This window comes from Bubalus kerabau, chromosome 14 (genome assembly GCF_029407905.1).
Source record: "Bubalus kerabau isolate K-KA32 ecotype Philippines breed swamp buffalo chromosome 14, PCC_UOA_SB_1v2, whole genome shotgun sequence".
In the NCBI taxonomy this organism is placed as follows: Eukaryota; Metazoa; Chordata; class Mammalia; order Artiodactyla; family Bovidae; genus Bubalus; species Bubalus kerabau.
In genome coordinates, this window is record NC_073637.1 from 18,206,904 (window position 1) to 18,317,916 (window position 111,013).

Here is a 111,013-nt window from a genome sequence, read left to right on the forward strand (position 1 = left end):
GGACTCAGGATCATCAAAGGCAAGGGGCTGGAGGACAACTGACTCATTCCTATTCTAATCATGTAACACGAGCAGGAACAGAGAACCTCCCGCCAGCTGGGTGCAGTGTTGGGCCATGAGGATGCAAAGGTGAGTCAGTCACACCTGGTTCTGCCCTCAGAGAGCTTCCTGTCCAGGGGGAGACACATATTTACCAAGTAAACAAAGTGAAAGTGTTAGTCGATCAGTTGACCGACTCTTTGTGACCCCATGGATGGTAACCCAGTAGGCTTCTCTGCCCATGGAATTCTCCAAGCAAGAATACTGGAGTGGGTTGCCATTCCCTTCTCCAGGGGATCTTCCTGACCCAGGGATCAAACCCAGGTCTCCCACATTGCAGACATTGAGCCACCAGAGAGCCCAAGTAAACAAACCAAGAAAGAAAATAATCACAGATTATGATACCAACAATTAAAGGAATGAAGTGATGGTTGGGTTTGAGGGACAGAGAAAGGAACCACTTTAAATGCAGCAGCTGGGACCTACTTCTCAGAGAGAAAACATTGAACATTAAGAGATAAATAACAACAGAGAAGGCAATGGCATCCCACTCCAGTACTCTTGCCTGGAAAATCCCATGGGCGGAGGAGCCTGGTAGGCTGCAGTCCATGGGGTCGCGAAGAGTTGGACACGACTGAGCGACTTCAGTTTCACTTTTCACTTTCATGCATTGGAGAAGGAAATGGCAACCCACTCCAGTGTTCTTGCCTGGAGAATCCCAGGGACAGGGGAGCCTGGTGGGCTGCTGTCCATGGGGTTGCACAGAGTCAGACACGACCGAAGTGACTTAGCAGCAATAACAGAGAATCACCTATATTGATGTTTTCGATATCATGTGGTGTTGGAGAAGACTCTTGAGAGTCCCTTGGACTGCAAGGAGATCAAACCAGTCAATCCTAAAGTAAATCAACCTTGAATATTCATTGGAAGGACTGATGCTGAAGCTGAAACTCCAATACTTTGGCCACCTGATGCGAAGAGCCGACTCATTGGAAAAGACCCTGATGCTGGGAAAGATTGAGGGCAGGAGGAGAAAGGGGTGACAGAGGATGAGATGGTTGGATGGCATCAGTGACTCAACAGACATGAGTTTGAGCAAATTCCTGGAGATAGTGAAGGACAGGGAAGCCTGGGGTGCTGCAGTTCATGGGGTTGTAAAGAGTTGGACATGACTGAGCAATTGAACAACAACAACCCACATCTCAGGTGGAGGAGATTCAGCATCCAGGACAGATGAGTGAAACTTGGGACAAGATGGGAAAGAGCAGGGGTGATCTGGAAAGCCTTGGCTGGCCAGTGTGGTTGATGCTCTGTGAGTGAGGGCAGAGTGAGGGGTGGTCAGCAAGGCAGGAACAGGAACCCACAGGCCATGTAATGTGTCTGGGTGTGATTCCAAGTGTCTTTCCTGTGGGAGAGCCCCATGTTCAAACTCTGAGGTTCCACCTCTTATCCATACTGGTTAAGAGGTTCCCAATCTGACCAGAGGTTCCCATCTGGGTTCCCAATATGACTGGGACCAGGTCAGGGTGGGGGGTGATAGCATCCAAGCACAGTCCCGGAACAGCCCGCCCTCCCTCTTCTCAGTGTTGAGTTTCTCTTAGAGGATTTGGTGTCCCTTCCCACAAAGTGACTTAGAACCGTGTGACAAGTGTATCTATTACACTTGTTATCAACATAATTTTTGTTGTTGCTCAGCCACTAAGTGGTGTCTGACTCTTTGCAAGTTTATAGACTGTAGCCCTGTCAGGCTCCTCTGTCCATGGGATTTCCCAGGCAAGAATACTGGAGTAGGTTGCCATTTCCTTCTCCAGGAGATCTTCCTGGATCAGGGATTGGACCCATGTCTCCTGCATTGGCAGGTGAATTCTTTACCACTGAGCCACCAGGGAAGCCCCAATTTAATTGTAGATTTACATGATATAATTTTTAACAGTGACTGTGATTAACAACCAGCTCATCAAATTTGTGAAAAATTAACAATTGGCTCCCGTGAACCAATAGGAGCCAACACTAGCGCTCCATTTGTTGTGAGTTTCCATCCCATTTCTTCCAGAAGACTCCCGAGACAATTCATACCCTGTACCCAGGTACCTGCATAAGAAGGGATTATCCTGAACAGTGATCATCCTCTTCCCTCATGGCAAGGGGTTGCTGCCTACCATACATTTTAGGGACACAGTGAATGGTTGTGTATGTTGTCTACTGCACCAGGCTGCCTGACAGAGCGAATGTTTGTGACCTGAAATCCAGCCCTAGGACTGCAGCTGCCTAGAGAGGGCACCTTCCACTAATATTCACCGAGGTACCATATGGACCAGTCCTGGAACTGTAAGTAATCTATTTTACCTATGAAAGGCCATTTGTTGAGAGGCCTTGATGAGAGGCCATCAAGAGACTCCTCCCTGGACAAAATGCTTCTACCAGCTTCTTTTTCTTAAAAAAAAAAAAAAAATTATGCTCTGCCCCTCTTGGCACCCCCACATAGTCATATAATCAATTCCTGTAAATCTAAGGAGGGTGTTTAAAAGTAAAGATTAAGAAGAAAATGATGAGAATAATGATCCAGAAGATGAGACAGAGCTTTTATCACATACACGGAGATAGATGCCAAAGCAGAAAGGGATACCCAGGCTGCCCTCAGGAGGGCATCAGCCCAATCAGGACACTGTGTTCCTGTCAGTGGTGCAGAGTCTGGCTCCTTCAGCAGCAAAAGAGCGATGCCCAGGACTCCTCCAGGCAGCAAACTATTTCTCAGATCACACTACAGCCAATAAAAATGCCTCAGATAAGCCCCCAGAAGCTAGATAAGCCAAGAAACAACAGTGCTGGGAAATGGTATTCGCCTCTCCATACCAATGGCAAGAACTGCCACACTGAGCTCAGACAGAGTCAAGGCTGCCTGTCTGTGTCACTACAATTTCTTACGTGACCAGGACTCACAGTGACGACCGGGATGTTTAAAGACATCCGGTCAAGAGAAAGGAAAGTGGCTGGGGGATAGGAGGGTTTCAGAGCAAACTTTTTATTTTATAAGTTTTAGGTTTACAGAAACGTAAAATTATATTAGTTCCCGTATATCATTCTCCCAGTTTTCAAAATATATCATTTATATGGTACATTTGTCACAACTTGTGAACTAAGATGGGCTTCCCTGGTGGCTTGGATGGTAAAGAATCTGCCTGCAGTGTGGGAGACCAGGGTTTGATCCCTGGGTCAGGAAGATGCCCTGGAGAAGGGAATGACAACCCACTCCAGTATTCTTGCCTGGAGAATTCCATGGACAAAGGAGACTGGTGGGATACAGTCCATGGGGTGGCAGAGTCGGACACAGTGTAGTGACTGAACAACAACAACTTTGGGTTCTAATGCAAGACTACACTATTCATTGTGTTGCTCAAATTGTCCCAGCTTTGTCTATTGGGAGCTCTTGCCGTTTGCTCCTATGTCCCTTGAACATACCCTCTTGCTTTGCCTCTTGAATATTTCTTTTATCTCTGGCACTATATGATGCTCCATATTCATTTTGAATATTCCCTTCCCAGCCCTACAACCTGCCATTTCTCCAAGAAATCCTGTTCCTTTTACAGGAGAATGATATTAGAAACCAAAGTCTGGGCACAGGATGTGCTCATTGCTTCCAGGCCCACTCAGTAGACAGAGTTTGGAAATATAAGTGCATATACTAACCCAGGTATGCACCCATATCTCTGTATATACATACATGTAGATAGATAATATAGCTGCATAGGTATAGATGTAGATGTAGACATAGACGTAAATCCACCACATTAAGCTAAACATGAGTTCATACTATATCTTCAGCTTTCATTCAGTACCACATTGCTCATGCTAGGAGGACATTTGACATTTTTTAAAAATAATAAACAGTATTGTGTTTTTAACATTTTTGTTTTCCACAAGTATGTTGTTAACATACAGAAATGGCGTTGAGTTTTTTTCTTTTTTTGGCCATACCACGCTGCATGCAGAACTTGCCCACCAGGGGTCAAACCTGTTCCCCCCACAGTGGAACGGCAGAGTCTTAACCACTGGACCACCAGGGACGTCTGATTTTTGACATCTTGAGAACAGTGTGAGACAATGACACATAATTAGCATCTTTCAGAATCACTGGTTGCACACCCAGGAAGCCAGTGTTGGACTCACTCTTCTTTTATCAAACTTTCCTTTCTTTGGGAGGGAAGTTCCTAGAAAAAGAAGCCATGGGAAGAAGCAAAGAAAACCACACGGTGGCCTGCGTGTGCCACTGTTTGAGTGGATCTCCATTTTGAATGGCAGACTTTGTGCCCAGATCTCAGGAGAAAGGGTAGGCCATGGCAGAGTGGTCCTTGGACCTCCCCTACCAGGTGCCCAAGGAATTGTCCTTAGGTTCTGAAGACAATGCTCCAAGGCTCCTTTGTGACTAAACCAGAAACACTAAACCAGAAGTCTTCTGTTCCTAAGGTAACCAGCTTTCAATGAGTTCAAACTGTGTTCAGCTGGGACTTCCCCAATGGTCCAGTGGTTAAGACTCCGTGCTTCAAATGCAGGGGACCTGGATTCAATCCCTGGTTGAGGAACTAAGATCCCACATACCATGTAGTGTGGGGGGGGGAAAAAATGTGCTCAGCCAATGCTGATACAACTCAAAGGAAAGAGAAACAAAGACCAACTTTAGTGTTGGAATCATAAGACAGTGGGTTTTCATGCCAGTCTCTTCCTGTAAATGACTTTTGTTCCCTGATAAATGTAACTTCAGGATTCCTTAGAACAAGGATGTCTCAGGACAAAAGAGGCCTGAAGCATTTTTAGACTCTGGGCTAGAAGGAAAAAGGCACTGGTTTTGAATCATTCCTCACTGTGAGTAATGTGGACCAAGATAATCTGACTCACAAACCAAAATGGACACACTAATTGGCTGAACTCTGAGCCCAACCCACATATTAATTTTTTTTTAACTGCACTGAAAACAAAATCAAAGTTGTTGTTTTTAAAATCCTACTGAAGCAGTTCAAATTAGAACCAGTCTTTGGAAATGGTAGAGCCAGAAGAAACAGAAAGCAAAATCATTTCCATACAAGTATTTCATTCACTTCAAGTGTCTGGTGCATACAAATATGCACTGTATATGTATTTCTATCAGTAGGAGATCTTTTAATTGAATCTCACTTAACCAGTTTGCCACATTAAGTAACATGCCCCATCCTCTCTATAGAGCCTATTGGTGGAGGTCCTGGATGCTCTGAAGTCTGGTAGGGCACTGGGCAGGAAGCCCTCCTTTCTGGTGGATCATGCCTTTTGCAAGAGTGCTCTGTATTTGCTCCCTAACCTGTCTTTACCTATTGTACTCCCTGCTATAACTACATAATGTAATTCATTATCAAAGAAGTCAATTAACTGTAAGTTCAAAAAATTTTTTTCTTGTTTCTGTGAAAGTTAAATCAAATACTTTGGAAAGATCAAGGTGCATTGCATTTAAAATAAAAAGACTGAGCAGCACTGATGCCCATCAGTGGCTCATCTGTGAAGAAAAAGTTCTCAATAAATCAATGTATATTTGAATGCTTTTTATGAACAATAAAATTATGTATGTTTCATTGTAATGATTCTTTGCTTTCCGCTTAAATAAAATGGCCTATTCCCCTTATCCAGTGTGTCAGACGAGAGGGTTTCCACACAGTACGTACTTTTTCTTCCTTCTGAAGCACTGATCTGTCCATGATGATCACACAGGCTTTCCTTCTGGTCAGAGACTTCCAAGGCATCAACACTGCCTTCTCTTTCTCTGGATACCTAACCCCCTGTGCAGTAATTAAGAGCAAGGAGGGGCTGAGGAGAGAGAAAGACCATGGAGGCTCCATTCTCAGGCTGTGCTGCTTTGGGAAGCCGCTTGCCCTCCTGAGACTCAGTTTCCTCTTCTATGAAATGGGGGTGATAACAGTTCAGAAACTTCCCTATTTAAGGACCAGAGGTAGAAGAGCCTCCATAGGCGAGAACAATACACCTCCAGGACAAACAAGGACAAACAAGACATGTCTTCAGAGGTCACTGATTCAGTGTCATTTTGAGTCTACCAAAAACATGCAGCAACAACAACTTCATTCATGCATATGTGGAGGAGCTAAACCTACCCAGTAGGATCTCGGTGAGGGTTAAATGAGATAAAGTATCAGAAAGCCTTAGCAAAGAGATGGACCCATCACACGAGCTCCCTATATGCTTGCTGAATTTTTGTCTAGCCAAGTCACCCCATCCTCTGCACTAAATGGCCATGATTTCTGAAATGGAATCACAAAGGAGTCTATTGCGCGAGGAAGTGAATCTAGGTTACTAATACCAGATGGATTCAGGACTCCCACCTTTCCCCACCTGGACTAACAAGACAGACGGCGGTGGTCTCCCCGCCTCCAGTCACGTCCCTCTTCCAGGCTGTCTCCTCCCACAGCCAGCACTGCAGCGCTCCTAACCACAGCTCTCCCCACAATGAACCCAGGTTCCCAGAAGGGTCTGCTACTCTTATACCTCAAGCCTTTATGCTTCCTCTCCAGGGGTGGATGTCCAACTAACATCTCATACTAAAGGCATCCAAAGAAAAATCTTGATTTCGCCCACAAAACCAGTTCCCTTCCTGCTCTTTCCTATCTTGGTAACCACGCCCAACTACCCAGTTGTTCAAGCCAATGTCATCTTTGATTCATTCCGTCTCTCAGTCCTCAAGGGCCAGGAATCAGAAGTCCCATTGTGATAGTTCTATTACTCAAAATATCGTCGCTTTTCCATGTTTCCCCACCTCCAAAGCTCTCACTCCAGGTCAGGCCTCCACCCTCTCTAATCTGAATCACTACAATGGCTTCATATCTGTGTTTTCTGCTTCCCTGGTTAATTCATCTCTGACTACTTATAGAACTGACCCACTCTCCCCTTATTCACCAGGCACCAGTCACACTGGCCTTTTTTCTGTTCCTCAAACTTGCCAGGCTTCCTCCTGCCTCAAGACTTCTGTACTTGTAGTTGCCTCCACTTAGAACTCCCCTTCTCCCAGACCATCTGGTGATCCAATCTCAGCATACGTCTCCTCCTCCAGAGGCCTATACCAGCTACCCTATCAAGTCTCCTTCCCATCACTGCCCTCCAAACACCCCCAAATTCTTCCTTCAACCTGATCGCATTTTGTCTTCTCAGTTGCCACCATCCAAAGTTATCTTATTTGTTTATATATTCATGTCTACCCTCCCCCATTAGAATATAAGTTCCAGTGGAGGCTGGGACTTTTTCTCTGTTGTTCACCCCTGTGACCCCAGCACCTAGAACAACGCCTGGGACTTGGGTGTTGTTGCTCAGTTGCTAAGTCATGTCCAACTCAGCAGCCCCATGGACTGCAGCCCATCAGGCTTCTCTGTCCCTCACCATCTCCTGGAGTTTGCTCTAACTATGTCCACTGAGTCAGTAATGCCATCCAACCATCTCCTCCTCTGTTGACCCCTTCTCCTCCTGCCTTCAATCTTTTCCAGCATTAGGGTTTTTTCCAAGGAGTCAGTTCTTCACATCAGGTGGCCACAGTATTGGAGTTTCAGCTTTACCATCAGTCCTTCCAATGAATATTCAGGGTTGATTTCCTTTAGGATTGACTAGTTTGATCTCCTTGCTGTACAAGGGACTCTCAAGAGTCTTCTCCAGCACCACAGTTCAAAAGCATCAATTCTTCAGTGCTTAGCCTTCTTTATGGCCCAACTCTCATATCCGTACATGACTACCGGAAAGAAATGAGCACCTAGCACAATTTCCTTCTTCCCCTTTTCCAGCCAACTTTATCCTTTGTGTGTGTGTGTGTGTGTTAAGAATTTTTTTTATGTGGACCATTTTTTAAGTCTTTATTAAATCTGTTACAATGTTGTTTCTGTTGTGTTTTTTTATGTCCTGGTTTTTTGGCTGTGAGGCATATGGGATCTTCGCTCCCCAACCAGGTACTGAACTTGCATCCTCTGCCTTGGAAGGTTAAATCTTAACCATTGGATCACCAGGAAAAGCCCCCAACTTTATCCTTTGACTTCCACTTTTCCTTTCTGTTGTAGCATCACACTCTTGCCTTGCCTACCCCACCTTCATGTAGCCAGTCCCCCCTTCTAAGCTCTCCCTTTTACACAATTCCACCAGAGCCCTTAAAGTATTATTCTTCATCATTCTCTTTGTCCACACCCCCAACTAGACCAGGAGATCCATAAGATGAAGGACCACATCTTCCTCAGCCTTCCAGGCCCAACCCACACAGCAATTCTCTACATCTCTCACCGCCCTGCCAGCCCTAATGACACGGGCTTGCATGCTAAGCGGCTTCAGTCATGTCTGACTCTTTGGGACCCTGTAGTCTGTAGCCTACCAGGATCCTCTGTCCATGGGATTCTTTAGGCAAGAATACTGGAGTGGGTTGCCATGCCCTCCTCCAGGGGATCTTTACAACTCAGGGATCAAACCCATGTCTCCTGTGGCTCCTGCTCTGCAAGCAAATTCTTTACCACTGAGCCAATTCGGAAGCCCTGATCAGGAGATTATTTCATATCTAATCTTTTCCTCTACCCTCTTCTCTATGCAGTGCCACCTCTGTAGCACTTATCATCATCCCAAATCATCTCATCTCTAGTTACTCAGTTATTTGTTCTGCTTATCTATTAACATTACCTGCCTCCCACACTGTATCTCCGGTGACTAGAACAGTGGCTGACACATAGTCGGTGCTCAATAAAGATCTATTCACAATGGGCTTATTGGATACATTTGTTAAATGAAGGACTGCCCATCAATTAGCCACTGTGGCCACTAGATACCTCAGGATACCCAAAGAGCAGGGGTGTTTGATGCTATGTTTACAGCGGTCACTGGTGGTTTCCAAAACAAGATACAGGGACATGATTCATGAAAATCACATTCTGAAGCATATGTTGGTGCAGAGAGGAGGAAGGGGAGGGGAAAAGAGGCAAGCAGATAGTTGTCTATTGAACAAACTGGGTCTTCAACTGTTCCAGGGCATCCACAGCCTGAAGGACTGACCAGTTGCTTCTTTTGTTTGGTATTGAGAGCCCAGACAGGAGCAGCAGGTCTCTCTACAGCTCTACCAATTCCATGCCAATTAGTCCAATTAGAAGCAGGTCTGTAGATTAACTGCCCAGATGTTCGATTTCATCAGAGGTCACATGGCCTATGCGGCCCAGGAAGATTAACATAGATCTTGGCACCAGAGGATGGGGGAAGGGACAACACTCAGCCAAACAGGTCTCAAAGGCCAAGATGGTTTAAAGGCGTTTCAACAGTCCCTTTCCCAGAGGGAGACCTCAGGTCACCTGGCCTTCTCCAGGACCTTCAACCTGGGCCAGCTGGAGAGAGTAGGGACATGAGATTTTCTGTGATTTTGGCATCTTCCATGTGACATGAAATGAATATTAACCCTGTTAGGTCACCCCAGGCCCCAGCATTGCTGAAGATGTGACAAGGAGAAGTTGGACCATGTGGCCACCACAAGGGCAGAGAAAGTGGAGGCTGAAACTGAGCCAGCTAATGGGGCTAGCAGAACAGAAGCCAGGTCAGGGGTTGCCAGCCACCAGTCCCCAAAATAATGTTTCATCAGAGGACATATGAGTCCTGGCTAGGACTGGCCTGCCCCAGCAGACAGAAATGTATGGCTAATTCCAAACAGGTTATCAAATACACAAACGTACCCAAGAAGCTAGCTGGCCGCACTTCACTTTTGGGCAGGGTGTCTGTAAGGAAGATCAAAAGAAGAGTTATGGTTTCTACTTGACATCTTAATATGAGTAAGACAGGCTAGTCGATCCTGCCTGAGTTTGTAAGTGACGTGAGTGGGATCTAGCACAGTGTTTTCCACCTTTGGCTGCACAGTGCGATTGCCAGGGAAGCTTAGAGAATGCAGAGCCTGGGCTCCACTCCAAGAGATCTGGATTTTAGGGGTGCAGCCTGGGAACTGGGAATTTTTTAATTTCCCCAGGGCTTTAATGGGAAACTCGGGGGAGAACCACTGCCCTAACACAGCTGCAGATTGATGGCTCCACAACCCACCCTGTGTTCACCCATGAACACTCCCAGAGACGCACATCATTCTTCAGACTCATTTTAAGCAAAGAGGAAAGGGAAGGAACACTCACTGACTCCTGTTACAAAAGAGCCTTCTGGGGACATAGCTGCTACTGCTGCTAAGTCACTGCAGTCGTGTCCAACTCTGTGCGACCCCATAGACGGCAGCCCACCAGGCCGCCCCGTCCCCGGGATTCTCCAGGCAAGAACACTGGAGTGGGTTGCCATTTCCTTCTCCAGTGCGTGAAAGTGAAAAGTGGAAGTGAAGTCGCTCAGTCATGTCTGACTCTTAGCGACCCCATGGAACGCAGCCTACCAGGCTCCTCTGTCCTTGGGATTTTCCAGGCAAGAGTACTGGAGTGGGGTGCCATTGCCTTCTCCGTCTGGGGACATAGAACGTACCTCAATACAGGTTTTATTTGAAGTCCTCATAACTTCCTATAAAATCCCAATTCCTTAAGCTAGAATTCTGAGCCATCTTTCTACCTGCTTGTACATTCGTCCAACAAATATTCATTGAGCATCACTACAGGTTCTATGTTCTTGCTCTCATGAGGCTTTCATTGCTGCTAGGGGAGGCAGAATAAACAATCAAATGTAATAAATAGAATAATTCCATAAAACATAAAGTATGATAAAAAATGAAACAGGGTGATATGACATCAACAGGTGAAGGACTGCAAGCCAGGGAAGATACATGTGATGGGATAATATGAGCCAAGTCCTGAACACTGAGAAGCCAGCCGTGTGACTCCCTGAGGGTGACATACGTGCCAGGGCCCAGCCTCAGTCTCCTGTAGGCCCACTTGAATGCCTCTGCTGTCCACTGGGGGCCACCAGCTTCCCCACCTTCACATTTTGGATTCGTCCTATCAGAAATGCCATCTTCCAATCCAAATCTATGACTACTGAAAGAACTGCCTCCTCTAAGTAGCTTCCCAGGGCCAGACCCTCCCCATTCTGACCACCCGTTACTTCGCCTAATACGTCTATAAATGGCCTGGGTGAACTGCACCAAGGGTAGAAGCATAAGACGCGATTGACGCTACTCACACGTCCTGAGCCTTCTGCCTGAATTTGCATTGAATCATCACACCCTTGATTTTGTTGTCTTGTTTCACCTAGGTACAACTGGTCTCCTCCCATGGGATTGTTGGTCTCTCCGGGCATAAATCAGGTTTTCTGTTCCCCTGTATCCCTAGTCGTTCCTCGCACAGAGCTAAGCATTCATTCATACCCCATGACCAATGCTCTTAATGGAGGATTTGATTAGGTTGTTAGCAATTCAGTGCTTGTTCGAATGCAAGAATTCACTAGTAAACCTTGTCTCCAGACCTCACAGTCTTCAGTCTATTTTGCACTCCGTTATCTCCAGTTTACAGGTGAGAAAGCCAAGGCACAGAGAGATTTAGTAACTTGCCCCAGGTCACACAGCTGGTAAGTGGCAGGGCTGGGATTCGAACCCAGGTCCTTCCAGTACCAGCTGCTGAGTTGCACTGCATCACCTGGTCCTGCGAAGAATGCAAGTCAATAGTCCCATTCTCAACTTTTCAACAAAGAAAACAAAACTCATGAAAGAATTAACAGAAGTAGCCTGGTTCATAGATTCAGTGGGTGCCAAAGGGCAATTATTCATGGCTGTGGATGCCAAGGCCTCTGGGCTTCTGCTTTGCCACGTCTCTTTCAGAAAGGTCAAAACTCCGGTTCAGGATTCAGCCAAAGTATCAGATCATCACTGCCGCCCTCCAGTGAGTTTCCGTGCTGCTAGGTTGCTGCTGATAATAGATGAAAGTGTTTAATGAAATGGTCCGTGGGCAAAGGGCTGGAGAATATTCATTCATTTTGCATAACACTTCTTTTCTTTTTTTCTCTCTTTGGACTGCTCGAATAGTGGCGATGGGGAAGAACAGGAGTAAGAAGCGAACATGATTAAGCACCCGAGCAAGTCACATTACCTGCTCTGCAGTTTGGACTTAATGAACTGTTGCCAGAGTTAGCAAATGAAAAGACAGGACGCGCACTTAAATTTAAATGTCAAATCATGAGAAAGTATTTTAGCATAAGTATGTCTTGTGCAATATTTGGGACATACTTATGCTGAAAACCCTAGCTTAAGAAGACCTGCCTGCCAGGTTTATCACAAGAAGTAAAGAACACACAGGGTGTAAAGTGCTCAAAGATACCTGACTCTGTTCGAAGACTGCCTTTTGTCCTTTATATAACAGAGTTGGCAGACAAACTCTGCCCTGGACCCTCATGCAAAACAGAAAAATGGCCACCATGGATTACTGACTCACAGTTTAATAAGCAAATTCACCAGGAGAAAACACTGCTCCTTTCGGAAGGTGAGGTTTTCTTGTTCTCTCTTTGCCCCCAAGGAAAGCAGGGGCAAAGGGTAGAATCCAGTGGCCAAAACGGTCAACTCCAGAAAAGTGCCTCATGAGAAATGATAGTAGAAGAGATAACAGGAGAGAAGTCTTGCCGATAGAAATAACTTGGCTGAGCAAGAGGAGAAAATGAGATGGGGAGATAGTGGAGAGTAGGGGGAAAGGAGAGAAACAGGACCTGGGAAGACCCATGAAGAAAATGGATGGGAAAATGTCAATGGGGAAGGCCCATTGTGCCTAAATCAGAACATCTGGGCACCTTGCATGAAGCCCAGGGAATGATTCTCAAAGGTTCACAGACAACCTCAGGCACAGCTGGGAAGGCAACAAATCTGTCTTCACCACTCTTTCCTCTGCCTTTTCAGCAGTAATGCCAAGTCTGGCCACCCCCTCTACCCAGCAATCCCCTAGTAGTTCTAAGAAAAGCACCCCTTCACCCCCAACCCCTCCTCCCTGGTTTGGCACTGCTCTGTTTATTTGTCCAAAGGGCTCCTTCTCAGACCCTCAATCCTATGTGACAAACTAGCCATGGGGCTGGGACATTCTTTCTAGGGATCATTCACACAAACCAGCCAGTCCTAAAGGAAATCAACCCTGAAGATTCACTGAAAGGACTGATGCTGAAGCTGAAGCTCCAATACTTTGACCAACTTATGTGATGAGCCAGATCATTGGAAAAGATCCTGATGTTGGGAAAGATTGAGGGCAGGAGGAGAAGGAGGTGGCAGAGGATGAGATGGTTGGATGGCATCCCCAACTTAATGTAGACATGAGTTCGAGCAAACTTCAGGAGATAGCGAAGGACAAAGGAGCCTGGTGGGCTGCAGTCCATAGGGTCACAAAGAGTCAGAGGCAACTAAACAACAACAACAAACATCTTTTGGAACAATCTTTTCCCCTTCTCCCCTGAACTGTTCTCCCCATTGTTGTCTAATTCATGACCTGCTCTAACTGGGGTAAGTAATGCTTTTCAGGGAGAAGATTGGGTTACCGTGTGGCCTGGTGAAAATGAGATCTTCTCGTGTCTTCAGTGAAGACAGTAGCTGTGCAGTAGGTGTTCCATCATTTTGTGTTGGGACGATTTAATCAGCTAGCGTGCCCTGGTGTCTCTCCTAATTTCAGAAAAGATCCCCTCATTACTGTTCTTACACAATCTTTTCTGGAGGAACACCCACTAACAACTGGGAATCTCAGTCGTGTCATTGGTTGCCCACCTCCACTGTCTAATGTTCTTTTCCACGAGCCACTGAGAAAGTATTCTTTCGGGTACTTGTGCTGAAGAAAACTCTGGAGATGACAAGAGGAAAATGTACATGTCTCCCAGGCAGGATGGCAGGTTTCTGACTGCTATGATTACTACCAATATTGTGTAATGCCTTTGGGAAACCGACAACACACCAGATGTTATGAAAAGTTTAAATAGCAGACTCCCTGACCTCTAGCTCATGTCTGAGACTCTACAGCCTGTGCTGGCCTGCCCATGGGAATGGAAAACACAACAAGATACTTCCTTCTTCTTTACCCAAAGCCCTAGAAACTTGGACAAGCATTCCTAGCAGTCCTGTGTAACCCTGTGCTCAGTCGCTCAGTCGTGTCTGACACCGTGTGACCCTATGGACTGTAGCCCGCCAGGTTCCTCTGTCCATGGGACTCTCCAGGCAAGAATTCTGGAGCGTGTAGCCATTCCGTTCTCCAGGGGATCTTCCTGATCCAGGGGTCGAACCCGGGTCTCCTGTGCTGCAGGTGGATGCTTTACTGTATGAGCCACCAAATCAACTGCAGCTGTCTTTGCTCACTCTTTTTTTCCCCCCCTACCTTCTGATTATTCACGTGTAGGATAAAGTAAAGAGCTGACAAGGGAAGACTTTACCCAGAGGGCTCCTGAATGCCTCATAGGTTCTGAGAACTGAACCTCAAAAACATTGTGTAAAGCTATTATACAAGTGTCCCTCTGGTAGTATCTATTTCCCACCAAAAATTATTTACAAGGAATGGGGAACACCCACCACAACCTCAGAAAGGTGGGACTGATTACAACCCAATATCAGAATCAACTCAATATCAGAAGCAGATATGGTTGGCTTGTGAGAAAGAGTGAGTGACCTATTTATGCTTTACCTCATGAAAGAGAGGAGATTCAATTCTTTGAAAGTCAATAAAGAGAGAGTTCATTTCTTTGACACTCCTGCTCCTTGACTCAGAGACCCAGAGACTAGACTAATCTTAAAACTGACCAACTAGGGACTTCCCTAGTGGTCCAGTGGTGAAGAATCCACAGCCAGTGCAGGTGACACAGGTTCAAACCCTGGTCTGGGAGGATTCCACATGCAGTGGGGCCACTAAGCCGCAACTACTGAGTCCTAGCGCCCTAGAGCCCTTGCTCCTCAATAAGAGAAACCGCTGCAATGAGAAGCCCATGCACCGCAACTAGAGAAAGCCCACGTGCAGCAACAAAGACTCCATGTGGCCAAAAAGAAAATGAATAAATAAATAAATAAAACTGACCAGTTATCCACTATTACACAAGTGATATCTTTTGAGGCAACCAGACTTCAATTTTATTCACAACACACGCATCCCACAAAAGCTTTCCTTATCCTTTTACAGACTGCACTCTCGAGCAACCAATAGGACAGGATGTGGAAGGTGGTGGGGAAAGTCCCTGCCAGGGACCCTTTGTATCCCAAAAGTGGAGTGCGGTCGGCATAAAGTTTTGAAAGCCATGGAGGGAGACCAGAAATTCTGCTGGAGGCCTTTGTCAGAGAGTTGGGGTTATAGACTCACAAATACATTGCAGATAAAAGAAAATCACTCCTCAGTCCAACAGGGCCAAACTTCATGGATGTCACTAAACTCTGGGAATGGAGCTAGGAAGTGGGAAGAATAATCAGCCATCCTTCCAGCTGTAGAAGTAAGAAGGATATTCAAGTAGCACCCAAGGGGATAGTTAACAGTTCCAAAGGCAAGCTATGTAGTCTGTTAGTTGCCCCATCACTGGGTCTGGATAAATCTTCTCATTCAAAGATGAATACATAAAGAAAAGAGACAGACTGAAAATATACTGCAGGACAAGAAAAGAGAACACCACTCTGAAGACTCAAGAGTATGTCCAAAAGAAACCTTTTCAAAACCTTCAGCATCAATGGAAAGAAAAATGCCTTTCCTTCTGTAAAATAGGCAGAAGTCCACAATGATCAGACTGAGACAGAAGGAGAGCTAGAAGAGCTATGGGATTATTTTTGGAGGATAAAAATGCAGGAACATATTTCAGTTCTGCACGAGAAGCATCAAAGAGGAAAACTAATCATATGGAATAATACACCAGTGGTATAAAAGGTAAATTTGGGTTGGTATTCGAGAATGCAAGGACAAGCAAGTAAATATTTTACAAGACATAATAATTTAAATGAGGAGGCCAAGTTAAAAAAATATATCAGTGTTGTTCATGAAGAAACAAGACTTCAGTAGAAGCAGTAATCAAACATAGAATTAAAAGGAACTTCCCTGGTGGTCCAGGGATGAATGGAGGATGGATGAATGGATGGATGATAGGATAGACAGCTGGATGGACCCTTAGTTAATTAGACCCTTTGCTGTTGTTCAGTCGCTCAGTCTTGTCCGACTCTTTGCAACCCCATGGGCTGCAGCATGCCAGGCTTCCCTGTCCTTCACCATCTCCTGGAGCTTGCTCACACTCACGTCCATTGAGTCAGTGATGCCCTCCAAGCACCTTGTCCTCTGTTGTCGCCTTCTCCTAATTTGTTCAATTCACATTTCCCCTGGGGATTCTAATTACTCCTACTTTTAAAGGATTAAAATTTACCCTCCCAACAGACCTTCCTCTGTAGGTCATCCACCTTCTGTACCACTGCTGCAAATTGCCAAACTTTAGGAGTCTTGGATTCCAATCCAGCCTCTGTGTTTTAGAACAGTCACCTAACCTCTTTGTGCTTTGTCACTTGGCCAAGAAGGTTTGGGTGGGTAAACTAAGCCTCAGTGGCCTAGAGAGAGTGATGCTCCTGCCCAAATTCCTATTTCCCCATCAGGGAGCACCCGCCCTAGAAAACAGAAACACCAAGGCAGTGTATTATTTTTTGTGACTCACAGTGCTAAAATGGGAGAGTAAGAATGTATCCTTGATCATACTGTTTCTTTATTCCTGATTTGATTTAGAGCCCAGAAAGCTGACCCATGGCATAAATGATATATGAGGTCAGACTTGAGTTTGTGGGGAGAAGTGGGACCAGACAGCCGGGTTATATACCAACAATCCCCTAGCAGTCTTGACGTCATCTCTGTCGGCCCTTTCTCTCCCTTACCCAGGGGAAAGAAAGTATAAAATATTTCCTGGCAGTGGGACAGGATGGAGGAAGAGTTGGGAATGCAGTCATTTGCACTACTGGCCTAGTAAAAGTAGCCGGGCTTGTAGCTCTCAGAGGATGGTTGTCATGGCAACTGCAGAATCAAGAAGCAGGGTGCCTTTTGGCCACTGTCTGCAGCACAAAGTCCTTGTTCAGCTTTCCACAAGCTGGTCAAAAAAACATACCCAGTCAGATAGGTACAGAGGCTGATAGCCAGGCACTCACAGACACAGAAAAGTTTAAAAACCACATCGCAAGAGGCAAGTTCCTTCTTACAGTTTTGGATGATCCAGATCACTGAAACCTCATTTGTCTGCTCCTCATTTTCTCCAGCACCTGCAGAGTGAGGAAGCTGGAGATACTCTGATGTCAACAGGGAACAGTCTTCCAGGTATCAAAGAGCTGTCCCTAGGCCTTCAAGTGTACATATGTCCCTTCTTGAAACACAGGTCCTGGAAACTGCCCCAGCCACGGTTCCCTGGTTAATGTCAGGGTAACACCTTCCTTGTCTCGAAGGGTGTTCGGAGGACTGGCCACGTGTGGCAGAGCATATTTTGTGACTTCCTTGCCTGTAGTTGTCAGACCTGAGCCAGCAGCACTGCCCTTCCATGAGAATCCAGGCCCAGCTCTGGACAGGAAATAAACAGAGACCTCCTGAGTCCGAGTGATAGCGATGCAAAACTCCACGGGGAAGCTGAAAGCTTTCAGAGCTTACTTCAACGGGCAAAATAATAGAGAGTACCAGCTGGCAGCTTGACTAGTGTGGAGGCCAGAGCCTCGGCTTCAGGCCAGAGATGTGCAGAAGCTCTGACAAGCCCCCTTTGCTGAGGCTCAGGTCCTGGCAGTCCCTTCACTGGTCTTTTCAGGGCACAAACCACAGGGTGAGCTGAGAGAGGCAGGATTCCGAAGTTACCCACCCATACCTTCTCGGTCAAGAGACAAAGCCAACGAGGCTACGTGACTGGTCTAAAAACATACAGTCTGACCCTGGCAGAGCCTGGATCGGAATCCAGGACTCCTGAAAGCTGACTAGATAATAGGGAACGTGGCACTTGCTCAGGGCAAAGGAAAAAGCCACAGTGAGCAGGAGACTAAATTAGATGCTGAAAACTGAGTACAGGAAATATTGGGATCTCATGAGATTATTTTCAAAGAAATAGAATAATACTAACCACAACTTCCTGTGAACCCACACTGTGTCAGGCACTTTACTAGATGCTTCCCGTACATTATTTCTCTGTGATCAAGTTATCCCCATTTAATAGATGGAGAAACTGAGGCTGGAAGTGTAGTTACCAAAGAAGAAGGGGAGGGGCAAATTAGGAGTATGGGATAAAGAGACCCAAACTGCTCTGTATCAGATAGGTGAGCAACAAGGACATACTGTACCACACACAGAATTATAGCAATTATCTTATAGTAACTTTAAATGGAGCACAGTCTGTAAAAATACTGAACCACAATGCAGTAAATTAATATGATATCGTAAACTAATTATACTTCAGTTAAGAATAAGCTACCTGCCCAAGACCACATAGATGCCGAGAGGAGATGTGAAGATTCTCCTGAGTCTTCATGCCTTTGAAGCCTGACTCCTGACTCCTTATGACACCAATTTTAATCACAAGGAGAGGCAAGGAGCTGAATGTGCTCATTTATCTTAAGTTGCCATATGTTCAGACCCTAAACTAAGACATCTCCCAGAAAAGGTCAGGAAATAAAGTTAAGACAAAGAGCATAAGACTATTGGACACAAATAGATTCATGAATTGAAATTAGCCAATTGGGGTTACATGGGGGTGAGGGTAGTAGATACACATTTGGGGTTGGGTTTAGTGTTATACGTGTGTGCCTCTTAGGAGGTAAACACCAAGACTGTGTCTTTTCCGAATGTTTAATGTAGAATTCTCCTAGTAGGCTTCCCCAGTGGCTCAGCAGTAAAAGAATCCACCTCCAATGCAGGAAACGTGGGTTTGATACCTGGGTGGGGAAGGTCCCCTGGAGGAGGGCATGGCAACCTACTCCAGTATTCTTGCCTAGAGAATTCCATGGCCAGAGGAGCCTGGTGGGCTATACATTCCAATGGGTCCCAAAGAGTTGGACATAACTAAAGTGACTAAGCAAAAGCAATTTTCCTCATAGGCAGGCCAACAGAAGGGGGCTTGTTTTTTCTAAAACTTTAGAATCCAAAAGATTCATTAAAGTTGGTCAGACATTGGCGCTGCACACCAGGGCTTGTCTGAACGTGTGACAGGGCTGGATCCCAGAAGGTCTAATTAGTTAGAGAACGTAGGGGACACTCCAGGATTCCTACCAATGAGTGGCGCCATGTTAGTTCATGCCCAGAAACCCCTACCTATTGCCCTCACACCAAATCTTAGCTTGCCCACTGTCTGGAAGAGAAATAATACAGGAACCTCAGAGCAATAAGGAGATCATTGTTCTCCTTGTGCTGACTGCAAGGTCAAAGACAAAAGCACTAGGTTTGGAGTTGGGAAGACTTCACAGTTCAGGTCCCAAACTTGAACTGAACTCTTGCTCTGCAGTATAAAGCATTCATTTGCCTTTTCACTTCACCATGTTATTGGATTTGATTAAGACGAAGGACATCCAGGACTGCTCCAGAGCATTGTTTACATTGTGTTCTAATGGACATGTACCAAGCTGTGCATGCACGTGTTCAGCTGCTCAGTCGATTCTGAGACCCTTTGGACTGAAGTCCACCAGGGTCCTCAGTCCATGGGATTTTTCAGGCAAGAATACTGGAGTGAGTTGCCATTTCCTCTTCCAGGGGCTCTTCCCAACCCAGGGATTGAACTTGCATCTCCTGTGTCTCCTGCATTGCAGGCGGATTCTTTACTCATTGAGCCATCAGGGAAGCCTTAAACACGGCAGCCCGGCTAAACCTATATGGCAAACAGGGGGAATGAAGGGCACCCAGCAGAACTTGCTCTGTCTCCCCAGTCTCCCCTTTGTTATGCTCAATTCAGGAACTATATATAATTCAGCCACAGTGTACCAGGCACTGTGCTAGACACTGCAGATAGAGAGACAATTAAGATAAGGTTTTTGCTGTCCAGACACTTCCATTCTAACAAAAGGGACACAGACAGGCAAACATAATTGCAATGAGGGTGTGAGGCATGGTCTGTTGGAAGTGTGTGAAGGGCATGGAAACAGCACAGAGGAAGACTGAGTACTCAGAAGGTCAAGGAAGACTTTCAGAGATGCTGATGTACAAACAAGGTTTTGAAGGATGAATAGGAGTTCAGAAGTGAAAATGGAAAGGAGGGCAAAGGGAAGAGCATGTGCAAAGGCCCAGAAGCACAAATAGAAGGACCTCAGGCCCTTGAAGGAATTTGGTTACTCGTTCATATATCCCCAGCATAGCTCAGAAGTGCAAGTGTGCTCAGTCACTCAGTTGTGTTCGACTCTTTGCAACCCCATGGACTGTAGGCTCCTTTCAGGCAAAAGTACTAGAACTAGTTGCCATTTCCTCTTCCAGGGGATCTTACTGACCCAGGGATCGAACCCATGTCTCTTGCATCTCCTGCATTGGCAAGCAGTTTCTTCATTGGCAGAAGTGCAAAACAGCCACCAGCTCTGACAGCTGCTCTCTCCAGCCCTCTGCTTCTACCTTCCAGGGTCTCTGACCACCCTTGGCTCAGATCTTCTGCTCCTAATTCCGACCTCTAGGCACCTGGCCCCAGTGACCTGTGATGGATATGCTTTCCTGATCTTGATTTTCTAGACTCTTCTGGGCATTCTCTACTCTGTGATGTGCAGCTATGTGAGACAACCCCCTGCCACCATGCTCTGTGTTGCCCTTAAAGGCAGCCCAGCCCAGCTTCCCCAACAGGGACCAGACACCTACAAGGATCTGCAAGTTGTCTGAGGGAACCAGAGTGAAAAACTTAAGTGGAACAGGGAAGTGGCAGGAGATGGTCCTGGAGGATGGCAGGAGACCAATCTGATTCCTGCTAAAGAGTCTGGACTTCATCCTGCAGACGGGGCAGTGGGGGCCATTGAAGGGCATGATGCTGAGGGACGGGCAGATTCTGATTTGGCTTCTTGGGGGTGTCACCACCACTTCGTGGTGGTGACAGGGTGGATGCACTGGAGGGAGAGACAAGGAGCGAGGGTTGGGAGCGACTGTTGCAATAATCCCAGCAAGACTTGAGAAGGAGAGAAAGCCAGGCTTCCCTGCCATCATTCACTGCTGGTACCCTCAATCAGGACCTCCCTGGACGCAGAGACAAGATAGATTCAGGGTCCCTTTAACTCATCCTGGCAGCTCTACAGCCCTCCAGCATGGCTCTAAGTCTTATATTTGGAGATTGCATCCTACTCCATCACCATCAGCATTCTCCTTCTCTTCTTCCTCCCCCTCCTCTTTCTTCTCCTTCCTTTCGTCCTCTCTCTCTCTCTCTCCTGCCCACACTCTGCTCCTGGAGCAACACACTTTGCCTCCTTCCTCTAGCTCAAGCCTCTCTGATGGGAAAAATTGGAAAAATAAAACAGAAAAGCAAGGCTGAACTATTTTTTTAAAAATGAACTGAAGAACAGTCAGCAGGGCTCTGGTGAGAAGCAGGTGTGACCCACAAGAGGACTGCCCTGGCCACTTTAAAACAGAAGCCCCTGCGATAAGGAGGATCCATGATGCTTTGGTCTTCCCCAAGTCTGGAAACCCTGGGAGTGCTCCACAAATATCTAAAGCAATTTTCATCACAGAGACCATCACCTTGGAGCCTGGAGGAGGAACTCACAGCCCTCCTCCAGCAATCCTGCCTGCAGATGGTAGGAAAGAGAGACCAACTGAGCAATGCCCTTGGGCCCCCATGTTCTGGCTTCCCTGTGACCATCTGCCACCTTAAACTCACCCAGAACTATCTTCAGTGACTTTTCCCAGGTCACAGCAACCTGTTTACAGACATCTAGAATTCCCAGGCACTTTTAGGACAAGGGACTCGGGATGTGTCCAAGTGGGCAGCAAAGTCTTGTCTAAGAGAAGCTATTCCTCCAAATCTATTTCTGCCCATGTAAACATTTGCCAAGGAAACAAGGCATGTGGGCATGCGCCGGCCCCACAGGCCCTCGGGTTGCTGCAAAAGGCAAATGGAAAGTCACATGTCATAACAGTGGAAAGTACATACGCAACTATTCTTAGCCCTGGAATGTATACACGGTCTCTCTGCCCAGCAGTTCTTTCACAAAGCTCTAGAAAACTGTGAAAGTGCCTTCAGCATAAACAAATCCAGAATTCTCCCAGGACAAATTATTTGCCAGCTTAAGGAAAGGCCTGGGTTTATGGTTTCACTTGGAGCCAGAGGTGGAAAGTCTCCGGAGGGACCAGCTGCGGCAGGTATCGGTGGTTGTCACTGCAGGAAAACGAGGTAAATAGCTCTAATGTTTCATTCTTCTGCAGGTGGATGGGTGGCCAGATGTCATCCAATAAACCCTGCCCAGGGTATCGACTGGTCTCTGCTTTCTATTTATCTCATTTTAAAAACAAAACCCACAACGCTCTGTGAGGTCATGTTTAAAAATAAAAACAAAACATTGCAAAGATCCATTTCCATCCCTCATTTCTGTCTTGATACCAGAGGCCACGCCCCCAGCATGACATCCGTGGGGAATGACTAACACCCAGAAAGATGTTTGGATGAGTTTACTAAGTAAGAGATATGTTAAGAATCCGGAGAAAGGTCCACAAACTTCTGCTTCAAATGCACAGACTATCATCTTGCTTTAAGCTAACGTTTCAGCTCCTGTGACCACTTGCCACCTTCAACTCTCCCAACTTACCCAACCATCTTCTCTCTCTTTTTTAAATTGTTTTTCTTTTCTTTTCTTTTTTCAGATTGTCTGCAGATGCTATTTCTCTGTTACCTTTGAGAATAATCATAACCGAATAGAGAGATTTTCACTGTGAGGCCCATACATTAGGTGGTCCCATTTTCCAGTCTTCACTAAGCAGTATTCTTGGCGGTACCCACAAACAACTTAGTGAATGGACAAATAGATGTGCTCTAAGTCTCAGAGCTGCCACAGCGTAACCCTCCAGGACGACCTCCCTCTTGGGACTTCTCCCCGTCTTTGCAGGATGGACACGGAGTCATCAGATGAGCTCCTCTTCAAAGACCATGACTTTTCCTCTGACCTGCTGAGGCAGCTCAATGACTTGAGGCAAAATCGGATCCTGACCGACGTGAGCATCTGCGCCGGGTCCTGGGAGGTCCCCTGCCACCGCAACGTGCTGGCCTCCAGCAGTCCCTACTTCAGGGCCATGTTCTGCAGCAACTTCCGGGAGAGCCGAGAGGCCAAGGTCCAGCTGAAAGGCGTCGATGCCTCGACTCTGGAGCGAATCATCCTGTATGTGTACACGGGCGAGGCACACATCACTGTGGAGAGTGTCCTGCCCCTGATGGAGGCCGCGTCCATGCTGCAGTACCCCAAGCTGCTCGAGGCCTGCTCCTCCTTCCTCCAGAACCAGCTGACCCCCAGCAACTGCCTGGGCATGACCAGACTCTCCGATATCTTCAGCTGTGAGACCCTCCGGAAGAAAGCCAGGGAGGTGGCCCTGACATATTTCCCAGAGGTGGCCGTGTCGGCTGACCTGAAGGAGCTCTGTGCCCTGGAACTGAGAGACTACCTGGGGGACGATGGGCTGTGTGGGGAGGAAGAGAAGGTGTTCGAGGCCCTCATGGTTTGGATCAAGCATGACCTCCAGACCCGGAAGCGATATATGCAGGAACTGTTCAAGCAGGTCAGGCTGCAGTATGTCCACCCGGCCTTCTTCCACCACTTCATTGCCAATGATGCCCTCCTCCAGTCCTCACCCCCCTGCCAAACCATCCTGGAGACTGCCAAGAGGCAGGTGTTTTCTCTGTACAGCACCGTTAGTTCCACAGGCCTCCAACCTCTGTGGCATGTCCCACCAAGAAACTCTTACCAAGACTTCCTCATCCTCTTGGGTGGAAGGAAAGACAACCAGCAGACCACCAGGGACGTCCTGCTGTACGACAGACAGACCAGCCGGTGGCAGAGCCTTGCCAAACTCCCAGCCCGCCTGTACAAGGCCTCAGCCGTCTCCTTGCACCGCAGCATCTACCTGCTGGGGGGCATGGCTGTGGGGAAGAGCGTGCCCAGTGCCAAGGTCTACGTCTTCTCCCTGAAACTCAATCAGTGGAGGCCAGGGCAGCCCATGCTGGCGGCCCGCTACTCCCACAGAAGCGCTGCCCACAAGAACTTCATCTTCTCCATTGGGGGGATTGGTGAGGGGCATGAGGTCATGGGCTCCATGGAGAGATATGACAACGTCGGCAACGTCTGGGAGAGGATGGCCAGCATGCCAGTGGGGGTCCTCCACCCTGCAGTCGCTGTGAAAGACCAGAGACTCTACCTTTTCGGGGGAGAAGACATCATGCAGAACCCTGTGCGCCTTATCCAGGTAAACAGTACTTCCCACCATACATGTGCACACACACACACACGTATGCATACATGTATCCAGGTAAATGGTCCTTCTCACCATGTCTGCACACACCTACACGCACGCACACACGTATACATGTATGCATGTATGTATCCAGGTAAATGGTCCTTCCCACCATACCTGGACACGTGCACACGCACACACACACACGTATACATGTATGTATGCACGCATGTATCCAGGTAAATGGTTCTTCCCACTATGTCTACACACAAGCGCATGCACATGCACACACATATGTACAAATGCATACCTGACACATATACTCATACACGTGTGTGTGCACTGCATGCACACACATGTATACATATCAGATCAGATCAGATCGGATCGGTCGCTCAGTCATCTCCGACTCTTTGCCACCCCATGAATCGCAGCACGCCAGGCCTCCCTGTCCATCACCAACTCCCGGAGTTCACTCAGACTCACGTCCATCGAGTCAGTGATGCCATCCAGCCATCTCATCCTCTGTCATCCCCTTCTCCTCCTGCCCCCAATCCCTCCCAGCATATGGGTGTGCGCAAACACATGTATACATACACAAATACATGGATACACATATAAACACATACATATGCACATATATACATATAATACATGCTTGTTAGTTTCAGGGGAAGGAAAAAGGAGGAAGGGAGGGAGGAAGGAATGAAGAAAGTTTAATTTCAGCAAGATTTTATCCATTTATGAATTCTTTTGTGTAAGGTTAATACATACAAAGGTACATCAGATACATCTAAAGAATCTAGCTAGAATACATCAAATGTCAGATAGTGAAGTTCTACAGGTCTTCCCAGGTGGCTTAGTGATAAAGAATCTGCCTGCCAAGAAGGAGACATGAGTTCAATCCCTGGGTCAGAAAGATCCCCTGGAGTAGGAAATGGCAACCCACTCCAGTATTTTTGCCTGGAGAATTCCATGGACTGAGAAGCCTGGTGGGCTACAGTCCATGGGGTCAAACAGTTGAACACAACTGAGCAACTGAACAACAGAATAGAAATATTGCAGATGCTCCTAACCCAAATCAGTAAGGCCTTAAAAGAAGATTCCCAAGCCCTGGTCCATAGTCTGTTACCAAAAGCCCAGGAGCCAGACCTCAGATCTGCTGAATCAAAATCTGAATCTCCATGTGTGGGATCCTGACATTCACTGTTATTAAAGTTTACAGGAGATTCTAAGGCACAGCCAGGTTGTGGAACCCCTGCCTTAAACGATAGGCAGATGCCAATTTCACTTACAAGTTCCCTGAGAAGTGTGATTAATAAAGATCAAAATGTCAGAATATTGGGTGTTTTCCAACTTTATGCACATTCTAATCTCTGTAATTCACCTTTAATAAAAAGCCTCTCTTTATTTTATTTTTTTTTACTTTTTGGTCACGCATGTGGCATGTGGGATCTTAGTTCCCCAACTGGGAATCGAATCCAAGCCCCCTGCATTGGAAGCACAGAGTCCCAACCACTGGACCACCAGGGAAGTCCCTCTCCTAAAGATGATTGAGGAGGCCCCTGAGATCTGCTCTGTTCATTTAGAGGAGTTACATGGGTGCCCTGGGGACACAGACAGGAGCTGTAAATCCCACTTACTCTCCAGGAGCTTAGGAGAGAACTGAGATTCAGATGCTGAATAGAGGGGTGCTCTAAGATCAGATCAGATCAGATCAGTCGCTCAGTCATGTCCGACTCTTTGCCACCCCATGAATCACAGCACGCCAGGCCTCCCTGTCCATCACCAACTCCTGGAGTTCACTCAGACTCACGTCCATCGAGTCAGTGATGCCATCCAGCCATCTCATCCTCTGTCATCCCCTTTTCCTCCTGCCCCCAATCCCTCCCAGCATCAGAGTCTTTTCCAATGAGTCAACTCTTCACATGAGGTGGCCAAAGTACTGGAGTTTCAGCTTTAGCATCATTCCTTCCAAAGAAATCCCAGGGCTGATCTCCTTCAGAATGGACTGGTTGGATCTCCTTGCAGTCCAAGGGACTCTCAAGAGTCTTCTCCAACACCATAGTTCAAAAGCATCAATTCTTCGGCGCTCAGCCTTCTTCACAGTCCACCTCTCACATCCATACGTGACCACAGGAAAAACCATAGCCTTGACTAGATGAACCTTTGTTGGCAAAGTAATGTCTCTGCTTTTGAATATGCTATCTAGGTTGGTCATAACTTTCCTTCCAAGGAGTAAGCGTCTTTTAATTTCATGGCTGCAGTCACCATCTGCAGTGATTTTGGAGCCCAGAAAAATAAAGTCTGACACTGTTTCCACTGTTTCCCCATCTATTTCCCATGAAGTGGTGGGACCGGATGCCATGATCTTCATTTTCTGAATGTTGAGCTTTAAGCCAACTTTTTCACTCTCCACTTCACTTTCATCAAGAGGCTTTTGAGGGGTCCCCTAAACCAGTCTGGAGGGAATCTAGGAGGGTGTGAGGATGCAGAGTTCTTTGGCGAGAACTCTGTGAGATTGGTGTAAGTGGACTTTAGCAGAGATGCAAAAGAGAGAAGGAGGTGAGGATGGAAGATAAAAGAGGAAGAGGACACATGGTGGACACAGGACTCTGACGTGGACCAAGATGGGCAGGCAGCTTCTCTGAGCAGATGAGTGCCATCAGGAGGAGGAGTCAGACTCTTCTACTGAGGAGGGGTGGTGTTCCTGGGTAAGGGGATAGCTGGCAGAAGACCCTAAGCAGAAAGAGGGTGCAGCCCATCCCTAGAGGAACCAAAAGCTTGACAAGATGGTTGTAACACAGAGAAAGGGGCAGAAAGGTTGTGCACCAAGGCGGAGCTGGGGGTGGTCAGTCCCCCTGTAATCTCCATCAGCCCCCTTCCCAGGTCATACTGAGCAACTACCTCTACCCAGATTGCTGCCCCTGAGCCCTTCCTACAGAAATTCTAGAACATTCTTGGGGGATGAGTGTTTGTGTTGATGAGGCTGGTCTGGCTTTCCAGGCCTTGTCAAGGAATTGGGGTTCAATCCTGAGAGTAGCAGGGTAGGTGAAGTAGTCGAATTCACATTTTTAGAATTTCCTTTGGATGCTTCATGAGCTTCCCTGGTGCCTCACCTGGTAAAGAATCCGCCTGCAATGTGGGAGATCTGGGTTTGATCCCTGGGTTGGGAAGATCCCCTGGAGAAGGGAAAGGCTACCAACTCCAGTATTCTGGCCTGGAGAATTCCATGGACTGTATAGTACATGGGGTTGCAAAGAGTCGGGCATGACTGAGAGACTTTCACTTCACTTGGATGCTTCATGGAGAAGGAACTGAAGGAGGCCTGAGAAAACAAAGGAAGGAGAACTGGCAGATCTTTCTAGAGGTCCAGGCAAGGTCCAGGATGATGGCAGCTTGGACTAAGTTGGTGCCAGTGATGACACAGAAAAGTGATCATTTCTATTCAATCCTTTCCTTGTTTTTCTCTTCCCATCACTTCTCCAGCCCATATTTCCCACTCCTCCCTGCCCATCTAGGCAGACTCTAAGCCTGTTCCAGATTTCACTTGTGTACTTGAGCCAAGAGAGACACATTCTGTGCCCCTCCAAACTCTGGCCACACCACTCAGATTTATAATAAAGTGTTTCTATGAAAAGCTAGAGCCCCTCCTGTTTAAAAAAAAAACAAACTATTTTTCAAAATTAAGTCAACAAATACGTTGATGATGTTCACATTACAAAATTGTTATCAATTATTAAGAATAAATGCAAAGCTCAAAAGAGTTTATAAGCTACTTCATCCAGAAATGCACAAGACAATCAAACAAGAATCTTAAAAAACTGAAAACCAAAACCCAAAACACTAACATGTGAGTGATCCTTTCACCCTGCAGTCCGGAGAAGGGGAAAATGGGAAAAGTATCAGTTTGGAAGCTCTTCTTATCTACTTAGCATTTAGCTTTGTCATGGAAGTTGTACTCATTCAGATATATAGTTCGGGATGAATGCTTGGGTTACTTGAAGGGGAAGGTTGGGTTTTCAGATATAGGGACAAAGATTTCTTCATCAGATGGTTTACCTGCACGCAAGCATTCTTTTAAAGGACTAAACTGCCATGGAGGGGCCGGGGCAGGGGGTTGGGGGGGGGAGTGGGGGGGTTACTGTGCAAATTGTGTATGTAGATGTACCTTTCTACCTGGCCTTCTTTCTGCTTCAATGGCTGGAGGGCATTAGGCAAACCTTCTACCATAACAAAGTATCACTTCCTCCAGGGTGACAAACCATCCTTTGTTGTCCTTGCTTCAGCCTCTCTGAGGATATCATGAGAATTGTGAGCAAATGTTTAATCTATTTTTGAAACCATCCTCAAAACTGCTAAAGAAGAGCAAGCCAGGAGGCAATTACTCAAGTAAAATGCAATCAGTATTTGCTTTCCTTCAAGGATCTCATTTTTCAGAGTGTCACCTGCATATCTGCAGATGGTTTAAAACACAAGGCTTGCCAGCCATTGTGGTTGAACCTCTCTAGCTGTGGCCTCTTCTATGCTTCACCAACTTTGAGAACTGACAGAGACTTCAAGAGAGCTCCAGTCTCGAAAGCCTCCATCAAGAAGAGCCACACAGGAGAAAAAGGGACCCTCCTGCACTGTTCGTGCATTCACTACGGAGAACAGCATGGCGGTGGTGGTGGCGGGAGTTTCGTTGCCAAGTCAAGTCCGACTCTTGTGACCCCGTGGACTGTAGTCTGCCAGGCTTTTCTGTCCATCAGATTTCTTAGGCAAGAATGGGTTGCCATTTCCTTCTCCATGGGATCTTTCTGACCCAGAGATCAAACGCATATCTCCTGCACTGCAGGCAGATTCTTTACCGATGCGCCACCAAGGATTCCCATGGAGAACAGTATGGAAGTTCCTTAAAAAATGGAAATAGTGTTATTATATGATCCTGCAATCCCACTTGTGGACATATATCTGGAGAAAACCATAATTCAGAAAGATACATGACTCCAATATTCATTGAAGCAGTATTTGCAATAGTTAAGACATGGAAGCAACCTAAATGTTCATCAACAAATGAGTAAACATGTGGTACATATATACAATGGAATATTACTCAGCCATAAAAAAGAATGAAATAATGCCATTTGTGTAACATGGATGGACCTAGAGGTTATCATACTAAGTGAAGTAAGTCAGACAGAGAAAGACAATCATATAATATCACTTACATGGGGAATCTTAAAAAAAAAGAGAGAGAGATACAAATGAACATATTTACAATACAAAAACATAGAAAACAAACTTACGGTTACCAAAGGAGAAAGCTGGGGTGGCAGGCAAATAAATTAGGAAATTGGGATTAACATATATACACTACTATATATAAAATAGATAACCAACAATACCTGAAACTAACACAATATTGTAAATCAACTATACTTTGATTTTTAAAAACCTACAAAAAGGACTTCTCTGGTGGTCCAGTGACTCTGAGCTTCCATTGCAGGGGGCATGGGTTCAAGCCATGGTTGAGGAACTAAGATCCAGTATGCTTTGCATGGTGTGGCCAAAAATACAAACAGTTACCAAATACCTTTAAACACTATGGATTCTTTACCAGCTGAGCTACCAGGGAAGCTTGACTAAGCACCAGATATCTTTAAACACTACTAATACTGTAATAAATGCAAATTAGAGTAGTACACAATTTTTAAAAATCTTTTAAAAAGAAAAGAAAAGCCATACCTCCACGGCCCCAAGCAGAGCCATGAGTGTGGTGAACAAAAGCATGGACTCTGGGCTCTTCCACTCAGTCTAGCTGTGTGACCCTGGGCATGTTACTTAACCTCTCTCAGCCTCAATGGTCTAATCTGAAAAATGGAGGGAAGTAGTGGTATCCATGTCATAGGATGGTTGTGAAGATCAAATTTGATAAAATGATAAAATATAAGGCCTTTAATATTAAAAAGGCAGAGACATTACTTTGCCAACAAAGGTCTGTCTAGTCAAGGCTATGGTTTTTCCAGTAGTCATATGGATGTGAGAGTTGGACTATAAAGAAAGCTGAGCACTGAAGAATTGATGCTTTGAACTGTGGTGTTGGAGAAGACTCTTGAGAGTCCCTTGGACTGCAAGGAAATTAAACCAGTCCATCCTAAAGGAAATCAGTCATGAATATTCATTGGAAGGACTGATGTTGAAGCTGAAGCTCCAATATTTTGGCCACCTGATGCAAAGAACAGACTCATTTGAACAGACCCTGATGCTGGGAAACACTGAAGGTGGGAGGAGAAGGGAACGACAGAAGATGAGATGGTTGGATGGCATCACTGACTCGACGGATATGAGTTTGAGTAAACTCCAGGTGTAGGTGATGGACAGGGAGGCCTGGCATGCTGCAGTCCAGGGGATCGCAAAGAGTCGGATAAGACTGAGCAACTGAACTGAACTGAATTATAATTCAAACAGAAAGAATTTTCCATGAAGAATATTGGAAAGTTTTTGTTCCTGCTTTTCTTATGTGAAGTCCATCCCATATCTCCCATGAACTAACTTACATTTGATATTTAAACTTTAAACTGAGGGATTTAATAGGAGCACATGTCTGGGAAGGCTTCCCCAGTGGCTCAGCAGTAAAGAGTCCACCTGTGATGCAGAAGACCGAAGCAATGCGGGCTTGATCCCTGGGTCAGGAAGATCCCCTGGAGGAGGAAATGGCAACCCGTTCCAGTATTCTTGACTGGATAATCCCATGGACAGAGGAGCCTGGCGAGCTACAGTCCACGGGGTCGCAAAGAATCGGACACGACTGAAGTGACTGAGCACGCACACACACAGCTGAGAATCATGATTTGCTGCTCTATTTCAGACCAAGGCCAAGAAATCCTGCCCCCATCTCTTTACTCTTTCTTCCTTTTCTCATGCTTCCTTTTTTTTTTTTTTCTATAATTCTAATGACTTTCAGGCATGACCTGTTCAAAAGCCTTCCTCGTTTAGACCCAAATTTATTCTTGGCCCTAAGGCCCTCTCAGATAGACTGGAACATGTTGAAATCTAAACATGAGCCAGAAATAAAAATGATTCAAAGATCATTGGTTTTATGCAAGTCCAAGTTGCTCCATTTCTCACTGAAAAGAAAGAAATGTTCCAAGCAAGGTAAGCAAACACATACTATCAACTCAAATGCATAATTCTCAGTCCTTTCCACAGAAGCACAGCCACTGATCTCATGGGCCACATAAAGACCAATTTCTGATAACAGTTTCTTCATTCTGTTATATAATTATATTTTGTTTATTGATGGTAAGATACCTATATTTTCAGAACCAGAGAAAAAATGCAAAGAAAGAGAGATCACTGCTCTTCTACCCTCTTAACTACTTCTACTTCTTAAAAACATATATCACTTTAAAATGCAGTGCCGTGATTTTATTTCTCCCTCAGGTTTATCACATTTCCAGAAACACATGGTTCAAAATGGAGACGAGAATGATCAAGAATGTGTGCGCCCCTGCCGTGGTGCTTGGGGAGAGGATTGTCATCGTGGGAGGTAAGTTTGAACGGAGGATCACAAGGCCAGACATGAACCTGGCATCTTTCCTGGGTAAAAGGGTAACTGACAGACAGGTGTTGTCCTATAAGACAGCCTTTTTAAAAGCACATAACTGAACCACTTTGCTGTATACCTGGAAGTAACACAACATTGTAAGTCAACTCTACCCCGAATATAAAATAAAAATTAGATTAAAAAAATAAGGAAATAAAATAAAAGAACATCCATCCAGCTAGGGGAGTGTGGACGACTTGACAAAGCTATTTTCTCATCCAGAAGTCTCTCCCTGTCTTTATCTGTAAAAAAGGAATGAAATCATGTAATACCTATTTCACAGAGTTGTGATCATAAAATGTGCTCACCTATCTAAACCACTTAGCACTATCCCAGACCCAGGGCAAAAACTTAAAAAAAAAAAAAATTGCTATTGTAAATAAGACTAGCTGCTAAGGGATAATTTCTCTGCAATTCCAGGATGTTACAGTTAAGAGGGCTGGTTGGGGTGGGGGGGGGGGGCGGCAGATAGACCTGGGTTCAAACCCTGACTCTGCCTGTCACTAACTGTCTGTATGCTCTTAGACACGTTTTTAATCTCTTTGTGCTTGTGTTTGCTGATCTGTAAAATGGGGGTCCTAAAAGTACCCACTAGATAAGGCTGTTGTGGGGACCCATTTCTGAGTTCCCAAAGCTCCTTCTTGGAATTGTTAAGGCTCTTGAATGAGCATATGTGAAAGATGAAAAAGCTAATGAAGCTGAGAGGCCCCTGGAATCTCTGTTCTCAATTTAAGGATGACATGCGTGCTGCCTTCACTTTGAGTTAGGATGCAGAGACTTGGGACTTTCCTGGCATCCAGTGGTTAAGACCCCACACTTCCACTGCAGAGGGCACAAGCTCAATCCCTGGTTAGGGAACTAAGATCTCACATACCACGCAGCGTGACTAAAAAAAAAAAAGACGCAGAGACTCAAGTCAGATAGATCCAGGTCCAGACCCCAGCTTAATGAAACATCCCACGCTTTAGTTCAAAGTACAGCCTCAGGGTTAGGCGATGGCGGAGATCAGACAGGTCCCCGGAATGCCCACCTCCAGTCCCAACTAAGCATCACTGACCTTCTCAATATGCCATTTGGTTTTCAGGTTATACGAGGAGGATCCTTGCTTATGACCCTCAGTCCAACAAATTTGTCAAATGCGCGGACATGAAAGACCGGAGGATGCACCATGGGGCCACGGTGATGGGAAACAAGCTCTACGTGACGGGCGGGCGGCGGCTGACCACGGACTGTAGCATCGAGGACTCGGCCTCCTTCGACTGCTACGACCCCGAGACGGACACCTGGACGTCCCAGGGGCAGCTGCCTCACAAGCTCTTTGACCACGCCTGCCTCACCCTCCAGTGCATCCCCCACCACTCCACCGTCCCCTGGGTTCCATGAGAAACCGAGAAGTCATCTGTCCTAGTCAAGATGCTCTGGTTGCAAGAGACAGAGCCCAGCTCCAAAAAGCTTAACCCTAGAAGGGTGCAGGGGGAGCTAACAGGAGGGAAAGTTCCAGAGCCTGGAGGCCTGGGACCAAGCACATTGCTGACAGAACTCTGTCTCTTGCTCGATCTCTGTCTCTCTGTGTCTTTTCTCGCTCTCTCTCGCTCGCTCTCTCTCTGCCTCCCTCTTTTTCTACCTCATCTGTAGGCTTCTTTATCCACACAGTGTTGGAACAATGGCAACTGATAAATCCTGACCCACACTCTCGAGCTTCAGAAAGGAACTTTACCACTATCCATATAATAACTGCTCCCCCAGAATGATGGTGATTGGCCTTCTTTTAATTCCAAGCCTCCCTCTTGAGCCAATCACCATTTCCAGTGACTGTGTTACTATAGTTGGCTTGTCCTGGATTGTGTCTCTACAGGCCAAGGTAGGGTTAACAGTTGCTGCTGACAACCTATCTAACTGGACATAATGAATAGAAGTAGTTTCCCAGTGCAAGAAATAAAAGCTGAGCTCACAAAACCACATCTTTCCAGAACAACCTGGAAATTCAGAATGAGAGGGCAAAGACACCCAGCAGGGTCCCTGGAAGTCCTTCTTCCAGGGGGCATCAGGAAAAACAGGCCCTGACTGTTTCTCTGTGGGCTTCCCAGGTGGTTCAGAGGTAAAGCATCCACCTGCCAATGCAGGACACGTGGGTTCGATCCCTCGCTGGGGAAGATGCCCTGGAGGAGAAAATGGCAACCCACTCCAGTATTCTTGCCTGGAGAATCCCATGGACAGAGGAGCCTGGCGTGCTATAGTCCATGGGGTCACAAAGAGTCAGACACAACTAAAGTGACTAAGTACATCCACACACTATTTCTCTGCATTCTAGGATGTAGTGCATTGGTATGCCAGAAGAGTATATGAAACTTGGTATCTAGTATTTGCTAAGTTATCTGCACCACCACAAAAAATAAGTAAATAAAGTGTGTTTCTGCTGCCAAGTGATGTTTTTCTCCAGCCTCTGGGGAGCTATAAACCTGCAGAATTTATCAAGATTTTCATTTTGATAAATGTTATAAGAATTGCCGTCCTAAGGAAAGCCAACAAATTCCTTCAGAGTTTACCGCAATTGTGGCCCTTCCAATGCCAGGGCTGGCCATTTCTGTATGGCCCTCTTTATCTCAAAGTGTCTCCACGCTGGCTCAGTCCTACACATGGGAATTAGCTGAAGCTGCTGACACATTACAATCACCTGGGAAGAAGTCTGAAAATGGGGCTGAGCCTCACTAAGGATGCACAGATGGGGATTCTCAGAGGCAGGGTCAGAGCTCGGGCTTTTTTTTTTTTTTTTTTTTTTTTGGTTGTTGTTTTCTTCGGACACACTAGGTGGCTTGCAGGATCTTAGTTCCCCGACTAAGGGGAACTTGCTCACTTGGGGCAACTTGCTTCACTTGCCCACCTCGGCAGTGAAAGTGTGCAGTCCTAACCACTAGACCACCAGGGAAGTCCCCAGAACTCTGTACTTTTGAAAAGCGTCCCAGATGACGTAACGTACGTGCACTGAGGTCCAGAACCACCACCCTGCTCACTCGCGGGCACTGAAGACCTTCATGTGCTGGTCCCAGTCCCATCCTGTCCTGCCAGCCCCGCCCCAGCCCAGCGGCAGAGGCCAAGTCCTCTGTCTGCCAAGGGAAGTGTCCAGAATGGGTCTTGATGCCCTGAGCCTGCATCCCGGTGCCCCCCAGCTGAAGCCTTCCTCCCCACCCAGCTCTCCGGGTCCATGGTCCAGACTTTTCTTTTCCTCCCAGTTTGTAGTTTTTGCATTCCTTCTCCTGCTCTGCCCTGCTCCCCAGACCACTTTGCTGTTGTCCAGACACCCTCCCCAGATGGTCAGCACCTGAGCTGTTGGCTGGCCTTACTCCAGCTTTTTCTCTTTGACCCTCTCTGAGTAGGCTCTCAGTCTCACCTCTCCTCTGACCCTGTACTCATGAAAGTGACCAATGACTCTGTAAGCCCACACAGGGAGCCCACTGTCCCTTCACGTCTGACTTGACTGGTCAGCAGCATATGACACAGCGGACCCTCCCTCCATCTTGAAATACCTTCCTCTCTCAGCCTCTGGAACAACCATTCTCTTCCTTCTCTTCCTTCTCCCTGCAGTTCATCCTTGTCTCCTTGTTTTCCTGGAGACTATGTGGTGCTTTACTAACCTCAGTGCTTAGCCCTGAGAACTTTTTCTGATCTACTCTCACTCCCTGGATAAAGAGCCTACCTGCCAATGCAGGAGATATAAGAGATGTGGGCCTGATTCCTGGGTCGGGAAGATCCCCTGGAGGAGGAAATGGCAACTCACTCCAGTATTCTTGCCTGGAGAATCCCATGGACAGAGGAGCCTGGCAGGCTACAGTCCATGGAATTACAAAGAGTCAGACACGACTGAAGCAACTTAGCACATGACTCCCTGGGTGCACGAGCTCACCCAGGGCCTGGCCATCCACACTGCCCCACTACTGCTGACTGGCAGCTTTCTCTGTCTCTAGACAGAACGGAAAGTGGGTTCCACTGCCTACCCTGCATCTCCACACTGATGTTAAGGAGACACTTCAAACTAAACATGTTCAAGATCAATCTTTTCTCTCCAAGATGACCCCCTCCATGGGCTTCTCCATTCTGGGAGAGAACAATACCCTCTCCCAGTTTCTCGGGCCCAAAGCCTCAGACACTCCTCTTGGCTCTTTCTCTCACACCTCCTTCTGTTTGTTCCAAGACTATCCAGAGACAGATGGCACCTCACCACCCACAGCTCTGCCTCTGGTCCTGGCCGTCACCTTGATTCCAGCTAAACCATCACCATCATTTCCTCACCAGCCTCTCTGCTTCCACTTTGCCCCTGAACCTCTTCTCCACACAGCAGCCTGAGTGCCCTTCAGTTCAGTTCAGTTCAGTTCAGCTGCTCAGTTGTGTCCGACTCTTTGCAACCTCATGGACTGCAACACACCAGGCTTCCCTGTCCATCGCCAACTCCCAGAGTTTACTCAAACTCATGTCCATTGAGTCAGTGATGCCATCCACCCATCTCATTCTCTGTTGTCCCCTTCTCCTCCTGCCTGCCATGTACCTGGAGTGACCTTTGTTACACACAAAAGTGAGACAGAATTGATCATTCCCCTGTTCCCTCCAGAGCCTTCCCAGCTGTCTCAGGCCACCTGCAGGGATCCGCAAGCTTGCTTGTCCACCAGCCCCGGCCACCTCTCTGTTCTCATCTCCTGATCTCACCTCCCAATACGTCCCCCATTTCTTGTTCAGCCTCAGCCTCCAGCTCACACATTTCCAGCAATTTCCCACTTCTGTTTCCAAGCTTGCTGTGCCCTCCACCAGAAAATGCTTGCCCAGTTCATAACCATGTGGTTTGCTCCCTGGAGTCTCTGCTGATGCCTCCATCTGATCCATCCTCATCTGGTCCTGTCGCCAGATGACAACCCTGAAATAGACCCCCAATACCTCCGGCCCCTCTGTCTCCATCACTGCTTCTCTGAGTGCAGCCATCCCCCGCCTCCTACCAGTCTCCTAATAGACTCACTGCTTCCATTCCTGTCTCTCTGATTGTTCCTCAAATAACAGGCAGAGTATTCTTTTAAAAATTCAGTTCTGATTGTTAGGTAGGAGCCCAAAATGGCGGCAGCTAAAAGACAAGGAAGGGAAAAGCCCACGAAAATAGAATAAAAGAAGGTCCAAGGACCGGAGTGAGGACCTCAGGTAAAACAAACAACACTCCTGGCTGCCCCAGTTTACACAGGACAGGCCCAGGGAGAGATAAACATATAAATAGAGGAGCCAAAGCTAGCTCGCTCGCTCTCTCTCTCCTGCACGCTGGGGCAGACTTCTCCTCGTGTCTTTGGATCGATGTGCCCTCACGCCTCAAAGATGGATTTTCCTGCTATCTTCTAAATAAAATAGAGCTGTAACACTGATTTGTCTAAGAGCTATAACATGGTCCATTCAAGACCTGAGAGCTATAACATGGTCTATCCAAGACTTGAGAGCTGTGACACGCCAAGGGGGCTTTAATGTCCTTCACTCCAAATCTTTGTTGTGACGAGACAAAGAACCGAGGAACATACACTCGCGTGACATGATCATGTTACTTTCCTGTTCAAAATGATGTTAAGTCTTCCAGAGACCTTTGCAAGAATCTAGCCTTTATCTAGCCTCCGGGGGTTCTCTGACCCAGCCCCTGCCTTTCTCTCTGACTTCATCTTTTGCTTCCCCTGCTCCCTACAGTCATCCCTGCTTTAGCCATCCTTTCTTAGTCCCCCTCCTTTCTTAGTCCCCCTCCTCTCTCTTGCCACAGGGTCTTTACACTTGTTCTTGGCCCTGCTTAACAGACACCACCTTCCTCACCTCTTCACCTAATGTAATTTCAATTTATACTTGACACTCCAGATTTAAAAGTCATTCCATGGAGGAAGTCTTCAATGCCCCCCACCACCCCAGCCTGGGTCAACTCTCCTATTAAATGACCCCCTTGTCTCTGATATGACCCCTTTGAAGCCCTCACCCTATCTGTGATAATTTGGTCATCATCTTCCCCTCTATAGTCTTACACTTGTTCCATTTTCCTCTGCATTCCCAGAGCCAGGGCTGGCTGGGCTCAGTGTCAGCCACAGGGATTGCAGATCCTCGATAAACATGTGATGAGCGGATGAGAGAATTGGTAAGTGGACACAGAGGCTGAATCAACACCACCTCTGGGATCTCCATCTCAAACTCAGAGCTAGGTATGCATAGGCACTACTTTAAGCTCTCCCAGGCCCTCTGCTAAGGGAACACTCTGTCCTTCCCGCTTTCCCTCTCCTTTCTGCTCCTAAATCAAGTTTGGTGACTCTGGGTGGCACAGCCTACCTCAGTCAAGCCTGCAGGCTTTGTCCAGAGGGCCCTATTTCCCTGGAATTAGAAGGAGGCGTCTTGCCATCTATAAACTCCTTCTGCGGCCTCCAACAATCCTTCTGTCAGAGACTTGCTAATGCTTTGACTTTCTTTTCCCTTCGTCTCCATCCAATATTTAATAAGCTGCCAGAGTCTGTGGCTACTCAGAGCTCGTCTAAGTCTCCCTGGGGCACAAAACTATGTAAATTGCCTGCTGGGATTTATAAAGAAAGAAGTCCCAGAACCAAACTCATTAGGGCACACATCGCAGGCCAGCTCCGTGCGTCAGATTAGATGCCTCTGTGACAGGTGCATGCCACACACCTGGGCCTCCCGAGGTCAAGCCCCACATCTGAACTGGGCTGCAAAATGACCCTCCGCACCCGAGGAATCCTTTCCAATCTGCTGACGATAAACTCAGACCAACACGAAAGAGAGAGAAGGTTTTGGCACAAAGTGTCCTCAGTCTTGCTGCTTGAGGAGAGAGTCACGGTCCAGAGCTGAGGTCAAAATATATTTAGCCAGGAGCAGTGAAACATTTTAAGTGGAAAAATGTCAACTAGGCTGACTAATCATCTCAACAGGCAACAAGGGAAGAGGGGGAAATGAAGCAGAGTGAGGGCTAAGCAAGAAAACATCAACAGAAACATCAAACACCCTGTCCCAACACACCAGGGAGCAGGAGGGGGACTAGCAGAGAAAACGGCACGGGAGGAAAGAAACTGCAGTGGGGGAGCGGTAAGCAGGGCACAGGAGGGGCTGCCAGCTTCCGCACTGAGACACACCCCCCGCAGCCCTGACTCCCAGCAGGCATCTTGTAAGAAGGTCTGCTGTGCTGAGACCACCATCAGGCCCCACGCTGACCAGGAAATGACCAGCAGATACTAGAGCAGTGGTCCCCTGGCAGAGCTACATGGCCCCAGTGAGAGACAGTTGCTGGCATCCTGGCCCCACCCCATGCAGACCCTTCCTGACTCTTGTCCCCATGAGCAGTGGTGACTCAGAAGGTGAACCCCCTCCTGGAGGGTCCAGTCTCCCCTCGAGATGGTCTCCCCCTTATAATCCTGCTTCATCCTCTTTTATATCCTGTCTGATGAGGGTTTCCCAGATGGCTCAGTAGTAAAGAAACTGCTTGCCTGTGCAGGAGACGCAAGAGATGTGGGTTCGATCCCTGGGTGAGAGGGATCCTTAGAGGAGGAAATGGTAATCCACCCCAGTATTCTTGTCTGGAAAATTCCATGGACAGAGGAGGCTGGTGGGCTACAGTCCACGGGGTCACAAAGAGCCAGACACGACTGTGTGACTGAGCATGAGCACATGCTCTGTCTGATGAACAAGAGCAAGCCCCAGATATCCACGTTTTAAAAACCAAGTACCCCTGCCACCTATAATAAAACTCTGTAACACCCTGACAAGGACGATAACTGGCTTTACTCAAACGTGTTCTCGGTACGTCTGACACCACCCTCTCCACACAGCTCCAACACCCCCCTGTGCCTTTCCACAGGCTACTTCTGCTCCAGTGCCTCCCCCAGCCCTACCTACTGAACCCTTACTTGGCCTTCACCTCCTCCATGGAACTCTTTCCAACTTTTCTACCCACCTTCCCCTCTCCCTCCCTCCCTTTATTCCAGCTCTTTTCATATTATAGCACCATAGAGACCTGGAATGAAACCAGAAGGGGTGCTCTTCGTGGAGGCGAAGACAGAGTCTCAGTGCCCCATAAACCCCTGGGCCAAGTTCAATCACGGCTTGGCACTCAGACAACGCTGAGTGCTTGTGGAATGAACGAGTGCCTGCACAAACAAACAGGCCCTAAACACCACCAGGGTGTTCATGCTGCTGTGGGTGAGAACTTATGCACTGGTGCTTTTAAGTCAGGAGTGAACCCTGATGGTGCTTACGTTTTAAAAATTATTATTGCAGACCAACCTGAGAACAATGAAAAACACAGACTAGAGCAGTATGAAATATGATGGGGAAGAAAATGACATTGATTTTTAACCCTGGGAACACTATTCAAAATGGCACAGCTGATGGCCATCAGGCGATCCAGGTCCCCAGAACTCCACATGCCCACCTGGATCATTTTTCAGAGAATCTTCCCCTTCCCCTCACCCAATCCAGTCATCTGGACTTGGACAGCATTGAGTCCTTCCCCAGCCTCAGGGACCCCAGTGACCTTTCCTTGCCAACAATTGTTTATTTGTGGAAGCAGGCACAGAAATGTGGGAGCAGGAGAGACCTGGGCCGGGATTCAGGGTCTGTCACTCCCTGGCAGTGCAACGTCTAAAAAGTTACTTCACTTCTCTGAGCCTCAGTGTCCATATCTGGAAAATGGGTGGACTTTTACCTACCTGAGGGATTGTTTGGAGAACGACAAGACAGATGATGGCCATTAACAGACACAGCACAGTGTCTGATGTTGAGTGGACAATGGACACAGTCAAGCTCCCTTCTCTTCCTCTGTATTAGGTATTTCTCTCTGTCTTCTTCACTGGCCAGTCTGCACGTCCCCCATGAAAAACTTCACTCGGTACCCACTTGGACCAAGGAGAAGCAACTGACACAGATAACCCTTGGTAGCCCCTCCCTTCTGGCTGCCACAGTTTCTCACACCTGAGAACCCATTTCCTGCCTCTTGCTCACTGATTCTCCTTTGAGAGCACTGCTCTCTTCTTTATTCGTTCACTTATAAGCTGTTATGCATTCAACAAGCACTGAGCAGAAACCCCTACATGCAGGCACAGTGGTAAGGAGGTGAATGAGGCTCCTGCTGTCACTGACCAATGGAGTTTCCCCAACTGCATGTGCTCCAACCTGGGAAAAGAGTGTGGGAATGAGGGCAATGCTCTGATACCTCCTTTAGGACTCAGCTCAGACACTGTGTTGGCTCCCAGGGGTTCCCAAGGCTGCCATAACAAACTCTGCCAACTCAGCAGGTTCTAACAACAGAAATTTGTTCTCCCACGTTCTGGAGGCTGGAAATCCAAAATCAAAGTATTGGCAGGGCTGGGCTCCCTCTGAAGGCTCTAAGGAAGAATCTTGCCTCATCTCTTCCAGCTTCTAGGGGCTCCTGGAAAACACTGCCATTCCTTGGCCAGTAGCTGCATTGCTCCAATCTCTGTCTCCATCATCACACAACCTTCTCTGCATGTCCTCCTCTGTCTCTTATTGCACTTGGGGCTTACCCTAACTCGTATGATCGCATCTTGATCCTTACCTTATTATGTCTGCAAAGACCCTACTTCCAACCAAGGTCACGTTCTGAGGTTCTGAGTTGTCATGAATTTGGGGAGGAGGCATTATCTATCCCATGTAGACAACATCTCTCCTCAGAAGGCATCTTGATGACCTGCACCATCCTTGGTCCCAGGCTGGGCCACCACGACAGACAGCTCCTCATCTTCCCTTTTCATCAGGGGCATCTCATGGGTGGGGACCATGTCTGAGAAGGTACTCAGTAAATGTGTATTGAACTGAACTAAACCATTTCACTGGAGAAGGAAATGGCAACGCACTCCAGTATTCTTGCCTGGAGAATCCCATGGACAGAGGAGCCTGGTGGGCCACAGTCCATGGGGTCAAAGAGTTGGACACGACTGAGTGACTAAACCACCACCAAGCCACTTCATAGGGACTGCTGCTGCTAAGTCACTTCAGTCATGTCCAACTCTTTGCGACCCCAGAGACAGCAGCCCACCAGGCTCCCCTGTCCCTGGGATTCTCCAGGCAAGAACATTGGAGTGGGTTGCCATCATAGGGACTAGCAACTCTTTAATGAACTCCACGGTCAATGTATACAAGATATAGCTTTCGAGCAGCTTCCCAAAATCCCAAGGTGAGCAACGTTTGCCAAATGCCTATCAAGGAGGAGTTAGGGTCCGTGAAGAGAAGCCCAGGATCAGGCACGAGAAATGATCTAAGAGAACTCATCTGTTAGCACAATGTCACCACCATGTCCTAGTCTCGGTCTAGCCAACATAAGCCTTTGGGATGACGTCGCGAGAGGCTGCACGTTAACACAGAAGCCAATGCTGAGGGGGCTGGAGGGAGGGGTCTGGTTTCTGAAATGTCAGCTCTCATGCAGTCTTATAGGAATTCTAGTCTCCCGTTTAAACACCATATCATTCTCTTCTTGCAGGGAGTTTGGGTTTTGTTTTCCCTAAAGATATCCACGAGTCTCTTTTCTTCTTCATTTTAGTTATTTGATTTAATTAGGATTCCAGTTGGACACGACTGACTTAACTTATCTGCAGGGCAAAACTAAGAATGCTCGTGGTTTGAGAGGGCCCAGATAATTCTCCACTTGAGACTGAGACCACCAGGGTCTGTGCACACAGGTGTAACAATTGCTTTTTACTTGATAAGCTGTGTCCAACTCTTTTGAGATACCACGGACTGTAGCCTGCCAGGCTCCTCTGTCCATGGGATTATCCAGGGAAGAATACTGGAGTGGGTTACCATTTCCTTCTCCAGGGGATCTTCCCAGACCAGGGATTGAACCAACATCTCCTGCATTAGCAGGCAGATTCTTTACCTGTTGAGCCATCAGGGAAGCCAGTATAGCAATTAGCCTTCAGAAAATGTTTGCTGAGTGAAGTAATCCACGAATGACAATGACTAACATTTCCTGTCCCCTTACTAAGCACTGTACCCACATTACCTGGCTCAGGTATCACAAGACTCTTCCAGATTCTCCTCAGCACCTTCCTGAAACCCTATATCAAATACCTTCTGGAATTTCCCTGGCAGTCCAGTGGTTAAGACTCTGTACTTCCAATGCAGGGGATAAGGGTTCAATCCCTGGTCAGGGAACTAAGATTCTGCATGCTGCAAAGCCAAAAAAAGAAAAAAATCAACTGTCTAAAATAAAATACAGCCTCCACCCCACCCACTGCATTATTCTTTCTCACCCCTTTGTCTTTCTTTCATACCTTTACTCATAACTATTTATTATTTAATTTGCTTTCCTGACTTTATTTAGCTGATGCCCTCACCCAAATGGAAGTCCCATGAGGACGGAGAACAGGGTTGCCTTGGCCACATCTGTCTCCTTGGTTCCTGACACAGAGAAGGTAACCAACACAGGTTTGCTCAACAAATGAATACTCAACCCCTCCAGAGGAGGGCTGCAGGAAGACCACTCTGCGGGCAGCCAGGGGAAGGATGGAGGAATCCAGAGAGTTTAGATGCGCTGCTGTTCCCATCCCACGATGAGCTACAGCTGTTAGTAGAACAGCAAGGACCTAGGAAACAAGGAAACAGAATCCACAGGGAGCTGGACACTAACTGATGCACAAAGGGGAGGAGACGGGGAGCAAAGAAGAGAGAGAGCACGCAGTTGCTAGCTTGACTGACTCTCAGGATGACTGTGCCATCAGCAGAGAAGTGCAGGACAAAGGCAAAGGCAGGTTCGCCTTGGGGCTGCTAGCCAGTAGGTGAGAACCCAGAGACAGGAACTGAGGTCTCCCATGTACAGAGCGGTGTCCCCTGTACCCCAGGGTTGGCACAGCCCTATGGATCTGTAATCTTGCCTACAGTCTGTCTGTCTGGGGCTTCCCAGGTGGTGCAGTGGTAAAGAATCTGCCTGCCAATACAGGAGATGAAAGAGATGTGGGCTCGATCCCAGGTTGGGAAGATCCCCTGTAGAAGGAATTGGCAACCCACTCCAGTATTCTTGCCTGGAGAATCCCATGGACAGAGGAGCCTGGTGGGTTACTGTCCAAGGGGAATTACAAAAAGTTGGACACTACTGAAGTGACTGAGTACATAGTCTATCTCCCCCACCAGATCTTAGGGACCCATCTCAGAACCCCCTTTTGAGACTTTCCAGCCACCACTGAAAACACCTCTAACAGTGGTTTGCGTGGTGACCTTTCGCGTCTGCAGAGGAGGCTATATGGCAGTTTCTGAAAGGACGAGAGCACAGATGGAGCCAAAGTGCCTGGCTGTGTGACCCTGAGAAAATTAACCAACCTCTCTGTTTCTCAGTTTCCTCCTCTCTAAATTGGGGATTATGATAACACGTGCCTCCTCATAGAGTTTTTGCAAGGATTAACTGAATTAATATACATAAGTGCTATCTGTGGGTTGGCCGTTAATAGCATTTCTGCTATTAAACATAATGCATTACAAAGAGCCATCTGTAGCTATGCGGCCTTGGGCACATCTCTTAACCTCTCTGAGCATCAGGATCCCCTGTGGTAAAGTGGAGATGAGGATGCTATCTCACTGCAGTGGTTTGAATCATGGCCCCGAAACATAAAACCTTATTTGGAAAAAAAAGAGATCTTTGCAAATGCAGTTATATAAAGGATCTCAGGATGAGATAATCCCGGATTAACTAGGCAGATCATAAATCAAATGGCAAGTATCCTTTAAGAGAAAGGGTGAGGGAGATTTGAGGCACAGAGGCAAAGATGAAGGCAGAGACTGGAGTTACGCAGCCCACAAGCCATGAAACGCCTGAAGCCATCAGAAACCCGAAGAGGCAAGGAAGAGTCCTTCCTCATCTAAAGCCTCTAGGAGGGGAGCAACCCTGCCAATACCTTGATTTGGGGCTTCTGGACTCCAGAACTTGAGATAATGCTTTTCTATTGTTTCAGACCATGGGATTGTTATAGCACCCACAGAAAAGCAGTAACTCCTTCATAGGATTCCTGCAAGAATTAGAAGAGATAACATCCATAAGGGCTGTCCTGGTGGTGCTAGGGGTAAAGAATCTGCCTGCCAATGCAGGAAATGCAGGTTTGATCACTGGGTAGGGAAGATCCCCTGGAGAAGGAAATGGTAACCCACTGCAGTATTCTTACCTGGAGAATCAGACAGAGGAGCCTGGCGGGCTACAGTCCATGGGGTTGCAAAAGAGTCGAACAGGACTTAGCGACTAAACAGCAACAACATTGTTATAATTTACCTCCCTTCCCTGGACCTTTGTCTCCCCACCTGTAAAATCAGAATTTACATGCAATAAAGGTGTCCAAGTTTTTGCTACCTTCTGCCAGCTCCTTCACCCTTAAGCTCCCTCACATGGCAAGTTGGGACCATGTTATAATAATTCCTTTTCTCTCTCTTTCTACCTCTGTCCATCATCTCAAAGATCCATGATGGACAATGTCCCCAGTGAACAGTCTTCATATCTGTATATCCATCATGGAGGATGGTGAGCACTTGCCCTTATCCCCATCTTCAAACTGGAGGTGATGATGAGATCACAGAATCCTGAGCAGTCACCCTCCAGATCTTCCAGTCTGAAAGAAGACCCTGGGCAAGCTACTCAACCCCACTAGGACATGACTGCCCAAATTATATTTTTGGAATGATAATATCCTCCTACTTCTCAGGGCTTGATGAGGAGGAAGCACTTAAGGTGACCATATAAATGTCAAAGGCAAAAATAATATGGTGGAGGTAATAACACATAGAGAAGTAAAAATGTGCAGTGACATTAAGAATGTCAATGCCATTTGAAATATAAATATACAGTGACTCTGTAAATGACTATGATAGCAGAAAGGACGGGAAGAAGGAGATGGTGATGCTTCACGGGTGTACTGGATGGGAATCTGTCGCCAGACTATGCAAAGGGGCTCCCTAACGACTCTCTCTGGCTCCATTCTCTCCTCTCGTCACTCTTGCCCTGCCACCAGGAGTCAGGATTGGAGCGACACTCCTAGCAGAAGCGGGGGAACAATAGATCCATTTATCTTTCAAAAAAAATAAAGCTGGCCTGCGACCTACAGAGTCGCAATGGACCATGGAGAACAGCGACGAGGAAGGCATCGCCAAGTGCTGCGTCCACCTGCGCCTTGATGCCCTGGCAGACCCCGCCCTCGTCTCGCTGCACCTCTGCCTGCGGGGTCTGGGTTACCACCCCCCGCCCCTACCTCCGTGGGGCGCTTCTTCGGCCCAGCCATCCATCCACCAGGGTCTTGATGCACTGGAAGTGTCCTTTCGGGGCCGTAGTCTACGTGCCGAGGAGGTAGTGGTGCTGCCCGGCTTCGTGGGATACGCGATGACAGAAGAGAAGGCAGAGGTGTTGGGGAGGCAGGATGACCACAGCGAGAGGAGCAGGAACTGGTGGAAACTCAGGAGGCGCTGGAGCGGGACTTTGACGGCTTGATAGGGACTTCGACCGCTTGCTTGGAGCCACAGCCAGTTTCAGCAGCTTCACCCTGTGGGGCCTGGAATCTATCCCTGATCCGGAAGCCAAAGTGCATGGGCGCCTAACCTGGTGCACCCTCGCTGCAGTGATTCATGCACAGGTACCCGAAGACTGAGAACCAGAGCTTGAAATTGAAAGCCACCGATCCCTTCACCCCAATAAACCCCTTCTTCAGTGTGGAGCCAGACTCCCTCAGGCAATAAAGGAGCTCTTCACAGAAAAATCAATCAATCAATCTGACCTGATCACTCCCTTTCTTAAATCTCTTGCATGGTTAGGAAGAAAGTCAAACTCCTTTTCCATACCCAGACTCTGATGCTGGGAGGGATTGGGGGCAGGAGGAGAAGGGGACGACAGAGGATGAGATGGCTGGATGGTATCACTGACTCGATGGACGTGAGTTTGAGTGAACTCTGGGAGTTGGTGATGGACAGGGAGGCCTGGCATGCTGCAATTCATGGGGCCGCAAAGAGTCGGACACGACTGAGCGACTGAACTGAACTGAACTGAACTGAAAGGTCCTTTGTATGTGTAAGAATAAACAGCCTCTACTTGTTTAGGTAACAAATAACATGATAGCAGAGGGCCCACCCAAGAGGCACTCAGCCAATACTAATTTCTTGATGCCCCCACACTTCCTATTCTCTTCAACAGGGCAGAAGAGAACTCTCTTATTTGCCTATTAACAAACAGTGTTTAGCTATTAGCTGCAGTTGACTAAATCTCAGATTGTTGGACACTGGTTCCCCATCCTATGGCCTGTGGGGACACAGTGACCTGCTTTTTCACTCTAAGGCCTCAGTCCCAGCGAATGTGGTCAAAGTCTTAGATTCTCAAGAAATTTTCAAGGAAATATTTTTACCCTCAAAATTGCTTCCATATTTTCACCTAGAATGTTGATTTATTTTATTATTCACTGACTGAAAATTCATGAAATTTTGTGGTTAGAGTAAAAATGTCACACACAGTTCCATATGTCCATGCAGTGGGGCTGAGAAAATCTGACAATGAAAATAACCACCATTTCTTCCCCTAGAGTTTAAGGGCCTCCAGTCTCTCTCTCTTTTTTTTTGCTTATAATATTTATTGCCTTAATCAGCAACATTGCTTTAAAAAATTATAAATAGATACAAGACTCCATAAATAAGGATAATGGTCAAAGCACTGTATTTTCTTAAATTAGTTTCAAAATTCAAATTCTCAAATGCAAATGTAATATTTTGGAGTCATGGAGCTAAAAGGGGGCCTGAGAAACCAATTGTTCCAAATCAGACAGGCAACATGGAGAAATGGAAACAATGCTGGGTTCCATGAGGGCACAGGACTTTGGGCAGATCACTTAACAACAAAGTCCTGGCCTGTAAAATGGGTGAATCTCATCTGCTCAACACTCCTGAGAAAACTGTGATAGTAAGTAGAAAAGTTGACCATGCTCTAGTGGCCAGGGATAAATACTCTCCCACACTCTTCATCTCTCTGGGCTCAAGGCCCATTTGGCCTGGGGAAGCAAGAGTAAAGAGATAATTAGAGAAAGTCATTGAACACATGTATGTAAGCAGTATCCAGATCAAGAAACAGGATATGATAGTACCCCAGAAGGCCCCTACATACCTCCTTCCAGGCATTAGACTCTCTGGGGGCAACCACTATCTTCACTTCCAACATCTCATTTTAGTTGGACCTGTTTATGATGTTCGTGTACATGGAACTAGACAGTTGAACCTTTGGTATGGCTTCTGCTCAACACTAAGTTTGTGAAATTCATTCTCATTGTTATGTGTTGTTATAATTTGCTTACACTTGTTCCCTATAGTGTTCAATTCACATTCATGTATCTGTTTTACTCTTGATGAGCATTTGGGGCTATTATGGACATTCGTGTGTGTATCCTTTGGCAAATATATGTGTGCCTATCTATTGAATGTATATCTAGGAATGAAATCACTGGGTCATGGGGTATATATATAAGTTCAGCTTTAGAGATACAGCCAATTAGTTTCCCAATTATTGTATTCATACCAATCTCTGCCCCCATCACCAGTGTGTGAGAGTTCCAGTTGCTCCATATCTCAACAGTTGATATTGTCTGTCTTTTTAATTTTAGCCATTTTGGTGGGTTGGAAGTGGCATCATATTGCAGAATGATATTTTTAAGGTGTAAACTGGGTTATGTTACTCCACCAATAGTTTCGCTTTGCATGCAGAATAAAACCTAACTCTTCAACTTGACCTATAAGGCCTTGGTTACCTCTGATTTTCTCATTGACCTCTCCCTCTACTCACTATTCCTCCACTCCACCAGGTTCTTTCTAGTCTTCAGATATGCCATGGTCATTTACAGCTCAGGTCCTTCATATATTCTGTTTCTTCTGTCTAGAATGTTTTCTTTCAAATCAAACCATGAATGACTCTGCCTGGTTCATTCATACATTCAACAAATATTATGGAGTGATTATCAGATTTCGTATCAAATGTCACCTCCCTCCAAATATCCTCCCCTGATCACCATCAAGTGAGTCAAGATTACTCCACACCACAACCACCACCCCACGTTCACTCTCTAGACCCTTATAGCTAAGTCACTTCAGTCGTGTCTGACTCTTTGTGACCCTATAGACCGTAGCCTTCCAGGCTCCTCTGTCCATGCGATTTTCCAGGTGAGAATAATGGTATGGGTTGCCATGCCCTCCTCCAGGGTATCTTCCCTACCCAGGGATTGAACCTGTGATTCTTATGTCTCCTGCACTGGGAGGCAAGTTCTTTACTACTAGTGCCACCTGGACCTTATCTTGCTTCATTTTCCTCGCAGCACTTATCACTACCTCCCATGTCCTCTTTTAAGATTTTGGCCTTATCACACAAGAATATAAACTAAAGGCAGATACAGTCAGTGTATCGTCAACTAGAACAATGTACACAGTAGGTATACAATAAATAGTTATTGGATGAATAGAGAATAAAAGGGAAGGAATTCAGATAGCCTTCTCAAGGATAACAGAATACTAAAGCTAATGGAGTCTCTCCTATGTTTTTCTTTTTTTTTTTTCTCCTATGTTTTTCTGTCTTGCTTCACACCATCATCCCACTTGACTGACGAAAATGAAGCTCAGAAAGATAAAGTGAATTGGCCAAGTCAGCAGCAAAAATGGGTTTGAATCCAAACTCATGATTTCAAGTTCTAGTACACTATTCTGCCTATAAAAACAGGGGACAAAATCTGATCCCATTTGAATGAGTCTCTAATTATTGAATGCTGGACATTAGGAACTGATTCAACCTGGAGAAGTCCTCTCTCATACCATAAAGGTTGACAACACATCAAGAGAATATGACACAGGAATCACCTCTGGTTTTTCCCCAAATCATCTCTGTCCTTGGTTCAGAGGAAGAGGATAATATTGGGAGGATAAATGTAGATGAGGGTAGCTCTGAGTCTCCCATTCTCTCAAGAAAGGTACATAAACCATCTTGGCAGGAGCAATTTTACTGGGCTCCAAGGGCCTGAGATCTACCAGGAGATCATGCCCTACCGGGTGAGGGCCCTGTCTCACATGCTTAGTTTGGGTGAGAATCAGTGTGTACCACAATGTGATCCTCCGTGGCCAGTTGCATAATTGGATATGTAATCAGTACCTTCAAGAACTTAAGCCAAAAACACTCCTGACACCACTTCGATCTTGCTGAATCACCTCCAAACCCCATGACTGGATGATTCACTGGTCTCCTCTGGGATCATGACTATCAGGTGCTGACCCAGAAATGAGAACTAAAGTCATAAGGAGAAAGATCCACTAGCTGGAACTCTGGTTTTTCCAGTGCTTCAACCTACTACTCCCTGAATCTCCAAGCAGTGATGGAGACCATGTTGGTCCATCCTTATAATCTAAATAAATAGAAAAAGATAACCAGAGACCAAGTAGATAGGATAGGGAGCTAACAATTGGGGAAAAGTCAACTTGGGATGACAAAAAACATACAAATCAACAACCTTCTATCAGAATTCCAAAATCCAAAAATCTCTGAAAACCTAAAGTGTTTTGTTTTGTTGCTTATTTGTTTTGTACATTTGCAGCAAATTCATTTGGCAGCAAATCATGACAACAAAAACTGACATGAGACTATTTTTAGGGGCTGAATCTATACTGTGTTCCAATGCCTGTGTTCATGATTAATTGATCCAGGGGTTGACAACTGACCCAAGTGGAGTACAGCAGAAAGTCTTCAAAGATGGCCACCATCTATTCCTTTCCTCCTCCTGTGAATTTGCTACTCCTTACATCCAGATAAGTCTATTTTCACCTATGCTTGAATCTGGGTTAATCTTAGTGAATTTTTCAACCAAAGACTGGCAGAAGTGATGCTATCTGACATCAAAGTCTAGGTCAGAAGAAGCTTTGCAGCTTCGATCTTAGTCCTTTGGAACATTTGCTCTTGGAACTCCACTGCTACACTGTAGGGATATCAAGCAGCCCCCATAAAGAGGCTCACATGGGGAGAAAGTGAGGTCTCCCCATTGATGGGCTGACTGAGCTCCCAGCTGACAACCAGGAACCACCTGCCAGCCATGTGAATGCACCATCTTGGGAGTAGATCTTTCAGCAGCACCAGCTGTTGCTGCATGAGCTACACATCTGAGCCCTGCCCAAATTCCTGACCTGTAAATCATGAGATGAAACAAAAATATTGTCTGAAGTCACTACGTTTTGGGATAATTTGTTGTTCAGCAACAGATCACTCAAACGTGAAGCTAACCATAGTCTCTCTCTCTCTCTCTCCCAGGAATTTGAAATTTCAATTGGGGTTAAACAGATATTGGAAGTTTTAGGAGCTGAGTCTCATTAAAAGCAACCCTTGGTGTGCATTAGAATCACATGGAAAAGCTGCGTAAAATGTATAAAGTTCTAGGCTACCACCCTCCTCCCAAATTTCTAACCTAGTCAGATTGGGTAGAACTTAGGAATATTTTCAGCAAACATTTTAAGCAAGCATCCCAGCTGATTCTGATATCATGGACTAAGAGTATGATTTGGATAAACAACTTAGAGAACCAGCACACACACACACCCACTTAGACTTTCCCTCCCCCTGGGTCCCCAGATTAGCATTGACTCGAGCCCCTGACAATCAGTGCTAGTTACTTGTGGCCTAAAAACAGGTTGGATCTCAAGGTCATGGGTATTGACAAAAGCCTGTGTCAATTTAAAAAAAAAAAAAAAAAAAAAAACCTCAGTAGAGGAGATGGTGGTGCTTGAATGCTCATTAACCCACAGTTCCCTCTAAATTGAATTTGAAGACTTAATCATCTTCCTAATTTTAGAATCCTAAAATATCTAGGATTGTGAGATTAAAGGCCTCTTTAAACTGCAGTGTGAAATGTTATATATATTTTTTTTCTCCAAAAGGCAGAGCTCATCAGCCACCTTGGGGATTCTTCTGGATTATATCACAGACAACAGGATCCTCTCAGTAAGACAGGCCGGCTGTGACGGCCATTATCTGCAGACAGAATTTTCAAAGGGCTGGTCAGTGTGCGTGAACTCTGGCTGAGGCAATTGCTTTGGGGAAAGATTTTCTTTGAGGAGTTCAGATAGGAGAGATGATTTACAGGCACTGGACTCCCACAGCCCTGCTCTAGTCAGACATGAATCGGGTCAAGGTCTGTGCGTTCTTTCCTGTTTGAAGGTTTATTTGAGAACAAGAAAAAGAGAGAGAGAAAAAAATCTCTGTAAGTTAAATTCGTGGACTATTCTCCTTTTCCCACAGCCAGTCCAAAGAGGCAAATACTATGTAAATGGACATTTGATAAGTCTCAAAGTGACAAGCCTGGAGTTTTCAAATATGGGGTCAATGTTAGCAAACTTGGCAAGCAGGTGACATCTACTTCAGCAACCTTCTCCCAACTCTGTGTTTGGTATTACCTCTCCTTGCTTTATCCTCTGTCTTCAAATTGCCCTTCTGCTCCTCCACTGTTCCCCACACTTAGGTTCCCCACCTAGAAGTGACTTCTTTAGGAAATAACTGAAGCTCCAGCATGTCTTCCTCTCCGTTCTTCCATCAGCCCACCTCCTCCATCAAAACATAACTCTCTCATATCCATGCCCTCTGGACCCTCCCCATGCCTCACCAATCTGACGATTCATCCTTTTGGCAGCTCTAATAGAAGAGAATTTTTATTATTATCCTTCACATTTTGGTTTTGCAATTTATAGGGACCTCACAGAAGCAATCCCTTGGGAGTAAACTAGTAGTTAAAGCTTCGGGCTCACTGCAGTGAGGTGATAGAGTGACACTGTACACTGTTGATTCTATACATAAAACAGGTAACTAATGAGAACCTACTATAGCAGAGGGAACTCCACTCAATGCTCTGTGGTGACCTAAATGGGAAGTAAATCCAAAAAAAAGAGGGAATGTATGTAACCATATAGCTGATTCACTTTGCTGTCAGCAGAAACCAACACAACATTGTAAAGCAACCATACTCCAATAAAAACTAATCAAAAAGAAGATATGGTACAATATAGAAGATATAAAGAAAATATATACACACACACAGTGGAATACCACTCAGCAATTAAAAAGGATGGAATTTTGCCATGTGCAGCACCATGGATGGACTTGGAGGGTATTATGCTGAGTGAAATAAGTCAGACAGAGAAGGACAAATACTTCTCTTTGTATGACATCACTTATCTGTGAAATCTAAGAAATACAACAAACTAGTGAATCTAACAAAAAAGAAGCAGACTCACAGATACAGAGAACAAAGTAGTGGTTACCAGTAGGGAGAGGGAGAGAGAAGGGGAAAGATAGGAGTAGGGGAATAAGAGCTACAGATTATTAGGTATCAAATAAGCTACAAGGGTACATTGTATAACACAGGGACTATAGCCAGTATTTTATAATAACTATAAATGGAGTATAACCTTTAAATTTTTGAATTATATTATATGCCCATAACATGTAATATTTACAACTATATATGTGTCAATTTAAAAAAAAAAAAAGACTTTGAAGGGAAAAAAGGGCAATATATGATTCTTTCTCTGTACTAAGCCAGCTCAGAGGCTCACGGAGTTGCAGGGTCCTGGGTACTAAAGAAAGGAGAGTTCATTCTTAATGAGGGTGTAATTGAATATGTCCAGATTTTTGGAGTAAAAATGACCTTTCCTATAACTTAGAATCTATTTATTCTTCCCTATGCAAATTTACAAAACTTCTTTTTTAAATCTGGAAAATAAAACCCACTCAAAAAATTAAATTTCAAGAAATGGAAACCTGAGACTCACCCTCCCAAGGTTCTACTGGCTGATTCCATGGCATCTTTTTGTGGGTGGTTTACACTCAAGACACATCACCACCCTCAGCCCTGCATGGAAGAAAGGGGACACTGATCAGTTCCTCTGACCAAAGCTAATTTTCTAACTTGTCTACCTTAGACCCCAAGACTTCCTCCATGACTCTTTTTTCACATTAAAAAAAAAAAATCTGGACAAGAAATCAGAGCTGACTTCTAACCCAGGTTCTGCTGCTCACTATGGGGTTTTGAACTTAACAGAAAAATGAAGACTCCAAAACTTGGAAATTCTCTTCACCTTAAAATATCTAGGATTCCAAGATTGAAGGTCTCTGTTTAAAATACGAATTAATTCTCTGAAAAGACAGACACATTCATTGTCTATTACCTACTCCCCCTTACAGGTTTCCCTGGTGGCTCAGACGGTAAAGAATCCACCCACAGTGCAGGAGACCCAGTTCAATCCCTGGGTCAGGAAGATCCCCTGAAGAAGGGATTAGCTACCCACTCCAGTATTCTGGCTTGGAGAATTCCACAGGCAGAGGAGCCTACAGAACAGCTAATATTTGCCCATTTCACTGCTGTGGAACCCAAGGTTAAGTAATGTGCCCAAGGACATATGGTTAGATAGCAAAGATTGAAGCCAGACGATCGGACACCTAAGACCAAGATCTTAACCAGTGTATAAAGCAAACTTATCTTAGTCCAGTCTCCCATAAATAAAAGTGTGTTACTGCTCAGTGTATTAAGATGGATAAAGCTAAAGGGGATTTGAGCTATGATCCAGGCTGTTGACAGATCCCGAGATCATTCTGACAGCAGCTCGGAGTGACAGAGGGGTGAATGTTTTTGGAGTGACGGTCCTGTCCCCAGAGCTTTTCAGGCCCCCAAAGAAAACCTTCTCTGTGTCCCTGATGTTCTTAAAAAGCACAGCAGACCAATTTCAACCATCCTGGACAAATGGTGGCCACCATCCCCCAGCCTGTGGAACGGCACCCTGACCCTGCCCTGGAAAATGCTTCTGGCCCTTTTCTGAGATGGGAAACTGGAATGAAAAGGAGGCAGGGAGGAGAGGTGAGGAGTGGAAAAAACAAAAACAAAACAAAAACTAGTGTCCACGTCTGTAAAACGCAGAGAGAAGCTGGGCGAATGAGAGAACATATTTCCACAAATGGAACCAAAACACGTTTCACAAACTCTCTCGGCCTGACGAAGGATTAGCTGCTAAAGGCCACAACTGCGGGGACCACACTCTGTTTACAAAGCTCCTCCGCCCTGCATGGAGACGTGACTTTCTCTGTCCTCACTGAAGGGCTGGTTGTCTGGTTACCTGAGCTGCCTCAACCCAAACAATTCTCAGAGTCTCTAGGACAGGAGTCAAGGAACAAGGCCTGGAGCCAGGCTGTTGACACAGGTTCACTGTCAGCTGAGCTACGTGTATCTTCAAGAGTCTTCTGTATGCTTCAGAAAAGTCAGTGTCATGAAAGGTGAAACAAGGCTGAGGAACTGCTCTTGATTAGAGGAAATAAAAGAGGCATGATGACTATGATCCTCCAATGCATTTTGGACCAGAGCAGGGGGAGGGATGGATATTACCATAAAGGATATAATTGGGCCAACTGACAATATTTGAATATGGAGTGTGTTAGCTAACAGTGTTTTACCCTAAAGCATCAAGGCCAGATACTGTTAAAAAATATTTTTTTGACCCACAACTTGTAGCCACTTGCCCAGGAAACCAACCTTTTATCTACAATAAACAGCCCAGGTAGCAGCCTGTTATAAGTCAGACTTGTAGAAAGCCAGATTGCTCTCTCTAGTGACAATGCAGGAAGCCAAACAATAATTCAGTAACAATTGGTCCCAAATGGCCAGGACTTGATTAATAAGGGACACGTTCCTAATGCTTGTTCCTGCTCCCAACTTAGGATCAGCTAGAGATATTCAATCATGCACCCCTAACCAATCATGTGGATCCCCCACTTCTAGTTAGCCCACCTCCAGCATCCCCTTGCCAACAGCCTCCAATCAGGGTATACTTGAAGCCTTCCTTTTTCCCCACTATAAAGCTTTCCCACTCCTCTGCCTGCCTTTGCACCTCTGCCAAAATTCAAGTGATGTTAACCAACTCTCTTGCTATAGTAAGCTCAGCATAAATAGCCTTTGATATTCTTCATTTGGTGGGTCTTGGTTTATTTCCACAGTTCTTCAATTACATGTGGGAAATATCAATGAAGAGTTTAGGAGTAAAAGGTTTTCTGAATGATTCAGAAAAATTCATATACATATATATAGAGAGAGAGTGATAAAGCAAATGTGGTTGCAAATTAATGATTAGTAAATCTGGAAGAATGGTGAGAAACTTCTTTGTAATCTCCTTGCAACTCTTTTCTAAGTTTGTAATTATCTCCAAATAAAAGAATTTTTTTTGAAGTGTCCCCAGCTAATTGCTTATGCTGAGCAGACAGACCACACCTGTTCAATAGATGATGGACTTTATGTCTTGTCTGTGGTTCTCCCCTTGCACAGCCACAAAGGCAGAAGCCAGAGGCTCTCTCAACCCCACCCCTGAAGAGCAATCCCATTGTCCGCACACCCACACTTTCCTAACCCTCTCTGGCAATTATCTGTTTGGATCACTGGCTGCATGGAGAACCAGAGTGATCTTGGAGTCCCTTCTTCCCTGGGCCATGGGGCACAGAATCAGCAAGATACTCTTCTTATTGTCAGCCCTCACTGACCCTGGGGCTTGTGATGCAAATGGCTCGTGAACTAAGGATTGCAAGGATGTTTGGAGATTGGCCATCAGTTTCTTAAACTGAGTTCTTGGAACTGGCTGAACTTAACTATTACCTTCCAAAGCTACTGTAGGTGACTGTTTCCTCATCTTACCTTCTTCTTCTCTCATGCAACATATTGGGGCCCCCTCTTCTTTATTAGGGCTTCCCTGGTGGCTCAGATGGTAAAAAGGATCTGCCTGCAATGCAGGAGAACTGGGTTCCATCCCTGGATCTGGAAGATCCCCTGTAGGAGGGCATAGCAACCCACTCCAGTATTCTTGCTTAGAGAATCCCATGGACAGGGGAGCTTGGTGGGCTACAGTCCAGAGGGCCGCACTCTTATCCCTTCACCCACTGGTTCCTAAACTTGGCTACCAGTGGAATCATCTGAGGAGCTTTAAAACATACTGATGCTGGGTACTGTGTCCCAGAAATTCTTATTCAATTGTTCCAAGATGAGGTCTGAGGTTTGGGGCTTTTGTTGTGTTTCTTTTGATTTTTTAAGTTCCCTAGAAGATTCTAAGGTCTCAGCCAAGATTGAGAACCACTACCTTAATGCACTGTCAAAGCTCTCCTCTCCCAGACTTCCCACCCTTCTGATTACTCTGGGGTGATTTCTGATCATTTCCTCAGGCCTCCCACATAGGGGGAACTTCCCTGAAATGGTTAGAATTCACTTGGCCTTTCTTTGAAAATCTTTCCACAACAGTGAATTAAAGAAATATGAGACACATGAAAACCTGCTCTGGTCAATAACAATCAAAAGGAATCATCATCATTTCCTGTAAGTAAACTCACCCCAGCATATATTTACAGGACAAAAGCCCCAGCGGTGGACCAGCACACAGCACACGTCCCCTGTGACTGCACAAACTGCTACAAGGCAGAAACAACAGACGGTCCGTCCAGATGTAGATACAAGATACTGACGATACGTGGGGCAGAGCGATGATGCAAGTGCATCAGATTTACAGCAGCAGGTGGTGGCCCTGCCTAGCAGGCGTCTACATGGTCATCCGACCTCTCAGTCACAGGAAAGAGAGAACAAGAAGGTCCAGCACCAGGGAGTCTGTTGAAAGATCTGCAGTTTGGATTCAAAACAGAGAGGTCTGGAAGATGCTGGGAAAGTATGTACTTGTACAGTTTTCAGTCCAGATATTTGCAGAGGGCTTCTAAAAATGACTTGTCTCTCTCCTATCCCTGGCTTGGTCCAATTAAATGAGTCTCTGTAGGTAGGCTATCCCAGGTGGCGCTAGTGGTAAAGAATCTCCCTGCCAATGCAGGAGACACAAGAGACATGGGTTCGATCCCTGGGTTGGGAAGATTCCCTTGGAGAAGGAAATGGCAACCCACTCCAGTATTCTTGGCTGGACAATCCCATTGGCAGAGGAGCCTGGGAGGTTCATAGGGTTTGCAAAGAGTCGGACACGACTGAAGTGACTTAGCATGTGGGTAGGGCTCAGACACTGGTATTTTGGGAATTTCAGGGTGTTTTTTTTTTTTTTTTTTTTTTTTTGGTTGTACTATGCAACTTGCAGGCAGCTTGTGGGATTTTAGTTCCCCAATTAGGGATTGAACCCAAGCCCTCAGCAGTGAGAGCGAGGAGTCCCAACTGCTGGACCATTAGGGAATTCTCAGCACTGATATTTTTTCAAGCTCCCCAGATAGTCTAGGGTGCTGCCACTTGACTTCGAGTGTCACCTCCACAAGGAATCCTCTTGCCTCACCATCCAGGCAGGACCGTGGGCTCCCAGCCCCCTCAGTGGGCTCTGCAGTCTCATCACTTCTCCTACCGCCACCCCCTTAGCACTGCCGTCTCTTCTCACACCCCCGCTCCTGTTACACACATGTACACATACACGGACACTCATAAACACTCACACCAACACAGACTCTCACACACAGGGACCCACAGAACAAACCTCTCAGCAAGTCCATGTGAGTCATAAGAGGCTCTTGCATGTGAGTTGTTCTCTTAACTACACTGTGAGCTTCCGGAAGTAACTGTGTCTTCTCGCCCTGTGAGGGTCCCCACAGCATCTAGCAGAGTCCCAGGCGCCAGGAACTTTAAGTGCTAAATTTCCAAAGGGTCCACTGATCCCTTTAGCCAAAACTGTCAGTGGACAATTCACTTCCCTTGAGCCCAGGACTTGGTATCCTGAAATAGACTCACATGGCTACTGAATATTCCATACCCTAGCCTGGGTTTGTGTTTTGGCGCCAATGCTTATGAACTCCGTGGCCTTGAGCTCAACCTGTTCTCTAGGCCTCAGCTTCTGTAGCAGCCAAATGACAACAAGAATGGTAATCCACTCTTGGCTGGGAAATCCCATGGACAGAGGAGCCTGGTAGGCTACAGTCCATGGGGTCACAAAGAGTTGGACATGACTTAGCGACTAAATGACAATAATTTTTTAGAGTAGCTTTGGACTCACAGCAAAATTGATCAGAAAACATAGACAGTTCCCAAAAACATAGACAGTTCTTTCCTCCCCACAAACTCCCCCATTATGAATGTTTCCCAACAAAGTAGTACATTCATAATAATTAATTAATTTTTGACATATGATTATCACGCAAAGTTCATAAATTGTGTTACAGTCTGATTTTGCTGTTACATATTACTACCCACATCATAGCATTGTTAGATAATACTACAATCAAAGTACTTTGCAACTACATGCATGCTAAGTGGCTTCAGTCATGTCTGACTCTTTGCAACCCCATGGACCATAAACCACCAGGCTCCTCTGTCCATGGGATTCTCCAGGCAAGAATACTGGAGTGGGTTGCCGTTTCTTTCTCCAGGGGATCTTCCTGATCCAGGGATCAAACCCACATCTCTTGCATCAGCAGGCAGGTTCTTTACCACTAGCGCCACCAAAGTGTCTGGCAGATAGAAAACACTCAATGAATGTTTCGATGAATGATTTCAATAGTCACATCTACAGACCAAAGTTTGCTCCGAAATGATCCTTAAAGCCCAACTTGAGTGTGTGTAGCATCTTCTCTAAACAAGGACAACCACAAAAACGGTCTCCAGATGGTACGGTACCTAGCGCTGGTGTCCTGTCTGGGTGACTCTGCAGCTTGGGCTCTGACAATTTTCAGTTTAAAACAGCTACCCAGGAAGTGCCGATCCATGGCTCATCTCTTTAATTCTTCCCCTGTAAGGGAGTACAGAGCAAGTGGCAAAAATGTTTGAGATTAATCCTAGAAATTGGACCAGTCTCATAGATGCTGGGTTTCCCTGATGGCTCAGCAGGTGAAGAATCCTCCTGCAACTCAGGAGACACAAGAGATGCAGGTTCAATTCCTGGGTTGGGAAGATTCCCGGGAGAAGAAAATGGCAACCCACTCCAGTTTTCTTGCCTGGAAAATTCCATGGACAGAGGAGCCTGGTGGGCTACAGTCCATGGGGTTGCAAAGAGTCAGACTGAGCAATTAAGCACGCATGCATGCTTAATCAGCCACAAGTCATGGGGTGGGGCGGGGGGAAGTGAGGAGGTTAAGTGTGAATGACCTCAGAATCACTGGCAGAACTTGTTACATAGACAAGAGGTGGGTTCCACTGTCAGAGACTCTGATTCCAGAGGTCTGACTCAGTGGTTCTTCCAAACAACAGTCCAGGTGATTCTGGGGCAGGTAATTCGGATAATTGTTGAGACATTGATCTTGTAGACTAAACGAAGGGGGTTGTGAAGGAATGTGGTTCTGATGTCAGATACTTCAAGTTTGACTCAGTTACCTAATCTGTGAGTCTTAGTTTTGTCATTTGTAAGAGTAATAAAACCCATTTGCAGGATTATTATGAGTGTCAAATGCCTGGCATTCCCACATGGGAATCTATAAGATGGGAAGAGGAGGCCTGTTGGGCAAACACATAAAAGTATCAGGCTTCAGAATCCAGGTGCAGGATGTATCTTGAAGACATGTGGGCTCTTTCCAGGCTTCTCTCTAGTTGTGGCAAGGGTTTAGTTGTCCCACAGCATGTGAGATCTTAGTTCGCCCAAACAGCAATTGTACCTGTGCCCCCCTGCACTGGATTCTTAACCACTGGACCACCAAGTAAGTCCCTCCTCTTGTGTTTTTTTAAGATAGTACACGTAGGAAGGGGGCTTCCCAGGTGACTCAGTGGTAAAGAACCCGCCTGCCAATGCAGGAGACACAGGTTCGATCCCTGGGTCTGGAAGATCCCCTGGAGAAGGGTATGGCTACCCACTCCAGTATTCTTGCCTGGAGAATTCCATGGACAGAGTAGCCTGGTGGGCCACAGTCCATAGGGTCACAAAGAGTCTGACACAACTGAGCATGCACATAGATATATATGACTACGAATATGTGCTATGAAGGGAATCATCCAGAATGAAGAAGAAAACGTGACGGTGAAGAAGGAAGAGGAAATAATTAGGAAGGCTAAGTGCTAGAGATGGTGGTGGGAGCTGGACTCAGTGTGTGTGATGGCAAGGCTGGGTCTTGCCAGGGAGCAAGGACCACAGAGGGTTGGAGCAGAGGGGAACAACTGTTGGGAGCTTTGTAGACTTGGCAGTGAAAGAAAAGGAAGTTCTCCTCTAACTGTTTCTGTTTTCTCCGTGAAAGTGAGGATGAGGGAGGAGATGGGAGAGACTGGAGAAGACAGGTGGTGAAATCACCCTTTGGGAGAATGGGACAAAAATTGACCAGAGAAATAAAGTGGAAAGGCTGTGTGTGTCTGAGAGCCCTCTTAAAAATGATGGTCCCCAATTTGAAGTGAGGTTACTCAACATTACTGAGTACTCTTCTCCAGCCTTATTCAGCTCACTTGGTGTACAAGTCAAGAAGAGGAGGCAAGTTTTGCCATCTAACAGAGGGAGAGAGGGCAAGGGCTGATTGACACAGCGATCACGTATTCTAAGCTGAGCAAGAAAGTACGTGCAAATAAGCACACGTCACGTTCACCATCACCGCCGTCTTCAACTGCCAGAGCAGTTGTTACTTTCACTTGTGTTTTAAAGCTACGAAATAGAATTTACTACAAGACATAGCATTTTATTTGCTTTTAAAACTTATTTTTTTAATATCTATAAAGATATGAAAGACCTTGGGAAAATTGGATTTTTTTTAATTTGTCATGATAGGCTCCCGGTTTGGGGTTTTTTTTTTTTTTTTTTTTTGACAGAGTACAGATAAGACATAGGAAAGCCTGGGAATGACTTTCTCATGCAATCTTCACCCACATAAGGGTCCGTTTCCGAGAAACCATGTGCTCTGCTGACAAACAACTCAGGTAGCAGCTGGAGGCAGATCTGGCCTCCAAGCCACTTTCCATCACTGACTGACTCTAGCCAGGTTCCTTCACTTTTTCACCCCAGTCTTCTCAGTCATGTAATCAGGAAACAGTAGCATGTACCTCCTAGAACAGCAATAAGGATTAAGTAAGAAAATCCATGTAAAGTGCCTAGCAAAGTGCCTGGTATATACCAAACATTCAGTAAAAGATAATCCTATTCCTCTATTAGATACTGACTTTCCCAGTCTCCCTTGTGCCCAGGAATGTCTAATTGACCTTGTTATGGCTTATGAGAGATTAAGAGAAGTCATCTGAGAGGCTTCTGAATTTTTTTTTTTTTTGGTTTCCTATAAAGGAGTCAGGCATGATATAATGCACATAAGAGTCCCTAACCTGCATATGCACACACACACACACACACACACTTTCTTTCATCTTTCTTCCTTGAATTGAGATGAAATGCTTGGAGTTGTGGTAGCTATTTTGTGATAAACATGAAGGCAACAGTCAAAAGCTAAAGACAGAAAAGCTGAAATGAAGAATTGACCCTAGATCCTTGATAAGACCCAGAGCTGATGAACCAACCTCAGAATGCTCTCCAGAGTTTTTAAGTGAGATAATAAATGCTTGAGTATTTAAACCACTATTAATTAATTGCCACAGGACTTCCCTGATGGTCCATGGCTCAGACTCTGAACTCCCAATGCAGGGGGAAAGCTTCCATCCCTGGTCAGGGACCTAGATCCCACATGCTGTAACCAAGAGTTTGCATGCTGCAACTAGGAATCCGCATGCCACAACTACAGATACCAAATGCAGCAACAAAGATCAAAGATCTCGCGTGCTGCAACTAAGACTCAGCACAGCCAAATAAATAAATATTTTTAAAGAATTAAAAAATCACATGTACCCCCATGGTGGATTCATGTCAATGTATGGCAAAACCAATACAATATTGTAAAGTAAAAAAAAATAATAATACTAAATAAATTAATTAAATAAAATAAAAAATCAATCGTCACTCACAGCCTAAAGCATCCCTAATTGATTCAATAATATTGTCTATTAGGATTTATTCCAAGCTCCCATCATTGTTCCTTTTTTGATTTGGAGCAGGGAGTCACATCTCTGAGTACCAACTGGGCATTATGAGAGGCAGCACTTAAACCAGGTCATCCACAGTAATGTTGAGCTCCCCTATTATTTTCCATAAAGTCCTCCTCTACAAAGGCTCCAGTGATAGCTTACAGTGAATGATGTCAGATTCGTGATCTCCAAAGAAGATTTAGCTTCAGGACCAGGGACCATGCTTGATCACTCAAGAGCTTTTGTGTAGCAGAGTTTTATTAAAGTATAAAAGGGACAGAGAAAGCTTCTGACATAGACATCAGAAGGGGGACGAAGGGTGCCTCACTCGCTAGTCTTAGCAAGGCCTTATATACTTTTACCAGACCCACTCCCACAACATACATCTTAAGATAACATTAGTCAGAAGATTCTATTGTTATATTGACAAAGACAAAGCAATGTAGAAAAAACGTTTGTCCTTTTCTTCTGCTTGAGAGCCCCAGACCCCTGTCTCGTTCTCAAGGGCCCCGGACTCCTTATCAACCTACCTAAGGATGAACTCTCTCACCAACACAATCAGCAAATGAGGGGCTCTTAGCTCTGCATGACTCAAAAATGCTTCTCAGAGATTCCTCCTTATGATACCATATTTGCAGTCCCCCTGGACCAATCCCAAGTTTCATGTGTCTCATATCATATTAACACTATTCTCACTATTCTGGGTCATTTCCTGGGTATTCTATTCTGCTTCAAAAGGAAATAGAAAAATTTTCATAATATTCTCAAAATAGAAAGTTTTTCAATAGAAAAACTTCTAATTCTGAGAACCAGATTCCACAATTGCCCACAGGGCAGAGAGATGTGAACATGTGAGCAAACACACAGAAACTTAACACAGTGCTTACTTAGCACAAGGGCTGGTCATAGTGGTCTCTCAATGAAAGGCCACTGTTATTACCACGATCATGACCATTACCAGTTTATAACACAGTGGTTGTCACTTCTAAAGTCAGCTCCTCCACAAAGGAAGGACAAGCCCTGTCCTTCCAAGTCCACCCACCGTCTGTGACTTAGAGATCAGGACTTCTTCTGAGGTGGTGTGTTCCCAGGGCAGGAGGGGAATCCCAGGTGCTGGTAAGTGAGCAGGTACCTGATAGGTTACAGGAAGAAAGAGGTGGGACTTAGACCGACCATTCAGAAGATGAGTCAGAGCCACGGTGAAGAATCACACCCTATCTTCCCAACCTGGGCTGAAAGTCAAGATGAATTTTGCATTATTCATCACCCAACAAGTATTTATTGAGGTACATGGCAAGTGCTCAAAATTGTACTGTAAAATTCCCCTGGAAAACAAGGGAGACAGTGAGATATATCCTGCAGAGGGGATTTATGGCTTGATTAAAGGCATTCATTCCAGGAAAACATCCTCAGGTCTCAACCATTCACTTTCCTGGAATTCTAACTGAGGTACTAAGCTGGAAGATCCTCAAAGATACACACCAAGCTTCCAATGTGCTCTCCTCTAACACATACACTGCACCTCCATAAACAAGCCAGTCCAAGGCAACTAAATGATGTGGTGGGACTCCCCTTTATTTGGTGCCAAAGCAATAAGCAACCTCCTGGTGCTCTGGTCTCTGCTCTGCCCCGGTGAGGAAACACCACAGTGCCTGAAGTAGTGCTAGAGGGCACACGACCACAGCCAGGACTCCTGCATCTCCAGTGGCAAACCACCCCACCACCTCCACCACTGAGTTGCTGCACAACCACAGGTGGATCACAGAGCCTCCCTGGACCGCCATCTCCCATCTCCCTAAGTGCCAAGTGAAGGGGTTGAAATCAATGACTTCTGCGATGGTTATTTTCACATGTCAATGTGGCTAGGCCATGGTGCCCAGGTATGTGGTCAAACATTATTCTGGATGTTTATGTGAGGGTGTTTTGGGTGAGACTAAGCTTTAATCTGTGGACTTTGATAAAAAAAACAAACGTATGGATACCAAGATGGGAAGGGGAGTATGGAATGGATTGGGAAGAGATTGGGATTGACCTATATATACTGTTATGTATAAAATAGGGCTTCCCAGGTGGTACGATGGACTTCGAGTAAAGCAGATTCACTTCCCCAAGCAAGAGGGAATTCTGCCAGCAAGTGGCCTTTGGACTCAAACTCATCTCTTCCTGGGTCTCCAGCCTGCCAGCTTACCCTGTAGATTTATTTTATACTCTTTCTGAGCCCATAATTATAAGAGCCAATTCCTTTTTTTTTTAAGTATATATGTATATATGTGTGTGTCTATATTATATATAATACATGTATGTATGAATGTGTGGTTGTTTGTTGGTTGTTTCTCTAGAGAATCGTAACTAATACACTCCCCCAAACTCTTTTCTAGTTCTAAGATGCTGGAGTCTGACTGGTGGCAGAGGGGAAGGTGGGGGCCTATTTCTCAGGCTGTGGCTCCCCAGGGCAGGGATGTCAAAATGATCAGGACAATGTCCTCTTTCAGGAGGACTTATGCAATGGGCCTCCTCGGCACAGCAATAAATGCCAGCAGTTCCAGAACTGGGACACTATGTACTGTGAGGTACAGACAGAGATAAATTGATATGAATCCAGCCAAGAGGAATCCAAGTGGGATGTTAGGCAGCCCACCGGGTTTGCCATCCACTGTCAGGACCTCCCCAGATACTCACTACATTATGACACTGTTACCTCAGAGGCAGGAAGAAAGGTTTTTTGGTGGTTTTTTTGTGTGTGTGTGATGGATGAGGTGTTGCTGTACAGCAGAGTGTCTGCTGCAGAGTAGACAAAGAGCCTGCCTCTGCAAGACAGAACTGGGGGAAGGAAGAGGGAGGGAGAGCAGACTGATACTGAAACCCATCTGAAGACCACAGCATCAGAAGCACCTGCCCCACACCAGCTGTCATCTGGATGCTCTGGGACTGTTTCATGGCTCTTTAACAACTCCAGGCAGATCCCAGCCACGGCTTTCAGAACTGGAGAGGCCACAGGTGGGAGATGGCAGCTCACTCTCAAGCTCCACTGCAGTCTCTTCTTCCTCCTTAAGTCCTGTGTGTTCTGTGTGTCCTGTGTTCCATCCAAGGCCCTCTTCTCTTCCATTCTACACCCTTCTATGTTGTCCCAAAACTTCACCCCTCTTTGGGTGAACCCCAAGTCCAGACATCCAGCCCTCCTGTTCTGCTGTGCTCCTGAGCAGAGCTCCCAGAGAATGCAAGCATCATGAGAGCAAAGACGGTCACCTCCTGTTCTCTGCTATGCCCCCAGCACCTGGAACAGCTTCTGGACCATAATCAGTGATTAATAAATATCTGTTTATTAATCTATGAATTGATGAATGAACTGCACACAGCCACGTGTAGACATCTCCACTTGGGCTCTCCTGGACTGAGCGTGTATAAAACCAAACACTTGATTTTCCCTCAAAACCTGGGATCATCATTTTGGTGGCTCTCTCCACCACCCATTTTCTTGCTAAGACCTGACATCTGGGCATCACCCTAATCTCCTTTGCTCTCTTATCACCTCCCAATTTCAATGAGTCTCCAAGTTCTAATCTTCTTAATATTTCTTACGTGTTCAGTTTTCTCTTCCTTCACCTAGAATGAGGAAGGAGGCACCATCATTCCTTTTGTAGTATAGTCATCTGTTGACCTTTCTGCTTCAGCAATCAGCCATGTGACAGCAAAGCCCTAAAGTTCTGACATTTATCTGTATGCGCGATGGGGTGGTGGTAGAGGAGGTAGTTCCCAGAATCCGAATACTCCCTTCTTATTTGCAGAAAATCCTCCACTAAGTGAGAGACAGTGAAAAGCCAGGCCTCTGACTTCCCCAATAGAAGTCAAGGGAGCCATCATGCCCTCCCTGCAGTCATGATCACATGACTTGGCCCCAACCAATCAGAGGCCTCCTCCCCGGGAATAAAAATCTGGTGGGAGGAAAGCGAAGAGGGAGGTTCACTCAGAACTTTTCCGTGCTCCAGCCTTCGTGGGGGCTGTCCCAGCAGGGTGGCGCTGGCAGTGAGTCCTAACCAGCAGACTGCCCCTGGGGTAGACCCTGGGCTGTGTTCTCTGCAGCCTGGCTCCCTTGGCCCTGCCTGCTGCCCAATTCCTGCTCTCCATCACTCTGAGAAGTGAGCAGTAGCCTTCTGACACATCCCTCTTATTCATAAGTTTATTGGAATCAGTTTCTGGGCTATAGCTAAGAACTCTGACTGCCAAACCTCATGTTGCCTGTCCTAAACTCCAGCATCTAACAGAGTGCTTGGTTGTTGTTGCTGTTGTTTAGTGGCTCAGTCGTGACCAACTGTTTGTGACCGCATGGACTGTATCCCACCAGGCTCCTCTGTCCATGCTATTTCCCAAGCAAGAATACTGGAATGGGTTGCTATTTCCTTCTCCAGAGGATCTTCCCTACCCAGGGATGGGACCCATGTCTCCTTCACTGGAAGGTGGATTCTTTACCACCAAGCCACCAGGGAGGCCCAGAGTGCCTGGCAGCTAACAGGTAATGTGTTCAGTTCAGTTTAGTTCAGTCGCTCAGTCGTGTCCGACTCTTTGTGACCCCATGAATCACAGCACGCTAGGCCTCCCTGTCCATCACTAACTCCCGGAGTTTACCCAAACTCATATCCATCCAGTTGGTGATGCCATCCAGCTATCTCATCCTCTGTCATCCCCTTCTCTTCCTGCCCCCAATCCCTCCCAGCATCAGGGTCTTTTCCAATGAGTCAACTCTTCACATGAGGTGGCCAAAGTACTGGAGTCTCAGCTTCAGCATCATTCCTTCCAAAGAAATGCCAGGGCTGATCTCCTTCAGAATGGACTGGTTGGATCTCCTTGCAGTCCAAGGGACTCTCAAGAGTCTTCTCCAACACCACAGTTCAAAAGCATCAATTCTTCAGCGCTCAGCTTTCTTCACAGTCCAACTCTCACATCCATACATCACTACTGGAAAAACTATAGCCTTGACTAGACAGACCTTTGTTGGCAAAGTAACGTCTCTGCTTTTGAATATGCTATCTAGGCTGGTTATAACTTTCCTTCCAAGGAGTAAGCGTCTTTTAATTTCATGGCTGCAATCACCATCTGCAGTGATTTTGGAGCCCAGAAAAATAAAGTCTGACACTGTTTCCACTGTTTTCCCATCTATTTGCCATGAAGTGATGGGACCGGATGCCATGATCTTAGTTTTCTGAATGTTGAGCTTTAAGCCAACTTTTTCACTCTCCACTTTCACTTTCATCAAGAGGCTCTTTAGTTCTTCACTTTCTGCCATAAGGGTGGTGTCATCTGCATATCTGAAGTTATTGATATTTCTCCCGGCAATCTTGATTCCAGCTTGTGCTTTTTCCAGCCCAGCATTTCTCATGATGTACATGATGTACAATATGAAAAGATAATGGGTTAGGGATGAATTAAAGGAGGAAGAAAGGAAGCAAGGGAAGGAGGGGAGAGAGAGGAAGGAAAGACAACCATTCTTATTCATTTTTGACCTTTTGCAACTTCTCAGGTGAGCTTGGGAGTAGGGAGAGAAAGGCTGGGACACTATGGACCACTCTAAGTATATGAGCTTCAGTGGGATTTGTGCTGCTTGTTTGTTTTGTTGTATTTTGTTGGGTTATGTTTTGTTTTGTTTTTCAGCACTAGAATTCTCCTCCCTCTTCACTGGCTGCATCTGGAAGTCCTTAGGAAGTGTGAGAAAATGTACCATCCCAAATTCTGAGAAATCACTAGCAATCAGGCAATAAGCTGACAGCCAAGTGCAACAGTGACTCCAGCATGACTCCCTGAGCCGGGAAAGCAAGGCAAGGAAGGAGTAGAACCTGTGCGATTATGGAGAGAGAATAGGAAACTGAGATTCTGGGAAGGCACATAAATAGAGCTTGTAAAATGCCCATGCTTTATAAAAACCAGCTGAGAGTATAAATAACTTTTCCAAAAACCATTCTGCCATTCCCTTGGACATAGTAATTACACATCTAAGCACCTATCTTAATGAAGCAATCAGAGATATGGACACATGTATCACAACTACTCAAGCCCGAGCACCAGAAGTCTGTGCTCCGAAACAAGAGAAGCCACCGCAGTGAGAGCCCGTGCACCACAACTAGGGAGTAGCCCCCTCTTGCAGCAACTGGAGAAAGCCCAAGAGCAGCACCATGGCCCAGAGCATCCATAAATAAATAAAATAAAAACAAAATATGGACAACAGGGAATTCTCTGGTGGTCCAGTGGTTAAGACTCCATGCTTTCAATGCAGGGGGCATGGGTTCAATTCCTGTCTGGGAACTAAGAACCCACATGGCCAAAAAATAAAAAGAAATATGGGAAGATTTTATGTATAAGAATCATCACGTTAATATTATTTATAACTAGAAAAACAACATTAAGAAAATAGCTGAGTAATACATGTCTCTTTGATACAATGGAACATTAGGCAGGCATTAAAAATAATGTTCACAAAGGGGTCTTAAAAGTTACAAGAAAATGTGGTGACATAATGTTATATGGAAAAGACATGGGAAAGGAGCATCTCTTCAGTAAATGGTGTTAGGAAAACTAGACATCCATGTGCAAAAGAATAAAATTAGACCACCATCTCATACCATACACAAAAATTAAAATGGATTAAAGACTTGAATGTTATACCTGAAACCATAAAACTCAGAGAAGAAAACATAAATGACAATCTCCTTGATATCAATCTTGGTGATGATTTTTTGGATTTGATACTGAAAGCCCAGGCAACAAAAGCAAAAATAAACAAGTAGGACTGCCTTAAAGTACAAGCTTCTGCACAGCAAAGAAGCCATTAACAAAATGAAAAGGCAAGCTATCAAATGGGAGAAGATATTTGCAAGTCATATATCTGATAAGGGGTTAATAAAAGATGCCTACTTCTTGGCAGAGAAGTTATGACCAATCTAGACAGCATATTAAGAACCAGAGACATATCTTTGCTGACAAAGGTCCATCTGGTCAAAACTATGGTTTTTCTAGTAGTCATGTATAGATGTGAGAGTTGGACCATAAAGAAAGCTGAGCACCAAAGAATTGATACTTTTGAACTGTGGTGCTGTAGAAGACTCTCGAGAGTCCATTGGACTGCAAGGAGATCCAACCAGTCCATCCTAAAGGAAGTCCTGAATATTCATTGGAAGGACTGATGCTGAAGCTGAAGCTCCAATACTTAGGTCACCTGATGTGAAGAACTGACTCACTGGAAAAGTCCCTGATGCTGGGAAAGATTTTAGGCAGGAAAAGGGGATGACAGAAGATGAGATGGTTGGATGATGTCACTGACTCAATGGACATGAGTTTGAGCAAGCTCTGGGAGATGGTGATGGACAGGAAAGTCTGGCATGCTGCAGTCCATGTGGTCACAGAAAGTCAAACACAACTGAGTGACTGGACTGAACTGAACTGATTCAAAATATATAAAGAACTCATACAACTCAACAGCAAAAACAAACAATCCCATTTTAAAATGGGAAGAGAATAGACATTTTCCAAAGACATACAGATGGCCAATAGACACATGAAAAGGTGCTCAATGTCACTAATTAGTGGAGAAATGCAAGGCAAAACAACATTGAGATCACTTCACATCTACTGCAATGGCCATTATCAAAAAGACAAGAAATAACAAGCGTTGGCAAGGATTTGGAGTAAAGAAATCACTTGTTCACTGCTGGTGGGAATGTAAATTGGTGAAGCCACTGTGGAAAACACTATGGAGATTCCCCAAAAAAACTAAAAACAGAACTACTATATGTATATGATCCAGTAATTCCATTTCTGAGTGTTCATCCAAGGCAAACAAAAACAGTAACTCAAAAAGATACATGCACTCCCCTGTTCACTGCAGCATTATTTACAAAACCAAGACATGGAAGCCACCAAAGTGTTTATCACTGGATGAATAGATAAAGAAAATGTGCTATATGTTTATAATGGAATATTATTCAGACATAAAAAGAAGGAAATCTTGCCATTTGCAACAACATGGATGAAACTTGAGGACATTGTGCCAAGTGAAATAAGTGAGACAGAGACAGACTAATACCATATGGTCTTACTTATACGTGAAATTAGAAAAAAAAAAAAAACCTGAACTCATCAATAGGGAAGAGATTGGTAGTTACCAGAGATGAGGGTGGGGAGCAAAATGAATGAAGGCTGTCAAAAAGTACAAACTTTTAGTTATAAAATTAATGTGCAGCATGCTGACTATAGTAATATTGTGTTGCATATTTGAAAGCTGCTAAGAGTATAGATCTTAAAAGTTCTCATTGTATTAAAAAAAAATTGTAACCATGTATGGTGATGGATGTTAACTAGACTGATTGTGTTCATCATTTCACAATATATACAAATGTCTAATCATCATGTTGTACACCTGAAACTAATATAATGTTGTATGCCAATTATGTCTCAACTTTAAAAGTAATAAAATGCAATTTAATAAAGAAAAGATGCATGTAAAATAATGAATAGAGCATGGTCACAAACAAAGAAAAACACCTACATGAGAACAAAGACTGAGAAGAAATGATCAAAATGTTATCAGGGGTTGTCTCTACATAATGGAATTATGTAACTTTCTATAGTTCTCTACAATGGGTCAATAGTAATTTGTTGATCAATAAAAAGGAAATACAGTAAAATCCTGGAGTTAAAAATGAAAATTAGATCACCAATGCTATATTTTGGTTTTTGGTTTTTCATTATTTTATCTATTTATTTATTTTAATTTTATGTGTGGCTGCCCTGGGTCTCTGTTGCTGTGCACGGGCTTTCTCTGGTTGCAGCGAGCAGGAGCTCCTCTCTAGTTGTGGTGCGTGGGCTTCTCACTATGGCTTCTCTTGTTGCTGAGCACAAGCTCTGGAACACAGGCTCAGCAGTTGTGGTACATGGGCTCAGTTGCCCTGTGGCATGTGGGATCTTTCTGAACCAAGGATCAAACCCATGTCCCCTGAGTTGGCAGGTGTATTCCCAACCACTGGATCCCCCAGGGAAGTCCTCATATTTTGCATTTAATTCAGAGCTTTGGGGTTGATTCTGAGGCTAAAGAAGCCCTACCTTCTGCCCAATCACCTTACCTGCCACCTGCCACCTTCCTCTCAGGTGAAGTTTGAAAGGAAGTTTCTGCCATCTCCTGGCACATAGGCCCCTCCTTTCCCCTCATGATTCTAGCCTGTTTCTCTCACCGCAACTTCACCCCTACCTTCTCAGATCTTTAGTATGGATTCATTAACCTGGTCCACGGGTGACGCTTCTAAGGAGCTACTCCCTCAGGTAGGTGTGTCTCTAAAAGGATGCGACAAAATAACCCATTTTCAGTGACTAGGACGTGTGGCATGTGTCACAACCATCCACCACTTGAAAACTTTGGGATGACAACCCATAATTTAGCAAGACTCATCAGTTCTGCCTAGACCCTCTGTCTGAACTCGGAGGAGTTGCTACAGCTTTATTCACTCATAGGTCCAGCACCTTAGCACATCTAACGTGGAGAAACAGTTATGCACATCCTGTCACAGAATTAATATATTTCCTCATCAAATACACAGTTGCTCTTTACTCAGTATAATATCACAACCTTTGTATTAATCTCAGTTTCTCCTTGCAACAACATATTCTTCTTGCAATAAATGTTAGAACAAAGCTGTTATAATTAAATACCCTTGTCACTAAACTATTATACAGCCAAGTTCAACTACTCATCAGGTCCGCTCCCGCTTGTTCTGAAATTGTACATAAAATAGACTGTTAGTGTTAATCGCTTCAGTAAAAATAATATTTATAATATAATTGCAATGGCTCGTTATGTGCCAAGCACTGCACCAAACTCAATACCTTTTAATGTTCACAAGAACCCATACAGAAACTGAGGCACAGAGAGGCTGAATACCTTGCCCAAATCACACAACTAATAACAGTGGAGCTGGGCCGTCTTTCTCAGAGCACCCTATGCACCCCCTTCCCTTTTCACAGGTTCTATCCCATCATCCCAACTGTGTCTCCAAAAGAGAAATAGTTCTTAACATCCCCAACAAACAGCACTCTTGAACTTCTGCTTTTGGTATCCTAAGATTCTCTCTGTTTTGCAACTCAAAATTAACTGTTCTAAAACCTCACACCTTCATGTCTCCGGTGTTTTTATTTTTTCAACTTAAGTATCCATCTCATTTTCTAATGTTATTCTTATGCATTATTTTTAGCATTTTTAGAAAGCTTTCTAAGAGCTGAATCCCCTCTCATAACATATTTTTACATTTTAAAAAACCTACCTAGAGGAAGCAGACTAGAATCATTCTAGGAGCTGGGTACATGGTCAAGTAAATATTATTTTAATAAATGGGAAAAAAATTAATGAAGCCAAGAATATGCATGGTGGAATTTGGTTTTTTGGCAGCAGTCTACTAAAGAAGATATTTCTGAGTTATCTTCCAGGGAAAGCAAAACAAATCAAAACAGAAACTAGTGCTCTTGCCACTTTTTCAGGCTCGGGAAATGGGAACCCATGGAAATTTCTACCTAATGATTTGACCAGCCAGGAATTTGCCCTGTCTGCTTTCAAAGGGTTGTCCTCCGAGGTCTGGCTGTGATAAAAGTGGCAACCATCAAGAAGTGACTCTGAAAAGAGAAGAATGAGACAGGAAAAGAGAGGTAGTAGGTCATGTGACTGCTAAATGTCAACTACAATTGCAAGATGCCAAGAACTATTGTCCAATGATAAGGTATCATAAGTCAAAAAATAAACATGTGACAACATTTAGGTTTATGCTTGTAACCATAATGTTAATTTATAAAAATTAACATTTGAAGATGGGTGAATGTGCACCTCTAGGAAGTGGGGTGGTGAGGTCAGGAGAGAGCAAAAAGCTTTTTTGTCTCACATATACCTTCTATACTATCTGAAATCTTAAACAAGGAATAGGTATTGCTATTGTTCTTCAGTTGCTCAGTTGTGCCCGACTCTTTGCCACCCCATGGACTGCAGCACGCCAGTCTTCCCTGTCCTTCCCTATCTCCCAGAGTTTGCTCAGACTCATGTCTGTTGAGTTGATAATGCTATCCAACCATCTCATCCTCTGTTGCTCCCTTCTCCTGCCGTCAATTTTTCCCAGCATCAGGGTCTTTTATTGTTGCTATAATAGAAAAATAAAATGACCAAAAATTACAATAATGTATATATACATATAATATATATCTATCTATATATGTGTATACATGTGCATATATACATGGAAACATGCCTGCCATGAATATATGCACATGTATGTATATACATACATCTTCTCAAATATTCTTTTTTCCTTAGGGTGGTTTGTAAAGCTCATGTGGGTACCTATTTTCACCTCATCAACTTCTGTATGCTTTCCAAAAAAAATGAGTGAACCAAAACTTTTAGTCAAAGATCCTTCTATTTAGATAAAGAAATAAAAACACCCTTTCCGCTGACATTCACAGAGAAGCTACGATTACTAGAAGGCAAGGTGCTAGGCGTCGAGATGCAGGGATGAATAATTCCAAGGGTTTCTGATTAAGATGAAGGTAAAAAGTGCAAATGGCTAACCATGATGATGATACAAATACAGTAAGTGGTAAAACTGAAGAAAAGAGCTCAAGAACTCCAGATGATGGCAAAAAGAGCATCAATCACAGGTGTGAGCTCTTCCTTGGTGGAGAGGGGAAGTGTCTGGAAGGCAGAGAGTTTGAGTTACTTTCACTTGTCCAGAAGTTTAGGAGCTGAGAGACACCCACCTCAGTTCTCCCCATTTGTCATCCTGTTCCAGCCAACTCTAGGCCAAAGCAGAGGCCAGAATCCAGACACAAAGAAATCCTTTCCCTCCCTCTGCCTCTCTACAGCTGGTTTATCTTAGGAGACAGGAAACTAGAAGACTTTCCGAGTCTCCCTAGAGCCTAGATCCCCAGAACTCTGGGCTGACATGTGAATCTTATGCTTTTCCAGGAACTGAGGGCCTCTGAAAACAAGAGGCATACAGACCACCCCGTGCTTATGAGAAGTTGTGGAACCCTCCCTAGTAACCAGTGACACAGCAATCTGGTGCTTCCATTGTCTGCTCATCAGATTGGCAGAATTTTCAAAGACTGGGCAAATTTATGTTGTTGAGGGTGCAAGATAAAGGACATACCCACTCATTGCCGGTTAGGGTAGAAACTGGCTTAACCTCTTGGAAGGGCAGGTGGAAGCAACTCCATTAAGTTCACATGCAAACCCACAACTGACAACCCCACAAGGACATCTTTGCAGAAAGATATATGGACAAAATGCTAACGTGGATGCTTGTAATAGCAGAACATTGTAAACCACTGAAATGGCAATCAATGAAGATACAGTTCAATTGATGGCAACATATCTATCTTAGGGAATACCAAGTGCAACAATTAAAAACAATAAGGCAGATCTCTTTGTCTTGTCACAGGTAGGATGACAAGCAAAGAATGCAAGTATCATAGAGGTACAGGGTGTGATCTGACCTGTATTTTTAAAAATAGATGTGTTTGTGTGAATTCAAGTGTCAGAGAAAGTGCCCCTTTTTGTCTAAAATTTTATTACATGTGTTCATATTTCACTTACTGAATTTTTATAGTGAAAGAAAAATAAGAATATTTTAAAATTCCTATTTCACTTATTGAATTTTTTAAAGCAAAAGAAAGAGTATTTTAAAATATGACAAGAGAAAGAGGAAATAATTTTTTTCTCTCTTTTTTGCTGTGCCATGTGGCATATGGGATCTCCCCTGACCAGGGATTGTTCCCCCTGCATTGGAAGTATGGAGTCTTAACCACTGAACTGCTGGGGAAGTCCCAAGAATTTTTAAGTCAGGGGAGACCAGTGGGCTGCCCAGAACTCTAAGTGGTGAATTCAGCACAGTCCTGGTGTTTGTCTTCAGCCCAACAGGCTAAGTAGACTTTGCTATACCAGACCTGCGTGGTTTAACCTCCCAGCAGCAAATTCAAAGTAGCTAAGCTTAGTGGTGACTGATGGAGAAATATGGACTTGTCACCTACAGCGAGGTGTCTCAACCTCCGCACTGTTGACTTTGGGGGCTGGGTGACTGTTGTGTGTGGCGGTGACGTCATGACACGTGTATCAGCGTTCCTGGCCTCTATCCTCCAGATGCCAGTATCACATCTCTCCCCCAATTGTGACAACCAAAAATGTCTCTAGATGGTGCAAAATGTCCCCTGTGGGGGTGTTGCCAGAATCGTCCCCAGCTGAGAGCCACTGATTTACAGCGAGAAATGTAACTGCCAGGAAAGCCAGATGCTGCTCTGCAGGAAAATGACAAGAGCAACCAAACTACAACGGAAGGTTGCTAGGAGAGCAGGAAGTCAGGACAAAGGCAGTTTAAAAAAAAAATAAGAAAATACGATTTAAATATCTGATGACTTTGACCTGGGACAGCCTCACACTCTCCAGAGGAATCTCTGTCTCTGGACAGTTACCTTGGTTGGGCACTGCGAGCTCTTTCCCCTCTGACCCACACTAACTAATGGTTCCCCTTTGATCAGCACTTTTTTCCCCTCAGAGAACCAATGTGGTCCATTGTGTGAACTCTCCTTAAACAGACCCATGACCTTGAATGACACAGGCGTGTAAACCCATAGAAGCAGGTGACCTCTGAGGGCAACAGAGCTCCAAATGCCCCACCACAATCGCATCCTTGCTTTGAAACTGTTTCATCTTAAAACTCTATGTGAGTTTGCAACTATACTTCAATTAAAAACATAAATCTAGGTAAGAATCTGAGGAAAAAAAAAAAACTCTATGTGACTTTGCCTTCTGCTCTGCCTTATATGCATGTTTTTATTTTAACAAAAAGCAAATACATTTCCCAAATCCTAAATAGTAAACTTCGGGACATCATGTTGCCGACGAAGGTCAATATAGTCAAAACTACAGTTTTTCCAGTAGTCGTGTACAGATGTGAGAGTTGAACCATAAAAAAGCCTGAACACCAAAGAATTGATGCTTTCAAACTGTGGTGGTGGAGAAGACTCTTGAGAGTCCCTTGGACTGCAAGGAGATCAAACCACTCAATCCTAAAGGAAATCAACCCTGAATATTTACTGGAAGGACTGATGCTGAAGCTCCAATACTTTGGCTACTTGATGCAAAGAGCTGACATTGGGAAAGACCCTGAAGCTGGGAAAGATTGAGAGCAGGAGGAGAAGGGAGCATCAGAGGATGAGACGGTTGGATGGCATCACTGATGCAATGGACATGAGCTTCAGCAAACTCTGGGAAATAGTGAAAGACAGAGAAGCCTAGCACGCTGCAGTTCATGGGTTGCAGAATCAGGCTCAACGTAGCGACCGAACAACTTTGGGAAGCTACACAAGTTTCTCCTGTGGCTTCATGCTTTCCCAGGCACCTGCCAAGGAATAAAGTATAGACAACTTCCTGCTCTTTCCTCATCTCATCCAAGGAGAATATTTCCATGGGCTTGAAAAAGGTTCAAAGTTGCTTGGGGAATCTTCTTTCTTGAGGGCACCTTGTGCATCTATCTGACCTCCACAAGTATACTGTTTACACTCCCGGGTCCAAGGAAAGCCCTTTCATGGTCACCTGTACTGAGTAGCTCACAGCCTCTGCAGCAGCTGAGCTCCAACAGCAACACAGACAAGAAAATGACGTGCTAAGCTTTCTCTGTCTCCAGTAGAATTCTAGTTAAGACAAATGCTGAATGATTTCATTCACTCATTTAAAATTTTTTAAATAAAACATTTAAAAGCTAAATGAACAAACCAAACTGTACAAAAATGAACACATAGATATGAAGAACAGAGCAGTGGTTATCAGAGGGGAACAGGGATGGGGGAAGAGAAAAATGGTTAAAGAGGGTCAATTGTATGGTGACAGAAACTAAACCTTTGATGAGCATGCTATAGTCTATATAGAAGTTAAAATATAATATTGTACACATCAAACATATAAAATGTTATAAACCAATTAAAAAAAAAAGACAACCAAGTAACTCGTTTTAAGCAATACTGCTTCTTGATTTTTTTTTTTTTTTTGGTAGAAATTTCTCTTAGCAAGAAAGAAATTGGGGTGGGGAGGTTGGTACATGGGAGACTCTATTTCTAAATCAGACTTCCTTGGAATTTTATTTTCTCTTATCTGAGGGATTTTGTGTTTTAATGTAGGGTCAGAGGGCAGATTAAATATAGTATATTTCAATCATAGCTCATTTAAAGCATGTGTCAAGACTGACTTTTGCAGGGGATAGAGCACTCATGGTTGAAGAAAAACCACAGCAGGGGAGCTGCTCAGAAAATGCTGAGCTCCTTCCATCTGTTCTCAGGTCACAGAGTTGGACCCTGCAGTCTGGGACAGGTCTAAGATGTTCTGAGACAAACACTTTGGAGGTTTCAGTCATGACTTCATCAACCTCACTTTAGTATCATTTGGAAGCCTACATTTTTTTGTGTGTTCCCATCTCTCCTCATCCAATCCCTTCTTTATTTATATGCCATAAATACAGAATCTGAGAAAGGACAGAACTAGTCACATCCGTTTTCTTCTGATTCTTCCCAGAACTGGGATGGAGTTTCATGTCTTGCTGTTGCCTCCCTTGCCAATTCTATATGTGATTTTGATGTACTTTCATCATTAATTGTTTCTTGGTAGAACAAGATTTTCTGTTTTTACAATTTCCTTGAAAAATGACTAAGAGAAATGGGCTATGGATCTTCACCTTTTCTTCCCTTCAGAATATTTTTCAAAGACTCAAATATCCATCCTCGTATTCTCGTCAGTAATTGGAAACCCTCTTGAAAGTTAGCTTGGTGGAGAGATAAGCAAGGCATTGGTTCCTGCAATTTCTAGGCCCATGGAAAAAAAAACTCAGCCACACCAGGGACTATTTACACAGGCTGGAGGCAGAGAGAGATGAGAAGCATAGTTCTGCAAAAAGGGGTTTCATGTTAGGAAAAGTAAAGACCAGCATGAATTAGGCTGTAAGTCAGAGCAGAAAAGCAACCCAGTCCACTTCAGCCTCGAAGGAGAAATCAGACCAAAAGAAGGCCACACTGAGATTTCCCAGGGGTGCAGGTTTGATCCTTGGCTGGAGAGCTAAGATCTCACATGCCTCCTGGCCAAAAAGCCAAAACATAAAACAGAAGCAATATTGTAATAAATTCAACAAAGACTTTTTAAAAAAAATGGTCCACATCAAAAACAAGTCTTAAAAAAAAGGTCATACCAGGATGGAGCCAGAAACACATGAGGATTAAGGATGTCTGTTTTGGACAGGGGCAACTTGGGTTTGAACCAGCTGTGACACTGTATTAACCACAAGTGACTTAGGCTCTCTCTGCTTTAATTCCTTACATGTGAAATGGTGGAAAAAGCACTGCTTCATTCAACAAGTGTTAATGAATACCTAGTATACATCAGGCACCCTTCTCAATGCTGGAAGGTGGGGAGGGGACAATGGAGGGCAAAACGTTTGTGATCACTGCTCTTGGGGAGTTTACATCCCAGGGAGGAGTGATGAGAACACAGAACAACAGAGGATGATTTCTGTAACAAATGCTATAAAGAAAACCAAACAGGATGATGCGACAGAAATCGGTGGGAGAAAGAGGGCAGTGAAACATTAGAACAAACAGGTGGCTGATGGATGAAGGATGAAAACAAACCAGCCACGTGAAGATGAGGAGAAGCACATTCAGGCAGAACTTGCTTTCAGAGGGCATTCCATAAGGACTCAATGAGATAAAGTGTGGAAAATCTTAGTGCAGCACCAGACACAACAAATGGAAGTTACTCAACAAACGGAGGCAACCATTATGATTCAGAGGCCTTGGGGAAATTCCCCAAGTCGGGGCATGAGGAAGCTGGGTGAGGGAATGACAAGGGCATCAGGGAGGAAACTGAAGCCAAAGGGTTGACAGTGTATCCTCAGCCATGCAGGCCAGATGGAACAAAGGAGTCAGGGGAGGCCCGTGAAGGGCACCAGGACTAACTGCAGAGCTCAGCCCCATCCAGAAGGGGCAGCTGGGCACACTCCACTTCCCTCAGTTGCCCTCATCCCTGTGACTCATCCTTCTGGTCTGCACACAGCAGGACTCTCAGCTCACCCTACCCATGCAGCTCCCGTCCTATACCTGGGAGGCCTCTGTCCCATCTGGTCTGGACGCTTGGACAGGAGGTGGGCAAACAAGTCAGACAGCATCTGCCTAATCTCCTATTTTATAGATAAGGAAGCTGGGGCCCAGGGAGGTGATAAGATACTAATGGGAATCACAGCTCCTCTCTCAAACTTGACTACAGCTTGTGCCTCCCTCAGTCAAGGAGGTTGTCTTTTTCCACCTTGGCTCTCCCTGTGTCTGTCCTATAGCTCAAGGGATGGCATGAACAGAGCAGCAGGGATGGGGGGTCACCTGCCCAGCCAACCAACCCTGGTTATCCATGAGGTCACTGGTGCCACAGTGAACTATCCCCCACACCCAGAGATTGAAGCTCCAGGGCACCTAGTTTTCAGATCTGTGAGAAGAATCTTCTGGCAGGTCATGGGGATGGTGAGGAGACCATGATACCATTATCAACCATTATCATAATGGTTGATAATACCATTATGGTATTATCAACATCGAGGGTACTCATTGAGCAGGCCATGTACATAGCAGGGCAGGATGGTGGGGACCAGCAGTAGAAAACAGATCTGGTCAAAGGAACAATTCAATCATCCAAAGAGTATTAATGGTACCACCTCAAACACAGAGCTGCAGGGACTTCCATGGTGGTCCAGTGGTTAAGCATCCACCTCCCAATACAGAGAAGGCAGGTTTGAACCCTGGTTGGGGAGCTAAGATCCCACATGCAGCAGGGCAGCTAAGCCCAGGCATCAAAACTAGAGAAGCCCATGCGCTGCAACGATGAGCCGGCACCACAATGAAGACCCGGTGCAACCAAAATTTAAAAATTAAAAAACAAAAACACGGAACTACAGAAGGCAAGAGAAATAGTGACATTCCCTTCCATTTGAAAACCGCTTTCTTGTCCCATCCAGATGGCTTACAGAGGAGACAACCACAGACCAAGGAGGTTAACTCAGATGTTGTGATCCCCCATGCCCTGCTCTCATGAAGTCAAAGCCCATGATACTGGAGTAGGCCTTCCATGGATGAGGAACACAAGGTTCCCATCCATGAGACCATGAGGCAACAGCACCACACACACAGGCCCACTCCAAGACGACCTGCTGGTCAGGGCTCCAGACTTCTGAACCACTTATACTTCCTGGATGACACCACGCACTTTTCATCTGCAGACTTTGTAAATACTCTTTCCTTTGCCTGAAATCCTATTCCTCGTGTCTCTCCCCAACATGAACCTCATTTGCCTGGCTAAATCTTATTTATTTTGTCACAACGTAAATATCACTTCCTCCAGGAAGTCTTCAGGCTTCCCTGATAGCTCAGACCGTAAAGAATCCATCTACAATGCAGGAGACCTGGGTTCAATTCCCAGGTTGGGAAGACCCCCTGGAGAAAGGAATGGCAACCCACTCCAGTATTCTTGCCTGGAGAATCCCCATGGACAGAGGAGCCTGGCAGGCTACAGTTCATGGGGTCGCAAAGAGTCGGACATGACTGAGCAATTAACACAACCACAAGCAACCAGGAGGTCTTCTCTGACACTCATGGTTGGTCCCCCATCCATGTGCCTCCCTGGTACCAGATGCCTCTGAGAGCACTCACCAACCACACTGTCGTGCAATGGCTTGATTGTGTTTCTGTTGCATTATGGTACACTACATTCCATGATGGCACAGGCTATGTCGTATTTGCTGGTATATCCGTTGGCCTCGACAACCACTTGACCAGTGGTCATCTACAGAATCATGAACAAGAGCAGAGCCCTGCCCTCTCAGGGCTCACAGTGTGGACGCTCACAGCCCAGGATGTCTATTCCACAGCACACTCACCCTGAGAGCCCCAGGCCTCTTATGGCTGTCTCGCTCCCTCTTTTAGGAATTTCTACCCTCCCTCATCGTCAACAACTCCATGTTAGTCAGATGGGATCTGGACAATGCCAACCCGCTCCAGAGCCAGCCAGCTCCTCGCTGCAGACTGGGCACCAGTCCATCAGATTTTCTCCCCTCCACTGGCATGAGAGGCCCAAAAGCAGCCAGAAAATCAGCCTTGGGAATATTTGGCCTTTCCAGGCCCTTGGGATTAGAGTATAAAACTCTGGTCCAAGGAGACAAGCTAACCACCATTTCCCCTATTGATTGGTGGGAACTCCTTGCATTCATTTAGCTACCTGGACCCACTAGTTTCTCTCTCTCTCATTCTCCCAGTCTTATCACCATTTGTAGATTAACTTCTATTTTTGGTGGCAAGTCTATGTATAGGCTATATATGTATATATATGTATATATAGGCTATGGTGCACCTTTTGGGGTGTCTGCTGGGTCAGGAAGATCCCCTAGAGAAGGAATAGCAACCCACTCCAGTATTCTTGCCTGGAGAATCCCCTGGACAGAGGACCCTGGCAGGCTATAATCCACAGGGTCTCAAAGAGTTGGAAATGACTGAAGTGACTTAGCATGCACACACGCTTAGTTTATATGACTCCTTAAGCTCAGAAGGTAAAGAATCTGCCTCCAATGCAGGAGAACCAGATTCAATCCCTGGGTCAGAAAGATCCCCTGGAGTAGGAAATGGCAACCTACTCCAGTATGCTTGCCTGGGAAATCCCGTGGACAGAGGAGTCTGGTGGGCTACAGTCCATGAGGTTGCAAAGAGTCGGACACAACTGAGCAACTGAGCACACACACACTGTTACGGGGCATGCTGAAAACTCACACCTCTCCCACCCCAAAAAATGGAGAGTGACCTGAACAGTCTGAAGCATGACCTAGGTTCATTAGCACAGAGAGAAGAGTTCAAATATCAGGGAAAATGAACAGAGGTAAGCCTGAAAGAGGAGTGAAGATGGCTGGACAGGGGTAGAACTAAGAACAATTCTCTTTGGCCACCTGACATAGAATACCAGGAACATAGGAGGCAGAAAGCCAAACAAGGGTACCCCCAAAGTCTTGCATGAAAGCCAGAGAAAGATGTGCACCAGTGGATCCAGCAGCGGTGTGCTGGCCAATGCTTAACAACCACTCTCAGGGGAAAGCCCTGGTCGCTAGCGCGTGCCCATTTCTGGAGTGTAAATACTCCCACCATGGCTAGTTTCAAGTTACCAGTAGCAGAGCTGGGAAGAAATGCTCACAACTTGCACTCTTGAACCAGCCCTAACATTCTCCTGGCCAACCAGGTAACCTGAGTGGGTTTTACAGTCTGGGCATCCAGGAACCCTACATGCTTAACATTCACACTTAATCTTTGCCATATATATTAATAATAATTAATAGCACTACCTGTGAATTAACATTCTACATGTGGGGGGTGGAGGGAAGGTCATTTGTACTCTACCCTCCCTGCCTCCCCAGGAACGTGAATCCCAAAGAGGATGTGTCTGGACGGCTGGAGAAGCTACCAAAAGTCATGGAGAATATTTGGGCAGGGAGGAGAGATGAGGTTGCTCGTGTTGACAGTGGAACTTTGGAAAAAGAACAAAGATGCTTAAAAGGGGAATTCTTTTTAAGTTTTGCTTTGTAGTATGCATTATCATCCTCCAGATTTCCCCCAAGTAATCTTGAGTAAAGTCGGCATTTTTTTTTTTTTTTCACTAAAACTTTTGGAATTCAATTTGATCTGAGGAGGGATCCAGTAAGGTGCTGAGTTTGGTCTCAAAGTGGGTACAGGGTGAGAAGGGGCTGCGCAAAGGGGCCCAGTCACATTAAGAGCAGATGGAAAATAACAGTAGTAGCACATAACAATAACATAATAATACCAACACTGCTTGCTGAGCACCAACCACATGTCTGGCTCTGCTCCACTCGCTTTATGAATATTAACATATTTCATCTCACAACATCCCTGTGTGGTAGGAACTCTACAGATCAGCAACTGGTTTGAGCCCAAACAGGCTGGTAGCAAAGCCCAAGCTCAACTGATTATTATACTACCTCTCTGGGTAGTATATGGAACACAGTGTATATTTTAATTTTTTTGTTCATTCTATTCTTTTTTAGAACAGGAGAAATATTAATAACCTCAGATATGCAGATGACACCACCCTTAATGCAGAAAGAGAAGAAGAACTAAAGAGCCTCCTGATGAAAGGGAAAGAGGAGAGTGAAAAAGTTGGCTTAAAACTCATCATTCAAAAACCTAAGATTAGGGCATCTGGTCCCATCACTTCATGGCAAATAGATGGGGAAACAATGGAAACAGGGACAGACTTCATTTTCTTGAGCTCCAAGATCACTGCAGATGGTGACTGCAGTCATGAAATTAAAAGATACTTGCTGCTTGGAAGAAAAGCTATGACAAAACTAGTCAGCATATTAAAAAGCAGAGACGTTACTTTGCTGACAAAGGTCCGTCTAGTCAAAGCTATGGTTTTTCCAGTAGTCATGTATGGATGTGAGAGTTGGACCACAAAGAAAGCTGAGCACCAAAGAATTGATGCTTTTGAACTGTGGTGTTAGTGAAGATTCTTGAGAGTCCCTTGGACTGCAAGGAGATCAAACCAGTCAATCCTAAAAAAAATCTACCTTGAATATTTGTTGGAAGGACTGATACTGAAACTGAAGCTCCTATACTTTGGCCACCTGATACGAAGAACTGACTCATTGGAAAAGACCCTGATGCTGGGAAAGATTGGGGGCCAGAGGAGAAGGGGACAACAGAGGATGAGATGGCTGGATGGCATCATAAACTTGATGGGCAAGAGTTTGAGCAAACTCTGGGAGTTGGTGATGGTCAGGGAAGCCTGGCGTGCTGTAGTCCATGGGATCGCAAAGAGCTGGATACAACTGAGTGACTGAACCGAACTCTTTTTTACTGAAGACTAGTTTATTTACAATATTATATTAGTTTCAGGTGTATAACATAGCTGTTCAATACTTTTGTAGATTATTCTCCATTTAAAGTTATTATAAAATATTGACTATATGCCGTACAGTGTATATTTTTAGAGAAATTGTCTATATTTCAATACAGAACCCCTTAGAGCTCTGTGGTTAGGATGTCTGATCAGATATTCCCAGGAGAGGGACTTCTCTGGTGGTCCAGTGGCTGAGACTCTGTGCTCCTAATGCTGGGGGTCCAGGTTCAATCCCTGGTCAGGGACCTGGATCCCACATGCCACAACCAAGAGTTCACATGCTGCTACTAAATACCCCACGTGCTGCGGTGAAGATCGAGGGTCCAATGTGCCACAACTAACAGCCGGCACAGCCAAATTAAAAGAAAAAAAAATATATATATATATATATATATTCCCAGGAAAGCTAGAAACCTAATGTACCCTTTGGTAAGCATTCCTTTGAAGAGAAAATGAGACCTTTATATGGACTGTAAGGGAGAGAGGGGGTTTCAGTTATCAATCACAGCGCTGGATACCATCTCTCTGAGGCTCCTGAAATCACTGCAGAAATGCATTGTGCACCAGCTGCATACAATTCAGTTCAACAGACATTATTAAGCACCCTTTGAGGGCTACTCTGTGCACCGCACCCAGCCAGAGGGGCAGGGCCAGGAGCGGCGTGGAGAAGCAGGTACACCCTCACCTCTGTGACGGGAGAGGGACGTGCCTGCGTGCGAGGCAACTAAGTGAGTGAGGCTCATTACGTGACATTGGCATCATGCGAAACTTCATGGGATGATAAAGTCGGGGCTCGTCTTCGAGGGATTCCAGTAGGGTACAGGTGAAGGGAGAGTGAGGGAGTTCCAGGGAAGGTGGTGGGGGGAGCCCGAAAAGTGCAGGGGTGGCACAGACAAGGGAAAGAGTGGGACCATGAGCCTGAGGAGGAAGCTTCAGGCACGGAAATCAGATGCTGTTCTCCGGAGTTCACAGTCTTCTCCACGTTATTATTATCTTTTAATTGAAATGTTCTTAATTGTTTTTGTTGTTGTTTGGCTGTGCCATTCAGCATGTGGTATCTTAGCTCCCCAAGGATCGAACCAGGGATCGAACTCTCACCCCCTGCCTTGGAAACTCAAGAGTCCTAACCACTAGACCACCAAGGAAGTCCCTCTCCACATGATTTTATAATTTAAATATGAGATGAAGAGGTTAAAGTTATCATGAAAGCATAAAAGATCAACAGGACTATGTTCATCCTGACCAAATAAAGAGCACCTTAAAACAGAATGAAACATAATAATACTTCACTAACCTTAACTCATGATGATGAATAATGAACCAGCTGGTCAGGCTTAAAATTTCCAAGGCAGAGCAGAGTTACTGTGTGCAGGTCAGTATCTAAGTACCTCCAGCCCTTTCCCCTGCTCCTCCCTCTCAATTTTTCCATCCTTCCCCCAGTTCAGATCTTAAAGCCCCACAACTCTGAATTCCTTCCCTTTGGTCCTCTCCAGGTTGCACTTTCCTGATCGTATCTTTTCTATCAAAAAATCATGTCTTTTCTATCAAAAAATCATGTCTTTCCTATTTTCTGTGTTCCAGGCCCTTGCAGTCTGAGATAGCCCTAACTGGAGCCCAGGTGATAATAAGAGATCATAAAAATTATGATCTTCAACTGGGAAAATATTAGCTTCAGAATCAAAAGTGCAGGAAATGGGAGAATGTCAGACCACTAAGAGAGAGCAGGGCAGGGTCTTCTAATTCCTTTCAAATCATACCCAATAGGAGACTCTCTCTTCTACCTACAGGGCTGGCACTGTTTGGGGAAATTGCTTTAGGAAACCAACAGCCAGATTTCATAGAAGAAAAGGCAGACCATGGCTACAGAGTGTCCTCTCTACCCTCTTGTGCCCTGGTCCCTGTTTTCCTTCCACCCCCTCCCCCTGCCGAGGAAACACAGAGATGTTTTTGGAATGTAATTCTAGATAACTCAGGCTATCTATCAAGTTACATTTCATCTGGCAGTCCAGACCGGCTGGATGAGCCAGCATAAAAAGAGACCAGAGGTGGAGGAGGGAGGAAAAAGCCATGGGGGAGAGCAGGGTAAAAAAGAAGGTGATGACAAGAGGAGCTTATAGAAGCAAAGACCTGGAAATCTGGACCCAGCAAGTTCAGCTTCTGAGCCCAGTGTCCATCTGAAGGCCAAGGGCACTGCCAACAGTCCTATGGGCATCTCCAGCATTTCCTAATTGCCTTGGCCAGAGTCCACTGCAACTTATATCTCTGGACATTTCAGTGTTTACAGAGCCCTTCCCAGAAAGACAGCCTCCCCATGGCCCTGTGACAAAGACTACTGCTATTAATATACCCATTGCACAGATGAATAAATTGAGGCTGAGCAATCCAGTGATTCACCCAAGTTTGCTCAGTGAGTGAGAAAGGAAATTGGGGCTTCACTCCAGCTCTTCTCATTCACGAGCTCCCACCTTCTCCTTCTTCTCCATTACTATAACGACTACTTAGAATTTCTATAGATTCTATTTAGCTGATGTCCTCATATCTACTATGAACCAGTACCTGGTAGTAGCCAGTGTCATAGGAAATATAGAAATGAGGGGATAGAGAATTCTCTTCTTCCCTCAAGTTACAAGGCTGAGAGATTTTGAAATAATGGTAAAGAGCCTTCTGGCCAATGTGCTTTCAAACACGACCTCTCCTTCAGAACTTCACCCTACAACCACTCATTCAATAAATGTTTATTGGGTACTTGATCTGTGCCAGGCCCTTCCTAGATGCTGAGGTTACAATGGGGACTGTTAAGGCCATTGCTCTGTATGGATGTGAGAGGTGGACCATAAAGAAGGCCAAAGAATTGATGCTTTCAAACTGTGGTGCTTCAGAAGACTCTTGAGAGTCACTTGGAGAGCAAAGAAATCAAGTCAATCAATCATAAAAGAAACCAACCCTGAATATTCATTGAAAGGACTGATGCTGAAGCTGTAGCTCCAATACTTTGGCCACCGGATGTGAAGACCCGACTTGTCAGAAAAGACCCTGATACTGGGAAAGATTGAAGTGGGGAGGAGGCAACAGACAATGAGGTAGTTGAATGGCATCACTGACTCAGTGGACATGAGTTTTAGCAAACTCCGGGAGGTAGTGAAGAACAGGGAAGCCTGGCATGCTGCAACCATGGGGTTGCAAAGAGTCTGACACGACTTACTGACTGAACAACAACTCATGAAGATTAGATTCTAATGGCAAGGGACAAGTAAGAAACCAAGAAAATAAACAAGTGTGTGCCAAAAGAAAAACAGATGCAAATAGAGCTTCTCTTGGACAAAAACAAGCTCAGATCATATGAATGTCAGGCTGAGTTTCACAAATCAGCCTCCAATCTTCTAAATTAATACCAAGTTGGTTCTCTATTTACCAGATCCTATAAAAATAAGTCCCCTTATTACAAAACCACAGAAAACACCATATGAGAGCCCTGGTCAAAAGTCAAACCAGGAAAGACAGCTGCAAGACCCAAGGAAAGATGTAGCTGCTGATAAACCACAGCCTCATCTTCAAGGCAGGAATAGATGTGAAGCCTGAGAAAAGGGCAGATTCATTCACGCTGGAATGATCTGGGAAGATGACATTATCATTATGTCTTCAGGGTCGAATTGGAGACTCTTGTATATCAAAATTAAATTATTCACTTACAGTATCACACAGAAAGGCTTCAGTTTCCAGGATGTCCATATGTGTTTGTTCACATGTGACTTTTATATTTCAAAAGATAATACCTTCAGAAAGTAGCCAAGCCCACCCCATACAGTGGGGCATTTGACACCCACTGTGCTTGTTTGGCAATTAACCACACACTGTCCATGAACTTGAACCGCTGTGTTACATTGTTCATAATCTCTTCCAGGGTTGGACTTCTCATGCAATGATGATTCATCTACCAGCTGGGATTTATAGGGATCACCTCTCACCCTTGGGGCTTCCCAGGTGGCTCAGTACAATGCAGGAGACACAGGCAGACCCAAGTTCAATTCCTGGGTCAGGAAGATCCCCTGGAGAAGGGCACCCCAATATTCCTGCCTGGAGAATCCCATGGACAGAGGAGCCTGGCGGGCTACTGTCCATGGGGTGGCAGAGTCAGACACGACTGAAGCAACTGAGCATGCACCTCTCACCTTTGTGCTGTTTTAACCTTGCACTATAATATAGCCTTCATGTAGTCCACAATGTGTCAAATTCCTGCTATGTGCTGGGCACTGCATTAGACATTGGGGAGGGTAGACTTCTGGGAGATGTCAGTCGATAGAGACAAACTCTAGCCATCACCCAAATGAGTCTATAGTTAGATATTCCAGACTAAACAAGCAAAAGGAAGGGAAAGAGTTCAACCCAATGATAATGGATCACATTTAGGAAATATTATCTGGACTGGAGGGAAGGAAAGTGATTCCCTATGAAAGTGGCACTGGAGCTGAGAAGGAGAGCGGAGGAAGAAGGCAGGAAGGCCCTGGGCGGGAGGAACAGCAAGTCAACATGTGCACCGTGCAAAAGTTTGCATGGTCGACAAACTGGGACCACAGCAGAGACAGGACCAGGAGCTAGAAGGGAGCAAGGCAAGAAACTTGGATGCATCTTTGCAGAACTTTCCTTAAAGGCAAGGAGAAGCCCTTGAGGTGTATGCTGTGTCATAGGGTTTGCACATCAAAAAGGTCTCCTACCTCCTAGGTGGAGCAGCCTTCTCTAAACACTGGATTATACTTCCTTAAGAGTAAAAATGTTTTATGTAATTTTATGTGTTGTATATTTGTATATTCATATATATTGTATAGTTTGTATACATTATCAAACATACAGATATAGAAGTTTTTAAAGGGAACTAAGAAATAGTTTTCAAAGTCTTGTCTTGGCAAAATGCTGGTAACTGTTGAAGCAGAGTAGTAGGTACATGGAGTTTCATTACTATATTTTTTTTCAGTATATGCTTGAAAATGAGCACAAAGAAAAGATTTTCTTGAAAATTATGATGATGACTATGTATTATCATTAATCAATATCTCAAAGCACAATGTACACTTAGGGTGAGGTTTGTTACCAACAACAATAGATGTTGCCCGTATTTCATGTGATATATTTTTGGGGCCATGCTGTGGGGTAAGTGAGATCTTAGTTCCCCTAAGAGGGAGCAAAACTTTGCCCCTTGCATTGGGGCACAGAGTCTTAACTGCTGGGCTGCCAGGGAAGTCCCTTCATGTGATATTTTTGACCACTCTGAATTCGGGGGCCAACCTGGTGTCTGACTTGATTAGATCCAAAGACTTGATCATTGTCGTTACAGATTCAAGGAGATGTCATGGCTCAGTCACTAGCCTTTTACTCCCTCTTGCTTTCTGGAGGTATTCAATATACAGCTATGAGGCAGGAATTCTTTTAAGTTGCTTGTCCATTTTCTGAAAGCTCATTTAATTAAAGTTACTTAATGGAATCCATAAACGGCTTCTCCTGGAGAAGATGCAAGATGCAGCACATTCTAAGACACTGAGAACAAATGGGCAAGGGAACTTGAATAGACTTTGCCAAAGATGGCATACAGATGCCAACCGGTATGTAAAAAGATGCTCAGCTTCACAAATCAGGAAATGCAAGTCAAAACCACAGGGAGAGATCACCTCACACCTGTTAGGATGGCTATGATCAGAAAAATGAAAGTAACAAGGGTTGGTGAGGATGCAGAGAAAAGGAAACCCTCGTACACCACTTGTGGGAATGCAAATTTGGACAGTCACTATGAAAAACAGTATGGAGGTCCCTCAATAAATTAAAAAACTACCATATGATCCAGCAATTCTACCTCTGGAATATATCCAGAAGTATATCCAAATGAAATGAATTAAGGATCTCAAAGAGGTATCCACACCCCCATGCTCACTGCAGCATTATTCCCTATAACTGAGATATGGAGACAAACGTCCACTGATGGATGAATGGATGAGGAAAGTGTGGCACCCTTATTACAGTGGCATATTATTCAGTCTTTTTTTTAAAAAGGAGGAAATCCTGCCATTTGCAACAACATTAATGGACCTAGAAGAATTATGTTAAGTGAAATAAACCAGATGCAGAAAGACAAATATTTCATGATCTCACTTATATATGGAATATAAATAGTCAGTCATAGAAACAGTTGAATGGTGTTTACCAGGAGCTAGAGAACGGGGAGAGGTTGGTCAAGGGTACAAAGTTTCAGTGATGCAAGATGATGCAAGATGAATCAGTTCTAGAGATCCCATCTATACAACAATGTGACTATAAAATATTATACAGTATACTTGAAATTGCTAAGAGGGTACATTTTAAGGGTTCTCACCACAAAAAAAGGGTAGCCCAATGAGATGATGGATATGTTAATTAGCTGATTGTTGTGAATATTCACAATGTATATGTACATAAAATCATCAAACTGTACACATTAAATATGTACAACTTGTAATCATCAATAAATCTGGGAAAAAAAACCCAACAAGCAGAAAACCATGAGGGCATCCTTGAGCCCTGCATGTTCTGGAGCCGCCAGTATGCCTGTCAAACCAAAATCACAAGACTGTCTGGTACAAGGATTGGGGCAAGGAGCCTGGGTAAAGCCACTTGTTGAATATAAGTAAAATTTTATTCCTAATACTAATACAAAGAAAAGTTCTAGTATCTTCTGCCTGCACCCCAGTGGATCACATGGTACGCAAAGTTTTGGAGACTCTGCAATAAAGACTAGACAAGAAGGATCCAGCAAGGACATAGAGGAGGCCACTTCAGTATGGAATGGAGGGAGGATGGGGTGACAACGGCAATAATGGAGGGATAAAGATGGATTCAAGAGATATTTATAAGTATACCAATGCCAGATTAAAATGGGGATGGAGCAGAAGAAGGACACAGAAGCACTTCTGGGTTTCTGTCTAGCACAGGGTTGTACCTTGTACAAAAATGTATATTGATTCAAGTGTTGAATTAAATTAGCACAGTGTCATAAAACTGAAACTTATTCACATTACTTAAATGAGGTATTCATTATTTACAAAACAAATACTCATAGACTTTGAGAGTGAACTTATGGTTGCCAGGGGAAAGGATGAGGGTAGGGGATAGTTAGGGAGCTGGGGATCAACTTGTACACTGCTGCTATATTTAAAATGGGCAGCCAACAAGGTCCTACTGTACAGCAGAGAACTCTGCTCAAAGTCATACGGAAGCCTGGATGGGAGGGGAGTTTGGGGAGAATGGGGACATGTGTGTGTATGATTGAGTCCCTCTGCTGTCCACCTGAAAGTATCACAACGTTGGTAATCAGCTGCACCCCAATACAAAAAGCTTTCAAATAAATAAATAAATGGGTTGTTCCTACTAATAGTGCTAACATAATAATTTCTCTGTTTGGGTTTTTTAATAGTTCTAGAAAGCGCACCAGGTTTGTACTTAGCTAATCTCACTTGTGGGAAGCTTTTGATTTTGAACCCAGAGCCCAGGCAGAGTTTAGGAGATGACCGTGGACACGCTGCACATTCAAGCCTCTGCAGTGCAGCTCGAATCCCGGGCACCTTGACGCGGTGAGAGGTCAGCCCTTGCCCTCCCAGCACCCAGAACCAGCTTCCCCAACAGAAAGTTCCACGTGAGGACATATAGTCAGGATGACAGGGACATGCCTGTAGGCTGAGCCCCAGGTATGGGCCGAGCAAACCACCACCCCCTCTAGTTTAACCAGAGGGGCTCCAGGAAGCTCAAGCTCCAAAGGCCGCTTCTCTTTCCTATTCACCTGGCACCCTACTTGTGATCCCCTCCTCAGAAATGAATTCCTCTGCATTGAGTATCAGCTCCGAGCCATTCTGAGAGGAGTAAAACAATATCATTGAGCCTTCATATGCGTGGGTTTATCAGATCGCTTTTCTCAGTGGCAAGAAAAGCCCCATTTCACAAGAACCCTGTATGTATGCGTTTGAACAAGCTCCAGAAGTCGGTGATATACAGGGAAGCTGGGCGTGCTGCAGTCCGTGGGGTTGCAAAGAGTTGGACACGACTGAGTGACTGAACTGAACTGAACTGCATGTATGGTAGAGCACAGAAATTAGCATGCAAGATGCCCCACAAATACAACATCTTGCAGTGTCCTTGCCGCATTCCCAGGCTTCAGAGGGTAGGCAGACAGAGGTACCCCTTCCTCCTCACAAGCCAGTTCCCCCACCTAGGGAGATGATGCTGTTCTAGAATACAGAACAATATTGATACTATAGTTAAATTTTTAAAGCTTTAATTTACTAAGCAATTATGTGTACCAGGCCCATGGGGAAAGCACTTTACAGCTAAAATCCCTTTTATGTTTTACCATAAATCCACGAGGTAGCTAACTATGATTGCCTGTATTTAACAGATGGGTAAAGATCAGAGAGGCTAAATAGTTGTGTAATGATGAAGCCAAGATCGTATTCATGATAGCAGCATGTTGCAGATTAAAGAAAACTGCACCAAAAATCAAGAGACTTGAGTTTGAAATCCAGCTTTCCCAGTCAAGGGCTACGTGACTTCGGGTGACCTCAGAGTCTCGGTTTTCTCTTCTGTAAGATGAGAACCCAGTGACCTCTAGGGTGCACCCAGTTCGGACATCCCATGAATCTACTGAGACATAACCCTCCATCCGCCAAGGCTTCCCATCCAAATACACACTTTGTCTTGAAGGCAGTTTAATTAGCCACCCTGTGCCCCAGCTCCAGAGAAGGCAATGGCACCCCACTCCAGTACTCTTGCCTGGAAAATCCCATGGATGGTGGAGCCTGGTGGGCTGCAGTCCCTGGGGTCACTAAGAGTCGGACACGACTGAGCGACTTCTCTTTCACTTTTCACTTTCATGCATTGGAGAAGGAAATGGCAACCCACTCCAGTGTTCTTGCCTGGAGAATCCCAGGGATGGGGGAGCCTGGTGGGCTGCCGTCTATGGGGTCGCACAGAGTCGGACACAACTGAAGTGACTTAGCAGTGCCCCAGCTCAGAGGAGCAGACAATTTTCAGAGAACGGCTAGGAGTTAACAACAGTTGTCTTTCTTCAATTTTTAAATTAAACTGAAAAAAAAAAAAAAAAAAGCTACTGTAGTGCTAATAAGATCAATGCCTGGGCATTCAGCGGGTTGGATGGAAAATATCAACCTGCTGAGTGGACGGGCCAATGGGAGGTAGGCTGACATGTTACAGTTTGTGTTCCTGTAACCAGGGGTGGGAGGCTTAGGGCTTCAGCTGTCCCATCAGCTGTGACCTGTTCATGTTTCTCAACTCTCAGATCTACCCTGCCTCAGGCAGAATTACTTTTCACAAAGACACATAACAGGTGGCCTCGGGTCCCCACATAGCCCTCAGGAAACCCATGGTGACCAGGCCTTGCCGCAAACAACTTTTCAGAAGAGGAAGTGCCTTCCTTTATAATCCGGAGGAGCCTTCATCCAGGACCTACCTCTTGCTGACTCATCTCATGTCAATCTTGATCATCCCACGTAAAGTCCATGAATAAGCTACCCCTGGTGTTGGTCATGAATCTCAGCTTTGCCGTTTATTAAGAACACCTGGGTTGAAATTCCAGCTCTGCCACTTATTAAAAACACCACTTGACACCTCCAAGCCTCAGCCTCCTCACCTGAAAAATGGATTAGAGTACTTTACAGGGTCGTTGACAATATTAAGATTTTACTTACATGGGAACAGATCTAGCCCAGGAGTCACATACATTAAGCACTCAATAAGTATTTGTTAAATCTCAATCACAAGTTGTAAGTCTCCAAGCCTGAAAGTTAAAGATTGTATGTCACTCAGGGGAAAATGATTACAGAATTCTGCAGCCCTCAAAAGCCAATGGAGGGACTTCCCTGGAGGTCCAGTGGTTTAGACTCCGTCTTCCAGTGCAGGGGGTGCAGGGACCTAAGATCCCACAGGCCTCAGGGCCAATAAGCCAAAACATAAAACAGAAGCAATATTGTAACAAATGCAATAAAGGCTTTTTAAAAAGTGGTCTACATCAAAAAAAAAAACAAAACCTTTCTTTAAAAAAGGACATTGGAAATTTAATTCCATTTATTCTGCAAGTATATTCCATATACTTGCTGAATATGCTGACTATGTATTGGGCACAGGTATCAAGGACACAGAAAAGAATGAGACACACAAGAACTTGCTCCCATGGAACTTATTCACTGTGAGCTATTTGAAATTTTATAAAGGTTAAATCTATCTGGGGACCACAGTAACCTATTGAGCTATTAGGCCATTAAGGAAAATCCAGTGTCCAGACTCCACACTTGGCCTCAGCAAAGGGCTCTTGCGACACCCTTCGTGGTGGCCCGATCACAGAGCACATTCCCAGGCTGGAAGAACTATGACTCTGTCCCAGTGTGACATTTCTTATATCCTCGGGTATCCTTTCTGCTGGCCTAAGTGGACAGGCCGCATAGTGAGTATGACATAGCCTCTCTTCCCCCCAGTATGTACCTCAAGACATGACTAGATGATCCACGAGAAAAGAGCTTTTTGTCTTCACAAGTTCAGGAAACAATGCCTTGAACCAAGTTCAACAGGTTTCTTAGCTGCAGGCCTTATCAGAGCCTTTAGTAAGCTGAGGATTATATGCAGCCTTTGACCAAAGCGCTGCTTTGACCATGAAACACTTCTTTATTCCAGGGTAAGTCTGACCTTTCCCGACAAACATTTTCAGACACCCTGGATTCTTGGAAAGCAGTCAGGAGCCCTGAATTCTGCCACTGACTCACTCCGTGGTCTCAAGCAGGGCAGGGTACCTCCCTAGATCTTAGATTCCTCATCCAGAAAATGTGTCTGTGTGTTCAAGACGGGGCAGGAAGGTGATGAGGAGGAGAGGGGAAGCTGGATCACATCACCTCAAAGGTCCCTTTCAGCAGGACCAGTTCATGATATGCAGGGTCACCAAGCGCTCTGGTGTACTAGCTGGCTCATGACTCTGTTGGCCCACAGGTTCCAGAGACCTTTCAACACTCAGCACCCCTGGGTTTGACTGTGACATATTCTTCTTCATTCCAATGACCGTGCCTATTGCCTTCAGTTCTATTAGTGTAGTGTAGGGAAAGTCACTGTCATATCTGACTCTTTTCAACCCCATGGACTGTAGCCTGCCAGGCTCCTCTGTCCATGGGATTTCCCAGGCAAGAATACTGGAGTGGGTTGCCATTTCCTTCTCCAGATGATCTTCCCAACCCAGGGATTGAACCCTGGTCTCCTTCACTGCAGGCAGATTCTTTACCATCTGAGCCACCAGCTTAATGATCAGTTCTATTAACGGCCTCTCTATTCTATGGCCCACTAGTTCTTGAAGAAATTGCTCAAAAGCTTGTGTTAGCAGTCAGGTGGGACCCTGAAGCACCAGGATCAGCGAGAGTTGGTTCTATCCCATCTGAACCATTTCTAGAGGAGCTGGGGAAAACTATGCAAACAGTATGAGCTAGTACTTTATACTGGAATGGGTAGTCTTTCCCTTCTCCAAGGGATCGTCCCAACCCAGGGATCGAACCCAGGTCTCCCACATTGCAAACAGATTCTTTACCAGCTGAGCCACAAGGGAAGCCCTTAACATGATCAACCATGTACAAATCAATGTCTATATTATTTCTGGATCTATATCTACCTACATATACAGATATATCTATATATTACAGATATCTAGATAACTAATATATATATGCTTATATACAGAGTTTCCCTGGTGGCTCAGATGGTAAAGACTCTGTCTGCAATGCGGAAAACCCAGGTTCAATCCCTGGGTCAGGAAGATCCACTGGAGAAGCGAATGGCAACTCACTCCAGTATTCTTGCCTGAAGAATTCCATGAACAGAGGAGCCTGGCAGGCTATAGTCCATGGGGGTCTCAAAGAGTTGGACATGACTGAGCAACTAACACTTTCACTTTCAGACATCTATATCTATTTATTTATCTATCTAAATCACCCATCAAGAGACAGAGAGAGGAGAGCCTAGAAAAAAATCCAATAAATTATTAGCAGTGGTTTTCTCTGGGTCGTGGATAATGTGGGACTGCTATTTTCATTCTTAAACTTTTCTATATTTTTCAAATGTTCATCAATTAGCATATATATTTCTATGATATAATGAAACTAGCCCCTCCCCCCTTTTTAAAAAGTCGCTTAGTGCAGGTCTGGGTATGAAAGAAACCATCCATCAGATTCTGTCAGATTGCCCCAGCTAGAGTCCTCCGCGTTCCTTCTCCCATTACCTTGGCTTGTTTCCCTGAATCCTAATCTCAACACCAGCTCCCAAGCACAGTTTTTAATAGCTCCCCAACTGAGCTCCTGGCATTTCCATGTGACCTCTGGCTCTCGGTTTATGCAGGCCCCAAGGCCTCAGAGTAGCCACATGTATTTGTGCAGGCTGTCCACTGCACAACTCCAGTGTTCACAATTACATAGATGACAACATGTATGGCCCCTCTTGAGTTGTGCGGTGCATAGTCCATACAACCTTACATGGCAGCCCTGCCTGATGCCCTGAGCCATTACTCACAACCATGTAAACATTTGCAGTGAAGTGCTATGCAGAATACAGCATAGCTGGATCTGGGAGGCAGCCATCTAATATATCACAGCATGGGCTCTGAAATCCAACAGCCTTCTTTATACACTGAGTGGCCTCAGACAAATTTTTAAACTTCTCTGGCAGATCATCTTCAGTTCCCTTACCTACCTGTAAAGTGAGCACTAGTATCTACCCACCAGTGTCATTCTGAGGATTCAATGCAGTTAAAATATGAAGCACGTAATCAACCTTCTGTCCCATGGTAAGTGCTCAATAAAAGTTAATTACTGTACGTATGATTTTCCCTGAAGTCACACACAGACACCTAGAGACAAGCTCTTCAATGCTAATTAAAACTTGCATTCTTATTACCTCCATGTGGGTAGGATGGGGGTAGTGGGGGGCGGAGGGAAGTGAGCCAGGGTAAAGATGAGTTCCTTGGGGCCAGACTGGATCATGGGTGCTCACTAAGGTGTTGATGGCAGGGGAGGTGCCCACTGTGGAGGAGGTAAGCCTTCTTGTCTGCCCAGCATCTCTGAAGGATACCCCTCCCCTACGAGCAGCCAGGAGGTTCACATGGGCTGGCTCCCAGCCTCTGAGCTTCAGACAGCGCTGATCAGAATGCTCCTAGGTGGAGCATTGCTTCAGGAAATGGGCAGGTGACCCAAGCCAGGTCAATCGTGTCATTCCTGGTACTTAGACTGGAATTTGAGGAATGATGCTCTTTTTTTTTTTTTCTCAGATAATCAACTCAGAGGACAATGGAAGCTGGGAGGGGCCAATGGCTATCTTCGTCACTGATGAGAAAAGCCTGCCTGGTGCTGAAGCCAGTGCAGAGATGAGCAAGAATGTATAATGGGGCGAGGTGGGTGGGGTGGGGAAGAGACAGAGAGGCACAGGGCACCTCAAGTCATGCCCACAGCCCAAGAGCCACCCATGGACTTTCAATGCTCCCGAACCAAAACATTCCCTCTGCGCTTTCCTTTTTCCTTAAACTGATCTGAGTTTGCAGCCAAGTACCTTGGCTAATATGCTCAAGAAATATACCTGTTGGGGCAAGTCACAACTTCCCAGAGCCCTGGAGCGTCTCCTGCATCCCAGCTCTTCAACACTCGGACACTAAGCCAATGAGAAGGACCCAGGAGGCCCTCCAGTTTCTCTGTGCCCTAACAGACCCTCAAACACCTGGCCTCTCTCAACCTAGCTCAGCCCAAAGGCATGTAGACCTTGCCAAGTCGTTTACTTTGCCTGGGAAACCCCCATGCAACCAGGGGTCCTTCCTGGTTGCTTGACTTCTCTTTTCTTTCTGCATTTGCTGGGAATGCTAACAAACAGTCTGGCAGGAATCGGAGACAGGCATAGCTCCTGCAGGGCATCCATATGGAAATCCATGGCTGCGGAAGAAAGAGGGAAAGGACCACTTTCTTTCTCTGAGTGACAGCTGCGAGAACCTATAGTTCATTCCTTTCTCCCACAGCCCCATCCCATGCACAGCTTTCCTGGTCTGAGTCCCTCCCTGCCATCCAGCTCTTGGCTCAGCTCCAAGCAAAAGACACTCCTGTAAATGTAACCTGGGGACTTCCCTGGTGGTCCAGTGATTGAGAATCTGCCTTACAATGCAGGGAACTTGGATTCGATCCCTGGTCTGGCAACTAAGATTCCACATGTATACACACCGCAACTACTGAGCCCACGTGCCTCAGAGAGAAGCCCATGTGCTGCAACTAACACCCCATGCAGGCAAATAAATAATGCATACAGTAATTACTCAAATGTAACCAGAAGCAGGGAATCCAGCATGGAGGAGGAGTTTAGAAGAAACAGCCATCCCCAGCCAGCTGAGGCCAGAATTAGAGCCCTTCTGAGTTGCCACAAGGAGCAAGGGAAGTGAAGAGGTTTACAAAGCACCTGTGGAACTGCTTTGCTATTGTAAGTGTCTCGTTTCAAAATTCCCTGCCAATAGTGTGCCTGGTTGGCTCATGGGAGCAGCCGTGAGCATACCCTCCCAGGTTTAAACATCTATTAATACCAGCCCTCCTTACCTTTCCCCAGGTAGATGGGGCAGGAGAGCTATTAGACCCATCTGGGTTCTGGTGTCGTTAAAGAAATTGGCACCCTCCTAGGTCATCCATTAAATGAGAAATTAATCCTCATATTCTTGACTTGTACTTTGACTAAAATTGCCTGTGAAGTCATCATAATCACTGCCACAACCATTGCTTCCCCTGTACCAGACACGCCACTAAACCTAACGACAACCTGCTAGGAGGTTTATTATCCCCGGTTTACAAGTTAGTTGCCCAGGAACTTGCTTACAAGAAGGTATGTGCCCCAGAAGAGCTCAGTTCCAATGAATCAGTCAATAAATAAAATTTTCTGAGCAATTAACTTGAACAGCTGTCAACCTCCGACAGGTGGGTTCATCCCTGCTCCCCATGGAGCACCACCACCTTTATTATATTCTTCCATGTGACTTGGTTCCGAGAAAAGTCACATGTTGACACATCAGTTGAAGAACACTGGAGTTTTAGAAAGACCCAGTTCTTCAAGAGAAAGAAGGTCGGGGATTAAATTCTGGCTCTGCCACTTAACTAGCTATTTACCTTTGAATGAGTTAACTCACCAAGCTGAGCTTCAGTTTGCCCACATGAAAAATGGAGCTCAGAATACCTATCTCTCTGGGGTTGTGTAGGGATTAGAGATATCTGTAAAGTGCCTCACAGTGAATATAAAGAAAGTGCCTGGTTTTATTACTAGTTAGGTGCTATAATTGGTTGATCTGGAGCAGAGTGATGGGCTTGATGAATGGGAGAATGGTGAGAGCAGAGAACCCACTGAAAGAAGGCCCAGGAGAGGGGGCTGATGGGGACCGGATGGCCAGTGGGACGGGAGTCACCAGACAGCAAGGTGCAAGGGACAGAGAGGTTGCAGAGTGGACCAGAAACTGTGCAAGAAGTGAGTGCCATGGAAGACAAATGGCTCCACCGCCACCATGCCAAGGACGCCATGGCCTGGAGCCCAAGAGCTGGCTGGAGGCAGAACCCCCACAGGACCTCCCTTCCAGAAGGACCACTTGTCTAGATGCTGAGTAGAACCAAGACCCTTGAATCGACTTCCTGTGCAAAGGGGTAGAGCCTCAAGAAAGTTCACTTGCTCTTCCATTAACAGATAAACAGCCCCTCTGTTTATAAACAGCCCCTCTCCCCCTTCCTATTCCCCCCATCGCTCTCCCAGAGGCTGAGTGGAAACACTCCCCAGAGCCTCCTCTCTCTGCAAAGCCATGGAAAGGAGACTTTTAAAAAGCAAATATTCAGCTTCATAAACATGTCATAAATCCATAACCAGTTCTCCACGTTCTTCGTGTTTTTATGCGGTGCATCTAATATCTATCTACCCTTTGACTTTGAGCCCACATTTTTGGGTCCAGGTTTCTAGGAAATGTCTGTTCACAGGAGATCTTATTGCCATTTATTACTTTTGTGTGGACAGGGCAGTTGCTGCTTTTTTATTTATCTCCAAGAAAAATGCATTCCTTGTGGCACTCAGACAAAACATGATATTAGATATATTTTTTCTTTTTCAGAAGAAGTTGCTTCTACTTCTGGTAAGAGATTGTCTAACCTGAATCTCCCGGAGGCCGCTTGCCTTCATGGTTTCAGGGTGGTTCTCCCTGCGTGGGAACCTATACCTATTTCCTTCTCTCAGAACAAATGTGCTTGAGACAAGCACCTCCTGATGCCCATTTCCTTCTCTCAGAACAAATGTGCTTGAGACAAGCACCTCCTGATGCCCAGCAAGCTCCTTACAAATTCTATCCATAAATAGGCATAAACCACCAAATGAGAGGGCAGCCAACTCGATTAACCAGTATTCAATCAACTGGAACTCTTGGTTAACCAAAACTTTGAATTTGACTTCAAAGGAAAAGACTAAGAACATGGAGGAAAGAAGCTAATACTAGAGAGTTAGCTTTAGAAACAACCCCCTTCCGTGGCACGTCCCTGCCGGTCCAGTGGTTAAGACTTCGCCTTGCAATGCAGGAGGTAAAGGTTTGATCCCTGTGTCGGGGATCCTTGCCTCGTGGCCAAAAAAACAAAACATAAAACAAATAATATTGTATCAAATTCAATAAAGACTTTTTAAATGGTCCACATCAGAAAAGAAACCCCATTCCAGTAGCTGTGATTATTAATATTATATTATTACTACTTATGCTATCTAGAGAAAGAAATGGCAACCCACTGCATTATTCTTGCCTGAGAAATCCCATGGACAGAGGAGCCCGGCGGGCCCCAGTCCACAGGTTTGCAGAGTCAGACACGACTGCGCGACTAACATTAATATTATAGCCAGTACTTACCAGGAGCTCATGGGGTGCCAGATACCAGGCTAAGTAGTGCACATTACTGTCTAATTCCATCCTCACAACAACCTTTGAAGAAGTACCCTCTTCATCCCCATTTTACAGATAGAAAGCTGAGGCTCAGCATGGTTAAATTACTTGCGCAGTCACACAAGACTGCCCTTGAACCCAGGACTCTGATTCTAGAATCCACTAGCTTAACTACTCTAGGAAATAAGTAAATTCATTTCCAATATCTACACCTCCTACTAAATCTAAAAAGAGCCCATTGCCCCCTCTTTTTACAATCAAGGAAATGGATGTCCCCCAAAATAGGAAGCCTGTAGGCACCCAGCCAGCCTGTAGACACTGACAGAGCCAGGTTGTGAAACAAGTTCAGCCCTCAGGACAGTACCCTGGGCTGCATGTTCACAAAGACGGCACAGGGACTTCCCTGGTGGTCCAGTGGTTAGCGCTTGCTGTCCCACTGCAGGGGGGAACTTGGGACTGATGACGTTATTCCCATTTCACAAGTGATGAGACAGAGGTACAAAGAGATTAAGCACTTGTTCAGGGTATGCTAAATTTATGTACTATTTGTATAAAACTGCTTCCACATATCTTATTTGATGCCATAGCAAACTTCTGATTCACAAATATTTCATTTATTTTAATTTTTAATTAATTTGTTTTTTGCCACACCGCATGGCTTGTGGGATTTTAGTTCTTCGCCTAGGGATCAGACCCGGGCCCCCTGCCATGGAAACATAGAGTCCTAACCACTGGATGGCCAGGGGAGTCCCAAATATTTTCTTATTTTTATCACTTCCATTTTAGAGATGGAGAACTGAAGTTTGTGTTGGCCCAACCACTTTTGAGCTATGTAAGCTCAAGCAAGCATTGAACCTCTTCCAGCCTAATTTCTATAAAATGGTCAGGGTGAACCAGACTCTCTCTGAATTCTCCCTGCTCCAAGCCCCAGCTGGAATATCCAAGGTGATAAAGAGAAATGGCCTTGTTCTCTGGAATGTCCTTCCCCTACGTCTGGCAAAGCTGAAGTCTCTTGGCTTTAATACAGGGAGGTTGGCACCTCCACAGTGGTTGTGAGCAACTATGTGGCTTAATTATCCACGTGCCCAAGGGCAGAGGAGAGGGAGTGCATTTTTGCACTGATCTAATCAAAGCCCAAGAAGGCTGAGCACCAAAGAATTGATGCTTTTGAACAGTGGTGTTGGAGAAGACTCTTAACAGTCCCTTAGACAGCAAGGAGACCAAACCAGTCCATCCTAAAGGAAATCAACCCTGAATATTCATTGGAAGGACTGATGCTGAAGCTGAAGTTCCAGTCATTTGGCCAACTCATCAGAAAAGACCTTGATGCTGGGAAAGATTGAGGGCACGAGGAGAAGGGGTGACAGAAAAAGAGATGGTTGGATGGCATCACTGACTGAATGGACATGACTGAACAAACTCCAGGAGATGGTGAAGGACAGGGAAGCCTGGCATACTGCAGTCCATGGGGTCACAAAGCGTTGGACATGACTGAGCAACTGAAAAACAACAACAAATCAAATCCTGCTTCACTCAGCCTGAAGCTCTAGGATCTTGTCACAATTCTGTTTAATGAACACCTGATGGATGGTCTGGGGCTGGCTTCCCCTGATGTGATGTTGAGGAAATGACATAGGGAGTTCATCCATGAAAAGTCCTGGGGACATCACCCCAGGGAAGAGCCATATGGGAGACACGGCCACCAGGCCACGCCTCTCAAGGTCAGTGCAGCAGGGGAACTCCCCCATCACATGGCAAGATCAGAAGCTGGAGCCCGAGTGTTTTTCTGGGTATTTTTGTTTTGTTTTTTTCTTTTCTTAAGGCACTCCACTCACTTCAGTTTACATTTAAAAGGGCACTGTGTTCTGGCAGGATTTGCTTTTAAAATAAAAGGTAGGGAATAGATAAGAAATTAACAGACCTCTTGAGTACATGATGACCTGTCAAAGTTTTGACACCTGACATTTGGAGAGTGGGGAGTAGATGAGAAATAACACAGTAAGCTTTTCACTGACTCAAAAGGTTCGGAGAACTGGGCATTTTGTCGGAAGCTATCAGACAACTACAATGTATTCAATTTGGAGGGACCTAGCTTTCCACCTACTACTGGAATTTTTTTAATATGTTTTTTCTATCCAATTCTAAATCTTCCTATCCTAGAGAACTCCCCACTGAGAGTTCCAGGGTAAGACAGAGCCCATCTTCACTACAGAAGCCTAAAAGATACTCACTTTCCCATCTTCCCATGCAGCTAAGTCACATTCAGTCAGCTGGGTCCATGAGCTTTCAATCAGAAACTGGTGGTGCAAAGAAGCAAGGTTAAGAGAAAGGCATTCTGGTGAGGCCAGCAGCAGAGCAGCAGTGTCTGATATCCAGGGACGGTGGTGACCGCAGTGCATGGGGAGTATGCTCTGCTCAGGGGATCTCAGCAGTGTTCTCACTAGGCTGCTTCTCACGCATGATTTTGGCCTCAGTCCTGGCTGCCTACCTTTGTTCCATCTCATTTTCTAAGCCTGGGTCTTCCTATAATTCTATGAGCTCCCCAATAGTCTGCCAATAAAACGTTTTTCTTCTTAAATCAGCCAGAGTTGATTTCTGTTGTTTATAATTAGGAACTCTGATGGATGTATTAGTTATGTGACTCAGGCAAGTCACTTAATCTCTCAGACCCTTAGCTTTCCTACCTGTAAAGTAGGGATCATACTCCTATGTCTTTCATTTATTCACTCAGCAAATATGTAATTACTGGAAACCTGCTAGGGTCCAGGCACTGTCTAGCTCTCCTACACTTACAGACTTAAGAGTCTGATGGGAAAGACAGAGATTCACAAGTTTTCTTGTTAATCTAATAAATTAACAGAAATAATTTATTGCTGTTGTAGAAGATTTTATGAAAAATTCTTGGAAGCATAATTTATAAAAGCCCCCAAACAAGCCAAATGTATGTCAACTCGTGAAGGGAGAAACAAAATGTGGCATATCCATACAATGGAATATTATTCAGCCATGAAAGAACTGAAGTATTGACATACACCAAAATGTGGATAAACTTTGAAAACATCCTGAGTGAAAGAAGGCAAGCTACAAAAGACTACATATTGTATGATTTCATTTCTATGAAACATCCAGAATAGGCAGAAAGTAGATTGTTGGTCTCCAGGGGCTGGGGATCCAGGAGGGGAGATCGAGGGTGATTGTGAAAGGTGACAGTTTTCATTTGGGGTGATAAAAATATTCCAGAATTATATAGGTTATCAGTGGCGATGGTTGCACAAATCTGTGACTCTACTAAGAACTACTGAATTGTATAGTTCAAAAGGGTGAATTTTAGAGTAGGTGAACTAATCTCTAAAGAGGGCTCTCACTCTTATTCTACTCCTCATCTCTGTCTTCCCTTTGTCCCCTATCCTCTTTCTCTCCAAATGCAGATAGTTTTTCTCAACACTGTTGAGAAAGATAAGCCTCTGGTATTACTAGATGCGCAGGCTTCTAGCTTAGCAGCCCCATCAGAAACAAATGCCCTCGCTCTCTCCAGGTCACTTGAACTCAGTTCTTGAAAGACCTTGATGGGCTCTGCTTAGTTCACATGACCATGGATAGGCTAATCACTGGGGGTAGGGGGAGGTATCAGTAAGGACTATGACTGGCTCAGCCTGGTTACCTGGAAACTCCTGCAGTGGGAGGTGGGCTCTGTTAATCAGCTCCACCAGAACGCACATAAAGGGGGACGTCTTCCCCCAAAGGAAAGGAGTAACTGTTACCAGAAGAGGTGGGGATGGGATGGTATGCTTGATCATCTGTCCCACTTCACCATGATCACTACAGAAACCAAGTCTGTTTTTTGATGCCAGATTAACCTCCCTAGACACAGTTAAGACCTAAAGAATGAGTAGCAACTAGTGAGATAAAATCCATACCTAAGGAAGAATGTTACAGGTGGAGGTAACAAATCATGGGTCATAATACAGTTGACTCTTGAACAACACAGGTTTGAACTGGGCGGGTAGAACTGCAGGTAAAAAGGCCAACTATGAAATCTTGCATCATCCTGCTCCATTCCGCCTGGGATGTGAATCATTCCTTTATCCAGCGTATCCCATCCCTTAGTTCCCTAGCAGCTGTCTGGGTATCATGAGATCGACTGTCATGGTATTGCATGCTTGTATTCCACTGACACTTATTTTACTTAATAATGGCCCCACACCCTGGCACATTACTGAGGGGGTGCACATTGATTAAGCCTCTCTGGATGGCAATTGGACAATCCCTGTCAAATTTAAAATTCCTACACTCTTTGATTTGGAAATTATCATCCCAGGAACCTAACCGACAAATATTTTGGTAAGTGGGGAAAAGGTGGGTATTCAGGTTAATTACCATGACATGGTCAGAGCAAAGGATTGGAAACCAGCTGCCAATGGGGGGTCAGTGAACTAGATTATAATGTTTCCACAATACTCTAAGGCTTGCTCAAGGAATAAAGGGCTTCACCTCCTTGGTGGCTCAGTAGTAAAGAATCTGCCTGCCACGCAGGAGCCGCAAGTTCGATCCCTGAGTTGGGAAGATCCCTGGGAGGAGGAAATGGCAACCCACACCAGTATTCTTGCCTGGAGAATTCCATGGACAGAGGAGCCTGGTGGGTCACAGTCCATGGGGTTGCAAAGAGTCAGGATATGACTGAATGACTTTCACTTTACTTTGTCCAGTGAAGTGAGGTTTGTCCTTCGAATGTTACCTATTTTATGGAACCATCCATGATTTCCCCATAAAAGAATATGTTCCTTCCTTCACCTGTGCCCCTTGACTATTTTGCACACATGTACCATATATGACATTTTATTACAATGGATCTGTCTCCCTAAATGATGATCATAATCTCAAACATTTATTAAGCGTCGACTATGTGCTTGGTGCACGACAAATGTCTCATTTAACTTTCACAGGAACTCCACGTGGGCCCCTAGACTACAAGTGTTATTACTGCAGAGATCATCTGAGTATATGTTTGGGGGTTTTTTGTTTGGCTTTGGGGTTTTTTAATTTCACCTTGCTTTTGCTTTTGTTTTGTATGCTTTGGAGCATTTGTTTCTTTTCTGTGCATTTTTTCAGTCTTATTCTTCCAGTGCCTAGCACTGGCATAGCAACAAATAATTTTTAGACAAATAAATGTTAGTATCACTTTCACCAATAAGGACACTCAAAAGTAAAGACTTGATTGAACTTGTGCATGGCTCTCTCACTGTGCCCAACTGTGCTGGTGATTGAGGACAATCCCTCATTCATTTTTGTTTCACCAGGGTCAGGACTTTAAGGGGCGTTCAGTAAGTACCACATAAAATCTTGGAGAAGGAATAAATGAATGTTTGGTTACTGCATATCCCGTAGGACTATAACTTGATGACAACAAATCAAAAAAAGTAGAGTAACAGCTAAATTCTACTACAAGTCTATAGAAATCAACTTTCTCGTTTATGACATAGAAATGATGTAACTCACCATAAGAAATACGAGGAAGAAAATACATACATCTACGTAGCGAACAGACTCGTGGTTGCCAAGGGGAAGGGAGGAGAGGAGGGAAGGATGGCAGTTTGGGATTTGTCGATGTAAACTATTATATCTACGATAGAATGAATAAGCAACAAGGAATATTGCCTAGCACAAGGATCTATATTCAGTATCCTCCAATAAACCATAATGGAAAAGAATATTTTTAAAATGAACGTCTATCTGTGTATAACTGAATCACTGCTGAATAGTGGAGATTGGCACAACACTGTAAATCAACTATACTTCAATTTAAAAAATAAAACAAAGAAAATATGTCTGCCTAACTTTCTTAGGTAAAAGAGACTTAAAATAGCCCTCCATCTCCTCTTATTTTATATGATTCCTGGCATGGCTGCATGTAAATAAAACATTTGTAGATCAAATTGATTAAAATATTGTAGAGACTCTTTTTCAAGAAATACTACTGGGAAAGTGAAGACTGCTTCAATAAGATGAAAACATTCTGCTTCAATGAAATGAAACCAGCTCCCAATTTGTATCACACATGGGCCCAGCAGGTTACAAAACTCTGCTCCAATGGTTTAACATAAGCGGTTTTAATGAAGGCATAAGTTACGGAGGTGTGGATAGTTAAGGGAGCTTTCAAGAGACAAGGACAGCAGGAAGCTGTTGTTACCTCTGGGTCTTCAAGGCCAAGGGGAGAAAAGCAATTCTGAGGAATCCAATGAGAATTGAAATTAGGGCAGAGGAGCTGCCTGGCAGGAACCAAAGTCATAGAAGACTTGGGCCAAAGTGCTGAAGCAAAGAGGAAGAAATATTCTGACCTCTCTCTTCCCACCCTCTAATTTTTGCCCATAACTCCCATTGACCAAACCCAAATGGAAACCAGAGGGCAAGAGAGCCCAGATGAGGTGGTCTATAGGGCTCAGCCCTAAGTCTAGAGTGTGTGCATGTGTGGTGAGTCACCCAAGTCATGTCCAACTCGTCACAACCCTATGGACTGTAGCCCGCCAGGCTCCTCTGTCCATGGGATTCTCCAGGCAAAAATACTGGAGTGGGTTGCCATGTCCTCTTCTAGGGGATCTTCCTGACCCAGGGATCGAACCCGGGTCTCTTATGTCTCCTGCATTTGCATGTGGGTTCTTTACCACTAGCGCCAGCTGGGAAGACCCTAGGTCTAGAGAAGAACAGAAAATGATTGTGGGGAAGAGAAAGGGAGAGAGGCTGAGAGTCACCTGCCTGGGCCACCCTGTTGCATCCACTCAGCATCCATCTTGTCCTTCACTCAGATGAAGAAACTCTCATCCCCAACATTAGTGAGACACCAAGTCTCACAAACTGCCTTATCATGGAAAAGAGATCTCAGAACAGTCACATTCTCACCTGGAACCTAACTTGTAACTCACCCTTTACTAGAGGTAGCAGAAAGACCAGCAGAAAAAGGAAACTGTACTTGATTAGATAAGACACCTACAGCAACTACCATCCACTCCCCAGCTGCTCATCAAGGAACCGAAATCAACAACCAAACTTCTTTTTTCCATCACCCAATCCACCTTCTTCCCACTCTCAGCACTGCAGAGGACTGGAGTTTTGTTTACTTGATAGATGAGTCAACCTTTCATTTCCATAGGATTGGAGCCCTTAGTGACCCAATATTTACTGGGTTGTCATGGTTTTTCACTAACCATTACTACTGTATGTGAGAGCACTAAGAAGTGACCCAGTGAGTCTTCTGGGCTCTGGATGTGGTTTTTTCTTGGCTTTGTTGGGTGGCAGTAACCTACTTTTCCTTGATAATGAGGATCAATCAATCTCTCCAGCCAACACAGTGACCTTCCGACTGCCTGTTGGTCCAGTGGCAGGGTGGTGATGGTGTAGTCGTTAAGTCATGTTTGACTCTTGCGACCATGGTTTAGTCGTTAAATCATGTCTGACTCTTGTGACCGCATGTGCTATAGCCCGCTGGGCTCCTCTGTCCATGGAACTCTCTAGGCAAGAATACTGGAGAGGGTTAGAATGCCCTCCTCCAGGGGATCTTCCCGACCCAGGAATCAAACCCACCTGTCCTGCTTTGGCAGGCAAATTCTTTACCACTTAGCACCACCTGGGAAACCAGTGAGGCGCCTCAAATGGCCAGGGACACTTTCAGCTTCAGCTCTAATGGAACTATGTCTGTGGTCCCTGGTAAAACCAGGACCTCCAAACCCACCAACCCAAGATCTCAGGGATAGAAAGCCCCAAAACACTCTAAGTGCGTTGTTAGGTGTAATAATCTAAAAACAAGATGAAGGTACTGGTTCCAAGACCTTGTATTCTGAATCTGGTGGAACACTATATATATTTACTCTATTTGTTAGGACAGGAGACTCAAACCTTTAGGACATTACTTCCCAGCGGTCTTTAGGTCATTCTGTGCTTCTGTCAAGCTTCTGAGTGATGGGCCACACAGTCGTATCAGCTAATTTTGTCGACAAGAGGCCAGTGCTATATTTCCTCTGCTGTAAACTGAGTTTCTTGGTTATTTAGGGGTGAGATGGTATGGGATACCAAGGCAATTGAGCCCCCTCCCCAAGTCCACGTGGCAGCTGTGTTACAAACCAGTCAGCTACGGTCTCAACTCTCCTTTACATGGAAGAATTTTCTTCCTAAGGTCTAGTATCCTACTCTCTGTTTTATTCTTCCTGTTAACTTCACATAAACTTCAGAAGGCAGAATGGTGTCATAGGAAGAGCATAAGTTTTGGGGTCAAAAGACCCAGATTCAGATCCCAACTCGGCCTCTTGTAAGCTGTGCAAGTCTAACTATACAGTTTCTTTGTGAATAAAATCAGGATATTACACTTACTTTGCAATTTTCAGGGTAAATTAATAAACTAATGTAGATTAAAAGTCAGGCACACAATACATATTCAATAGACGTTCCTCCCTCTCTTCTGTCTTCAAGCTAAATCCCACACCTGAAACATCAATTTTAGAAGTTGTTTATAACAAAATGTATACTTTAAAGAAACTTATAAAATATCACCCACTGAATTTTCTCTGCCTCGGTCTTGCTGCCCTGATGATGCACATGGCATGGATTTACAAGAAAAACCTACAGCTTTCGGCTTTTCAATTCTTCATCTTTTTCTTTCACACATGGCCAGCTCAGCATTCTTCTCTGTCTCAATGTTTCTAAATCTGCCAGTTTTGTGCAAACCAAAATCCCCTGTCTGGGCTTGAGTCCAGTTTTCTCAGCAGATGATTTCTTTTGGTAAGCCCTAATACTTACAAATCATCCTCTGGTCTAACTCAAGCCTTGGCCCCAGTTTACACGTAAGCACATGAGACTACAGGGCTTAAAGGAGTGCAGGGTGGAGGGGAGGGTGTGTGTAGTTTGTGTGTGTGTGTGTGTGTGTCTGTGTGAGACCCAGTGTTTGAATACCTTTCCTACATGGGAGTTCCATACTGTCAAGATTGCTGTTTGCAAGCAACAGAAATAAACCCTGTTGATTTCTCTTGAACACAAAGATTTTATTGGAAGACTATCAAGAGTCGATAGCATCAGCAAGAAACTGAAAAAACAGGTGTGGAAAATAGGTGGGAACCGAGAGAGCCCAAGGCCTACAGCAAAGCTGCCGCAGCACCCCTCCAGTGATGCTGGCCAGGAATGTCTTCCAACAAGAAACCACCAACTTCCTTCCATCAT

General features: G+C 45.1%; 1 protein-coding gene, 2 long non-coding RNA genes and 1 pseudogene across 4 annotated transcripts; 2 read left to right on the forward strand and 2 right to left on the reverse strand.

Annotated features, from left to right (window-relative positions):
* Nucleotides 1-22,892: 22,892 nt before the first annotated feature.
* On the forward strand, nucleotides 22,893-34,660 carry KLHL38 (kelch like family member 38). Its single transcript, XM_055545889.1, has 3 exons — nucleotides 22,893-24,320; nucleotides 31,734-31,839; nucleotides 32,981-34,660. The coding sequence occupies exons 1-3, from the start codon at nucleotides 22,893-22,895 to the stop codon at nucleotides 33,277-33,279; spliced, it is 1,833 nt and encodes a 610-aa protein (XP_055401864.1). The 3' UTR covers nucleotides 33,280-34,660.
* Nucleotides 23,702-57,391, reverse strand: LOC129626640 (uncharacterized). 2 transcript variants are annotated; one of them, XR_008702106.1, is made up of 6 exons: nucleotides 57,287-57,391; nucleotides 53,701-53,780; nucleotides 44,796-44,906; nucleotides 43,245-43,493; nucleotides 42,911-43,077; nucleotides 29,317-30,160 (listed from the first exon to the last, which is right to left on the reverse strand). It is a non-coding gene; the product is annotated as an uncharacterized LOC129626640 (long non-coding RNA). The 2 variants fall into 2 exon arrangements; XR_008702107.1 differs by lacking the exons at nucleotides 29,317-30,160; nucleotides 42,911-43,077; nucleotides 43,245-43,493; nucleotides 44,796-44,906 and adding an exon at nucleotides 23,702-29,202.
* LOC129626639 (ribonuclease H2 subunit C-like) lies at nucleotides 46,004-46,526 on the forward strand (annotated as a pseudogene).
* A 4,260-nt stretch (nucleotides 57,392-61,651) lies between the features above and the next one.
* On the reverse strand, nucleotides 61,652-101,463 carry LOC129626641 (uncharacterized). The gene is made up of 3 exons (XR_008702108.1): nucleotides 98,467-101,463; nucleotides 94,322-94,501; nucleotides 61,652-61,880 (listed from the first exon to the last, which is right to left on the reverse strand). It is a non-coding gene; the product is annotated as an uncharacterized LOC129626641 (long non-coding RNA).
* Between the last annotated feature and the right edge of the window lie 9,550 nt (nucleotides 101,464-111,013).

What these genes read in the sequence shown, in the direction of transcription:
- KLHL38 (XM_055545889.1), top strand. Translation starts at nt 22,893, where the DNA reads ATGTGCTCTAAGTCTCAGAGCTGCCACAGCGTAACCCTCCAGGACGAC. An exon ending in ACCCTGTGCGCCTTATCCAG is followed by an intron (nt 24,321 to 31,733) that starts GTAAACAGTACT and finishes TTTCTCCCTCAG; the next exon opens with GTTTATCACATTTCCAGAAA. An exon ending in GAGGATTGTCATCGTGGGAG is followed by an intron (nt 31,840 to 32,980) that starts GTAAGTTTGAAC and finishes TTTGGTTTTCAG; the next exon opens with GTTATACGAGGAGGATCCTT.